Source organism: Nicotiana tabacum, chromosome 13, assembly GCF_000715075.1.
Source record: "Nicotiana tabacum cultivar K326 chromosome 13, ASM71507v2, whole genome shotgun sequence".
NCBI lineage: Eukaryota > Viridiplantae > Streptophyta > Magnoliopsida > Solanales > Solanaceae > Nicotiana > Nicotiana tabacum.
In genome coordinates this window covers 130132760-130276938 of record NC_134092.1, presented here as the reverse complement: position 1 = coordinate 130276938, position 144179 = coordinate 130132760, and the positions used below count along the sequence as shown (strand labels likewise).

At 38.4% G+C, this 144179-nt stretch overlaps 6 protein-coding genes across 17 annotated transcripts in view; 3 read left to right on the top strand and 3 right to left on the bottom strand.

Moving 5' to 3' along the window:
* LOC107799671 (glucan endo-1,3-beta-glucosidase 2) overlaps positions 1-4140 on the top strand; it is a 4339-nt gene extending 199 nt beyond the window's left edge. Inside the window, exons 1-4 of one of the 2 annotated variants that reach the window (XM_016622812.2) lie at positions 1-27; positions 2134-3387; positions 3515-3542; positions 3720-4140. The exon at positions 1-27 is cut by the window's left edge and continues 199 nt beyond it. In XM_016622812.2, coding sequence (XP_016478298.1) covers positions 1-27; positions 2134-3387; positions 3515-3542; positions 3720-3873 — 1463 coding nt within the window. In that variant the 3' untranslated portion in view covers positions 3874-4140. Of the gene's footprint in view, positions 249-2133; positions 3388-3514; positions 3543-3719 lie in introns of both variants that reach the window. The other variant, XM_075228522.1, reaches the window with a different exon arrangement.
* A 63758-nt stretch (positions 4141-67898) lies between these two features.
* On the bottom strand, positions 67899-71734 carry LOC107768243 (GDSL esterase/lipase At5g37690-like). The gene is made up of 6 exons (XM_016587355.2): positions 71403-71734; positions 70545-70672; positions 70313-70439; positions 69427-69539; positions 68845-69094; positions 67899-68298 (listed from the first exon to the last, which is right to left on the bottom strand). Exons 1-6 carry the CDS (start codon positions 71635-71637, stop codon positions 68069-68071), a joined length of 1083 nt encoding a protein of 360 aa, XP_016442841.1. The 5' UTR covers positions 71638-71734; the 3' UTR covers positions 67899-68068.
* A 5527-nt stretch (positions 71735-77261) lies between these two features.
* On the top strand, positions 77262-84175 carry LOC107768245 (uncharacterized). Of its 2 annotated transcripts, XM_075228528.1 has the most exons (7): positions 77262-78271; positions 79164-79597; positions 81061-81119; positions 81253-81381; positions 81558-81693; positions 83356-83443; positions 83595-83686. In XM_075228528.1, the coding sequence occupies exons 1-6, from the start codon at positions 78007-78009 to the stop codon at positions 83392-83394; spliced, it is 1062 nt and encodes a 353-aa protein (XP_075084629.1). In that variant the 5' UTR covers positions 77262-78006; the 3' UTR covers positions 83395-83443; positions 83595-83686. The 2 variants fall into 2 exon arrangements, with proteins under 2 accessions (XP_075084629.1, XP_016442845.1); XM_016587359.2 differs by lacking the exon at positions 83356-83443 and having other exon boundaries at positions 77267-78271; positions 83595-84175.
* A 394-nt stretch (positions 84176-84569) lies between these two features.
* LOC107768244 (pentatricopeptide repeat-containing protein At3g61360) lies at positions 84570-92516 on the bottom strand. Of its 9 annotated transcripts, XM_075228525.1 has the most exons (7): positions 90549-92516; positions 90315-90353; positions 89951-90230; positions 86020-87684; positions 85546-85633; positions 85103-85269; positions 84570-84767 (listed from the first exon to the last, which is right to left on the bottom strand). In XM_075228525.1, the coding sequence occupies exons 1-2, from the start codon at positions 92090-92092 to the stop codon at positions 90341-90343; spliced, it is 1557 nt and encodes a 518-aa protein (XP_075084626.1). In that variant the 5' UTR covers positions 92093-92516; the 3' UTR covers positions 84570-84767; positions 85103-85269; positions 85546-85633; positions 86020-87684; positions 89951-90230; positions 90315-90340. The 9 variants fall into 9 exon arrangements, 6 of the variants coding, with proteins under 6 accessions (XP_075084626.1, XP_075084625.1, XP_075084627.1 ...); XR_012698189.1 differs by lacking the exon at positions 86020-87684 and having other exon boundaries at positions 92360-92516; XM_075228524.1 differs by having other exon boundaries at positions 89951-90353.
* A 1064-nt stretch (positions 92517-93580) lies between these two features.
* On the top strand, positions 93581-109965 carry LOC107781198 (DNA repair protein RAD4-like). 2 transcript variants are annotated; one of them, XM_075228521.1, is made up of 15 exons: positions 93582-93741; positions 100728-100802; positions 100945-101069; positions 101268-101591; positions 101691-101783; positions 102705-102797; positions 102882-102983; positions 103238-103287; positions 103845-104540; positions 105425-105594; positions 105664-105737; positions 105816-106010; positions 106109-106261; positions 108011-108220; positions 109275-109965. In XM_075228521.1, exons 1-15 carry the CDS (start codon positions 93699-93701, stop codon positions 109668-109670), a joined length of 2799 nt encoding a protein of 932 aa, XP_075084622.1. In that variant the 5' UTR covers positions 93582-93698; the 3' UTR covers positions 109671-109965. The 2 variants fall into 2 exon arrangements, with proteins under 2 accessions (XP_075084621.1, XP_075084622.1); XM_075228520.1 differs by having other exon boundaries at positions 93581-93741; positions 105425-105737.
* A 3619-nt stretch (positions 109966-113584) lies between these two features.
* Positions 113585-115353, bottom strand: LOC107781199 (HMG-Y-related protein A). Its single transcript, XM_016601870.2, has 2 exons — positions 115194-115353; positions 113585-114414 (listed from the first exon to the last, which is right to left on the bottom strand). Exons 1-2 carry the CDS (start codon positions 115242-115244, stop codon positions 113974-113976), a joined length of 492 nt encoding a protein of 163 aa, XP_016457356.1. The 5' UTR covers positions 115245-115353; the 3' UTR covers positions 113585-113973.
* Between the last annotated feature and the right edge of the window lie 28826 nt (positions 115354-144179).

Genomic DNA, 144179 nt, shown 5'->3' with positions numbered 1-144179 from the left:
CTGTTTCTGCCGTTTTTGCTGATGAAGGTGAGCTATTATTATAGTTCAAAATAGTTTTCTTGTTTATTTGTATAGTTCTTGTTTTGGCTAGTGCTGTTCATAGTGTTATTTTGCTTGGTTATGTAAGTTGTTAATGTCTTGATTTAATATGGTTTCCTTTTTTTCTGAGGTGGGATTTTAATGAAATCGAATATGGGATTTTTCCCCCCTGCTATTCTTGGTGGTTTCTGTAGTATTTTCTGGTGAAGGTGAGCTAATATTATAGTTCAAGTTCTCTTTTTTATTATAAATGAGGCTTGCATTTGTTAATTCCCTGAGTTTTGTAAGTTCTTGGTTTGGCTATTGTTGTTGCAAAGTGTTATTTTGGTTGATTATGGTTTAAAGGATAGCCCGGTGCACTAAGCTCTTCCTATGCACAGGGCCCGGGAAAGGGCCGGACCACAGGGGTCATTTGTGTAAGAGGCTGTTTGCACGGCTTGAACCTGTGACCTACTGTTTCCATTTTTGTGAGATGGGGTTTTAATGAAACCAAACATGGCATCCCCCCGCCCCCGCTATTTTTGGTGGTTTCTGTAGTATTTTCTGGTGAAAGTGAGCTAATATTATAGTTCAAGTTCTCTTTTTTATAATATATGAGGGTTGCATTTGTTAATCCTTTGAGCTTTGTAAGTTCTTGGTTTCGCTATTATTGTTGCAAAGTGTTATTTTGGTTGATTATGGTTTGTTTTACTAGTGATGTAAGTTGTTTTAGTTGGTAATGTTTTTATTTTAATATGGTTTCTGGGGTCTGTAGTTGACTGATAAGGGTAAAAAATTTGTTCTTTATTCTGCATGTGTGAAATTTGAACCCTTTTTAATCTTCAAGATTTTATTAATTCCTTTCATTAAATGAAGGTTTAGGTAATATTAGACTTTTGTATTTGTGTTCTCTGGTTTGGTCATGCAATGGTATTTTTTAATGTTAAATATTTAAGAGATGGAGTATGAATTAGGTCTTTTTGTGAAGAAATGGTAAGAAGGAAGAAGTTCAAAGAGTAAAGTTTCCAACTTTCCTCTTCCTTTGTCTTTTCTGCCTGTAGTTTAGTTGCTTGGCCATTAATGTGAATGACTTTACATTACTTCAGAGCTGAATGTACTCTAGTAAAATGTCTTTTTTGCTTAAACCAAAAAATCATGTACAAACGGCAGTGCTGAATGTAGCACCTTTTACCGGAGCGTTGACTTAGTGGTCAATGAAATGGGCCAAAACTATGAGGACCCAAGTTCAAATCCCAATAGAGACAAAAATAAATCACGTGGACAGAGTTATTCGGTATTTGTGCTAGTGAAAGATAGTAATAGGTACCTGGTGGAATAGTCGAGCAAAAGAAAAAAATTGTTACTAGGGTGTTCTAGTAAGCTCAATAATAGCTCCAAGTTGATGTTTCTTTTTATTTTTGTTGCATTTTCTCAAGAAAAGAAGAGAATATAGGTATTTAGGCAACCAGACAAATAGAAGAAACCAGGAAGAAAAGAAGAGAACAAACATCTCAGATGGAAAAAGAATCAAGAAGAACCTGATGTACAACTAATTTAATGTGCTTTTTTATACCAAGCCACGTTGGTATGCTCCCAAATTATCAGCAAGTTGCTCAAGTACTTGGTCCCAGCTTTCTTGTGTAATTTTTTTTTTCTCTTGGGTATTTTGGAATCTGATGTGGAAATCAGTCCTTTTGGCCCTCAATAATTGATGCATACATTTAGTTCAAAATAGGAATAATAACACGAGGGAACATTGGAACAGAACTTAGGGTGCGGCTCTTTCCCGGGCCCTGCATAAATGCGGGATGTTTCGTACATCGGACTGTCATTTTTTATTGATGCTACAACAGAAAGCTCGTTTTCACTAAAAAAATACAATTTTGATGATGTAGTCAAATTTCAAGGCAAGTTCAAGAATACTGGATGTTTCAAACATATGTTGTGAATCTTAACATATTGAAAGCCAGATGATTGGTATATTCCTCATTATTGGCATGATTAAATTGATTGTTAGTTAGATGTAGATTTGAACTTTTACTTGATCTTGGATTCTTCAGTGATATAGTGAGGGGAGGACAATATGATGTTCAATTTTTTTCATCTTCCATGCAGATGTCTTTATTGGTGTGAACATTGGAACAGAACTTTCGGACATGCCTCATCCGACTCAAGTAGTTGCACTTCTTAGAGCCCAGCAAATTCGACATGTCCGGCTCTTCAATGCAGATCGCGGCATGCTCCTTGCACTTGCAAATTCAGGCATCAAAGTTGCTGTTTCCGTGCCCAATGAACAGCTTCTTGCTGTTGGTCAATCAAATGCTACTGCCGCTAATTGGGTTGCTCAAAATGTTGTCTCACATTATCCAGCTACCAACATCACAACTATTTGTGTTGGTTCCGAGGTTCTATCTGCCCTTCCAAATGCTGCACCTATCCTCAACAATGCCCTTAAGTTCATCCATTCAGCGCTCGTGGCATCGAACCTGGATAGGCAAATAAAAGTTTCAACGCCTCTAGCTTCTTCCATCATCCTCGACTCGTTTCCCCCATCTCAGGCCTTCTTCAATCACACTCTGAAACCAGTATTAGTACCAATGCTCAAATTCCTGCAATCCACTGGTTCTTATTTCATGCTAAACGTGTATCCTTATTACGACTACATGCTATCCAACGGTGTCATTCCACTAGATTATGCTCTCTTCAGGCCCCTAGCCGCAAATAAAGAAGCAGTGGACTCCAACACACTTTTGCATTATACTAACGTCTTTGATGCAATGGTCGATGCTGCTTACTTTGCAATGCTTGATCTCAATTTCACTAATATTCCGGTTATGGTGACTGAATCGGGATGGCCATCACAAGGCGACTCCGATGAACCTGATGCTACTTTAGACAATGCCAACACTTACAACAGCAATCTGATAAAGCATGTCCTAAACAAAACCGGAACTCCCAAGCATCCCGGCATTGCTGTTAGTACGTACATCTACGAGCTATACAATGAGGACAATAAGCCAGGGCATTTGTCAGAGAAGAATTGGGGATTATTTAATGCAAATGGCACGCCAGTTTATATTCTACGCTTGACTGAATCAGGGTCTATGTTTGCAAATGATACTTCAAATCAGACTTATTGTGCTGCCAAAGACGGGGCGGATTCTAAAATGCTACAGGCTGCTTTGGATTGGGCTTGTGGACCTGGTAAGGTGGATTGTTCAGCGTTGTTGCAGGGGGAACGGTGTTATGAACCAGATAATGTCGCTGCACACGCTACCTATGCATTTGATGCCTACTATCACATGATGGGTAGGGCTCCCGGGACATGTGACTTCAACGGGGTAGCTACTATCACCACAACAAATCCAAGTAAGCATTTCGTCCGTCTAGCCAAAAGTACACTTTGTTTTTGTTAGTTTCCTGCAGGATTTGATATTTAGAATTTAAAAGAACGAAAACTTTGATACTAATTATTCTTATGTCGTGTATATTGCAGGTCATGGTTCTTGTGTATTTTCTGGAAGGTACTTATTATTTATGAACCGATGTTTTTTTGTGTCATATCGTTACTTAAAATATAGCCTGTTTTAGCATCAAATTGGCTATACATAGGAACTAAGTAATACTGTAGGCGTTTACTTTCACTTAATCTCTCTTCATTTGAGTTCACAACTAAACTATTTGTTGTATGTTTTCTGCAGTCTTGGCAGAAATGGCACTTTTGTAAATGGCACAGCTCCAGCTATGGATTCCACGACCTCATCATCTTCTCCTTCTCGGTATTTAAACAACAATGCCTATTCAACAATACTGACGATTCTTGGAATTCTTGTATGGAGCATGATTCTGTTGTAGCTGCGATAGTGCAATTGCAGAAGGCGCAAGATGCACAGTTTCTTTTCAAGAAACAAGAATCGTCGATCCCACTACCTTTTTGGAACAGGAAGTAGGTTTACTGATCTTCAGATGCTGCATAATTTTGTACAAAGCCATGAGGAAGGCCTGTATGTAGTTTCTTTGGTAGTGTAGGGTGAAACATTGAACCACTTTACAATTCTTTACATTTGTTCTATTGGTTATCTTATGATCATTGGAATTCCAATTTCTTTCTCTTACGTAAAAGTCTTCCTAATTCTTGTCATTTACTACCTATTATTACACTATGCTTTTTCTATATGCCTCTGAGTCCCCAGACCCCACTACTGGGATTCTACTGGGTGGTGGTTGTTGTTGCTGCTTTTTCTGTATGCCCTACAGACTTTGTTATTCTCTTCTAGGCGATTATGGAAAATTACAAGCAAATTCTGTATGCCCTGCAGACTTTGTTATTCTCTTCTAGGCGATTATGGAAAATTACAAGCAAATTCTGCATGCCCTACAGACTTTGTTATTCTCTTCTAGGCCATTATGGAAAATTACAAGCAATTATTGCAAGCATTTTTGTGATAATATCTCTAAATTACCAATCCCAAATTTGTTCCCAAGAATAAGTAACATAAATGCATATAGTAAAAAGGGACAATCCGGTTTACTAACCTCCCGCTATGTGCGGGGTTCGAGGAAGGGCTGGACCACAAGGATATATTGTACGCAATTTTTTACCTTGCATTTTTGCAAGAGGCTGTTTCCACGAATATATTGTACGCAGTCTTATAGACTTTGTTATTCTTTGCTTTGCAATTATGGAAAATTACAAGCAATTATTGCAAGCATTTTTGTGATATTATCTCTAAATTTACCATTCCCAAATTTGTTCATGAGAATAAGTAACACAAATGAGCATATACTAAAAAGGGTAGCCCGGTGTACTAAGTTTTCACTATATGCGGGGTTCGAGGAATGACCAGATAACAAAGATTTATTGTACGCAACCTTACCTTGCATTTTTGCAAGAGGCTATTTCCACGGATATATTGTACGCAGCCTTACCTTACATCTATGCAAGAGGCTGTTTCCACGACTCAAATCCGCGCCAAGGCTCCCCTTCATTAATGAGCATATACTATTTGTACCAAAGGTTATTTTCTTGATGAAGAATTACTTCTCTTGAGCTAAGAGTCTATCGGAAACAACCTTTTTTCTTCCGCGGGATAGAAGTAAAGTCTGCGTATACATTACCCTCTTCAGACCTCACACTGTGGGAATATATTGGGTAATGTTGTTTTTTTCTTGATAAAAATACAGAGAAGTTTCTTAGAAGAATCATTAGACTATCAAAGAAATTAATAGCTCTGCAACTGCTAAACAAAAGAGGGTAATTGCTTTTTGCAGGAGGTGGGATTAACTCCACGCGTTTGTAGACTATAACGGAAAATAAATTCTGAGAAACTTACTATAAAAAGTGTGCTCAATTCTTCACAAGAACTTCAGAACTTGGCTAGGAAATGGACGTGTTCACTAGCATTTTACCTATATTACTGATTTTTATCTTTGTTGGTGTATTAATTTTCATCAAAGAATTATGCACTAATAGTAGAGCTAAAGAAATAAGAGGAACTCCTTCTATTGTTGCTTCATCTTCTGTCCATGTTAATGTTTACGGTGGCGGCCAGACGGCCGCCAAGGAAGCTCCTCGAACTGGCGGTGGAGCCGCCAAAGGTGGTGGTTCTAGAGGTGGCAGTAAAGTTGTGAATGATGGTTCAAAAGTTGGTGCAAAAGATGTTACTATAGTTATTGATAGCACAAGAGGTAAGGTAGATACTACTGTTTACTCATCAAATGGCACTGATAATATTTGTGACCATCAAAAAGAGTACTTAGTCGGAGTCACTGTGAGCGGTGGCGTGCCTGGTGGGGTTCATGCAAATGGTGGCGGTGGTGGTGGCAATGACGGAGTTGTCAAAGGTGGTGTTGGTGGTCGTAGCGATACACTAAATAAGTAACTAGAAAAAGAAAAGTGAAAGAAGAGAAAGATATATAAGAGAAAATGATAATTACTACTCCTACCAATAAGTGGTATGGACTTATGTTAACTGTTAAGGGATAATTTATGGATCAATTCAGTTTTATTAAACATATTATATGAAAATTGTGAATTACTTTAGTTCGTATTTCTGATTTTATAATTTTCTTGGTTTTGATCTTATCATTTTCGTTTATCATTTGTATTAGCTAGATTGACCACAACACACCCTCTTGGGTGTGGCCCTTCCTCAGATCCTGCATGAACACGAAATACTTTGTGCATCAAGCTTTCCTTTTTATATGTATCGAGACGTTCTCAATTACGCAACTAATTAGGTAAATTTTTCGACGTTGAACAAAGTTAATCACTACTCTATAGAGGCAATTTATCGATAATTTTGATTTTTGGCCTTTAATTCCTCAAGACTTTTGTTGCCAAAATACTAAATTTGTTCCTAAGAAATTTAGGTAACGTAAATTGGCATAACGCTATACTTAGGAAATGTTATTTTCTTGATGAAATTACGTAGAAGTTTCCTACAAGAATCACGAGACTATTAAATTAAATAGCTCTTAGCCAAAGAGGGTAATTGCGTTTTGCAAAATAATGAAATTAACTCCACGCGTTTGTAGACTATAAATAGAAAATAAATTTCTGTTGAACTTATTATAAAAAAGAAGGCTCAGTTCTTTACTTCATAACTTGGTTACTGGTTAGAAAATGGATGTGTTGGACGTGTTAAGCAACATTTTACCTATAATATTTTTTTTTATCTTTGTTGGTGTATTCTTTTTTATCATTGGATTATGCATTAATAAGAGAGCTAAGGTAATTATAAGAGGAAATCCTTCTGTTGTTCCTTCATTTCTGTCCTTGTTAATGTCTACGGTGGCGGCCAGACTGCGGCCGCCAATGAAGCTGCTCAAGGTGGCGGTGGAGCCGCCAAAGGTGGTGGTTCTGGAGATGGAAGTAAAGTTGTGAGTGATGGTTCAAAACTTGGCGCTAAAGTTGTTACTATTTCTATTGATGGTATAACTGGTAAGGTAAATACTATTACTACTGTTGCTGCTACTATTCTTTACTCATCAAATAATGGCTATGCCAATAAATGTGGCATATGCAAAAAGGCTATTTTATTGGAGCCGGCGGCAGTGAACGGTGGTGTCCGTGCCAATGGTGGCTGGCGGTGGAGCCGCCAAAGGTGGTGGTTCTAGAGGTGGCAGTAAAGTTGTGAATGATGGTTCAAAAGTTGGTGCAAAAGATGTTACTATAGTTATTGATAGCACAAGAGGTAAGGTAGATACTACTGTTTACTGCTGCTACTACTCTTTACTCATTAAATAATGGCTCTGCCGATAAATGTGGCATATGCAAAAAGGCTATTTTGTTGGAGCCGGCCTCAATGGACAGTGGTGTCCGTGCCAATGGTGATGGTGGTGGCAACGATGACGGGGTTGGCAGTGGTGCAACTGGTGGCGTTGGCGGCGGTGGTAGTCATGCTAAATAAGTACGTAGCTAGAGAAAGACTAGTAGAAGAAAAAAAATAAAGAGAATGAACTTATGTTAAAGGAGGGAATATTATAACTAATGCTTCTTAAACATTATATGATCCAGATAATCTCCTTTTAATAAATCATGTAGTATGTGAAATGTGAATTGCTTTAGTTTCGTGAATTGAGTTCTGATTTTTGTGATTATCTTTTTCTTTAGCTGGTGAACATTCTTCCCTCAATATCTTTTTTTTGGTGTATCATTTGTTATCGGATTTGTTCTTAAATTCAGCACCTTGGTTGCTCAATTCTTCACCAAACACGATAGCATTTGATTGCCTAACAATAGGAATTTTATTCCCTACTTGTACCGATGGAAAGTGAAGAATTAAATCAAACACATAGTTTGCAGGATCATTGTATTTGTTTCACTGTCACATAGTTCAATCACATGTTAGCACACGAATTAGATTATAAAGTTCATAGTCTATGATCGTACCTTGTTACAGAGATTCGTTCCAAGTGTTTCGCAGAAGAAATCTTCACAAGATCTTCACTGGAACTTTTTAGAATTTTGTGAGACAAGAAAGAGAATCTTTTTCTGTTGAAGGAGGAGATAATACAATGATTGAATTCTCACGCAGGCTTCTCCTTTTATTGAACAGATACGACACAACGGTTTAGGGAGTCCTAACCGTTGTGTCTCTTCTTTTATTTTAATTAGATATTATACATATATAAATATATTTACTTATTAAACACTTGGACCATGTTGGCTCATCTCGGTGGCCCAAGTCTAATTTCTTTCATCTCCCACTCACACATAGTGGGTCAACTCTCCCTCATATTCTGTATCTTTCATACATAATAATTAGACCGTGTGACCGGTGCATACTTTGAGAGCTTCACTGCTATACATCTGTTAGGAATATACAGCTTCTCGATTTAATGAAATTTGGAGTAAATAATAGTATGTAGTACCCTAGACCATTTATCACATTTATATTTCACAATCTCTTTTGTCTTAATTTGAGTTCATCATTATGCTCTTGTCCAAAGAACAAACATAATGGATCGATCAATGAACACAATTAATGTGATAATACTTAATGATCTTCCTCATCTCATAAATCTCTCAATCTCAATCTGATATGCTTTTCTAGAGATGTTCCGCCAGACCGAATCAAACATGATCTTTTGACAACACTCTAAGATAGCAAACACCAAATTGAATCTTAAGAAACTGGTCAGAGTCATGAGGGTACGAAGTGAAAATTAATAATTTTCAGGATTTCACACAATAGCAACCAGAGATTAAAACTTGTATCTTCCTTATAGGTCATTTTATACATACGTGGTATGAATCATGTATCATAGTATTGACTTATTTCCCATAGAGCATATGTCTTTTACAAAATCAATACTGTGCAGATGATAGTTCAGACAACTCATGTCTAACTTTGAGTTCGTAAATCTACTCTTTATTTTATCAGTCTATCATAACTCACTTCTGGCATTAAGGACAGACTGTTAAATATAATCACACATGATTAACTATAAATTCAAAAATGACATTCATATTATAAACATCAAGCTCTCTATTATTATCGCTTCTGATAATAATAAGTTTATAATTGTCTCATCTCTATTAGTCACTTGACAACAGAGGCGATTTCCTGTGTGAATAGGCAAATCAGTTTGTCTGCCCGACATACTTTTTATCCTTAAAACTTATGTACTCAACATAAAAAATACTATATGTATATGAACCAACAAGAATGAATAATAAGGCATCACTAACATTAACTTTAATAATGTAGTTATACATGAACATGTTTGGGAAAAATAAAAAAAATATAAATAGACTAGCATCTACGCAAACCCAATGACTTCACATGTCTTTCATAAGCATCACATGCTATAGGTTTCGTTAGTGGATCTGGTACCATATGGTGCGTAGAGATGTGATAGTTTGTATGGGTCCACCAAGTCTTAGAGTACCTGGTCCTCTATAAGTTTCTGCTGAGAGCACTTAGTAAAACAATAAGTAAATGAGGCAGAGGATTTTTATGTGGAAAAATACCGCACAAGGGGATCAAAAAACCACGACCTACACCTGTAGGCTTTTAACTTTACTAACTTGTAATCTTACCTATTACAAGCCACTTTACAATACTTCCGATTGCAAAGGATTTACTCAACTAACTTGTGGCACCTTTACCACAAGCCACTTTGTGGCTATCCTAGTTACAAAGGCTTTTTCTAACTTGTGGTGCTATCACCCCAAGCCACTTTGCAATTCTACAATTACAAAAACTTTTCTTTATGACTAAATCTAGTCACAACCTAAACTCAGTGCGTTTGAGGATTTACAAGAGGACTCCTAATCAGTATGCTTCTAAGTAAGCGATTTAGGAGATATAGTAAGTACAATAACAAGGTTACAACTCAACTAGGACAACAACAATCAATCTTTTAGGAACTGGTCCGTAGTGGCGTTCAACCTTGTTCTTCAAGCTTGAGAGGATGATCAGTTTTCTGTTTTTACAAAGGCTTGAATGAGAAACAGAAACCTTTCATTGATGTCTTTGTATGAACCTTCATCGGGTACATCTTGATCATATCACTTGAGGTAATGTGAGTGCTTTGTTTGGTTAGAGAGTGAGTGGGCTAACAGTGTATTGCAGTGCGGCAGAAACAGTGCCGTCAGTCACTTCAGTTCCAGCTGTGTCCACATGACTTTGTACTACTACATATGAACCACAGGAGCACCCGATCCTTGATTGGTTCCTAGCTCTTGAATCTGTAGCAATTCATCCTTAGCTGGAATCCGTTTAAGTTTGCAACAATCCAAGTAGGTCAGGTTCCCTATCTGGTTCTTATTAGTAAGTTTGTTAGATCATCAAAACACAAGGCAAGAGTATTTAAGATCTATCAATTTCCCCCTTTTTGATGATGAAAAACTTAAACAGTTATAAGTTCATAAATAAGGCAGCAGAGAGTAGTGTCAAAGAGTTCCCCCCTAAGATGATGCCTTAATCTTTTTCAATTTATATATAAAGAACCAATTCCCCAATATGATTCCCCCTGAGTCCATATTAATCTTTTTTCCCCTTTTGGCATTATTAAAAAGAATAAAAGCACAAAGAGGTCCACCCAAGCTAACTCATGCCACATATGTGCACACTAGCATGAGAAAGAACAGAATGCAAAGAGAAAGTAATAGACAAAACAAAAGAGGATTTAGATTAATAATAGTTTCATATGCCCCTTCCTTTGAAAAAGGAAGAGGCAACATTTGGACTTGATCACGGGAGCAGTAGTAGTAGTACATCCCAACCACAACGAAAAAAACAACAAAAAAACATCCACCAATCATCAATAGAAAAAAAAGAACACATCCAGATGACTGGTCACTGAGGGGAAACTTAGGGGGCACTAGGAGGAAAAGGCTTGGAAGTAGTGGCAAGTGTCTGGAGAACAACGTCTATTCGGGTGTTTCCTGACTTTTGCTCGTTGATCAGTTCGGCTTTCAGGTTCTCAACTTGCGCCCTGAGGTCCGTATTTTCTTGAGTCAAACGGATCACCTCATCATTCGACATGGGAACCGCTCGAGCTTGCTGGCCTTCCAGGATGGCATTCTTGGCCTTCAGTCGACGTATCTCCTCAGTTGTATTGTTTTGGGAATTGATGAGTTGAGACACAGTTGAAGTGCTTCCTACACCCCTATACTTCTCAATACACTCGCACTCTTCCAAGGTTGTCTGCGAGAATGTCTGCTTACGGGTCCCTACTTTACCTGTTCCCAGCGGAACCTCAAAGTATTTGAACATTTGCGTGAGCAAGAATCCATAGGGAAGCCCGTGATTGCCATCCTTGAAATCAGCTACTTTCTGCATATGCTCAACCATTATAGCAGGCAGACTCACATGGTTGAAACCGTCTAATTGCTCCATTAAGAATAAATCAGATTTGGAAGTGATAGATCTCCTTTCTGATTGAGGCAACAGGACTTTGTTCACCAGTTCAAACAACAACTGGTAGACGGGAAGCAATGCTTTCTTATGAACCTGTTCCCCCTTATAATTAGAGTTATCTTTCACGATTGCATTTCAAAAGTTGTATTGACAAACATCTCTCACACTAGTCACCCCAACAGTAGGAACCTGCAGAATTTCTCCAAGTAATTTCACGTCAAATACAGTATCCACCCCATTTACTAAAGCACACACATGGTCAGTATCCATTGGAAAGAGACTGGCGAAGAAGCTCTTGACCTCCTCCTCATACACTTTAGGAGCGTCAATGTAGAACAGATGCGTCCATTGCTGGAACTCCACCATTTCTAGAAGCTGACGTATTCCTTCCATCTCAGAGATTGTTGGGTCAAACATGCGACACAACAAAACCTTTTGATACCTTAGTCGCTTAGATCCAAGGCAGACGTCACTTCTGGCTTTCTTCCCAGAACTGGGTTCTTCAACTGTTTCCCATTTGTGTTTCCTATGCTTTTCTCCACTAACTTTACCTTTCCCTTTGGACTTGACAAGAATATCTTCATCACTCACTGCTTCTTTTGTCTTGGACTTGGAAGTAGATCCTTTTTCTATGGAGACAGACTCAACCTTTTCCGAGGACCTCCTAACAAGGGAACCAGGTTCCTCAGGGGTTCCTTCCTCCACCACAATGATAGGGATAACTTCATCACTTATAGGGACACCATTCTTTATCAACTTTCTTCTTTTCTTTTTACTACTTTTCTTACTCTTTTAAAGTGTAGAATCCTAGGCTGCTTTGACTTGAAGCCTGGTGGTAGGCCGCTTACTTTCAGACTCAGGAGTGGTGACAACCCTGCGCTGACTCAAGAATGCATCTAGGGCTACATTGTCCAGGTCTTCTTCATCACTAGACCTCATTTCTGGTGCTTAAATTTCAAGGGGCACATCATTGAAAGCAGGTACAACACTGGGGATGAGAGTCCTGACTTGGGTCCTCCGGAGAGGGATCAGGTTCCTCATGAGATGCCCCAGTAGTGTATACTACTGTATCCTCTTCAACAGCCAGAAAGGTCCCTTCTACCCACACGGTTTATGACTCTTGTCTCTGAGAAATAACTTCATGCAGTATGCCATCCGCGGATACGACAAACACAGTTTTTTCTTCCTCAACAGGTGCTTCCACGACCATGGAGTCGACGGTAACGATGGCGGAGCCTTTTGTGAAGTCAGTATTTTCACCTTGTTTTCCAATTAGGGTTTTACTGGTGTGGGCATCAGATGACGTTGAGGACGGAACAATGGTTTCAGGAGTTTCAGAGTAGGGAGGAGGTTGGGAAACTAGGGAATGTGTGATTGTAGCAGTGAAGGTGATAGAAGGTGACACAGACTCAGTGAAGGGGAGAGGTTCCATGGATGGGTCGGGGGTTTTCTCAGCCATTAGAAGAGGAGGTGTGATGATCCTTCCTTTTTTTGGTGAATCTAGAATAGGGCTTATGGTTAGGAAGAGCAGACGAGAGGGGTTTTTAAACGGAGAGGACAATTATGAAGTGAGAAGAATAAGGTACCAGTTCTGAAATGGCGGTTGGGCGTGGAGAATCGTGACGTTTTAGAGGGAGATGGAACGTTTTGAATTGAAGAGACATGACAGCCGGATCTGAAAAGTTGATGACATGGCAGTTTTATTTTGTGCCTTTTAAGACGTGTATTAAAGGATGTACAGAACTACTAACCTTTAGTAAAAGAACCTGGTTCTTGCGAAATATTTTCTTCAAGCCCTCCTTCCCCTTTTTTTTGAAAAGAATTAATCCTCTTTTATCAATCATGTACTGCATCTACTGCTTCTATGCTCATCATGCGTGTTTACCTGCAACGGTATTGAAGTGAGTTAGGCAGGGCCAGAAAACACTTTGAACCTATTATTTCTTAATAACTTTAGCCAACTCAAAAAGGGATCAGGTTCTTAGTTTGGCCTCAACAGTCCCAACTTTATTCTGTTTTTTTGAACTGTTCCCTACTTAGTGCCTTGGTAAAAATGTCTGCAATTTAATCTTCAGTACTGCAGAACTTCATGCATATTAACCCTTTCTCCACATTATCTCTCAGAAAAAGATGCCTCACATCAATATGTTTGGTATTTTTATGTTGGACTGGATTCTTTGCCATGTTGAGTGCACTGGTGTTGTCACATAGGAGAGGCACACTCTCAGTGAGAACTCCAAAATCCTCCAGTTGCTTCTTGATCCACAAAAGCTGAGCACAGCAGGATGCTGCAACCACATATTCAGCTTCAGCTGTTGAAAGAGCCACTGAATTTTGTTTCCTTGTACCCCAAGAGATAAGACATGATCCTAAGAAGTGAGCCATCCCAGAAGTACTTTTCTGTCCACAAGATAACCTGTATAGTCTGCATCAGCATACCCAATTAGATTAAAATTGTCACTTGATGGATAATATAGCATCAGGTCTTACGTGCCTTTGAGATATCTCAGTATTCTTTTGGCAGCCTTCAAGTGAGATTCTTTGGGGTTTGATTGAAACCTCACACACAACCCCACGCTGAAAACAATATTAGGTCGATTGGCAGTGAGATAGAGAAGAGACCCAATGATGACTCTATACATTGTTTGATTCATATGAGATCATGTTTCATCCATGTCCAGTCGAGTGACAGTTGCAATGAGAGTGTCTATCACCTTTGACGCTTCCATGTCAAACCTCTTCAAGAGTTCCGTGATGTATTTTTGCTAACAGGTGGAAGTACTTGTCACACCTCCTTTTTACGCACCCAAGAGGGTGCAAGGGAGTTTTTTTCCAATTAAAGGACAATCGAAACGAGATTATTTTATTTATTTTCAGAGTCGCCACTTGGGAGATTTAGGGTGTCCCAAGTCACCAATTTTAATCCCGAATCGAGGAAAAGAATGACTCCATATTACAATCTGCGTACCAGAAATCCGGATAAGGAATTCTGTTAACCCGGGAGAAGGTGTTAGGCATTCCAGAGTTCCGTGGTTCTAGCACGGTCGCTCAACTGTCATATTCGGCTTATTTATCTGATTTTAAACAAATGTGAACTTATGTGCCAATTTTATCTTTTAACCACTTTTATCATTCACTGTTATTTTTATAGGACTTGCAACGTCGTGAAAACATATCTCGAACCACGTTACATCAATGCACCCGTGGTTATTGACATATCTCGACTCAGTTGAGATTTGGATTTGGGTCACATAAATGTGCACCCGAATTTAGGAAAATACATTGTTAAAGGCGTGCCTAAAGCAACTAGCGTCTTGTTATTTTGAGGAAGGTCGTAAAAATTCGTTAAACGGCACATCCCGAATTCTAAATACTTTGATATATACATACATCTAGAGGGCCCCGCAGCTGTGTACATTTGTTTGTCGAGGCTCGTCTCGTTCTATATTTAAAAGAAATTTGCGACGTCATGGACATGCATCTCGAACCACGTCACCATCAATGTGCCCGTGATTAGAAATACATTTCGAATCCGCCGAGATTTGGATTTGGGTCACATAAATGCGCACCCGGATTTAAGAAGGTAAAATTATTAAATACGCGCTTAAAGAGGCTATCGCGTTATTATTCCGGGAGGTCGTGAGATTTGCTAAACGACCCACCTTAGGGACTGAATGCTTCAACATATATATATTTAACAAGGGCCCCGCAACTTGTGCGTTTTTCTTTATTTTTGTCGAGGCTCATCTCGTCCTTATTTTAAAAGGATATCCTATAGCAACTACGTTTCTTGTCGCGTTTGTCTCTACTAATTGAAAACAGTAGATAGCCCTAGTTAATTACATGCTTGCAAGTTATCTATACAGAATTCCGAGTGCTTGCACAAAATCAGAAACACGGCCACGTATACAGTCGGCCGAGCAAAAATTAAGGGCCCAAATCCAGCCCATGCGTGATGGACCAGACCTGGGCCATTGTTTGTTCGATGCAGGCCTGCTTGGTCTGTTTCGACCTGGGCTCGACCTTCGTGAGGTTGAGATTGCAGACTCCGTGTTCTTTGTCTTAAAACATGGTTTACCAGTTATATGAAGCAGTTTATCAGAAAGGAAAGAACTTAACTAGTAGAGTACGATTTTCATGCTTGGCCTACATTAAAGGACATACTACAAAGTTAAACTAAGTCTAAGATACAACCTATTTCATTGGGAATATTTTCACCTATCAGCATACATATATAAACTATCATTCAGCTAATCTATATTGATATACACTGGGCATACAAGCTACTTCTATTGTCAACACAAGAATGAAAATTATTATACAGTACATGATATCTAATGTAACAATCTATGTATGAAAGTAAACTTCAGATCTTTTCTTTTTGTATTCATGCTCAATTTTCCAATTACATTTGACAGTGTATTGGTTGTGTACCTGGTATAGAGAACAGAAGAAGAAAGGAATGATCAACTGGGTAGTATGCAACAAACACAGCAACAGCAGATACACAGCAACAACACAGCAACAAACCAACAACCACAAGTGTTTTCCACAGTCCACAGACAACCAACAACAATTTCCAGAACAAAGAAAACCAACAGATGGTCGAGCACCAAACAAGCAATCCCAGAAAAGAGTAGTGAAGCAACAGAAATAACAGAGTATTCGATGCAGCAACACCAGCAGTTCAACAATCACAAGCAGCTCAATCAGGGCAAACAACAGAACTTGGCCAAGACAGCTTGACCAATGTGAATTCTTCTGTAGTTTTCAGGCAGTGTTTGGTTACAGTATTTCTGGAAATTTCCTTATATTTTTTTTCATTTTCCTTTACCTCACAAGACCTCTCTCAAGACTAAGTTTTTCAGCCACTTTTAAGTTCTGAAATGGCCTATTTATAAGCCAAACGACCCAGTACAGCTAAGCTGCCTGGATTCCCCCAATTTGCAGACTGCCCATACCTCTTAAATCCCATGCCTAAGCATATTTTTGATGCCAGCCATTTGTTCCCCACGCTTGGCCTTATTCTTTAATCAAGAGTTATGGGTTCATTTAAGTATTCATTTTAAACCCCATACTCTTGTGTCTTGTTCCCCATTGGCATTAGTTTAATCCCAAATTAGTACCCTACTTGTCAGCTCGTTTAAACTAAGCTTTTCCTATTTTTCTCGAACCCGAGACTACCCTTGTTAGCCTTGATTATTACTGCCCTAAACCCCTTGCAGCATCAGGGCATTTTGAACTTCTGGGAGTTCAAATTCAAGACTGCCCTAGCCTGATTCTTTTAATTTGCTTACAATGCAATTATAAGCTAGTAGTCACAGCTAACGTCAAGCATCCAATTAACAATCAACAGGTTCATTCACTTACGTGAAGTTGTACGAATTAGAATATTTGAACATTCAATCGTAGGAAGTTAATCGACGACATTTATCAAGTCGACTATACTAATTACAACAGGTAACAATCAGTCGTTCATATAAACAAATACATACAGGGACCTAAAAGGCTTCGGACAACTTTGGTACATCACTGGGAACCTATATAAATTATTTATGCGACGACTATCCTAATCGGACATGCTTATCACAGGATACGTTCAACTCATACACAGAAAACAATCGACCAAATAAAAAGGTCTTTGACAGAGATGGAAGAAATTAAGAAAAGTATCAGAAAATAACAAACAATCACAACAAAGCATGCTGACAACTTAATTAGCAGTTGAATAAAACAAAAAGGAAAAGAAAAAAACTTACCGAAAAATGTTTAAACCAAACTGACCCAAATCTGACTCAACTTCGACCATTTGAGGCCGAACAAACTTTAACCAGGGTGTTCTCACATGAGAACACCTTGGTTAAGGTCTATTAGACCTCAAACCCCTGTCAAGACCGGCCAGATTCCAAGGCTATTCGTGTTCTAGGTTTTGGATTTTCAGATCTGGTTTTTTAGGAGTTGTGGGTAGATTCGGACCAAACCAGGCCTGGTTTGGTCACGAGGGAGGTCAGGGGAGTGTCTGGTATGAAGATGGTGAGGTTTGGCATAGATCGAGTTTTGTCTCGAATCTTCAAATCCAGATTCGAGACGATGGGAGGTGATTCGAGGTACATGGTTAGTTAATTCGTGCTCAGGGTGGTTGGATGTTTCAGGGGTGTGAAGGGGGTGGTCACCGGCGTTCGTGTCGCCGGGTTCTGGTGAATGGGAAATTAGGGCGGCTGCTAGGGTTTCCGGGGGGGGTGTCAAGGCTTGGTGAAGAAGATGAGGAAAGGTGGGGTTCGGATAGGGGGCGTGGGGTGAAGGGTCAAGTTTATATACGTAAAGAGTAATTATATCCTGGCCGTTGGATGCATCGAGATTGATGGCCAGGATCTTTTACTTAGAACGGAACGACACCGTTTGGCCTCGGTTGGGGGTTGGTTCGGACTGGTTCTTGGGTCGGGTTTGGAAACGGGTTACTGACAGGGAGCCTGGGCCGTTGGATTGGATTGGTTGGAACGGCTGAGATGAGCCGTCCTTGAAACGACGTAGTCTTGGTATTGGACGACGTTGTTTCGATGACCTGCGGATGGGTCTTGGGTTGGCTGACTTGGGCTGGTTTTGGGCCTTCAAAATTTTGAAATATCATAGGCCCAATCCGATTTCTTGCACTTTTTATTTTGTTTTCTAATTTTTTGAAATACAACTAAATTAAAAATGAATTTGAAATACCCATTAATCAGTACTTAGCACAATTATTCACATATATATATATATAAAAACTTTTAAATGGTTAAATTACAACCTAGAAATGCATACATATTTTTTGTATTTTGTTTGATAATGATTAAATGCAAAATGGACAGACCCACAAATGACTAACAACACATGTCACGGAAAACTCGAAAAATTGTACAGCGAAGTCATTTGTCACTATTTTTATTTTCTTTTGGAGCGATTGTCCGTGAAGCAAAATCCACGTGCTTACAGCTGCCCCTCTTTGCACGAAGACACGAAGGGTTTTCGCGCAAAGGTAAAGCGGGCGATTTTTGCTCTTCCGAGTACTCCGTGTGAAGCATTTTTGAACAAGATTTGACCGAACCTTTGCTTCAAAGGTTTCCTACATATCCTGGGCTGAACAAGAATCATGTCAATGTAGTTCGGGAAAATTTTGGTAGCTGGGACTACCGTGTGATTGTAGTGCTCGTTGCTGTTGTGCGCTGTTGCATGCTACTGTAGGATGCTACCGCTCAACCGATCTCCCTGTTACATTGTTCTGAAAGGAAAAACAAGAAGCTAAGCTAGACTATGGATCATGAGGTCTCATCTATCTTCAACTTGTTCTTGTTGCCTTGCTTTCTTGTCGGCTAACGCTTTCCTCTGATGCCTTTATTTTGTGAACTTGGGGGATGATACTGGTCCTTCGCCTTTTCTGAATGCCAGTTTTCATCCCTTCGCTTGCTCTGCTGGGAACATGGCTCTCTTCTTTAAGCCTTTCAATGGTTTCTTCAGTGGTATGACTTTCTTCATCAAAACTGTTATGTTGGGCATGTTATAACGTTCCCAAACTGCTTCTTCTGAGACGCGTTCCTTCTTCCTTTTGAATCGCGCGCTTGCTTTTGCAGCCTTCCGCTCCTTGGTGCTGGGGATTTTATTGTTTCCTGCTTGGGGATCTCTGTTGTAACCTTCCGTCTTCAGGTGGGGTTACTGATTCCAAAATCTAGAGCTGAAAAGTATTCCCGCATTTTACTGGTGGGCGACCTAGAACTTTAAAGTATTCCCGCATTATACTGGTGGGCGACCTAGAACTTAAAATGTATTCCCGCATTTTACTGGTGGGTGACCTAGAACTTAAAAGTATTCCCGCATTATACTGGTGGGCGACCTAGAACTTAAAAGTATTCCCGCATTATACTGGTGGGCGACCTAGAACTTAAAAGTATTCCCGCATTTTACTGGTGGGCGACCTAGAACTTAAATGTATTCCCGCATTATACTGGTGGGCGACCTAGAACTTAAATGTATTCCCGCATTTTACTGGTGGGCGACCTAGAACTTAAATGTATTCCCGCATTATACTGGTGGGCGACCTAGAACTTAAATGTATTCCCGCATTTTACTGGTGGGCGACCTAGAACTTAAATGTATTCCCGCATTATACTGGTGGGCGACCTAGAACTTAAATGTATTCCCGCATTATACTGGTGGGCGACCTAGAACTTAAAAGTATTCCCGCATTATACTGGTGGGCGACCTAGAACTTAAATGTATTCCCGCATTATACTGGTGGGCGACCTAGAACTTAAATGTATTCCCGCATTATACTGGTGGGCGACCTAGAACTTAAATGTATTCCCGCATTTTACTGGTGGGCGACCTAGAACTTAAATGTATTCCCGCATTATACTGGTGGGCGACCTAGAACTTAAATGTATTCCCGCATTATACTGGTGGGCGACCTAGAACTTAAAAGTATTCCCGCATTATACTGGTGGACGACCTAGAACTTAAATGTATTCCCGCATTATACTGGTGGGCGACCTAGAACTTAAAAGTATTCCCGCATTATACTGGTGGGCGACCTAGAACTTAAATGTATTCCCGCATTATACTGGTGAGCGACCTAGAACTTAAATGTATTCCCGCATTATACTGGTGGGCGACCTAGAACTTAAATGTATTCCCGCATTATACTGGTGGGCTACCTAGAACTTAAATGTATTGAAATTGTTTCCTCGTTCTTCCGAGAAAATTTTGACAATCGGCAGAAAATTTTCTATCCCGGTTTTTGGTGATTTCCCTGGCGTTGCGTCTTGCTGCCATTATCAATCCTTTGTTTTCCTGCAGCAGACAAAAGGATTTAGTTAGTTTTAATCGTGGTGGTAGAGGGTGCCTTTCCGGCGGATGATTTTTCCTCTCTTCCCCTTTTCTTGCTCTATGTCCCCATAATTGGTTGGTGGACAAAATTGCCTGCTGGGGGTCTCTAGCCTGCTGGGGCTGGTTTTCAATTTGTTCCCTTTTCTGCTTTCTCTTTAAGCACATGCTGTGGGAATCTGCTTTTACTCCCGAAACCACTCCCTTTGGGAGCTTACTTACTCCAAAACTACAAGGCACGATCATTGCATTGCCTGGGGCCGGCCTTTAAGACTGTTTGTGTTATCCTGCATTGGATGAATTCCCTTTCGGTCTCTGGTAGTAAGCTTTGAAAAAAAATCCTTTTCAAGACAAATTTTTAGGAAGAGAAATAAAAGATAGAAAAAGGAGAAAATCTTTCTGAACCAATATTTGGTGAGAGAAGAAACTCAGAAGAACTTATCTGGAGGACATGACTGGTCCCCGTGATCATGACGTGCACCATAGATTCCCGACCCAGTCTATTTGTATCAATCGATTTGCCTGATGGTCTGACTTGCTGGGGATGATAAATGAGTGTCCATTTCGTTGCGAATGTGGTCGCTTTTTGTTGATCTGTCTTGTCGCCTCATAGTGCCCTTCGGGGGTTTTCACTAATGAGACTCTCTCTTTTCTCTCATCTCCCGGCGCCTTATGGTGCTTGTGAAGGTTTTCACCAATAAGACTCTCTCATTTTATATCCCTCATCTTACATCGCCTTTCGGTGCCTGTGAAGGTTTTCACCGATAAGACTCTCTCATTTTGATATCCCTCATCTTACGTTGCCTTTCGGTGCCTGTGAAGGTTTTCACCGATAAGACTCTCTCATTTTATTTCTTCATCGAGGAATCGGGGTGTTGTTGATACGGCCCTCTCTTCTGGAGATTCCTTTGACCATCAATTCATTCCTAGTCTTACGGTCCCCTTCTTTGTTGGGGATCGGTGTATTATTCTCGAACTTATTTGCCTGACTTGGCATCTCTTGGATATTGATCGGGAGGTCTTTTGGACGTTGATGTTGGTTTTGGTGTGGGGTTAAAGAAAGGCTATCAAAAGATGAAATAATTTGATGGGTGATCTGCTACAACTTTTGGAATCAAACCTTTGTTGGAACTTAAAACCTAACCTCTGCCCCAGTTTTCTTGCTTGGGGAACTTTATTTTTTTATACTTGTGTTGAGCTACGTGCGTTACGCACACTGTGCCTATTATGCACACTATGTACATTATGCATCCTATATTCACTATGATGCATACTATGACCGAGCCGTGAGGCGCCTACGTATCCTCTTTGAGGAATCAGGTCAAACGTAGTTCCCACGGTTTTGTATTTCTTATGATTTTATATTCTTTTTCTTTTCTTTCTCCTTCTTTTCATTTTTCCTTTTTCTTTTATTTTCTTTTTTTTTCATGTCTTTTCCATTATTGATTCCAAAAGAGGGGTATGAAAGAATAACTTAAGGCTCAAAAGGGGAAGCAAGGGTTAAAAGTGTTTGGATAGAAGAAAGAATTGCCTCTGTCATCTCATTATCCAATAAATGCCAAATACAAACAAACAAACCAATAATTGCCATAATTAAAGAAATTACGCATAATATCTCTTGACTGCATCAGAATTGATAGCCATGTCGACACATCTACCCTCGACATCTGTCAAACACAAAGCACCGTTGGACAATACTCTGGTCACGATATAAAGCCCTTGCCAATTTGGGGCGAATTTGCCTTTTGCCTCGACCTGATGTGGGAGGATCTTCTTTAATACCTGCTGCCCTACTTCAAACTTCCTGGGGCGCACCTTCTTGTTATATGTTCTCGCCATTCTTTTCTGGTATAGCTGACCATGGCACACTGCTGCCAATCTTTTCTCATCTATCAAACTCAACTGTTCCAATCGAGCTTTGACCCATTCATTATCATCAATCTCGGCTTCAACGACAATCCGAAGGGATGGAATTTCGACCTCCGCTGGTATTACGGCCTCAGTTCCGTACACCAAAAAATAAGGAGTTGTACCTATAGAAGTCTGGACGGTAGTGCGGTAACCCAACAAGGCAAAGGGTAATCTCTCGTGCCATTGTCTGGATCCTTCCACCATTTTTTGCAGTATCTTCTTGATGTTCTTATTGGCTGCTTCGACCGCTCCATTCGCCTTGGGACGATATGGGGTGGAATTGCGGTGTGTAATCTTGAATTGTTGGCATACCTCTCTCATCAGGCTGCTATTAAGATTCGCACCGTTATCCGTGATGATCACTTTTGGGATCCCAAATCTGCAGATGATATAGGAGTGAACAAAGTCCACCACGTCCTTTTTGGTTACCGACTTGAAGGTTTTAGCCTCAACCCATTTGGTGAAGTAATCAATGGTCACTAGAATGAACCTATGACCGTTGGATGCTGCCGGTTCGATAGGTCCAATGACATCCATGCCCCATGCTACAAACGGCCAGGGTGCTGACATCGTATGTAACTCTGTTGGCGGAGAATGGATCAGATCTCCATGTATCTGGCACTGATGGCATTTCCTCACGAAAGTGATACAGTCATGTTCCATGGTGAGCCAATAACACCCTATTCGAAGGATCTTTCTTGCCAATACATATCCGCTCATGTGTGGCCCACAAACTCCATCATGTACCTCTGCCATAACCGTCGTTGCTTGACCGGCATCTATGCATCTCAACAATCCCAAATCCGGGGTTCTTTTGTACAATACTCCTTCGCTGAGGAAGAAACCATTCGACAAATGCCGAAGGGCTCTTTTTTGGTCTCCAGTGGCCTGTTCTGGATATGTCCCCATTCCGAGGTATTCCTTGATATCATGAAACCAGGGCTCGCCATCTGCTTCTTCTTCTATGGCATTGCAGTAAGCGTGCTGATCACGGACCTGGATGTGCAGAGGATCAACATATATTTTGTCAGGGTGGTGTAGCATTGATGCTAAGGTGGCCAAGGCATCCACAACCTCATTGTGAACTCTCGGGATATGATTGAATTTCACCGATCGAAATCGTTTGCTCAAATCATGCAAACATTGTCGGTATGGTATGAGCTTTAGATCTCGTGTTTCCCATTCACCCTGAATTTGATGTACCAAGAGGTCCGAGTCTCCCAAGACCAAGACATCTTGGACATCCATGTCCGCAGCTAAGCGCAGACCCAGAATGCAAGCTTCATACTCGGCCATATTATTGGTGCAATAGAAGCGTAGTTGAGCCGTAACAGGATAATGGCGTCCCGTTTCGGAAATGAGTACTGCTCCTATTCCAACCCCTTTCGCATTTGCGGCTCCATCGAGGAAAAGCTTCCAACCCGGTTCCTCGGGTAATTCCAACTCATTTGTATGTATTACCTCTTCGTCGGGAAAATACGTTCTTAAGGGCTCGTATTTTTCATCAACGGGATTCTCTGTCAAATGGTCGGCCAGCGCCTGGGCTTTCATGGCTGTCCTCGTCACATAGACGATATCAAACTCTGTGAGCAGAATTTGCCATTTTGCTAACCTTCCCGTGGGCATAGGTTTCTGAAAGATATACTTCAACGGGTCCAAACGGGATATGAGATAAGTAGTATATGAAGACAGGTAGTGCTTCAACTTCTGAGCTACCCAAGTTAGGGCGCAACATGTTTTCTCGAGTTGAGTGTACTTGACCTCATGTACTGTGAATTTCTTGCTAAGATAGTAGATGGCCTGCTCCTTCCTTCCTGTGTCATCATGTTGCCCCAGCACACAACCAAATGAATTTTCCAGGACCGTCAGATAAAGAATTAAGGGCTTCCCTGGCTTAGGCGGGACCAATACGGGTGGATTAGACAGATACCCTTTGATTTGGTCGAAGGCCTCCTGACACTCTGCCGTCCAACCTACCGCAGCATCCTTTCTCAGCAACCGAAATATGGGCTCACAAGTTGCTGTGAGTTGGGCGATGAACCTGCTGATGTAATTGAGTCTACCCAGCAAACTCATTACCTCTGTTTTGTTCCTTGGCGGTGGCAAATCTCGGATGGATTCAATTTTGGATGGGTCTAACTCAATCCCCCGTTGACTGACGATGAATCCTAGCAGCTTTCCTGATGGAACCCCGAATGCGCATTTGGCCGGATTAAGCTTGATATCATACCTTCGGAGTCTTTGGAAAAATCTCCTTAGGTCTGCTACGTGGTCCTCCTGACGCCAAGATTTGATGATCACATCATCGACGTACACCTCGATTTCTTGGTGTATCATGTCATGAAACACAACAGTCATTGCTCGCATGTACATTGCCCCGACGTTCTTTAATCCGAATGGCATTACCCGATAGCAGTAGGTTCCCCATGGCGTAATAAACGCTGTCTTTTCCGCATCCTCCTCGTCCATTAGGATCGGATGATAACCCGCATAGCAATCTACAAAGGATCCGATCTCGCACCCAACGCAATTATCGATCAAGATATGGATGTTGGGCAATGGAAAATTGTCCTTGGGACTTGCTTTGTTGAGGTTGCGGTAATCAACGCACACCCTGATCTTCCCATCCTTCTTTGGGACTGGTACCACATTGGCCAACCACTCGGGATATTGAGTGACCCGAATGACCTTCGCCTGCAAATGCTTAATCACCTCTTCTTTGTTTTTTACACGCATTTCTGTTTTAAATTTCCTTAGTTTTTGCTTGACCGGAGGGTATGCCGGGTCAGTGGGCAATTTGTGAACCACTAAATTGGTGCTTAATCCAGGCATATCGTCATATGACCATGCAAAAACATCCTTGAATTCCATGAGGGTTTTGATCAATTCTTCCCTGACCTTCGGCTCAATGTGGATGCTGATTTTGGTTTCTTGGACGTTATCAGCGTCTCCTAGATTCACAGCCTCAGTGTCATTTAGGTTGGGTTTGGGTTTTTCCTCAAATTGGCACAGTTCTCGGTTTATCTCTTCGAAGGCTTCACCTTCGTCACATTCAGATTCATCGTCACAAACGACCTCTTGCATCATTGAGTCAGATTCAGATTGATTTATTAGACTAGGTCGAAGATCCGCTGTGCATGCCATGTCATTAGAACCAGTAAAAAGAGAATTGTTCAGAAAGAAAAAGAACAAAACAAAATTAAAATGGGACAAAAGAAGAGAACTTTATTAAACTTGCGGGCATACCCCCCTCAGACAAAGCAAAACAAACAAAACATAAATCAAAGCCTACTACCATGACTCCCCTCGGACAGGAAGAGGAGTAACTGTCCAATTGTTGGTCTTGGCCTCAGGCCCCACAAACTGTATCTCTATTCTGCTGGAACCTTCTCCAGCTTCTACCACACTGACATCCGCGAACAGCCTCTCAAAACTCTGATTCAGGTCCTCATTGGTACCGATAAACGGTCCTAGAATCTTTGGGACCGGTGACCCCTTGGCACTTGCTTTAATAAAAGACCTTGAGAGACGTGGCACCGGCTTAGGCAGAAACCAGACCCTCTTCTTCATTTTTCGCGCTTGCTTTCTATCTGCTGCGGTTGGTTTGAACCCCAATCCGAAAGTTTCCAGATTTTTAGGTAAGGTGACAGGTTGGACAATCCCCTGAAGCTCGATTCCCAGGCCTTTTCCTGGCACAAATCCATTACCCAGCATTTCTGAGACCATCATGACTGTTGCGGCAGCTACCCTAGGGTGCGGGATGATTTCTCCTTCAGAAATTTTGTTGGCCGACCCTGTATCGAAAATTTGGTAGACCCAAGGACCTTTGTCATTAGCGGTCTCTATGAAAGGTACAATGGCTCCGCCCGTGGTGCACGTTGTATCCTCGCCGTGTAACACGACCTCTTGTCTTTCCCACTCGAACTTCACCATCTGATGTAGGGTGGATGGCACTACTTTGGCTGCATGAATCCATGGTCGTCCTAACAGCAGGTTGTAAGATACTGTGGCGTCTAACACCTGGAATTCCATGGTATACAGGACTGGACCAATGGTTAGTTCAAGTACAACATCCCCTACAGTGGCTGTTCCATTTCCGTCAAACCCTCGGACACAGATACTGTTCTTATGGATCCTTCTGTGGTCGATCTTTAACTGGTTCAAGGTAGATAGTGGAAAAATATTGGCGCTTGAGCCGTTATCCACCAATACTCAAGTTACCACCGCGTCTTCACATTTGACAGCTAGGTATAGAGCTTTATTATGCTCCGTACCTTCCACCGGCAGGTCATCATCTGAGAATGTTACCCTGTTCACCTCGAAAATCTTGCTGGCAATGGTTTCCAGGTGGATTACAGAAATCTCATTGGGTACATGAGCTTCGTTCAATATCTTCATTAAAGCCCGTCGATGCTCCTCAGAATGGATCAGTAATGACAGCAACGAGATCTGGGCCGGTGTTTTTCTTAGCTGTTCGACCACGGAGTAGTCCTGCACTTTCATCTTCCTCAGGAACTCCTCAGCCTCTTCTTCGGACACAGGTTTCTTGGTTGCAACTGGGTTGGTTCTTCTTAGCTCCACCGGAGCAAAACATCGACCTGATCGAGTCAGTCCTTGCGCTTCACAGCTAACTTCTTCTACCTGTTTTCCTTTGTACATCACCACCGCCTTTTCATATTTCCAAGGCACAGCCTTGCTATCAATCATCGGCAGCTGGACTACAGGCTTTACGGTGACCAGTTCTCTATATGCCCCCTTTAACACAACAGCAGGTGCGGGCGGAACCCCTGACATTACCAACTTGTTTGGCTCGGGTTTGCTTGTTATGGCGGACGGGCTCTTTCCCAATATCACTACTGGCTTGACGCTTTCTCCCTATGACTGTACCCTCGTTCCCCAACTGGTTGAAACTTCCTTCGGGGCGGCTTGGATCATCATCACTGTTTGTGAGGGTTTTTTCAACTCTCCTCCCTCATACACCAACTCAATCATGTGAGTCTCGTGGTGCGCTGGTAGTGGGTTTTGGTTGATGTTAGGAGTTTCCGGTGTCTGGACCTCGATCTTATTGGTGTCGATAAGATCCTGTATGGCATGCCTTAACTTCCAACACTTCTCGGTGTCATGCCCGAGCATCCCTGAGCAGTATTCACAACTTATTGATCGATCCAAATTCTGAGGTGGGGGATTTGGTTCTCGAGTCTGGACAGGACTAACCAAACCCAATTGCCTCAGCTTGTGGAACAAAACGGTGTAGGTTTCCCCCAACTATGTGAAAGTTCTCTGTTTCCGCAACCTGTTATTCCTAGCATCTGGATTTCCCCGAAAGCCTGCCCCCGGAGGGTTTCTATACGCCCTTGGTGGAGGGTAGGTGTTTTGTGGTGGCGTATATATGTTCTGGGGAGCCGGCGCGCGCCATTGCGGGCGAACCGGAGGCTGAGTGTATGCTTGGGCCTGGTGTACGGAACAATGTGGTTCTCGAGGTGGATAGAAATTTTGTGGTGGGTTGTATGGGTAGTTTGACCTGTGAGGTCCGAGTTGGTTGTAGTATGGCCTGCCAGCCCTGGACCAACTGCCTGCCTCGATCGTGGAAACCTCTTCTTTTTTTCTTCTCAGCGCACCTCCCGTGCCGCTTTGAATAGCCTGGGTTGTGGCCTTGAGTGCTGAATAGTTCAAGATTTTGTCAGACCTTAGACCCTCTTCTATCATGACCCCTATATTGACCACCTCGTTGAAAGATTTTCCAACCGTTGTCACCAAGTGACCAAAGTAGGTTGGATCCAATGTTTGCAAGAAATAGTCCACCATCTCTCCCTCTCTCATGAGAGGATTGACTCTAGCTGCTTGTTCTCTCCAGCGGAACCCGAACTCGCGAAAACTTTCCCCGGGTTTCTTCCCAGTTCTTAATAATGTGAGACGGTCAGGGACTATCTCGAGATTTTACTGGAAATGACCTGCAAAAGCCTGCGCCAGATCATCCCAAGTATACCACCTGCTGGAATCCTACCTGGTATACCATTCTAGTGCAGATCCGCTCAGACTATGGCCGAAATAAGCTATCAACAGCTCATCATTGCCGCCTGCCCCTCTCATCTTGCTACAGAATCCCCGCAAATGTGCCACGGGATCACCGTGCCCTTCATATAAATCAAACTTAGGCATCTTGAACCGAGCTGGGAGTTAGACGTCTGGGAAAGGGCACAGATCTTTGTATGCTACGCTGACCTGGTTGCCCAAACCGTGCAGGTTCCTGAAGGACTGCTCTAGGCTTTTGAACTTTCTCAATACTTCATCCTGTTCAGGGGCCTTAGCCGGCTTTTCAATCTCTGCCGGCACTTCCAAATGAGGATTGTAAGCCTGTGGTTCGGGGGTATGAAACGTAGGCTCAGGGGGATAGTATTGTGTGTCGTGAGCCTGAAACAATGGCTCACTGGTCGTTCTTTGCAAAGGGGCTGATGTTGGTCCCACAAAAATGGGAATATTGGGTGTTGGGAGAGGTTGATAGGGTGGTGGAGCTTGGGAATCATGAGGGCTTCTTTCTTGATGATAACGGGGATTTGGGAGACTTGTGGAAGGGCCGGAGTGAGGGTATTCCGGCATGTGTCCCAGTGGTTCAGGGCTCTTTTGTGCTTTGGCTAGGGCTAGCTGCATTGCATTCATCTCTAGTCCCATCCTTTCGATCTTTTCCATTGCTTCTTTTAACAACTGGCTCATCGGCCTTTCTTCCTCATTACTATTCTCTGAAGTAGTCATGCTTGTTGCTACCGGTCCTTTGGATCTGGTTTGGTATGAGTGTGTTGCCAGAGTTCTTTAACAACTAACTTGTCTGGTTCAGACAACAACAAACTTTGTTAGCGTTAGAGTTTAACAGATTTGATCATAACACATAGAGGATGCAATGCTCCTAGGCAGTTAACCGTTTCTACATGCTTTGCTTCGAGCAACATGCGTCATCCCGGTTTGCTCATTTGTCCCCTTTTTATTTATTTATTTATTTATTTTTTTTTGTATTTTCTTTTCTTTCTTTAAAAGTGGTCGAATCTTATGGGGATTGCCTACGTATCACGTCCCCGTGCGAATCAGACCAGGCGTAGTTCTGCCATGAGGCTAACATTTTCATTATAAAAAGATGAACAGACATTACATTTGAAAACTTTGTAAGAAAATGTCTTGAAATACACTCATTTAAATCGAAATAAAAAGATACAATTCTTAACATCTCACAACGTGCCCCACTTTCCACTCGTGTTTGTAAATTATTAGATCATTTGCTCAAGGCGGGGCTTGACCTGGATGACCTCCCAGCGTACGATACATCCTTTCCAACTCCATCGCTAGATGACGGGCAAAAGTGGGTGCATGCTCTGTAAACCTTTCATAATCCATTCCTTGGCAGTTTACATAACTTTGAGAGGTGTAGACCGCCAGGTCGTGGATTTGTGCCCTGAAATCTTGGAGATGTTGGCCTTGATTCTGCAATTGCTGCTGGCGAGTGGTGGCTATATCTCTGATACGGTCTTCACGATCTAGGGCTGACTCTAATAGAGCTCGGAGTCTGGCCTGCTCTAATCTCGCCTGCGCTCTTTCTCTGTCAATGTCCGCTTGTTGATGCTCTCTGTACCTTCTTGCCTCTTCTAGTTGTGCACAAAGTTGGTCTTCTGATCGTATCCAATGGTCTTTTTCCTTCTTGAATTGTGCCCTGTCTTTCTCGGATTTCCTATCTTGGCGTTCCTTATCAGATCTGGCTTCTTCGTTTATTTGTTGGATCCTTTCTTTTGCTTTGCTCAACGACCTTTCATTTGCAGCAAGAACGGAATCATAATCTTGCATTCTTTCAAAAAGATTAGCGATGGTTTTTTGATCCTTCCAATTCCTCATTAGCGTTTCAGAAGCCTTTTTCATTCTCAGAAATCGAGCATGAAGACTTTCATTCTCACAGGCTAGACTCTTCTTCTCGCCTTCAGCTTCTTGTGCTTGCAAATCTTTCTCCAGACTGAGGTTCCTTAGATTTTCCTTTAGGGCATGGATAGTTGCTTTGTACCCCTTCTCTTTTTCTCCCCAGATCAACCGCTCTTGGATTTTATCATTAAAGTTTTGAATATGGGGTCTTTTGGTTGGCCTTCTTAGCTCAGGTTCTGGTACATCATCCACGCGAGACTGTTTCTCGAACCACCTTGCATATCCAGGATTTATATCACCCTTTGTAGTGTCTGGGACTTGAGTATCACTTTTCAAGTATCGACATCCATTCCACATCTGCTGAAGTAGAGCCTCAGGAATAGTGGCCTCTGGGTGTAATTCGATTTCTTGCGTACTCAAATCTTCATCATCAGGAACTACTTGATATCTCCCTAGTTGTCTTAGGACTCTCAATGGCGCATACGGCTGGATGCTTCTCAATCCCAATAGTAGCAGATACCTATTTGAGGTTGACATATGTATCACTTCCCTCATCGGGAGCCATCCCAGAGTCCATTCAATTTGATTTGCCGTTAAAGCCCTTAGATGAGATACCCATGCTTCTATCCCTTCTGGAACCTGATAATTTTTCACTTTTTCCTCATAACCCTCGATGTAATTATCGTTGCTTGGCCCATACTGTATGATCTTGGGCTGTTGTTGGAGATGTTCAATCACCCACATTTGCAACAAAATTTTGCATCCTTCGAAGACTTTCGCTCCTGCTTTACATAAAGTCAAAGCCCGATAAATGTCTGAGAGAATGATGGGGACAAGGGTGTGGTTTTCCTTGGTGGTGAGGATTTGCACAACTTTTGCGGTGCGAATATCGATTGTTCGCTCTTTGTTTGGGAAGACCATGATTCCTAGAAAAGCCACCATGAAGGCGAAGCGACGGTGAACCTGCCAGGCGTCTTTATCTTGCTTGTTAGTAAGGCCTTTCTCATGAATTTCGAACTCATCTGACTTTCCGAACCTTGAATACAAAAAGTTGAAAGAACAACATCCATTGATGACATTGCTTTTCCTGATTTGACTGCTGATATTCAGAAGACCGAAGAATCGATGTACCGAGGGAGCCTTCGTGAATATCAAGCTTTGATTCCTTAAACTTCCGTCAAAACCAACATATCCAGCTACCTCCTCTAATGTAGGAGTGAGCTCGAAGTCAGAGAAACGAAAGACATTGTGAACAGGGTCCCAAAAAGTTACTAATGCTGCAATCAGATCATCACGGGGTTTAACTTTCATAATATCCGGGAGATTTCCCAAATGCTTGATGACTCACTTTTGACCATCTTCGCCTAATTCACACCACCACATTTGAAGCTGGAATAGAAACTCTTCTGTATTTGTGGATGAGGGGTTTTGTGTGGTGCTCATTTTGTATCTGGAATTTAATTTAATAAAGTCAAGACTCATTTTGAAAATATACTCTAATCATTTTCAGTTAAAACTATTTTCAAGATTTAAAACTATTTTGGGAATTTTTCAAACTATTTTCAAGATTAAATACCTTTATTTCAAGATTTGAAACTATATTTTCCCCTTTTTATTTTACTTTATTTTTATTTTTTATTTTACTTTATTTTTATTTTTTATTTTATTTTATTTTATTTTATTTTTTATTTTTTTTTTATTTAAAAAAAACAATCCATTTTATTCCTCAGCTCTTACCATGATTTCATTTAAGCCGGTCAGCAAGCATGTTCGAGGCAAATGAATGCACAGGTAGCAAATAGGATGCATCAGGATGGTCTTTTATTTCGGGTTCACCTGTCCTAGACAGACCCAACCCCTGTGTTGAGTCTCCAAGGTCAGATGTACATGATGCAAATAGACGTTCCTACTAGGGATCCGGTACATGGCTGAGTTATTCTAGGTAAAAACCTGAGGCGTATTGTTCTAAACCTGGCTTACTCAAACGGACAGTTTGAGCCGAAGCGGGGATAATGTACCGGGAGCACGAAAGTCTACCCGGCCTAGTTACTTGTCCCAACTTCGTCTTATTTGGTATGACTTCTAACAGAAAGGTGGGTCACGCGCACGTGTACACCATAAATTTAGAAGACTCAGAAAGAAGAAGGGTTTTGCAGCAGTTTTATATACATAATTCAGATAATATTAAAGCGGTAAAAGCATCATTTAGCACATTAAGCATATATCATGTAAAAATCAGATAAAAATAAAGCCAACTATAACAGTTATTTCAAGCTCGAATTCTTGAACCCTGAACCAGTGGTTCTGGGTACTTTACAAGAGTCCCCAGCAGAGTCGCCAGAACTGTCACACCTTCTTTTTACGCACCGGAGAGGGCGCAAGGGAGTTTTTTCCAATTAAAGGACAATCGAAACGGGATTAGTTTATTTATTTTCAGAGTCGCCACTTGGGAGATTTAGGGTATCCCAAGTCACCAATTTTAATCCCGAATCGAGGAAAAGAATGACTCCATATTACAGTCTGCGTACCAGAAATCCGGATAAGGAATTCTGTTAACCCGGGAGAAGGTGTTAGGCATTCCCGAGTTCCGTGGTTCTAGCACGGTCGCTCAATTGTCATATTCGGCTTATTTATCTGATTTTAAACAAATGTGAACTTATGTGCCAATTTTATCTTTTAACCACTTTTATCATTCACTGTTATTTTTATAGGACTTGCAACGTCGTGAAAACATATCTCGAACCACGTTACATCAATGCACCCGTGGTTATTGACATATCTCGACTCGGTTGAGATTTGGATTTGGGTCACATAAATGTGCACCCGAATTTAGGAAAATACATTGTTAAAGGCGTGCCTAAAGCAACTAGCGTCTTGTTATTTTGAGGAAGGTCGTAAAAATTCGTTAAACGGCACATCCCGAATTCTAAATACTTTGATATATACATACATCTAGAGGGCCCCGCAGCTGTGTACATTTGTTTGTCGAGGCTCGTCTCGTTCTATATTTAAAAGGAATTTGCGACGTCATGGACATGCATCTCGAACCACGTCACCATCAATGTGCCCGTGATTAGAAATACATTTCAAATCCGCCGAGATTTGGATTTGGGTCACATAAATGCGCACCCGAATTTAAGAAGGTAAAATTATTAAATACGTGCTTAAAGAGGCTATCGCGTTATTATTCCGGGAGGTCGTGAGATTTGCTAAACGACCCACCTTAGGGACTGAATGCTTCAACATATATATATTTAACAAGGGCCCCGCAACTTGTGCATTTTTCTTTATTTTTGTCGAGGCTCATCTCGTCCTTATTTTAAAAGGATATCCTATAGCAACTACGTTTCTTGTCGCGTTTGTCTCTACTAATTGAAAATAGTAGATAGCCCTAGTTAATTACATGCTTGCAAGTTATCTATACAGAATTCCGAGTGCTTGCACAAAATCAGAAGCACGGCCACGTATACAGTCGGCCGAGCAAAAATTAAGGGCCCAAATCCAGCCCATGCGTGATGGACCAGACCTGGGCCATTGTTTGTTCGATGCAGGCCTGCTTGGTCTATTTCGACCTGGGCTCGACCTTCGTGAGGTTGAGATTGCAGACTCCGTGTTCTTTGTCTTAAAACATGGTTTACCAGTTATATGAAGCAGTTTATCAGAAAGGAAAGAACTTAACTAGTAGAGTACGATTTTCATGCTTGGCCTACATTAAAGGACATACTACAAAGTTAAACTAAGTCTAAGATACAACCTATTACATTGGGAATATTTTCACCTATCAGCATACATATATAAACTATCATTCAGCTAATCTACATTGATATACACTGGGCATACATGCTACTTCTATTGTCAACACAGGAATGAAAATTATTATACAGTACATGATATCTAATGTAACAATCTATGTATGAAAGTAAACTTCAGATCTTTTCTTTTTGTATTCATGCTCAATTTTCCAATTACATTTGACAGTGTATTGGTTGTGTACCTGGTATAGAGAACAGAAGAAGAAAGGAATGATCAACTGGGTAGTATGCAACAAACACAGCAACAGCAGATACACAGCAACAACACAGCAACAAACCAACAACCACAAGTGTTTTCCACATGCCACAGACAACCAGCAACAGTTTCCAGAACAAAGAAAACCAACAGATGGTCGAGCACCAAACAAGCAATCCCAGAAAAGAGTAGTGAAGCAACAGAAATAACAGAGTATTCGATGCAGCAACACCAGCAGTTCAACAATCACAAGCAGCTCAATCAGGGCAAACAACAGAACTTGGCCAAGACAGCTTGACCAATGTGAATTCTTCCGTAGTTTTCAGGCAGTGTTTGGTTACAGTATTTCTGGAAATTTTCTTATATTTTTTTTCAGTTTCCTTTAACTCACAAGACCTCTCTCAAGACTAAGTTTTTCAGCCACTTTTAAGTTCTGAAATGGCCTATTTATAAGCCAAACGACCCAGTGCAGCTAAGCTGCCTGGATTCCCCCAATTTGCAGACTGCCCATACCTCTTAAATCCCATGCCTAAGCATCTTTTTGATGCCAGCCATTTGTTCCCCACGCTTGGCCTTATTCTTTAATCAAGAGTTATGGGTTCATTTAAGTATTCATTTTAAACCCCAAACTCTTGTGTCTTGTTCCCCATTGGCATTAGTTTAATCCCAAATTAGTACCCTACTTGTCAGCTCGTTTAAACTAAGCTTTTCCTGTTTTTCTCGAACCCCAGACTACCCTTGTTAACCTTGATTATTACTTCCCTAAACCCCTTGCAGCATCAGGGCATTTTGAACTTCTGGGAGTTCAAATTCAAGACTGCCCTAGCCTGATTCTTTTAATTTGCTTACAATGCAATTATAAGCTAGTAGTCACAGCTAACGTCAAGCATCCAATTAACAATCAACAGGTTCATTCACTTACGTGAAGTTGTACGAATTAGAATATTTGAACATTCAGTCGTAGGAAGTTAATCGACGACATTTATCAAGTCGACTATACTAATTACAACAGGTAACAATCAGTCGTTCATATAAACAAATACATACAGGGACCTAAATGGCTTCAGACAACTTTGGTACATCACTGGGAACCTATATAAATTATTTATGCGACGACTATCCTAATCGGACATGCTTATCACAGGATACGTTCAACTCATACACAGAAAACAATCGACCAAATAAAAAGGTCTTTGACAGAGATGGAAGAAATTAAGAAAAGTATCAGAAAATAACAAACAATCACAACAAAGCATGCTGACAACTTAATTAGCAGTTGAATAAAAACAAAAAGGAAAAGAAAAAAACTTACCGAAAAATGTTTAAACCAAACTGACCCAAATCTGACTCAACTTTGACCATTTGAGGCCGAACAAACTTTAACCAGGGTGTTCTCACATGAGAACACCTTGGTTAAGGTCTATTAGACCTCAAACCCCTGTCAAGACCGGCCGGATTCCAAGGCTACTCATGTTTTAGGTTTTGGATCTTCAGATCTGGTTTTTTAGGAGTTGTGGGTAGATTCGGACCAAACCAGGCCTGGTTTGGTCACGAAGGAGGTCAGGGGAGTGTCTGGTATGAAGATGGTGAGGTTTGGCATAGATCGAGTTTTGTCTCGAATCTTCAAATCTAGATTCGAGACGATGAGAGGTGATTCGAGGTACATGGTTAGTGAATTCGTGCTCAGGGTGGTTGGATGTTTCAGGGGTGTGAAGGGGGTGGTCACCGGCGTTCGTGTCGCCGGGTTCTGGTGAATGGGAAATTAGGGCGGCTGCTAGGGTTTCGGGGGGGTGTCAAGGCTTGGTGAAGAAGATGAGGAAAGGTGGGGTTCGGGTAGGGGGCGTGGGGTGAAGGGTCAAGTTTATATACGTAAAGAGTAATTAGATCCTGGCCGTTGGATGCATCGAGATTGATGGCCAGGATCTTTTACTTAGAACGGAACGACACCGTTTGGCCTCGGTTGGGGGTTGGTTCGGACTGGTTCTTGGGTCGGGTTTGGAAACGGGTTACTGACAGGGAGCCTGGGCCGTTGGATTGGATTGGTTGGAACGGCTGAGATGAGCCGTCCTTGAAACAACGTAGTCTTGGTATTGGACGACGTCGTTTCGATGACATGCGGATGGGTCTTGGGTTGGCTGACTTGGGCTGGTTTTGGGCCTTCAAAATTTTGAAATATCATAGGCCCAATCCGATTTCTTGCACTTTTTATTTTGTTTTCTAATTTTTTGAAATACAACTAAATTAAAAATGAATTTGAAATACCCATTAATCAGTACTTAACACAATTATTCACACACATATATATATATATATAAACTTTTAAATGGTTAAATTACAACCTAGAAATGCATACATATTTTTTGTATTTTGTTTGATAATGATTAAATGCAAAATGGACAGACCCACAAATGACTAACAACACATGTCACGGAAAACTCAAAAAATTGTACAGCGAAGTCATTTGTCACTATTTTTATTTTCTTTTGGAGCGATTGTCCGTGAAGCAAAAATCACGTGCTTACAGTACCTTTTGGGGACTGTTTTACTTGAAGACCCAAGACGAAATTTAATTCCCTCATCATGCTCATTTCAAATTCACTCCCCATAAGTTTTGCAAATTCTTCACATAGAGAGTCAGTTGTTTCTCCAAAGATGATATCATCAACATAGACCTGAACAATGAGCAGGTTCCTTCCTCGTTTCTTTAAGAAAAGAGTGTTGTCAATCTTCCCTCTCTTAAAGCCATTTTCTAAGAGAAATTTTGACAATCTTTCATACCACGCTCGAGGAGCCTGTTTTAGTCCTTATAGGGCTTTGTCCAATTTGAACACATACTTAGGGTGCTCATGTCTTTCAAACCCAGGTGGTTGCTTCACATAGACTTCTTCCTTAAGTAGTCCATTCAAGAATACACTTTTGACATCCATTTGGAACAGAGTGAATTCCATATGAGAAGCAAAAGTGATCAGAATTCTGATGGCTTCCATGCGAGCCATTGGAGCAAAAGCTTCATCATAGTCAATCCATTCCTCCTGATTGTAACCTTGAACCACTAGCCTGGCCTTGTTCCTTGTGGTAATTCTATGCTCATTGAGCTTGTTTCTGAATACCCACTTGGTTCCTATAATGGTTCTATCTGGGGGTCTAGGTACAAGGTGCCACACACTGTTTCTCTCAAATTGATGCAGCTCGTCTTGCATGGTTGTAATCCAATCTGCATCTTTTAGGTCTTCCTTGATGTTTTTGGGTTCTATCTGGGGGAGAAAAGTTGAGAAGGCAAGTGAATTTCTAGCTCTTGACCTGGTTTGGACTCTGGAATCTAGAGGAGTGATTATGTTGTCTATGGGGTGAGAACATTGATGTCTCTAGTTAGATGATTGGGGTTCATTCTGAGAAGAAGAAGGTATGTTTGGCTGATTTTCCTCTATCCTTCTCTCAGATGCAAGTGGAGTTCCCTGAACTGCATCAACCACTCTTTCTTCAGCTTTAGTAGTTATAATTGAAGTGCTTAGTTCTGTAGATGATGAGGCAGTGTTGTCTCCATTTGCCTCCTTCATTTGACTCATCATATCTGCCTTTCCATTTGTCATGTTAATGACTTCGCCAGGAACAAGTAAGGGTTCTCCATCTTGATCTTTCTCAGCGTTCTTCTCAAATGATGGGTGAGATTCATCGAAGATAACATGGATGCTTTCTTAAACACATTGAGTCCGCTTGTTATATATCTTGTAAGCTTTGTTTTGAGAAGAATAGCCAAGAAATATCCCTTCGTCACTTTTGGCATCGAATTACCAAGTTGATTTTTTCCATTGTTGAGAACATAGCATTTGCATCCAAACGTTCTTAGGTAGGTCAGCTTGGGTTTTCTTCCATTCAGTAGTTCATATGGTGTCTTGTTCAGAATTGATCTGATCATGCACCTGTTCACTAAGTAGCAGGCAATGTTGACAGCTTCAGCCCAAAAGTTCTTTGCAAGTCCACTGTCAATCAGCATTGTTCTTGCCATTTCTTCCAGAGTTCTGTTCTTTTTTTCTACTACACCATTTTGCTGAGGAGTTCTGGGAGCTGAGAAGTTGTGAGAGATACCATTTTCATTGCAGAAATCATCAAATTTGACATTGTCAAATTCTGTCCCATGATCTGATCTAATGCATACAACTCTAGACTCCATCTTCACCAGAATTTTCTTCACAAATGCCACAAATACTTCAGCCATTTCATCTTTTTTTCTGAGAAACAGAGTCCTTGTGAATCTGGAATAGTCATCCACGATCACGAAAATGTATCTTTTTCCTCCTCTGTTTTGCACCCTCATAGGTCCACACAAATACATATTCAAGAGCTCAAGTGGTTTTGAGGTGCTCACATCTCTTTTTGACTTAAAGGAGGACTTTACATGTTTTCCTCTAGCACATGCATCACAGACTTTTTGTGTTTTTAATTGTGACATAGGCAAACCATGGACCAGGTCCTTCTGAATTAGTTTGTTCAGGAGAGAGAAGCTTGCATGACCTAGTCTTCTGTGCCATAGTTCAGCATCATCGTCAACCGCCTTCAGACAACTCAGATCACCACTCTGTAAAGATTTGAAATCAGCAACATAGATGTTCTTGTATCTTTGGCCACTAGGACTATTTCACCAGTCACAAGGTCAGTGACTGTACATATTTTTGGACAAGAACTCCACCTTGTTTCACTTATATCAAATTTGAGAGACACTCAGGAGACTGTACTTAAGTCCATTAACATAGTACACATTTTCAATAGAGTGAGTGAGTGACTTCCCAACTTTTCCAACTCCAAGAATGTACCCCTTTTTGCCATTGCCAAAGGATACACTCCCTCCCTACAGGGCTTTTAGTGAAAGAAAGTGTGTGGTATTCCCAGTCATGTATTTCGAACATCCACTATCCATGAACCATTGTTGACCATTTTCCTTCACTGTCCCCTGCACAAGAATTTTAGGAGTTATTTTTAGGAACCCAAGCAAGTTTGGGTCCCTTGTAGTAACCAAAAGGATGAATAAGAGCTCTTTTAGTTCATGCAGGTAATGTGTGTTTTCTATGAATGGAACCTGGTCCATCTTTTGTTATCACAGTTTTAGCAACCACTTATCTTTTGGTACTGATTGATTTTTGGCCTGGACACCTTTCTTGGGGTGCCCAGTGTTCCCACATTGGGTCCGAGGCCAGTTATCTGATGCAGTTGCGCTCTTACTGTGAGGGTTGTAAGGATCCTTTTTCCTTGAAAACCCTACTCCCCACCCTTTTTCACTATTATTAGTGAACAAGGCAGTGGTACCCTCTACGGACCAGGTCCACTTTAGAGACTTTTCAAGGTCATTCATTACTTTTTCTAGATTGGCTTGGAGGAGCTCATTTTTCTCAATTTCAGCGCTCATCCTACATCTCAAGGATTTCACCTCATCTTCAAGCCTAACATATTCCTCACTAACTATCTCCTTTCCTCTTTTAGGGTTTTCAGGTTTTGACTTAGTCGAGGGCTCTACTATTTGTTCCCTTTGGTCAGCAACTTCTGCCAAGAGATCACTCTTTTCTTTTCTAAGAGTTACAATGGCATTCTTTTGATCAGTAATTACAGCTACTAGGTCTTTCCTAGTATGTTCAGATTCTTCTAGTTCTAAGAACAAGGAATCCCTATCCTCCGCAAGACTACAAAATGTAGTAATTAAAACATCAACTAAACACATGAGTTTTTTTTGGATAGTAGGATTTCAAATTTTTCTGAACATCCCTGAAGTTTACCTCTTCATTGCCATTATCTGATTGCCCCATCAAGGCAAGCATTGAGTCATATCTAGTCTCCTCGCCTTCAACTGCCATCTTAGAACTATCGTCAGCATTAGATTTATCTTGTTTTACTTGTGTAGTTCTATCATAAGCTATTTGCAAAGCCTCACATATTTCCTTAGTAGTGTCGCATGTAGAAATTCTGTCGTACTCATTAGGTTCCAAATTATATACCAGAATTTTCTTAGCACGAGCATTCTTCTTCAAAGCTTTCTTGTCTGCTTCAGTGTATTCTCCACTGGTCTTGATTGGAACAAACGGACCATCGCAGATAATATCCCAAAGCTCGCAATCCTCAGCCATGATGAAATCATTACATTCTAGCTTTCCACCACCAATAGCATTTTCCATCAAACTTGGGTGGGTGGTATATGGATTGACCTTCTTCAAGATTTAGTGGAGCCGTCATGAGGATCCTTCCTAGGTGTTAACCTGATAGGAGGAACCTGCTCTAATACCAATTGATAGTTTGTATGGGTCCACCAAGTCTTAGAGTACCTGGTCCTCTATAAGTTTTTGCTGAGAGCACTTAGTAAAATAATAAGTAAATGAGGCAAGAGGATTTTTACGTGGAAAAATCCCGCACAAGGGGATCAAAAAGCGACGACCTACACCTGTAGGCTTTTAACTTTACTAACTTGTAATCTTACTTATTACAAGCCACTTTACAATACTTTCGATTGTAAAGGATTTACTCAACCAACTTGTGGTACCTTTACCACAAGCCACTTTGTGATTATCCTAATTACAAAGGCTTTTTATAACTTGTGGTGCTATCACCCCAAGCCACTTTGCAATTCTACAATTACAAAAACTTTTCTTTATGACTAAATCTAGTCACAACCTAAACTCAGTGCATTTGAGGATTTACAAGAGGACTCCTAATCAGTATGCTTCTAAGTAAGCGATTTAGGAGATATAGTAAGTATAATAACAAGGTTACAACTCAAATAGGACAACAACAATCAATTTTTTAGGAACTGGTCTGTAGTGGCGTTCAACCTTGTTCTTCAAGCTTGAGAGGATGATCAGTTTTCTGTTTTTACAAAGGCTTGAATGAGAAACAGAAACCTTCCAGTGATGTCTTTGTATGAAGCTTCATCAGGTACATCTTGATCACATCACTTGAGGTGATGTGAGTGCTTTGTTTGGTTAGAGAGTGAGTGGGCTAACAGTGTATTGCAGTGCGGCAGAAACAATACCATCAGTCACTTTAGTTCCAGCTGTGTCCACATGACTTTGTACTGCTATATAGGAACCATAGGAGCACCAGGTCCTTGATTAGTTCCTAGCTCCTGAATCTATAGCAATTGATCCTTAGCTGGAATCTGTTTAAGTTTGTAGCAATCCAAATAGGTCAGGTTCCCTATCTAGTTCTTATTAGTAAGTTTGTTAGATCATCAAAACACAAGGCAAGAGTATTTAAGATCTATCAAGATGTATTTCATGCTCACTTCTTTATTTACAACCATGTCTTTCACAAAATTATACTTAATATCAATATGTTTCGTCTTCCCATGATTTTTAGGATCCTTTGTGTAGGCTATTGCATCTTGACTATCACAATTGATGGTTACTGGTTCAACAAAATTGTTATACACATCCAAGTGGATCAAAAAATGTTTAAGCCAAACAGCTTCCTGCACAGCTGCTGAAAGTGCTACAAATTCAGCTTTCATTGTAGACAGGGCTATGCATGATTGTTTCTTGCTACTCCATGATACAACACCATTGTTAAGCAAGAATGTGTATCCAGAAGTAGATTTTCTTTCATCTAAATCTCCTCCCCAATCAGCATCAATATAGCCTTTGAGTTGCATATCAGTTCCTCAGTAACATAACGAATAGTCAATTGTGCCTTTAAGATATCTCAGTATTCTTTTAACTGCTTTCCAATGTTGTTGTCCTGGGTCATATTAATATCTGCTAACTAATCCAACAACATAACAGATATCGGGTCTTGTACACATCATAACATATATTAAACAACCAATTGCATTGGCATAAGGAATCTTTCTCATTTGTTATTTCTCTTGTGGATTTTGAGGGCACATCGTCCGGCTTAAAGCTTCACCTCTAGAAATAGGAGTATTTATGGGTTTGCAATCTTGCATATTAAAACGTTCAAGAACTTTCTTAATGTAAGATTCTTGGGAAAGAGACAACAATCGCTTTGAATGCTCTCTTGAAATCTTATCTCCAAGAATGTATGATGTTTCACCCTATCCTTCATATCAAAAGTAGAAGATAACCACTCTTATATTTCTTTTATATACTCGATGTCACTTGCAGCTATAAGTATGTCATCTACATACAATGATAAGATTACAAACTTATCTTTGGATCTCTTAATGTATACACAATGATCTTCGTGGACGATAGTGAAATCATATGATATGATCGCATTATGAAAACGTGAATACCATCATCTAGAAAATTGCTTAAGGCCGTAAATCGACCTATGAAGTCGGCATACTTTATGCTCTTCGCCTTTTTTCACGAAACCTAGAGGTTGTTCCATATAGATTTCCTCTTCTAGTTCTCCATTAAGAAATATAGTTTTTACATCCATTTGATGCAATTCAAGATCCAAATTAGCCACTATTGACAAAATTAGCCTTATTGAGGTAAATCTCACAATAAGTGAAAAAGTTTCTTCATAATCGATTCCTTCCTGTTGTGTATACCCTTTAGATACTAGGCGAGCTTTATATCTTTCGATACTACCATCAGCCTTACGTTTGATTTTAAGAACCCACTTGTTCCCAATTACTTTATGGCTCATAGGGAAACCCTCGAGGAAATTCATGCCAGGGGCTTCGACCTCTCGAAAGAGATTAAGCAAGCCAAGGCGAAAGAACACGATGCTAAATTCCTTCTATCCGATGTCGAGGATATCAAGGATGAGGCCGACAAGCCATAGTCCCCAAGGGGGATGTATATTTCCTTTTCTGATTTTGTACATAGTACTTTCGAAGTATGTTGTAAATGGAGCTTGTATTTTTTTGCATGTATGTATAAGGAGGAAACCTTGCAGCTTTGTTTCTTCTGTATTTCTTTTTGTCTTGATTTTAGCCAGATGAATTGGTCTTCGAGTTGAGATGAATCCTTAGATTTACGGTATGGCCTTGGGGCTCATTGGGCTGGCCTATTGGCTCTTACGCGCTTTGCTCTTAGGCATATTTAGGCCAACTATTTTGGGCTCACTCGACTCAAGCTTTTTTGACCCTCAAGTGGTCGAATTTTAGGCTAGCGACAATGGCTCTTACGCTTTTGGTCGATGAGACGTTTTAGTGTATGTGGGCTGGCGACAATGGCTCTTACGCCTTTGCCCTTAGGCATATTTAGTTAATTGTTTTAGGTTTAATATCTGAATTGGGTTACAACTCAAGCTCATTCGACCCTCAAGTTTTTGAATTGCAAGCTGGCCCTTAGGCTGTTACGCGTTGGGTCGGTACGACCTTTTATATATGTGGGCTGGCGATAGTGGCTCTTATGCCTTGGGTCGATGTGACCTTTTATGTAGGCTTTATTTTTTCCTCGATAAGGATTTTTGAAATAGTGTTGCTTGACTCTTTGACGGTTTAATAAAAAACCTCGAATGTGAGTCGTTATATGGTGATGATCGAGCACCTCGAAAGGTTTGGCTCAGAGGCTGAGTATCTCGAAGCCAGTGTTTAGGAGCTGACATAGTCGAAGCTCTTTTGCCTATATCGAGGGTAGCCTGTTTAACCGGTTCTTTCCAAAGTATATTCGAAGTAAATGAAGGCATGTGATTTATAACGATGATCGGGTGTCCCCGAGTCGCGTGAGTTTGGCTGGTACAGCCTTGTGACCGGCGTTATTTGTGTTTGGACGGAGCCATTAAGTCCTGAGTGTAGTAGTTTCAACATCTATATTGAGGGTATGCCTTTTTAGGGGTCTTACAAGTTCAATATATAGCCGAAACTCTGAGATCAGGTTTATACCTTTAGTAAGATCTTACAAGTTTTTCATGTCTTTGAGGTCTTACAGTTTTGGATACTTGGTACAAATATTGTTCATGCCTTGTTTGAGGTCTTACAGATGTTGTTGTTGCCTTATGTAGGTCTTACGAGATTGAGGTTGCCTGCATGCGGCCTTATAGCCTCGGATTTTGATAAGTCAATGGAGATGGCGATTGACGGCAATCCTGGAGTCATCGAGGGTTTCTTGTCTCGGGAGCCATTACTTGTGAACTCGGTATTGCCTCTTTGAGGGCTTATGATTTCAGAGTTCCCGACCCGGGGGTCAAGTGGTTTTGAGTTTTTGACGAAAATCCCCGAGTGTTCGGGACGTTTCTGGCTTTGGAGCCACTTTGTGATCTTGATGTTGCCTCATTGAGGGTTTATGAGTCAGGAGATCCGAACTGGAGGTCGCGTTGTTTTAAGTTGTTGATGCCAGTCCCCAAATGTTCGGGTCATTTTTTTTGGCTCTACGGCCATTTTTTGCAAAAATATCGAGCTTCCTTGAGATGCAAAATGCTTTTGGGAAGTATTTTTTGATTACTTGGTACAAGTATACATGTTTTTGCTATTGTGGGATTGGTTGTTCTAAGCGGACACGATTTGTTCGATCGTTTGGCCCGGCACATTACTTTCCTATTGAGCCCTGTTTGGCGTATCTTGGCTTCTTCGAGTAGGTGACCTTCCGGGGGGATGCCCCCAGTATTTGAGGTTGATTGCAAAAGAAGTCTTGAATACTTATTGGATCTTCCTTAGGTAGCATGTAGGTGTTGCCTCGTTAAAAACCTTACCGGTAAAACCCTTTTCGGGATAAAAACTCGATCTAAGGAAAAAAGCGCAACGGAGGCTTTAAAACCTTAAGGTCTTCGAGCCGAGTTAGCGCTTCTGCTATCTCAGTCGGGCACCTACATAAAGGTGGGTACGAGATGTAACTTGAAAAGGGAGATGGTTGTACCTTAGTGGCGATGATGCTATGAACCTCGGTAGGCCTTCAGTTATCTACTCGAAGGATGTGGTACAACCCTTTATTTGTTCATTTGGAAATAGACGAGAATATGCCTTGTGAACGCCGTGTTGAACTCGTTGAGGGTTCAAAGGGCGGGCATACTTTGGTCAGGCAATCCAAGTTGCTTTGTTGTATTCGACCTGATAATATTGGCCGAGCTACCTGGACCCACAAGCATAAGTTTAATTTAAAAATGTGTCCTCAAGAAAAGAAGTTACCAGTGCATTGTTGTAGGGCTGAGATAGAGCCTCGAGTTTGCTTCTTCCTGGCGGGAAACATTTTCGTTCTCTTGACCGCAGGTTCCTGCGAGGCACCGACACCTTAAAATATCATATGGGTGACATGTTGCGGCTCACTTGCTTCATTCTTTTTGGTCGCCTCTCTTTCCCGGAACTGATTTTTGGCTCGATCGCGGAGGAATTCCCGGAGGTGACCTTTACTGAGTAGTGGGGCTACCTCTTCCTGGAGTTGTCGGCAATCTTCGGTCCTGTGACCGTGTGTGTTGTGAGATTTACACCCTACCTGAGCTGATAGCCTACTAGGAGGACTGTCAACCTATCAATCGGGACCTACGGGCATAAAATGCAGCGTCCCCAGACAAAAGGGACATCAGTACGAATAAAGTACCGAGTATGTAAGGCAGGAAGGCATAAATAAGAACAGTAATGTAAAGAGAGATAAAGGAGATACAACCTGTAACATCTGAGTGCCTCTGGGGGCTACTGATATGAAATGCATTATACATATATATATACATAAACTTTTAAAAACATTCGCCTCTGTGGGCATCATCATCATCATCATCATCATCATATCATACCCGGCCTCAAAGAGGACTCAGTAAAAACGTACCCGGCCATCATAAGGCTCGGTAGAATCGTACCCGGCCACGTGGAGCTCGGTAAAACCCAACTGATCAGTGGTTGCACAATAGGTGCCGTACCCGGCCGACTATAGTGCGACTCGGTAGAGTAAAATAGATACATATATATAATGCATGCTCGACTCATGGAATTACGTTCTAACCCTTTCGAAGTGATGTAAGGTCATTGCACCTTCGATGAACATTATGGACATCCCTACCATCAATATGAACTTCACTAGGACTCAAAGATCATACAGACTTTCTTAGAATAACTTTGTACAGAAAGAACAACATAGACAACCTTAGTTACTAGGAGTAAATTCATTATGAAATAGCATATCGTTTATGTTCATGTCACTTTAGATCATGCCAAAAGAAAGAAGTAAGTGCCTTAACATACCTTAAACCCGTTGAGTCCTTAATCCCTTCCAAGCAACTCTTTAAACAAGTCAACTCAATCTATCATAGTATAAGGAGATTCAAAATCAGTGCTGAGCAAAGGCTAAGTCTATAACTTAAGCTAGTAGCTCGTTTACGTAAATTTGGGCAGCATTTCCCTTGTAACAAGGGCCTCCACCAATACCATATACCAACAACAACAACCAGAGAAATCCATCAACATATAAATGTCGATAACAAGACACCATATAACAACAATAAGTCACTACTACTTCACGACGAGCGGCAAGCTCCAATTGGAATCCGTATAACCCATATACCCCTTATAGACTTCTTACATTAACTTAAAAGTATCATTAACATGATAATTAAGTCATTCATCAATGATTCCATCCTTATACCATATATTTATAACAAAGGAAACAATCCACAACTCCAGCTATCTTCAATTAGTAACTTTATTCACTAGTTCATGTCTACTCCATCCATTTAACTTAATCAATATCAAGACAACCATAAGCACAGGCAAGAACAAAATACACATACCTCTAACAATAACTTCAAGTTGAAATCCAAGTTATATTCAGCTTACAACAACCCTCAATGGCAATACAACATCATAGAAGTGACTTAAACTAATCCAAGTATTATCTTGTAGTTTATCATCCTAACAACTTAACCAACATACAAGAAAGCTTAAGCACAATTAGTAGGCTGTTATACTCACCTTAGACAGCAGCAAAAACTTGGAATTTCATCCAAATACAGCCCACAACAATCCTCAATGACAACACAACCTCAAAGAGGTGTTGTTCTTCACTAGAACTAAGTTTTGATGTTTAAATATGGTGAAATCACTTTGGAATCACTTCAAACCCTTGTGGTATATGTTTAGGAGGGTTAGGAGAAGTTTGGAGACGAAGCTTAGTTGAAAAATGAGCAAAAATAGGCGTCCAAATCATTTATAAATTGAAGTAGGTCAACCACCGCCTAAGTGGGTCCCATTGGGAGCTACTTGCGCGGTCTCGCGAAAACACAAATATCTCTCTACTCCGATGTCGTATTGACAAACAGTTTAATGAGTTAGAAACTAGACTTGTAGATATTCAATTTGGTTGGTAGAAAACCCCATGATTCCAAGTATATTTGGAGAAATGCTTAGATACATATGACCTAAATTTCAGCAAATTTATGAATGTAACTTGTGATGACCTTTGCCAACTCTTGTTCCACAACTTGCTTGCCTTCAAAATGTAGAAAATGAATATCATAAGACTAAAATAACTCATAGAATAACCTCCTTATCATGTTAAGAACCCTAGTCTCACCCCAAAGTACATGTTATAACATTCCAAACTTGTCGACTTTCGACGAAACTTATTTTCTTCAACTTGTTTAGCTTCTAAGATTTCCAACCCTCTTGGTACTTGTTATTCATGATCTTAAATATTTGTAGCCTCCAAGGTAACATGATTAACTTACTTTATTTTCTTCCAAATATAATCTCATTTCCGAGCTTACATCAATGACTTACGACGTACTCTCACGTATGAAAACTTGGGGTGTAACATCATTCCCCCCTTTGGAACATTTGTCCTCGAATGTTGACTGATGCGCTTATCAGTTTCATAAACTATGGCTCTTACGAATACTTTAATGTTCATCTTGCCATCTAAGCAACAGTTTTGTGAATAAATCCAAACGCTTGGGCATTCCCCCCTTTTAGACCTCTTTGTCACGCCATGACATGTGGTCGGAATTTTTCCAACATCGTAACATTTGCTACCTTATATCATGCAGTATGTACGACTGTGTCCTTATATGAGTGCCTAGCGACTCGTCTTCCCTTTTTCCTCCATCTTTTAGCCAATCTATAAGCCTCACCGTATGAACATATACAGAATTATGACCAGCTGTCCCTCTAGGCATCTATAGGTGTATTGATGTCTTTCGCTTGGTACTTTATCGAACTTAAGACTATTGCTATCTCTTGTTTCATAGCCTTGCATATCTATCCTTATGGATTTACTACATCTAGGTAGGTTATACTATACCATAAAACTTACTTCGTTTTATAATTACCGAGGCTTGCTACACAACTCCAAGTTACTCTCTCGTTGCTTATCCTATATGTATAAATCTAAGTCCTTTAGTGCTTCCTCATTATTATTCATCTTAAGAATAACAAACAAATCTCATCTCATACTTTGGAACTTGTACCCATCTATTGTTTATTCACCTTAATGTTGATCTATAATCTATCACTGATAACTTGCAACCTCTTACGTAATACACTGTCACTAGGGCTCACATCTTATCGGGGAACATCTGAAGTGATTTTCCTGATCCACCTAGGGATAATACTATACTTCAATAACCGTATTTCATTGCATCACAACATAATCTTATGGGGGTATTCTAATCCCGTGCAATTAATAAAATCTCTTTTCTCATTAAATCGTTACTCAATCAAAGGCCTAAGCGTCATCCTCTTATCTATCACAATTACAACCTTATTCTACTGCCAGGGCAACATTCCATCTCATCTAAATGCACCTAGTCTTAGACTCCTTTGTGTTCATTCAGGTTGTACAGAGTTTTTTATTCATATGGAAATCATCAGCTCCCTTGTTTTGATGGGTTTAATCCTGAGGACATACATATTCTCGTCACCTTCTCACTCACCTTTTCATATCATTATACCTATCTGCCTAAAACCTTGTTGCTCTACAAAACTTTACCTTAGGACCTACACCGATCTATTTATACTACGTGCAACCTTCCTTTAACTTGCTAGCACCATAAATTTCCTTTCGTGCCTTCTCAGTTGTCCTTAAATGTAAGCAATTACTTTTGCTGGTCGTTCTATCACTTGTTGCATGAATACTTAGCTTGTCTTTTTGCCCACGAATACTATAATTTCCTGTACCTCATATGATCTCAAATATCACCTTTGATGGCTTTTTTTTCATTCATTAGCCATGATAGGTGCCACTTTCTTTTGGAGTGTATACAATATTGTAGTGAGACTGTTGTTACAAGATCATTTACTCTTTATCTCACTATGCTTAGGTGAAAACCTTCTTTCTTATTTCCTCAGCTAGTCTTTCATTGTAGTACTTAGTGAGACCTTCTGGCTCTTGTAAAGTTGCGAACTTGATATATCATACACCCGAAGGAAATTTTCGTTGTTCTTACTCGCCTATAATAATCCTTAGTTACGTAACTTTGTGCCTTTGTGCTCGTAGGATTACTTCTAAGCTCAAATTTTTATTGTCTCCTTAGTGGCACTCTCTCTTATTTTCATAAACCTTAAAAACGGTACCTTTAACTGCCTCAACTCCTATCTGAATTTTTTTTCAAATGATTGCGATCTCGTATCTGCGAGACTGAATTCACTATGCTGTGGTTCACTACTTTTATCTTGCATGATCTATTGATTTATCTGTGACCTCTTGTCTAGCCATAACTGGGCTCTTCCTGAATTAACTACTAATTACTCATTGGTCCATTCTCATATATATATATATATATATATTCTGCATAATCCCTCTTGGGATATATCCTTTGTCTTAACTTATCTCTCGCCACTAGCTCCTGATGTATCAAGTGTCCATTCACATTTATTTATCAATAACATCCTGGCCGGAAACTTTTACTGCCTCTCTCCGGTGTCGTGCTTGTATAATGTTCTGGAGTCGCAACATATCTGCAGGAACTGAATAAATGCAACATCATCCCTTTCTCCTTTTTACCACATTCTTTCTTTACCATTCCATAGTTAACTGAACCGTTTAACTCTGACTTAATACCATATCACACCATATTCCCCCCTTTAGGTGAGTACTAAGATTAAGTACTACGACGATCTACCTATAGTTGTTTTACCTCTTCATCTTTGGCGTCTTTTCACATTATCAATGAACCTTAATCGCCTTATGGTAACCTTCTGTACCAGGGATAACTAAATTTCTTACGCACGAAGGTGACACCTACTGTAACTGGCACACTTAGTCCCTTAAGATTAACTCTGCTCAGAGTGCTTGCTTTAGGTAATCGACTTCCTAAATGGCCTTTAAAGGCTAATTGTCTGTTGTCTATTCTATTATTGTTGGAGCACGATCTTTGAAATTCTCACGATGTCGACCATTATCAAATCCTCCGGTCCCTAATTCATGTTCGATTTTATCTTATTCACCAGCCCATACTGATTTTTATTACTCCGGGGTCCTACCTTTCCTCCTGGTAATCACGTTGAAGTCATCAAATCATTTCTCGAAATAAGAATATGACTTTATGGCTTATACTCTTTTATTACCTCAAGGTTTGTCACCTCTTGTATTTTCCTTCACTTGACTATAGACTATGTCATCGTGTCATATTTTGATTTACTGTTATCACCCATATATCACATCTTACTCATGATGCATCATTTATTTTCTTCTTATTCTCCGAATAATATTTTTTTTTGTCCATCACTTTATTCTGAAAACTTCAACAAAAAATTCTTTCCCTTTTAGCTCCCCTAGCTTCATCTCACTGGCTCTTTGGAAAGCCTAACATTATTTTGTTTTTTTTTATTCGGGGCTAGAGTCATATTAAGGTAAATATTTGTCCCTTCTAGGATCCCACTGCCTATCTTCTAAATTTTTTTTGAATATTCCAGTATTCATATCTGATTGTACTACTCTAAAGTTCACCATCTAGGAGTTTTAGAAGGAGATCTATTATCACATTTGCACAATCTTTGGAAACATTAGTTAATGATAACAACCCATCCACAATTTTTGGGTTACTCTAACTCCAACTGGATCCTAATATCCCATCTTTCTCTTAAATAATATATGTTAGCTCCCATAGAACATAACTGAGATGGGTGTGGCCAATTTTACTTACCTCTGTCATTGATGAAGATACCAAAATGCTTATATTTCTCTGCCTAATTTGAAAATATTGATAATCTTCATTATTTGGGTGCCTCGTACCCCTCTTCACCTTACTTCTTTTACTTGTTGAAACTTGTATCTAGATTCTGAATCCCTCATAGCTTTTCACCATATTCGTGAATAGATATCCTTGCCTTAAGGCTCCTTATTAAGAAGCTTACACATCTTAGTACACACATGATCTATTGAAGACCTCACATTTACTCATCATAAGCATGATGTGAAATCGAGTTCCTCTGACTCAACTCTTCCACATCCATATGCAATCTCTTACCAATTGTCTTTGTGGATGCAAGTATTGTTGTATTACGAATAAAGTCAAATTTAGGAGTTTGAATTCTTACAACTAAGCTCTACTACATGATCTAGAGTAAGAAGAAAGAGTGACAGACTTAAATACCCTGTAGCCTCCTGCTTATAAGTGTGGTGCACAACATACCCATAAACAAGACTCTACTAGACACGGCTTGTAGACTCCTTAGGATAGAACTGCTCTGATACCACTTTTGTCACGACCCAAACCGAAGGACCGCGACGGGCACCCGGTGCCTTACTCAACCGAGTACCAACGTAACATATCTTTCTTATCATACTATCATGAGTAAATGAGCCAGAAAACATATCATGAGATAACAAGAATAAAATATAAGGGAATACTCATCATATGAAGATCCAACATGATATACAAACTTATATATATGACATACGAGCCTATAAGGCCGACATGACCATTTGTAAACTCAAAACATAAGCCGACAAGGCCATACAAGTATCCATACACCTGACATCTATCTACAAGCCTCTAAGAGTACATAAAATCATAAAGGTCAGGACAGGGCCCTGCCATACCAATCAATACATATCCAAAGCATACTGACCAAATAGGCAACTCCGGAGCAAGTGGAGTGCACCAACACCTTCGCTGAGCTGATAGCCTACTAGGAGGACTGTCAACCTATCAATCGGACCTGCGGGCATAAAACGCAGTGTCCCCAGACAAAAGGGACATCAGTACGAATAAAGTACCGAGTATGTAAGGCAGGAAGGTATAAACAAGAACAGTAATGTAAAGAGAGATAGAGGAGATACAACCTGTAACATCTGAGTGCCTCTGGGGGCTATGATATGAAATACATATATATATACATAAACTTTTAAAAACATTCGCCTCTGTGGGCATCATCATCATCATCATCATCATCATATCATACCCGGCCTCAAAGAGGACTCAGTAAAAACGTACCCGGCCATCATAAGGCTCGGTAGAATCGTACCCGGCCACGTGGAGCTCGGTAAAACCCAACTGATCAGTGGTTGCACAATAGGTGCCGTACCCGGCCGACTATAGTGCGACTCGGTAGAGTAAACTAGATAAATATATATAATGCATGCTCGACTCATGGAATTACGTTCTAACCCTTTCGGAGTGATGTAAGGTCATTGCACCTTCGATGAACATTATGGACATCCCTACCATCAATATGAACTTCACTAGGACTCAAAGATCATACAGACTTTCTTAGAATAACTTTGTACAGAAAGAACAACATAGACAACCTTAGTTACTAGGAGTAAATTCATTATGAAATAGCATATCGTTTATGTTCATGTCACTTTAGATCATGCCAAAAGAAAGAAGTAAGTGTCTTAACATACCTTAAACCCGTTGAGTCCTTAATCCCTTCCAAGCAACTCTTTAAACAAGTCAACTCAATCTATCATAGTATAAGGAGATTCAAAATCAGTGCTGAGCAAAGGCTAAGTCTATAACTTAAGCTAGTAGCTCGTTTACGTAAATTTGGGCAGCATTTCCCTTGTAACAAGGGCCTCCACCAATACCATATACCAACAACAACAACCAGAGAAATCCATCAACATATAAATGTCGATAACAAGACACCATATAACAACAATAAGTCACTACTACTTCACGACGAGCGGTAAGCTCCAATTGGAATCCGTATAACCCATATACCCCTTATAGACTTCTTACATTAACTTAAAAGTATCATTAACATGATAATTAAGTCATTCATCAAGGATTCCATCCTTATACCATATATTTATAACAAAGGAAACAATCCACAACTCCAGCTATCTTCAATTAGTAACTTTATTCACTAGTTCATGTCTACTCCATCCATTTAACTTAATCAATATCAAGACAACCATAAGCACAGGTAAGAACAAAATACACATACCTCCAACAATAACTTCAAGTCGAAATCCAAGTTATATTCAGCTTACAACAACCCTCAATGGCAATACAACATCATAGAAGTGACTTAAACTAATCCAAGTATTATCTTGTAGTTTATCATCCTAACAACTTAACCAACATACAAGAAAGCTTAAGCACAATTAGTAGGATGTTATACTCACCTTAGACAGCAGCAAAAACTTGGAATTTCATCCAAATACAGCCCACAACAATCCTCAATGACAACACAACCTCAAAGAGGTGTTGTTCTTCACTAGAACTAAGTTTTGATGTTTAAATATGGTGAAATCACTTTGGAATCACTTCAAACCCTTGTGGTATATGTTTAGGAGGGTTAGGAGAAGTTTGGAGACGAAGCTTAGTTGAAAAATGAGCAAAAATAGGCGTCCAAATCATTTATAAATTGAAGTAGGTCAACCACCGCCTAAGTGGGTCCCATTGGGAGCTACTTGCGCGGTCTCGCGAAAACACAAATATCTCTCTACTCCGATGTCGTATTGACAAACAGTTTAATGAGTTAGAAACTAGACTCGTAGATCTTCAATTTTGTAGGTAGAAAACCCCATGATTCTAAGTATATTTGTAGAAATGATCAAATACATATGACCTAAATTTCAGCAAATTTATGAATGTAACTTGTGATGACCTTTGCCAACTCTTGTTCCACAACTTGCTTGCCTTCAAAATGTAGAAAATGAATATCATACGACTAAAATAACTCATAGAATAACCTCCTTATCATGTTAAGAACCCTAGTCTCACCCCAAAGTACATGTTATAACATTCCAATCTTGTCGACTTTCGACGAAACTTATTTTTTTCTTCAACTTGTTTAGCTTCTAAGATTTCCAACCCTCTTGGTACTTGTTATTCATGATTTTAAATATTTGTAGCCTCCAAGGTAACAATATTAACTTACTTTATTTTCTTCCAAATATAATCTCATTTCCGAGCTTACATCAATGACTTACGACGTACTCTCATGTATGAAAACTTGGGGTGTAACGGGTTCATTCTTTGATTAGTGCATGGTATGTTACGTCTCGGGGCGTTTCTCCTATCTTCAGTGTATGGTTGGTACCTTTCTTTGTTTGACTTTGGCTCCCTTGGTAGAAGCCTGGTTGGGTATACCGAGCCCGATGGGCTCCTAGTTGGTCGTCCTCGACCCTGATCTTTGACTGATATCGGTTGTAGACGTCCAACCAGGTCATGGCCGGATATTCGACCAGGTTCTATTTCAGTTGCTTCGAAGCCACCGAGCTTCGCTCATTCAGACCTTTAGTGAAGTCCTATACTGCCCAGTCATCGGAGACTATAGGTAGTTCCATATGTTCCATTTGAAAGCGAGATATAAATTCTCACAGCATCTCGTTATCCATCTGCTTGATTTTGAAGACGTCAGACTTCCTTGTTGCTACTTTGATGGCACTGGCGTGTACCTTTATGAAGGAATCTACCAACATGGCAAATGAGTTTATAGAATTAGGAGCTAAGTTGTGATACCACATCATGGCCCCCTTCGAAAGTGTTTCCCCGAACTTCTTTAGTAGGACAAACTCGATATCGTCGTCCTTTATGTCATTGCCCTTCACTGTGCAAGTGTAGGCAATAACATGCTCATTGGGGTCTGAGGTCCCGTTGTATTTTGGAAGGTCTAGCATTCTGAACTTCTTTGGAATGGGTTTTGGAAATGATTCCTCTGGGAACGGCCTTTGTATAAACTTCTTCGAATCCATACCTTTCAGGATCGGAGGTGCGCCCGGAATCTGGTCGACCCTAGAAGTGTAGGTCTCAACCTTTTTGTCATTGTCTTTTATCTTCTTCTCACCTGATTCAATCCTCTTTGTGAGGTCCTCGAGCATCTTTACGATGGTGGGGTCGGATACCGACCCGTTATTGCTTGACCTCTCCGATACCTGCTCGGCCGGTGGAGCCATCCCTGACGCAATTGTGCTGGGAGTTTTCTAGTGACTTTGCAGCTGAGCAATCGCTAGCTGTTGTGCCTGCACATTTCAAAAGTAACGTGAAGGCTAACCTCCAATTCTTTCCTAGCCAGGGTCTCTTGAGCTTCTTGTCGGTCTATTTGGTGCACACTCCTATTAATATGGGAGCTTACATCGACGTGTTGAGCATCGCGCGAGACCGCGTCCACGGGAATCGGTTCAGGTGCGTTCTTAGGGTTTCGTGGTGGTACACCAACACCTGGAACATCTACACCATTATCTCCGTGCTTCTCAAGATTGTTGTTCACTGAGTCATACATTTTGACCTGAAATCAAAGATCTTGGGCAAGAAAAAGCATGAAAGGTAACTTACATTATGTAGCTAAACCAGCAAGAAAATAATCACTATTATTTTTAGCCCCACGGTGGGCGCCAAATTGTTTACCATGAAAATGGTAATAACAATTAAATTTGATTTAGTGGTTCTAAAAATACGTGATCTATTGTTATGCTAGTTGTTAGGTAATTGGTGTTATGTGAAAGACTTAGAATTGAAATAAGAGCTTAAGAACAAGGTGTTAATCAAACCGAATCGCTGTCAATCGGGGCCTCGAGCTTGCCTATTCAAGGGCCTCGGGGTCGAGTCTGAAGCTCTGCTGGGAGCTATCGGAGGCGGTCGATGGTGAATAACAATTATAAATAGATCTAAGACGGCTTTTTATGGCCAATAATAAGCAATAAATGAAGAACAATGAATAGAACACAATAAATATAAGCAATAAATGAAGTAATAAGATCAAGAGAATATGTTAGAGAGCAGAGAGAATATTCTTGTATATTTAGTATGAGCAACTGATGTTTACAAAATGACAAGGATCCCCTTTATATAAGAGGGGGAATCCCGACATAGTACAAGTGCATTTATTACAAAGATATGGGGCTGGTACAACCGTTAAATGCCCTGATTCGCCTTTTGGGCTAATCCACTAGACTTGACCTGCCATATGCACGTGCCTTGGGAACTCCACCTAGATCCGCCAAGACCGGCAATTCACAATGTCCCGGGGTCGGTTATTGGTTATACTATCTCGCAGTTGATCTGTCTCAAAGCCGACATGTCTTGGAGTCGATCACTGGAAGCCCTCGAGATGCCTTGATGCACGTGAAATCGAGCCGTCTATTTCCACCGTATACACTATATCAAACTGATATAGATAACTTTGTTCTCAAAAGTAATAGTTTAGCTATTAAGTAGAGGCACTCAATAAATTATTTTGCTAAACCAACTGTGATGTAAACTACCTTATCAAGATGAACTTCTTGAATAGAAAATCTAGAAATTATGCTCGAAATTAAATTATTGAGCAAGTTACCTCGCAAAATATCATATTGCGGGTTATTAATAGTCGCACATGTAACCATCTCATAGATGCATCTTATGTGGTATACATGGCAGGTGAATGAGCCCATATTCACCTTTGATATTTCCAGCATTCATGGGATTCAATCCCAATTTTAGTTGGTCAATTTAATTAATGAGAACATGCAATATAAGAGAATTCATAAAGAACTTTCTAGTTCTTTAATATTTACCCATGTGAATTCTCTTTTATTTTTGCACATTGTCACACCTCCTTTTTCCGTACCCCGAGTATGTCAACTGAATAAATTATCAATATTGAAAAACTTTAGATTTACACCATGATGTGTTGCAATTATCAATAAACTCCAAGTATATTATGATATGGGTTTTATATCAATAAACTTTTACTTTATTGTGGCATTCTTTTGTTTGTGTAGTACAAACTGGAGAATAAAGCGGATAACTTTTCACATGCATATTACCCCGCTACAAGTTGCAGTAATAGATGATATTAAATCTTTCCTTTATATAGTCTCGGTATGACCAACCACTTTCACGAATATTTTAGAAACTCAATTAAATTTCTTTGAGATTTACTACAACACAATTCCTTATTGATAATCAATTTTATTCCTCCAAAATAGTAATAATTGGCTCTTCCAGAGCTATCAATTAATTTGGTATTACCACATATACATCAACATCCATATGGTGAATATCTCTTTTAAAGAGAAAGTTATACCATTATGGTTATGGTCAAAATTATATGCAAGATATGTTTCTTGCATTGATGTTATTCTTTAATAATCACATTACCAAAATATTTTGGCGTGCAATAGGTGCGTGACCAATGACTATTCATGCCATAATAATGATATTATTTTATTATATCATCTCAAACCTCCTTCTAGAAATGATTATGGTATATTCACTACCATTAACACGTTCATATTCTTCCAAGAATGAATATGTATTCATAAATCAGATGTTTTCACATTCACATCATAAATGTACCATAATCATCTATATATGCTTTATAAAATTTCATGTCAAATCGATGACAAATATTACTTTCACAGAGTGAACGATTAATTTGAGAATCCTTAGTATTCTCATTACCATAATGATGACGATTATAATTTCGTCTATTGCCACGTCCACATCCATTGATACCTTCACGGTAATAATTTTGTCTTCTTTCAGATTTATTACATATTGTTACCACATTCTCTTAAGGGAATGAGAATGAAGCAAATTCAATGGGACGAGTTTTCACTTCTTGCGCTCACGATCATACATGACTTTAATCATGGCAAGACATAGAAATTTTACCACTTCGAGTGATTATAATTTCTTACTAACTCCATTAGAGTTATAATCAAAATTTATTGTCTTTACTTATATTTAAAATTAAATTATAGAATAAAAGAGAAAAATATAAAAAAAATACATACCTTAAATCCAGAATTGACAATCATTATGCTCAATCCTAAAGTTTCTACTCAATTGGTTAAAGCCTCGGGCTGATAACGTATTATGAAACAATAAAGGAAGAAGAAGTTGTGATGACCCGTCCAGTCGTCTCATGAGTCACCGCTCTGTTTCTCCCATTTCAGCTTCTTTATGCTTCGTTATTCGTGTTTTTATGGTATCGGGTTGGGCGGATCGAGTCTGGAATGAGTTTGGTGAAGTTTGAGACACTTAGTCTCTTTTAAGAAGGCTTAAGTTGGAAAAGTCAACCAGATATTGACTTATATGTTAGAACGCTCGGAAGTGAGTTCCGATAGTTCGGTTAGCTTCGGGAGGTGATTTGTGACTTAGGAGCGCGATCAGAATGGGTTTTGGAGTTGTAGAGAAGATTTAGGCTAAAACTGACGAAGTTGATATTTTAGCGATTCCGGTTGATAGACGAGATTTTGATATAGGGGTTGGAATGAAAATTCCGAGAGTGACAGTAGCTTCGCTGTGTTATTTGGGATGTGTGTGCAAAATTTTAGGTCATTCGGACGAGATTTGATAGACTTTTTGATCGGAAGCATAATTTAAGAGTTTTTGGAGTTCTTAGGCTTGAATCCTATGATAAATTCGTGATTGATGTTGTTGTGAGCGTTCTGAAGTTTTTAACAAGTTTGAAAGATGTCATGGGATGTGTTGGTACAATTGGTTTGAAGTTCCGGGAGTTCCGGGTAGGTTCCGGGTAGGTTCCACGATGTTTTAGGCCGAAAATCATAGCCGTAGCAGGTCCAGAAGGGTTGCAGGCCTCGGAACCCACCCGTGCGGTCCGCACAAAAAGAAGTGAGGCTGCGGTATGTGCTGTGCGGACCACACAAAACGAAGTGCGGCCGCGGTAGGTGCTGTGCGGACCGCACAAAATGCAGTGCGGCCGCGGTGGGGAACATTTCACTGGTCATACTTCGGAAGCTCGTATCTTTTGATCTACAAGGAATTTTGAGATGATTCAAAAACGAAAGTTGTAGCCTTTCGTGTCTAGTATCTAGAAAGCTAAGTATATTACAATTTGGACATCTGTAGAGAAAGTTATGGCCAAAATACTAAATCCTGTCACTGCAGAGGAAAGCCTGTGCGGCCGTGGTCGTTTTTGTGCGGACCACACTGGTTTTGTGAGGACCGCGGTCGATTTTGTGCGGTCCGCGGAGGTGTAAATCTATGGGGTACTCTATAAATATGAGGTTTTTGGTTTTATTTAATATTTTGACCTAGAGAGCTCGGATTTTGGAGATTTTTCGAAGGGTTTTCAAGAAATTCATCGGGGTAAGTGATTCTAACTATGATTTGGCTAGAATACATGAATCTATTATTGAATTCATCATTTAAATCGTGAGTTGGGATGGAATTTGGGAAGAAAAATTATGGAATCTTCCAAAAATATAAAATTATGATTTGAAGGACCAAATGGTACCGGAATTGGATAATTTTGGTATGGTTAGACTCGTGAGGGTATGAGGATTCTGAAAATGTAAATTTTGCCCGATTCCGAGATGTGGGCCCGTGCTCAGGTTTTGCTAATTTCGGGATTTTCGGGATTTTTTCGATTGTTTTCTCTTGGGCTTTGTTCCTTTATCAAATTGTGACGTATTCGTTCTGATTTTGGATAGATTCGATGCGAGTGGAGGCCGATTTGAAGGGCAAGGGCGTCGTGGAATAGTATTTTTTTACCGGTTTGAGGTAAGTAACCATTGTAAATCTGGAACTGAGGGTACAAAACCTCAGTGTTTGACTTGATTGGGTAAAAGCGGTGACGCACATGCTAGGTGACGAGCGTGTGGGCGTGCACCAGTAGGGATTGTGACTTGGTCCGTCCCATAGCGACTATTAAGCCGCGTACTTGATTTGGAAATCTTATATTATTTCGTGTTTCAGTCTTTTATACTGTACTATGGGTTATACGCCATGTTTGGGGACTTGTGCCGACCTGTAGAACCCTTAGGGGCATTTTGACTGTTTTAACTCATTTTACTTGCTAAAAACCATATCCTCAGTCATGTTTTATGTTAAATGATTTAAAGCTGGTTTCATCACTCTATTCCTAAATGTGATGATTGTTTGGGCGGAGATCCCTACCTTCTATTATTGTGTCCGAGAGGCTGTGAGGTTAATGACTGAGAGAGGTTGAGAACCCAATTATGAGGATATTATATGTATACATTATGGATCAGGCTGTACACCGCAATGATACTTATATGGATCGGGCTGCACGCCGTAGCGATATATATATTGGATCAGGTTGCACGCCGCATTGATATGATGTTTGGGCTGTAGGAGCCCCTTTGGAGTCTGCACACCCCCAGTAAGCGTAGTCGACTATAAATATATGGATCGGACTGTTGCCGCAGCGTTTACTATGAATTCGGTTACTATGAGGTATATATATATGAGCCGAGTGCTGAGAGTGAGTACTAAGTGACGGGAGTTGAGCCCCGAGTGACCGAGAGACTGCCCGAGGGGCCAGACTCTGAATGATTCCTTGCCTGAGAGGCCTTATCATGATGTTTTTCACTGATTCTATTCTTCTTTTAAATAGGCCTCTATTTGATATACTCCTAGGTAACTGGTTCCAAATGTTTAACTAGAAATGTGGTTTTGTAACGTAAACTGATTTTTGAACTGTAAAAATGACATGTTATTTCGTTGGTTATTCCGTTATGTATTTTGAATTACTCGTCACTACTTTCAGGCCTTATTTATTTTAGTTACTTACTGAGTTGGCGTACTCCATTACTCTCTGCACCTTGTGTGCAGATCCAGGTGCCCGAGCGGTTGAGTGAGCATTGTTCAGCCGGTTCAGTGTTTTGTTGGGGGATTTCGAGGTAGCTGCATGGCGTTCGCAGTCCCGCTTCCTCTCTTCTATTATTTTATTTACCCACACTTTCTAGGCTATTGATGTATTAGACATTCAGGCTTGTGTTAGAGGCTCTAGACTTGTGACACCCGATCAGTTGGGTTGTGCAGTTTATTTTCATTTTGACTTCCACATATTTTCTGTTATTCTAAATATCTATTATGAAATCGGTATTTAAAACTCGTGTTGGAAATAAGTAATGGGTTAGGTTTAGTTGACTGGTTGGCTTGCTTAGTAATGTGATAGGCGCCATCACGACAGGTATTTGGGGTCATGACAAGTTGGTATCAGAGCCTAGGTTACATAGTTCTCGCGAGTCATGAGCTGGTTTAATAGAGTCTCGCGGATCGGTACGGAGACGTCTGTATTTATCCTTGAGAGGCTGCAAAACCTTTAGGAAAAACTTCATATTCTTGAATTTCTTGTCATGCAAACTTGTTGATCTAAGTACTAAACTCTTATTATTCCATTCTCTCACAGATGGTGAAGACACGAGCTATAGGATGGGGTGGACGACCACCAGTCCCACCAGCGGGGGCCACTAGAGGTCGAGGTCGCGATCGAGGCCGTGGTAGGGGCAGAGCAGCTAGAGAAGCACCGACAGATCCATCAGCTGTCCTAGTCCCCGATCAGGTCCCAATTGTGGACGCTGCATCAGCACCAGTGTAGGCACCACCTGTGCCTATCGTGATCCCAAGCCTTCAAGAGGCTTTAGCTCAGATCTTATCAGTGTGTACCGGTTTGGCTCAGGCAGTCTCAGCTACTACGACCGTAGCTACTTCCCAGGCCGGGGGAGGCACCCATACTCCCAATTGCTCGCACACCTGAGCAAAATGTGCAGGGACTACAGACACCAGGGGCACCTCCAGCCCAGCCGGTTGTACCAGCGTAGGAGTTTGTAGTACTAGTTATGCCGGATGATGAGCAACATCGACTTGAGAGGTTTGATAGGCTCCAGCCTACGTCATTCAGTGGTGCAAAGGGCGATGATGCCCAGGGCATTTTGGATAAGTGCCAGTGGATGCTTCGGAAAGTAGGGATTCTTAAGACTAGTGGTGTGGCATTCACTACATTTCAGTTTTTTGGAGATGCCTTCACTTGGTGAGAGGCGTAGGCCTATTGGTGCAGCACCCCTTACTTGGCAGCAGTTCTCTGTTCTCTTCTTAGAGAAGTATGTACCACAGTCACGCCGAGAGGAGCTGCACAGTCAGTTTGAGCAGCTGTGTCAGGGGGAGATGATGGTGACGTAGTATGAGATGCGGTCCTCTGAGTTAGGCCGTCATGCGATTTGGATGGTTCCTATAGATCGAGAGAGGATTAAGAGGTTTGTTGATGGCCTCACATATCATCTTTGGATTCTCATGCCTAGAGAGAGGGTGACGGGTGCTACCTTCGAGGAAGTTGTTGGTATCGACCGTGAGATTGAGATGGTTCGCCGGTAGGAGCGAGAGGAGAGGGAGGCTAAGAGGCCTCAGGGATCTGTTAGTTTTAGCGGTGCTCCTTCGAGGGTCAGTTCCAGCATGTAAGGGGCCGTTCGTTCAGGCAGGCTCGTTCAGCTCGCCTAAGTTACCGTAGAGCATCATCAGGTCATATAAGGAGACAGTGTCCTCATCTTCATGATGGTTAGTCTCAGCAGAGGGATCAACCCTCGACTTCTACTCCAGTTACTTCACCACCCACCAACCCAGCTAGGGGTGGAGGTCAGTCAGCCAGGGGCCGCCCTAGAGGGGGAGGTCGATCAGGTGGTGGTCAGGCTCATTTTTATGCCCTTCCGGGTAGATCAGATGTTGCTGCTTCAGATGTCGTGATTTCAGGAATTGTTTCAGTCTACCACAGAGATGCCTCTGTATTATTTGATCTCGGTTCCACCTTTTCTTATGTATCCTCGTATTTTGCTCATTATTTAGGTACGACTCGTGAGTTTCTTGCCTTACATATTCATGTATCTACCTTAGTAGGCGATATCATTGTTGTAGACTGCGTGTACCGATCGTGTGTGGTGACCTATTGGGGGTTTGGAGACCCGAGTGGACCTGTTAGTATTGAGCTTAGTGGATTTTGATGTCATTTTGGGCATGGATTGATTATCTCTGTGTCATGTTGTTCTGGACTGTTATGCTAAGACATTCATATTGGCTATGCCGGCTGTGCCATGGATCGAGTGGCGAGGTGTGACTGATTACATTCCTAGTAGAGTGATCTCTTTCTTGAGAGCCCAGCGTATGGTTGGGAAGGGTTGTCTTTCATACCTAGCGTTTGTGAGGGATGTTGGAGCTGAGACTCCCAGTATTGACTCTATTCCAGTTGTGAGGGATTTTCCCGATATGTTTCATGCAGACTTGTCGGGCATGCCACTGGACAGAGATATTGATTTTGGTATTGACCTGGTGCCGGGCACTCAACCCATTTCTATTTCGCCGTATCGTATGGCACCAGGGAGTTGAAGGAATTGAAGGAGCAACTTCAGAAGCTCCTAGATAAGGGGTTCATTCGGCCTAGTGTGTCACCTTGGGGTGCGCCGGTTCTGTTTGTGAAGAAGAAGGATGGCACAATGAGAATGTGCATTGATTATAGGCAATTGAACAAGGTAACAATTAAGAACAAGTATCCTTTGCCTCGCATTGATGGTTTATTTGACTAGCTTTAGGGAGCGAGGGTGTTCTCCAAGATTGATCTCCGTTCAGGTTATCACCAGTTGAAGATCAAGGACTCGGATATTCTTAAGACTGCTTTCAAGACCCGATATGGTCATTATGAGTTCTTGGTGATGTACTTTGGGCTGACCAATGCCCCAGCAGCGTTCATGCATTTGATAAACATCGTGTTCAAGCCGTATCTGGATTCATTCGTCATAGTCTTCATTGATGATATTCTGGTGTATTCGCATAGTCATGAAGAGCACGTGGAGCATTTGAGAGTTGTATTGCAGAGATTGAGGGAGGAAAAACTTTATGCAAAATTCTCCAAGTGTGAGTTTTAGCTCAGTTTAATGGCTTTCTTAGGGCACGTGGTGTCCAACGAGGGTATTCAGGTTGATCCGAAGAAGATAAAGGCAGTTCAGAGTTGGCCCAGACCATCCTCAGCCACAGAGATTCGCAATTTTCTTGGTTTGACAGTATCACCAGTTTGTTCAGGGATTATCATCTATCGCATCGCCCTTGACCAAGTTGACTCAAAGAGTGCTACATTTGTATGGTCGGACGAGTGTGAAGAGAGCTTTCAGAAGCTCAAGACAGCTTTGACCACAGCTCCAATGTTGGTTTTGCCATCAGCTTCAGGTTCATATACCGTGTATTGTGATGTTTCGAGAGTTGGGATTGGTTGTGTGTTGATGCAGAAGGATAGAGTTATAGCTTATGCTTCTCGTCAGTTGAAGCCCGATGAGAAGAATTCCCCATTTCATGATTTGGAGTTGGCTGCCATAGTTCACGCATTGAAAATTTGGAGGCATTACATGTATGGCGTATCTTGTGAGGTGTTCACTGATCATCACAGTCTTCAGCATTTGTTCAAGCAAAAGGATCTTAATTTGAGGCAGCGGAGATGGTTGTAGTTGCTTAGGGATTATAATATCACTATATTGTACCATCCGGGAAAGGCCAATGTGGCGGCCGATGCTTTGAGCCGAAAGACAGTGAGTATGGAGAGTTTGGCATGTATTCCAGTTGGGGAGAGACCTCTTGCAGTTGAAATTCGGTTACTATGAGGTATATATATATGAGCCGAGTGCTGAGAGTGAGTACTAAGTGACGGGAGTTGAGCCCCGAGTGATCGAGAGACTGCTCGAGGGGCAAGATTCTAAATGATTCCTTGCCTGAGAGGCCTTATCATGATGTTTTTCACTAATTTCATTCTTCTTTTAAATAGGCCTCTGTTTGATTTTCTGCTAGGTAACTGGTTCCAAATGTTTAATTGGAAATGTGGTTTATAACGTAAACTGATTTTTGAACTGTAAAGATGACATGTTATTTTGTTGGTTATTCCGTTATGTATTTTGAATTGCTCGTCGCTACTTTCAGGCCTTATTTATTTTAGTTACTTACTGAGTTGGCGTACTCACGTTACTCCCTGCACCTTGTGTGCAGATCTAGGTGCCTGAGCAATTGAGTGAGCATTGTTCAGCCGGTTCAATGTTCTGTTGGGGGATTTCGAGGTAGCTGCATGACGTTCGCAGTCCCGCTTCCTCCCTTCTATCATGTTATTTTCCCGCACTTTCTAGGCTATTGATATATTAGACATTCAGGCTTGTGTTAGAGGCTCTAGACTCGTGACACCAGATCAGTTGGGCTGTGCAGTTTATTTTCATTTTGACTTCCACATATTTTCTGTTATTCTAAATGTCTATTATGAAATCAGTATTTAAAACTCGTGTTGGAAATGGTTTACTACTAAAGGAATGGGTTAGGGTTAGTTGACTGGTTGACTTGCCTAGTAATGTGATAGGCATCATCAAGACAGGTATTTGGGGTCGTGACAGAAGCGTATTGCGGAGAAAAGCAGGGAAAGAGAATTCTTATTGATTTGGAATGAATTACAATGGAATAGAACCCCTTTATTTATAGGAAAAAAATGGCTTAGCCACCAAGTAACAAACCCTAAGATCTCTCTAAAATATAGACATTCACCATAAATAAAATTCTATTTATAACAAAATAACTGATTTTCTATTAATTTTCATGATATTTTGTTGATGAACATATACTAAAAAAACATTTAGTTTAAAGTGTCAAAACTGAATTTGTACAAAAATTTGAAAACCAAACATCAAAATATAAAATCAAATTTGCATTAAAATTTGATGAATGAAAATACCGCAAAAGTCAAAATATTTTGGGAACTGCTCAATTTTTTTTTTCAAAAAAAATAAAATATTCTCCCGTAGAATTTATAGAAATTGCGACAGCTCCTACTATTTTTACTTTTTTTTTCGTAGAAAATATTCTCCCATAGGTCTCTAATTGAAATAGCAGCCCAATAGGTCGCTTCTTGAAATAGTGAGGTATTTGCCTCTATACTCGCTTTTTGTGTCACGTTTTAATTTGTGCCCGCTTTGCAAAAAAATATTGCAAACGTACCAGCTTTTTCGCATAACTTCAGCATACGGGGCTGAAGTAGCAAAGACAATCACGCAAAACTTCAGCATTCTAATAGCCGGGCCTGAAGTTCAGCTCCAGAGCTGAAGTTTTTGTTTTGTAACTGGCGAACTTCAGCTCTAGAGCTGAAGTTTTTGCTTTGTAACTGACAAACTTCAGAGCTGAAGTTTTTCACTATATAAAAAATATTCATGTTGTCGTTAAGATCAGTGAATAAAAGAAGTCTTTAGTAATGCCCTGTTAGTTTCATCATAAAAGTAATCATTTTTTTTTTTTGTTTGATTAGGACATGCAATTATCTGTTCTTACTAAAGAGACTTGCTTGATCAACTACTATCCTATTTAGGTCATTTGGAGCTATCAGCTTTTGGGGGATTTTGGACTGCTTACAGAAATTACCTTCCTGGTTCGCATGAGAATTTGTCAGCTGATCGTCATTGACAGTCATCAATTTTTCACTATTTAGTGCATTTCGAAATTCTTTTGCATGTAACCGTGGAAAATTTAGAGCAGAACTTTTTTAATATTTTTGGTTCAGTAAAGTTCATTGTTTACATGAGTGAAAATTCTAGCCTTGGGGCAGCGTTTTATCTTACTTGAAGGTGGTGAGAGCCGGAGATGTAGTGTGTCAAGAAGACGTTTTACATAATTTTAGCTTTGAATTTGCAAGTTAAAAAGGAAAAGATATCTTTGAAGAAAACGAAGGAGAAGAAGGAGGGGGAGAAAAGGGACTGAAATTATTTAAAAAGTGGATGTAAGTTAAAAGTTTTAAAAAAATGAGTATAAGTTAAATGAAAACGATCAAATAGGACGTCCCGTGCAATTTTTACTGAAATAGCGGCCCGCCTCTTCCAATGACAACTAAATGAAGCACAAGCCCAAGACCAAGTCCATCAGAAACCCTAACCACGGATCCTATAAATATGCAGCTCTATTATCAAAAGTCTTCAATCTTCAATTCTCATCAGCAGATCTGGTTAACTCTTCATCTTTTGACGTTTATTATTGTTTTCAATTTTCATTTCAATCTTAGAGCATCAACTATGATTTTCTCTGTTTCAAAATAACAATAACAGAGAAAATACGAAAAGATGCTAAATTAATTTTTTTTAGCACTTATGGACACGCTGATTTCAATATTTTTTCAATGATTTTCTGCGTTTTCTCGTAGGTTCTACACTATCAAAAAAAATTATTATTTTGATAAATTTGAGGTGGGTATTTTGCTCAGTGATGATTTATTTTGCTTTAACCACACTGAAAAAAGAAGTTTGGTGAGATTTGGTGAAAGATCCAATTTGGATTTTTAGCTGAAGAGTGTTTATTTAATTTTTATTTTGCTTAATAAAGGGCTTTATGAATCTTAGATCCATTTTTTGGTGTAAAGATGAGAGCTTTTTGTTGAGCAAATTGAAATTAAGTGGGATTAATTATTTCTTCGGATTTAAATCCTTGTTGGATCTGAACCATTATTCTCATTAGCTTCTCATGTGGAAAAACTTTGGCCCATATCTGAGAGCAAATAACCCTTTTTGAATTTTATTTTATAACTTATTTGTTTAATTTAGTTTTTGTTTGTTTGTGATAATCCATTAGAATTAACAAAATAATGATTGGTTTTTGATTTTCTGGACAAAATAATCAATTTTGAGGGAGGATATAAGGATTGTTATCAGCAAGAGATATGAGGCTCGAATTGGATATGGTGGTTGAGTAAACAAATTTAAATAGTTTAATGAATTTGACTTCACATGGTATAAATTGTATTTATTAATAATATCTAATCAAAAGTAAGGGTATTTATGAATTTGACTTCACATAATTAACTATATGTAAGGATAAAATTGATGGCAAACAATTTCAGGTTAAAAATGCATTGATTTTGCATATTTGACAAAACAACAAAGAATTTTTTTAGAGTATTAACTCATAAAATGTACTCCTTAGTATGAAATATAAATAACAATTAATACATCCTCTCATGACAAATCAAATACTAATATATTTGGCATAGTATCTATCTATGTTTTCAAAAACTTTCGAGGGTAAGGTGCTGGTGCAGGGCTAGATGCTTCATGAAATAATGTGGTGAAAATTCTATCTGCAAGCACTGCATTTGCTGCATCAGTAGGGTGAAATGCATCCCAAAATACATATTCTGTTCTATTTTTGCATAGCTTTGAGTTTGGTAAACATAGTCCTCCAACACTTGTGTCCACATTGCAACATGATGTATTCGAAATCTTGAAACCTAAAAACAAAATAATAGTAGCCAAAACTTTAGCTTTAAAACCACAAGTAAAGAAAGAGTTCATAAAAAAGGAAACAATCAAGAAGTAGAAGTACTATTGGAGTAGAGTGTCTTTTTGAAACAACCATTCAACCTTGTCAAGGCAGGGGTAAGGTTTGGTGTCCTTGACGTTATTGTTGCAAATGTATTGTGTATTGATTGTCACTTAAATATAAGTTGTCTAAGCGAATGTCCTTGGATTTCCGCTTGCTTTTATGTTAGTTTTTTTGTTTTCCACCTGGCAGTACCTGTATTTGGGATTAAATTTGAATTCGTGGTGGAAGTCCCATATTAGGGTGTAAAGCGCTCTCTAACAAAAACGACTCTATACCTAGGGTTCGATCCCGAGACCTTGTTTAGGATGAAAGATTATTTATCATTCCATCACACAATCAAAGACTTTTGGTATGTTAGTTGTTGCACGCCTTGATCTTTTCACTATGGAAAGTTTTTTGAGTATTTTACAAGCAAAAGAATATATTTGTATTATGGGAATATTGAGCTTACCATAAGCAGAAGGGTTCTCAATCAAGTCTAGAACTATTGGATAAGTGTCTGCAAAGGTTATCTGAGCATATGGGAGGTGCTTATTTAGAGAAGCAATTAGTTTTCCCACTTTTGAGTTGAATTCTTGCACCCATAGATTGACTTGTTTCAAGCATATCCCCCTTGTGGATTTCACCCTTTGTGAAGGGATACAGCCTAGTGGTCCAAGTCCATGAAACACAATCTTTCTTGCTCCAAGTTGATGAAGTCTCTAAAATTCAAGAAGATGAAAATAACACAAGTGAGTACAACAACAACAATCCAGTGAAATCTCACAAATGGGCTCTGGAGAAGGTAGTGCGTACATAGGCTGTAACCCTGCCCTGAGAAGGTATAGAGACTGTTTTCAATAGACCGGCCTCAGCTTAAGAAAGATAAAAGAAACGGTAGAAACAAGTAAAAGAGCAGGCCATTGCACAAAGCATCCTGCGTTTATGCAGGCCGCACCCAAAAAGGGTTTGATGCAGGCAACCTATTACTTAGACATCGTTTGGCTTTAAGCATAAAATTCTGCATAACTGTATTGAACTCTGCATAACTTACTGTGAATTGTTCGCCTAAGGTTGAGATTAGAAGCTCTACAAACTCATCATGTGTATACTGTTGTCCAGCAGCTAAAAAGGGTTGCAGGAAGTTATTGACATAGTCATTGCTACCTGAAAAGGATTACAAATTAGCATCAGAGAAATTGAAGTATTTTTTTGGCAGATGAATAGTAAGAGATGTAAAAAGAAGTCTTTCTTGGCTTATTTATTTGAAAGTTTTATTGTTTTCCATATAAGGTACGCTGCTATGTTCTGTTATATATTGCTATGCACAAATATACAAACAACAACAGCAGATCCAGTATAGTTCCATATGTGAGGTCTGACGCTCAATTGTTGTTTGTGTGAGACTTTACAAATAAAGCCCGAGGATTGGCATTCCATTGCTGTCATTTTTTATGTATATGGGTACAACTATCTCCGCTCTCAATGTGCCTATGATGTAGCGCCTGGCAGGCTGTTAGCTAGTGTGTATCATCTTACGAGAATAGAGGATGGTGTGGATCAACCAGAAGAGGTATGCATAAAAGTATTTGCCTCTAGGAGGAATTTCGTTTGTTTTCGAGGTTTGGAAAACTATGGATTTTTCAAGAACGAGAATGATATGATATGTTGGGAATCTCTTATGATAATCATCCACGTTTGAAACGTATCTCAATGCCTGAAAGTTGGATAGGATGGCCCTTACGTAAGGATTATATTGCCCCCAATTTTTATACCCCTACGTTGAAAAAACAGAGAGGTTCTTTCTGATAGACACTCGGCTCATGCAAGATAAGAAGAAAGGAGTAGCAACAAGTAGTAACACCAGCATGCATATAAGAAAATTGAAATGAACGAAACAACAAGTGATAACAGAAATATAAGAATATGCACAAATATACCCATTCCAATAAAGTAGACAGCTTTATTGACATGTTTTTCTGCAGCCTCTTCACCAATTTTAGCCTTGATTGCTTCTTTTGTGTTCTCAAAGCTCTTTATTTGATCATCAAATGTCATTCTTTGAATCTGTTTTGTGTAAAAAGCATAGTAAAGATGTGTTTGTTAGAGAAGGATAGAATTTGCTGAAAAGAAATCAGAGAAATATGAAGTAAAATTGGAGTGATTTGTTACAAAGTAGAGTCCAGTGTCATTGAGAATTCCAGCTCCACCAGATGCATAATTCACTCCTTTCAATATTGCATCATCATTTGGTGCTAATGAAAGATATGGTGGTGGTGATTGAACTCCAAGTTTGGCAGCTGAAAATTGAAGAGGAAAAATGTTACTTTAAAAAAAAAGGCAGCTCGGTGCACTAAACTTCCGCTTTATGCGGGGTCTGAAAAAGGGCCGGACCATAATTCATTTTGATCCAAGCAAACTTAGAACGGGTTAGATCGTAACTCGTTCATTGATTTGACCTGTTTTAATCTGCCCAAGTATGATTCAACCTATTCATTTTCTACCTCTATTGATATAAATAATAGTAGAAAATGAATAAGCAACGACAACAACAAACCCAGTGCAATCCCATATGTGGGATATAGAGAGGGTAACGTGTACACAGACCTTACCCCAGCCTTATAAAGATAGAAAGGTTGTTTCCGATAGATCCTCGACTCAAGAAACAGTCAAAAAGAAAATGAATAAGCAACAATAACAACAACAAACCCATTGTAATCCCATACGCGGTGTACATATAGGGTAGCGTGTACGCAGACCTTACCCCTGCCTTATAAAGATAGAAATGTTGTTTCCGATAGGCCCCGACTCAAGAAACAGTGAAAAAGAAAATGAATAAGCAACAACAACAACAAACCCAGTGTAATCCCATACGTGGAATCTAGGAAGGGTATAGTGTGTACGCATATCTTACCCTTACCTTATAAAGATAGAGAGCATGTTTCCGATAAGCCCTTGGCTCAAGAAACAGTGGAAAAAAATTGAATAAGTTAGGACTTAAAATTATAAAGCAAAGTCTATAGAGATTACATATAATATCACCAATAGTTCTTCCATTGGTGAATCTGCCAGTAGCTTTTCCACCTTCATAATCAATACCATAAAAAGGATAATTAGATTTGGCAAGAGACTGCAAATAATTATTGTTCCCAACTTCTGTCAATGAGTCACCAAACACATATGTCACTACTGGTTCTCCAGCTGAAGCCACAGATGCAACAATTGCCATAATCAAGAATCCAAGAATTTGAGCTAAAACAACCATTTTTTGCTGCTCTTTCTTTGGTTTAGTCCTTGAGAAATGTTGCAATTTATGGTAAGAATTTATAACATTTTTTTATTCATGTCATGTCCTTTAAGTTTGATCATAGTAGGTGATGGATGATATTTTTCTTGTTCTTCACTGAATATGAAAATCTTGGAATTATGAGTGCTAAGTTCAAGTATTGAAGTGTTTAATTTGTAGTTAGTTGGGAATTTCTTCTTAATGGTTGAAAATTTTCTTGCATTTGGCCAACTGAATTGGGTAACACAGTGAGTGTATTTGCTTTTGCTTTAGGCAGGAAGAAAAAAACATTTTATTGTTGTTATGTCCTATGGATAATAGAAAAAGGTCTCAACTTGTTAAGACTAAGGGTCGTTTGGTGGGGTGTATAAGAATAGTACTGATTATGGTATATTAGTATGTTGAGATTAGTAGTATTTATGCTGAGGTTATTTCTTATCGACTGTTTGGTTTAATATATTAAAAATAACATGTATTGCATAAGTTTAAAAAAATTATTTATACAAAAATATCATCCACATTCTTTAGCTATATATAAGAATAGTACCTAATAGAGCAATTCTGTCTTTATACATACTTATCCATGTATTAGCAATACCATAGCTTGTTATGTATAAGAATAATACTTAATATGGTGTATAACCAATATAAGTATTAATTATACATAGATTAAAAAATATCACCAAACTAGGAATTAATAATACCAAAACTGATACATATATTATTTTTCTCTAATACATCCTACCAAACGACCCCTATCGTATCATCCCTATATTAAAAAAAAACACTACATCTTTTTTCTTAACTCAACATACTTAAACTTATAAATATTCAAGATCCTCATCTTAAATTTGTATTATGATCATCTTGATTTTATTTCAATTTTTTGGGTAGGCCAAAACTGAGTTCCTTTTTTTTTTCTTTTTTTCTTTTTTTTTCTTTTTTTGAGAATCTAACTTTACAATACAAGATAGAAGCTCTACCATTTTATGATCTACTATTTAGCTATTAGCTCAGCTTTTAAATGTTTTAATAAAACTTGCTTCACATTTTCATAAAATAGACATTCTTCTAGAATTTTGATTCCGTTAGATGAGGTAGGAGAGAAATGAGTCAATCTTAGAAAACAAATTCCTACACATTTTTCAGTGGTTGCTTTGTGATTTATCTTCTTCTTTTTTCTTTTATTTTCACATTGAAATGCAGATAAAATAAAATAAAATAAATTGACAATATAGAATTATCATACCTTTCCTATTATTATCTATCATGTTTTTTATCCTAAATCTTCTCTTAAAATGAGTGTGGGCTTGTAAATGTTAAGGAAAATAAATGGGCCTTTTTCACTAGCTCGTACAAGATACTATTTACATAGGGTTTTGATATAGTTACTCATAAAAACAAAATTATTTACCCTTGTCTATCCATTTGTTTTTCTACCCATAAATTAATTATATTTCCTACCCATAATAGTTTTTGTGGGGAATTTTTTCTTTATTCTCCAATTCTTTTTTTATTTTTATGCTTCTTTTCTTCTTTTCTCCTTTTCTTCTTATTTTTTTCTTTTTTCCTTTTCTAATTTCATTTAACTTCTTTTTTTTTTTAATTCTTTTTCTCTTCATAATCTAATTTCATTTACCGTTTTCACTATTTCTTATTATTCTTTTTTTATACAATAAGAAAAAATAATTGATATAGTAAATATTTGTTCACATTTTTTTAATATAACTTGTACAATATACCTTCTATTTTTTTCTCATTTATTAAATTCAATTATTAAACTAAAATAATATTAGTTGTCACTTGATCTAATTCACTGTATATCACATTGATTGTTGTTGAGCACCATAAACTACATAATCAGATTCTAAGAATCAATACGTGATTGCCATGCAAACCTTGATCTGCTTTCCTATAAATATCAGTACACACTCTACCATTAGCAGTAATACAACCAGTTATAGAGCAAGAAAACATAATCTATGGCAACCAAATCTCCATATATACTAGTTAGAATAAAAATGACAATAAAATATTGAAAAATGCAACAAAAGTATAAGTAGCAAAAAAGACTTCTAGTACCATGTGATACCAATATGGTATATATGTATACCAACAGAGCATGTGATTTCTCTAGAATATTGCTACAACTATCTGCGACTATAATACTGTACCAAAACATTAAAGGACACAATAAAAGTATGAGAAAATTACATGCTCGTATTGCAAGTTAAATATTCGCAAAACAACTTGCTCATTTTGTATATTGCAAGCTAAATATCATGTGTATTATGTAATAGTTTTTATAGTTATAAGCAATTATTGGAACAACCACATAAATAATTTCATAATAAAATTCACTTAAGATGCAACTAAAACAACCAAAACAATGTTCAACTACCATATGATACCAATATGGCATATAACTATACCAATATGGTATACAATTTTACTAGTGAATTTCCGGCAACTATATGACTATACTATATTACATAACACACATGCATAAAGAGAAAAATAAAAAAATAGTGTACCACATATTAATATAATAAGGTATTTCAAGATATTGTAATATATTACTATTATTAAAAGAAAATCAAATATTGTACCAATTAAATGCAGCTAATACAACCAAAAAATGATTCAACTAGCATATGATACCAATATAGTATATAGCTATACTAATAGGGTATATAGTTGAAATGAAATCTACTACAAAATCTCCACCAAATTGACTAAAACTTTAGCTACAACCTCCAATCAACTTTCCAAACAAACCCATACAGGATCGGATCAAAATAATTAAAAACTCAAACAAACCAAGTTATGAGTTTCAAGCTTCAAGGTCCTTCAATAGTGGATTTAAATTTTTGTACAATAAATCTCCAAAAACTAGTATCAAAGGTACAATCTACATCAAAGAACAATAACTAACGAATCTATACAACTGTGGATGAAGAACGATTGCCACAGAAAGATTTCATCAACAGTGAGTACTTGGTTCATCAGGAAAAAAAGGAGGATTGTTGTTTTTTAGAGAGATGTTAGAAGCTCTAAAGAATTTGTCAAGATCAGTGTGGATTCTTCTAATGGTCACAACTGTGAACCGGATTGCTTGGTTTCCATTCACCTAATGGTCACAGGCTTATGTACAATAAATTTTGAATTCTTGAAAACAAAATATGTCATAAAATTTCAAGAAAAGAGCAGTTTTCTAATGCATAAACTGGACGATAGAAGAAAGAAAGATGGTTGGCAAGGAAAAAATCGGGTAAATAGTTTGGGCCTCATGGATAGGAGTAGTAAATAGTTTGGACCTGGGCATTAAAAGGTAAATAGTTTAGGATTAATGGGTATAAAGTGAGTTTTTCTCTATTTCTATTTACATTTGGTAGCCGAAAAGGTGTTTAAAATTTGTATAATTTTTGTATATAACATACATAATGTATATATATACAAATAAATACAAAAAAGTGTATATTTTTTCAGCTATTATTTTAAGAGCGGCTATACAGTATCATTTACCCAAAATACATATACACGAAAACACCGCGAGCTTGATTACTTTTTCATGACTAAGCACGTAATTTTTATTTTTATTTTTATAATGGGTGTGGTGAAAATTGGTCTTGGTACTTTTATCTTGTATAATACCATATTGAATTGTGTGACAGTCTCACCTAAAAACTTACGTTGGTAGAATATATAATTTTAATTATTTAATTATGTCTATAATACAAATGCCCTTTCCTATTGAGTAACTTGTCTAATTTATAGATTTTAGTTTATGACCAAAAGAAAGAAACTATTGTAGCATTTGAAGTTCTAGATGATGGAAAAATAAATTAGGACATCTAATTTGAAATATAGAGAAGAGTGTGGGGTATTATTTTCTTTTTATTTCTTAATCCTTTTGTATTGGCTAGCTAAGGTGGACTGTACACTAATTTTCTCAATTTAATCTTGGAATTCAAACATTCAACAAGTCTATCAAATCCCCTTTTCTTCTGGGCCATAGGAAAAGAAGATGGTCAATACCTTCTCAACTTGTTAAAAGTCAAATGAGAATAATCATGGAAATAAATCACCAAATGGAGATATTGACCATGTAATTAACATTGAAATCTTATTTGTATCCAATTATATCTTGACTAGCCTCAATTGCAAATAAGTTTGGCCGCACATAATGAGTTTAAGCTTTATGCACTGATAGTGTAAAAGCAGTTAAACAATCTGCTGATAACAGTTGCATGTAATTTTATACATGATAACCAACTTGTTATATTATGTTAAATTATAGAGTAAAGATTTTTCATATATAACTTAAATGTTTAAATCCATTTTATATCTTGACTACATATCCTTAATTGCTAGTAGAAGTTTGGCAACACAAGTAAGTTATTTTCCAGAAATCCAAAATGTGCCTAATAATTTGCTTGATTCCCTCCCCTTTTAGCTTTATTTATGCCTAATAATTTCACTTTCTTTCACGTGGAAAGGACTCCTCAAAATGAAGATTCGATACCATTACTTTAAATGTGGTTTTAGCACCCCAATTATAATGTTTTCTTATGTCATGTTATTCTTGTCATTTTTTCCTTTTGTACAAAGTTGCTACGCCCCTAAATAAAATAACTAAAAGAAAACTATTTTGTCTTCTTGAAAATTTGGTAATGGTCAAATATACTTCAAAAATTGATATCAGTTGCGACTTGTGACGTTGCATATAAAGATATTCAAATTGTTGGAAGATACATTTTCAACTTTTTATTGAGTGGAAAGAGTTTAGTCATTTCGTCTAACAACACGCGCATTTGGCCTTTCCCCACTCAATAATTCAATGCCTCTCCGCAGCCCCTAAGCCATTGAACCAATAGCTAATTCAAAGGAAATATAGGAGCATTTCAGTGCACGGAATATCTTGTATTCATGCAGGATCCAGAAAAGGGTTACATTTCAAAGAATGCAATGCAGGGGCGAAGCCACACTTTGGTTAGGGTGGTCAATTGACCATCCTTTGTTGGAAAATTAAACAGTGTATATAGATAAAATATTAGATTTTAAAGGTACATAACATCTATTGAACACCCTTTGTCGGAATTTTTTAAACTTATTTCAAGTTTTCTTCAGAAAATTTCTGACTTCGCCACTGGTATAATGTACCTGATGCAAGCATTAATAACTGCTTCAATGACTTGAATCTGTGACCTATAGGTCACACAAAAATAACTTTGTCGTTACTCTAATTCAAAGGAAATACTAGATTATATGTGTTAGCAAAAAATAATCCAAATAACTCCTGAAATTTGTGACTCGAACACCATAATTATAAAAAAAATAACTAACATGGTTAGGGGCGAAACCACGCTTAAGTTAGGGTGGTCACCTTAGTCGAAAAATTACACCGTATATATAAGTAAAATATTAAGTTTTAGAGGTTCATAATATATATATTGAATATCATTTGTCACATTTTTCTTTAATTTATTTCAAATTTGAATACCCTTGAGAAAATTTCTGGCTTCGCCATCGAACATAAATAAAAATAATCATGCACTAGCACAAAGAATAATTCAAATACACATTCCATGATTCCATCAAAGCACAAAAAAGAGGAACACAACATACTTACTTAGACCTTAAGCCAAGCACCATAATAGAATCAAATGAATCCCCTCTGTATTCAAACTTGAAAAATAAATTAATCCTAAAATCATAACATTTCTTGTAAATCCTAGCAAACCCATGTGACATTTCCACATAGCCACCCTTACAACACATTTTTTCCATATATAAAATTACAGATTTTTCAGTTATATTCTTCATTTTCCCAGTTTTATTCAATCTTGAAAAACCCAAAAAAAAAAATTCCTAAACCCATCTCATATTCTTGTAAATCCTCACAACCCCACTTGAAATTTCCACTTACAAACCCCAAAAACACAATCTTTGACACACCCATATAAAAAAAATTACAGATTTTTAATAGTTCTATCACTGGATTTTCATTTTCCCCAGTTTTATCTTGAAACAATCAAAAGATCCTAAACCCATCAATTTCATGTAAATGATTGCAACCCCACTTCAAATTTCCATCTAAATACCCTAAAGACACAATTTTTTAAAAAATTACAGATTTTTCATAGTTCTTGATTTTCATTTTTCCCAGTTTTGGTTGTGAGAATTTTAGCTTATTCTTGTAAATTCTCACAGCCCCATTTGAAATTTCCACTTACAAACCTCAAAGAAACAATCTTTCACACATACATATATAAAAAGTACAGATTTTTAACAGCTCTTGATTTTCATTTTTCCCAGTTTTGGTTATTGTGGGGAGTTAGATAATAAATGTCAGTTACTTGCGGAGTAGAATGTGTTGTAGTGTTAGGATGTATGCGTTGGGTATGGAAACGTTGTACTTACATAGGCAATGATGACAGTGCCACGTGGCAATCAGCAAACTATGAAGAATTTGAACCTGTTCCCCGTCTTTGCCGTACAATTCTTGCTGTCTATGAAGATGACCTTCATGACCCCAAATTTCCACCTGAAGGAGGCTATAGGCTAAACCCTGATTGGGCTGTGAAGAAAGTTGCATATCAAGAAACACTTGGTAAGTAAATTGCTGACATAGTTTCTAAGTACAGTGTCTAGCACGACGTAAGCTACACATGCATGTAGGGTAGGAGCTAGGTTACTACAAGAGGTTCAATTGAATCTCCTTCATTGGAAAATGATACTGCTTAAATAGGGAAAAAAGGTTAAGAGTTGCATATCAAGAAACACTTAGTAAATTTTCGCATTGTTGAAATAGATTTTTAGGATAATGCCTAGCACGACTTAAGCTCCAGGCAGAGGCGGAGCTAGCCTTTAGCTTATGAGTTCGGCTGAACCCACTAGTTTTGGTCGAAATCTTGTTTATGTCTTAAGAAATTCATTGAATATGTACAAATTATTAGTTCACAATCAGTAGCTTAAAAGGACTAGAATCCAGAACCCGTAAGCTTCAAATGATGGCTCCGCCTTTGGCTCCATGTGCATTCAGGGAAGGATCTAGGTTATAACAGGGGGTTCAATTGAATCCTCTTTGTCGGAAAATGGTATTGTGCAAATAGGAAAAAAATGTAATTTTGCAGAGTCTCAAACGGGTTTCTTAGAACATTGCCTAGCACGACTCAAGCTCCACGCACATGCAGGGGAGGAGCTAGGTAATGATAAGGGGTTCAATTGAATCTCCTACGCCGGGAGTGATAATGTGCAAATAGGGCAAAAACTTAAAGGAAAATTTTGTACAGTGTCAAAGGGGGTTGAAACATTAGTTTAGGTAGCAGGTTCAAATCATGTGTGGTGTGATATTCTAGTATATTTTGAATCCCCTTATGTGCATTTATGGCTCTAATATTGCGTGCATTTGCTCATAAACAATTTTATTGTTTTCTTTTTCCTTTATTTCCAACAATAATTTCATTTTAATATAATTTTTCTCTCTTTGTTTTTTCCAACAGGTAATGCTCCACCTTATTTGATTTACCTTGATCATGAACACCATGAAATTGTTGTAGCCATAAGGGGTTTAAATTTGGTGAAAGAAAGTGATTATAAAGTTTTGATGGATAATAAGCTCGGGAAGCAGATGTTTGATGGTGGGTATGTGCATCATGGTTTGTTGAAGGCAGCAATTTGGATGTTGAATAAGGAGTCTGAGACTTTGAAAAGGCTTTGGGTTGAAAATGGGAAGAGTTACAAGTTGATATTTGCTGGTCATTCTTTGGGTTCTGGAGTTGCATCATTGTTGACTATAATTGTGGCGAATCATGGGGATAGGTTAGGGGGTATTCCAAGGAGTTTAATAAGCTGCTATGCTGTTGCTCCTGCTCGGTGTATGTCACTCAACTTAGCTGTTAAGTATGCTGATGTTATACACTCAGTAGTTTTGCAGGTGAGTTGGTTAGTCGTCATTGATTTGGCTACTCTAATTTGGTACTATCATACTTTAGCAACATACTCTGAAAAGTGTTACTAGTTGTTTAATATTTTGTACATAAGTAGCTGACTAGCTTGTGATTGAAAAAGTTAGGTGTGGTGTTTAGTGTGATTTAGACTAAAATGATTGTTTAGTTTGTTGATTTAGCTACTAATTTTGGGCAGCAGAACGTAGGACGCTAGAGGAAAAGAACCAAATCTGAGGCTGATTACATAATATGTCCTTAAATATAGGAACAGGTTGAAATTTTTTGAATGTTTGAATTTTTTCGCGATCAACTTGTGATGAGTGAATGGTGAAAATGCCTTGGGAATGTTTTGATTATCATTTTATAGTGCAGATTTATGTGGTCTCTTGTTTATAGTTGCTGTCTCTGTGTCAAGATTCATTGGCATGTATATATAGAACTTGAAAAAGACATCATCAAGAATTTGGGATACTCGCATATGTAAGAACCAATCTAGCTTCTCAATTATTGCTGATACTTTGTTTTCACATGATTTTTTAGGAGACATTTGCATTAGCCTCTGGCAGTTTTAGTTCTTCTATAGTAAACCAAATTAATGCAGATTAAAGGTTGCACCATAAGTTTATGACAGATATATTACAGGTACCATGACTAAGAAGGTAGTCCGAACTTCCCAGTCAGACTATTAGAGACTTCCAAGTGGTCAGTTTTTTGTCGAATTAGCTTAGAGTTCCTCTTGTACCGAAAAGTAGCTCCGTGAATTCACTCCGTGTAACTCTTATCGTGTTCTGATCAATTGCTTATACCAGAGGTAGTTTTCTCTTGCAACTCATATCTTTAAGGTAATACAGAATAAGAATTAGATCTATAGTGTTAGATTGTCGATAGTGAGGGGGGAATTGAAGCCACTAGAGTGGGAGAACGGGAGTTTGTATGTGCCTTTAAGGTCTTTGGTGTGGTTCAAGCTCTTATTTGAGTGGATCAGAACAGCTGTTGGTTAAAATTCATACTAAGAAAAAATGATTAAACAAAATGGTATGTATAGCAAGTGAAATGCTTGGCCTACCCACTGATAAGAATTGGAACAGCGTCGGCTCTTTACATTGGTGGATCTAACCACTATTGATATCATGCTCACTCTTTTCTGTCAGCTACTGGTATTTGAGATTTAAATAATGGACCAGTCAAATTTTTGGGATATTGCGATAAAATGCTTAACGACAACAATGTTTGTGCTGTTTTTATTCTGAAATTTATAGAATTTTGATAAGATTCCAACTTGAGGATTTCTTTTCCTTCTATGATCGCCAAACTAAAATTGTAGAGTCGCACCCTAAAAGCCACGAGTACAATAAACTAGGTGTTGACTTATTCCTCATGAAAATCTGAACTTCACGAAACAATCATGTTCTCTGAATTAACATATCTATACTGGCTTCTTCTTCCTCAGGATGATTTCTTACCACGAACACCCACCCCACTGGAAGATATATTCAAATCCGTCTTCTGGTTAGTTCAATTTTCCTACGTTCTCTGGGTGCAGAACAAAAGCCCTTGAGTTTTCAAAATTCCTGTGGATTCTTTTTCTTTGGAGAAATTGTTATAAGTATCTTCTTAAACAGAGCGTTAATGCTTTCAACAGTTTACCCTGCTTGTTATTTATGGTATGCTTGAGAGATACCTTCATACCTGAAGGTAGGAAGCTCAGAGATCCGAGAAGATTATATGCGCCTGGCCGAATGTATCACATTGTTGAGAGAAGATTTTGCAGGTAAATCACATTCAAATAGTAATACTACTATTCCACAGTACTATCAGAGTTTTGCAAATTCGTGATGATGTTGTAACAGGCCTTTACGCTAAGTCTCTCAGAAAACACATTGTTCCTTGTAGTCTCTCAGAAAGAATATTTTACTCGTTTTCTTAATCACATTTATTGCTTGACAGATGTGGGAGATTCCCTCCAGATGTTAGAACAGCCATCCCAGTTGATGGAAGATTTGAACATATTGTGCTGTCATGCAACGCAACGTCTGATCATGGAATTATTTGGATACAAAGAGAATCAGAAAAGGCATTAGCGGTAAGAACTTTCAGAATATTTTGTCATTTGAAAAAAGGAGTCCTTCATTGATGATATCATTTGGAACAAACATGTGTGTCAAATGTACCTTGATCACCTGAAGATTTTCAAAGAGACAAGTCTAAAGTTAGGCCTTTCTTCATGGATAAGAAAACGAAGGGAGTTATGCTTTTCTGCCCTTCAGATTTTGATTTTCATGGCCAATGAAAAACTGCCTTTTTTTGGGGGGTAATAGCATTTTTCCCATGGCCAATGAAATACTGCCTGTTTTTCTCTAAATTCATATAGTTCAACTTTGTGCCAGCTGTCTGGTATTCGGTGCCAGAGGCGGACCTACGTTGTTGGTTGAGGGGTCACGGGACCCCGTTAGCGTTGGCAAAAACCTTGTATATAGATATATATGTTATATATATCTGCACACATATATGAGACCCCTTAAATATTTTACTTGTGACCCCTAACACAAAAGGGCAGACAGGAGAAGTGGTTGCTTTGGTCGGTCCAAATCCCTCCTTTGCTCGAAGACGTGGGTTCGAACCCCTCTTCAGCTTTTGCTCCTCCTTTTTTATTTTAGTTGTTCTCCTCGTTTTATTTTAATACAACGTAATGTTTGCTCCTCCTTTTTTATTTTAGTTTTTCTCGTTTATTTTAATACAATGTAATTTATACTTCATAGCAAATTGCTTTACTTTTTACTTTTATCTTCTTCATTTTTAAATTCAATTATAATTTAGCATTAATATATAATAATCAACTTTATTTTATTCTTTTTCAAATTTCTCCTTGAAATTAAAAGTCTCAAATTGCAACTTATCGCTCTACAAATAGAAAAAAACAAATCTTTCTGCAACAACATTACTTTGACGCACTAACAACTAATTCTTTGACTATCAACATACCCTTGATCTTGATTTCTTTAGTAAGTTTTTGATAATTTAAAGTTTGAATGCCTTTTTGATCGCTGACCCCTTTTTTTAATTGAAAACTCGAAATTTTGAAGTGTGAAACGTGCTTAATCAAACACCTTCCCTTCGCATAGCACCCATTTTGCGAAGAAATCTCTCCCTCTGTTTGATGCTTTCTTTTTCTTTAGAACTTCTTTTTGTTTATACTTGGATGATAAGTCATCATAATCATTAAGTTTTCAAAGAGTTGCACGCCGAATTTTATCGCTAGTGATTAGCATACAGTGGTGCCCCCGTCGTGCTAAAATCCTGGGTCCGCCTCTGTTTGGTGTATTGCTTTACCTTCATTCTCTTGGTATTAGTACCAGAATTTCATTCTTTGAAGTTTTCTTGCGTTTCAAGTTTGAAGTCTAGAAAAGCATTCTACTCCAATCCAGGTCATAGCGGAACTAGATTATCTATCAGCTTAGTTTCCATGAAAATGTTTCATTTCCGAAGATCCTGAAGTAGCAGAATACTGAGACATGATCCTTAATAGGAGGATATGGAGGTTGAAAATTAGGGTAGAAGGTTAGTGGTTAAACATGCATGTCTTCTGTTCATGCCTGTAGCATTAGTATTAGTCTCGTATTTTCGTTTCTCCTTATCCGCATATTTCTTTTACTACATGTTTCTTTCGCTTCGATTAATCTATCACCTTTACTTTCTGTTGTTACTACTTACTGTTTCTGCTTCTTTTTCATTTTTTCTGAGCCAGGGGTGTATCGTAAACAGCCCCTCTACGTTCTTAAGGTAGGGGTAAGGTCTATACGCTCCTCCCTCCCCAAACCATGGGATTACACTAGGTTTGTTATTATTGTTGTTGTTGTTGTAGTTGAAGTAGCAGAATAGTGTGTTATACCCTGCTATGTTTCTGCATGCTAGAAAGTCAGTCGTCATTTACTTGAATATATTTGTTCAAGGAAATATTTTTCCTGAGTAAGTGCTTCCCTGCAGAGGCTCAAGGAGGTTAGTGCTGAGACCACGACTACCCCACCACCAGCGCAGAAAATCGAAAGGCAGCACACACTAGAAAAAGAACACAAGAAGGCACTAGAAAGAGCTGTCACTTTAAATATTCCACACGCCGTGCCAACAGATGCAGATGATCAGGAATCCTCAGTGCACGTGCATAAAGAGGAAGAATCCACGACAGAGGCAGCTTCTCTCATAGAAGGCGAAGACGCTTCCACAAGCACAGGCCATTCCACTGATGCAAGAACTAACTGGAATGAAGTAGTTGAAAAGCTTTTCGCGAAAGATGAAACGGGGAACTTGAGATTGAAGAAAGAAGCAAGTGGTACTGAATAACAACTCCTTTTGAAGATGTTTTCTCTATTCTTTCCTTTTTCTTCAAAATTTTGTGATGCTTGAAGAAAAGTATTAGTCATGTTTCCACAATTCTTTCTATCCATAAGTCCTGTACATTTTTCTTTTGTAAAACACTATCTGAAATAGAATGTACAATCTAAAGCCCCAGAGAGGGGAATAGAAACCGAAGCATAAAGAAATGATGATTGGTTGTAGTTGCATTTTTATTTTGTTTTGTTTTGTATGTGAAATGCCTGAGTTGGCTAAACGAACTGTACCATGATTCTAGTTTTGGTTCTTTCCTTATTCATTCGTGAACTATAATAGAAAAAGGCAGCAATTCTTTTTCCATAAATTTCTTAGTTGTTATTGGTAATACCACAGTTTGATGCTAGAATAAATTCAGAAAGAAAACTTTTCTTTCAGATGGAAAGTCCATCACAGATATAATACCATCTTATAATTTTGCTTAAAAGAGCAGCTTAGTGCACTAAGCTCTAAGCTCCAGCTATGCTCTCATTTCTGCAAGAGGCTATTTTCACGGCTCGAATCAATGACCTCCTGGTCACATGACACCAACTTTACCTGTTACGCCAAAGCTGCCCTTTAACAAAGTTCCCCTTCAAATAATTTTGCTTATCAACTCTAAATGAAAGATTGACACAAAACAAACCAGCATAGAATATCCAAAAAGTAATCGTTGAAAGTTTTACATCAGAGAACATAGACTTCTGTTGAGATTGCTCGTTAAGTTGTTGGCACTCTTCCTTTGCAGCTTTCTTTTTTAGCTGTCTAACATCATACAATAAGAGTTGGTACCTGTATCAACGACGTACAGACATCCAAAATTGGAAGCTATGTATCAAGAATCCATCAACAGAGTAACAATAGCCAATCGGAAACAATATATAATAAAATGGAATGGTCTTAAATGAGAGGCACAAGCTTTTTGGAAAACTGATTGGCCAGACACAAACCACTCTAGTTCCATTCATTGATAGGTATTAAAAGGCTTCATCAAACAATCCCTTCATCAATATAATCACAAAGGCTAAGAATCTCAAGTATTACAACTGGAAAAGATCACTAGTTAAAAGAAAGTAGCCAGCCCTGAGCGGCTCTTCCAGTTAAAAGTCACAAGTTTAGCAGTTTACCATTAAGTCTGCATGGCTTCAGCACTGGCATGGTAGCTATCCAGCTCCTTGTCAAGTTCCTCAGCTGACTTCTCAGCACCCTTGTTATTTCCCCTACCAACGCGACCTGGACCTCGACCACGACCGTGCCCAGGTGCATTTCTAAAACCACCACGGCCGCCCCTTGACTGTACAACAAAAGGGAATCCAGGTTAAGCACATGCAACCATGCACATCTACCATATTTATACATGTAATTGGCTTTTAGTTTTACTTGGCAGTGCAAAAGATACGCATATACTATTTTAGTATATTCCTTTTTTTTGTTTGGGGAGGTTTGGGGGGGGGGGGGAAGAGAGAAGAAGAATTTATTATTTATCTCGATTAGTCACTAAAGCCTTTATTCTTTTTATTTTCTACGAAGTCATCAAAAGAATAAATAACTGTTCTCATCAGAAATTTACCTAGAATCCCGAGACTAGTAACAGATGTAGCACCTCCTCTTCCACGAGCTGGGCCACTCGGCATACAGAAATCAAAGTACCAATTCAACTGTTAGAGAAAGAACAAACATTTCACAAAACCTTTGGTAACAAAAATACAAGACAGCCTATATCAAGAAATTAGAGCTTCAAGCATAGAACGCCTAAACAAGCAAACAAATAACTTCCCAGAGCTATCAACAAAGGAAAACAGAGATTGAAATAGATTTCAACCCATCTTCAGAACTCTAGCATGAAATAGAGCAATTCCATTGGAGCAGACTCTAGAACCTATTAGGCACAATTCCGACCATAATACATCCACTGCATGCGACTTGGTCAAGACAAAAAGCATACAGAAAGTATGTAAGAGCACAGTCAGCATTCAAACATACACATAGATGAAACATACAAAATTCTCAGTCAAAGAAAGAGATGGTTAATCGATTGACATACACCATCACAACAGTCCTCTGGTTCGCTCCTCCAACTACATTTACACGATCTGACAAAGGAACTTCTGGGTTGGAACTATGACTGTCCAACGGGACGGGACGACATTTAAGCGGGACAGTGGCGGGACGGGACAAAACGGGACGGGACAAACGGGACGAAACGGTCGTCTCATCCCATCCCGCTAACAAACGGGACGGGTTCGTGGGTCTTAAGTGTATTTTTTTTTTAAAAAAACGTCTAGTTTTTTGAAAATTACTGTGGTTTTAAAGTTTACAATGGCTAGATTTTTGACTTATTTAATAAACTTAAATGTTATTATGTTAAAACGAAAATTAGAAAACTAAGTAAAGAATTATAAAATATTAAAACAAAAGACTTGTAATGAAATATTCTAGTAATTGTAAATTTATAATAGAGTTATAATTTATTTAATATAATTTTAAAGTATTAACTATTAAGTAACTAAGACAATTCATAAAAAAAATTCAACGCTTAGAGCCTTTTATTTTATTAATGGAACTTTCAAATCTCAAATACAAATATAATTCTTTTGACGAGCATCTAATCTACGCAACCACCTTCTAGGAAGGGTTCTGTTTGAACTAGGCTTCTTAGTAGCCAATTACAAATTATTATACTAATATTTGTAAGCTCCTATATAGCTTCTTTGTAACTTATCAATAAAATCTCTCGGACATTGTTTTGGAATTGGCAGTGTTGAATGTTGATTGATGTTCTATGAGCTCCATGCCGTCATCGGTCCCAATGCTAAGTATCTCATTGTATTTTTCTTCTTCCCTAGTGTTTAATTTTTCAAAACCAAGATTTCTTCTTTCTACATTAATCCAATCTCTGAATAATACAAAAATCTCTAGGTTGTCCTCTGCTAATGAATGTCTATGATCTCCGATTTGAAATATTGTTGCGCTAAAAGCATTCTCCGGTGCTAAGAGTCAAGTTCATCATCAATAGAGGAATCAAAACATGTTATATCATCAATATCTTCCCATAAGAATTTCTACTCTAGACTTAGAAGTAGAAGGAGCAGTTTCACCACTTGTTGTTTCTATAGATTTATATTTATCAAACATTGATCTAGATTCTAGAATAAGAATATATGTTAGCTTGGAAGTCTTCGAGAGATGGTTGTTCATATTCTTGAATTGCTAAATTTTGATAAATTTTACGAACAAGTCCCTTTGCACCTCTTAATTTTAAATATGGATTAAGTATTGTAGAAATTAAATAAACTTGGGGAATAGAGAAAAAATACTTTTTAAATTTTGCAATCATTTCATTAATGGCCGGTGCATAAGTTGGATCTGTTTTATACTAACCAAATACAACAGAAATTCCACAAATATACCATAAAAACTCGCGGGACAGGCGGGACGAGATGGGACGGGACAGGACGGGACAGGACGGGACGAAATGGGACGGGACAAACGGGACGAAATGGTCGTCCCGTCCCATCCCGTGTCCCGTTTAACATTGGCCCATCCCGTTTAACTTGGGGCGGGACAGGACGGGCCGACCCGTTGGACAGCGTTAGTTGGAACCAACTATTTCAATCTTCTTAGGCTTCCCATCCAACTTCACATTGTTATATCTTTTAAGTGCTTGGAATGCGTCACTTCTTCCGGCAAAAACCACCTCAGCAGCGCCCTAAAAATTAAGATAAGATCAACTTTACAATTAAGGACAAATCTAAAACCATACATATTAGCATCATGAATTCCAACAATGCTGAGTTTAAAACTTTAAATATTGAAAATAAATCTGCTAAACTCATAAGCCGAAGACCAAAGCAACAAACACAGATACCTGAATGTATGCTACACCGACTAGTGACATGTGCTTCTAGATGCTAGACTTAAAGGATAAAATTTTGACATGACACTATTATAACAAGAAAAAAGCTTTAAAATTAATATCAACACATATCTTAAACGGTAGAAAGCAGCACTTTCTCGTAAAACAATAGCAGGCACTTATCAGCAATTTTCAACAGCCCAACTTTGTCAAAATTGCTTGCAATTACGTCCATAATCTATTGACGGCCTTTGAAACACCTTCAAACTCTATTATTAACTAAGATTTAATCGCCTCCTAGGACAGTAGGAGGCGACTCCGACCATTTTCCGGTTGTTACGGGGTTGCACCAAGGGTCTGCGTTTAGCCCTTTCCTATTTGCCCTGGTGATGGATGCCATAACGCATCATATTCAAGGGGAGGTGCCATGGTGCATGCTATTTGCGGATGACATAGTCCTAATTGACGAGACACGACGCGGAGTCAACGAGAGGCTAGAGGTTTGGAGACATGCCCTTGAGTCTAAAGGTTTCAGGCTAAGCAGGACGAAGATGGAATACCTCGAGTGCAAATTTGGGGCCGAGCCGACGAAAGCAGGAGTGGAAGTGAGGCTTGACTCGCAAGTCATCCCTAAGAGGGGTAGTTTCAAGTACCTTGGGTCAGTTATTCAGGGGACCGGGGAGATCGATGAGGATGTCACACATCGTATAGGGGTGGGGTGGATGAAGTGAAGGTTAACAACGGGAGTCTAGTGTGACAAGAAAGTGTCACCGTTACTAAAAGGTAAGTTTTATAGAGCAGTGGTTAGACCTGCTATGTTGTATGAGACCGAGTGTTGGCCGGTTAAAAATTCACACATCCAGAAGATGAAAGTAGCAGAGATGAGGATGCTGAGGTGGATGTGCGGGCATACAAGGATGGACAAGATTAGGAATGAAGACATTCGAGAGAAGGTGGGCGTGGCCCCCATGGAGGACAAGATGCGGGAAGCAAGACTCAGATGGTTCGGGCACATTCAGAGGAGGAGCACTGATGCACCAGTGAGGAGGTGTGAGCGATTGGTTGTGGTGGGCATGAGGAGAGATAGAGGGAGACTTAAGAAGTATTGGGGGAGGTGATCAAGCAGGACATGGCACGACTTAGGATTTCCGAGGTCATGACCCTTGACAGGGAATTGTGGATGTCGAGTATTAAGGTTGTAGGTTAGAGGGTAGTTTGTGAATATTAATACAACGCACTAGAGTGAGACTAACCATTTAGGAGTTAGTTTTAGGATGCTACTGATCAGCTACTGATGCAGCGCTATATCTGTTGGATATTAGTATACCTTACATCCTTTTCTCCATCATTTTCGTATTTCTTATATTTCTTATATTGTTGTTATTTTTATTTTATGTTATGTACTATATGTTTTATTATGAGCCTATTGATAGTACTAATATATTGTCTCTTGTTGCTCTCTTGAGCCGAGGGTCTCCTGGAAACAGCCTCTCTGCCCCTCGGGGTAGGGGTAAAGTCTGCGTACATATTACCCTCCCCAGACCCCACTTGTGGGATTATACTGGGATGTTGTTGTTGTTGTTGTTGTTTAAGTTAATCAGAGAATACATTTTTCTTGGGTCTTCAAATTTCTTGATTTCGATTAGTAAATGTGATTTCATACCATACTTACAAGTTAAAAGCTAAGAACATGGCAACTTCAAAAGATGGCAAAGTCAATTGGCTGTGTGGAGGATGCACTGTAGTCAAATCTTTTTTTACTTAGAATGGTAAATTTGTAAATGGAAGGGCCAAAGTAAGAAAGACACTTACATTAAACAACACAGTTTACATCACCAGCAAATTTGAGTCGTTAAATGAAAAGAAAAAGATCCTCAAGGATTCAGTATATGTTTGACGATTTAGCCTAATACGTCTACGCCAGGATTTCATTATCATTATGCTCACATTCTGGATTCATATCTAACAAGTGACATGAGACTACCCATGCTTAGAAGTCAATAAATAGTTTCCAAAACCAGCTGATGACAGAAAAAAAAGAACAGTGCAGATAACTGATAGTGTCATCACACTGATTGCAAGGTAAATCAGGAAGGGATAATAGAAATAGGAAAATTACCTTTAGTTTTAGATCCTTCCCAGTTGCTTGTGATGGGATCTTAGCGTGCTTGGCACGTACATAAAAAGCCAATATTCCTTCCGTGACAATTAGCCAACTTCCACAGGTTGTGCTATTAGGCGGCACTGCCAAAATGTTGCTTTCTAACAGCGATATGCATCTCACGTAGCACTGCAATCAATACTCCTTCCATGACAACTAGCCAACTTTTAGTTTTAGACGGCACCGCCAAAATTTTACTTTCTAACAGTTATGTGCATCTTATGTAGCACTGCAGTGACTGCATAAAGTGTCCCATATGAAGGTAAGTCATCAAAGTAAGTTCTATAGATCCACAAAATAAGGACTAAACCGAATAACAAACCTGTAAGAAGTGCGATCACCTCTTTTCTAGGAAAAATTCCTATCAAGGAAATTGAGAAAGAGAAGAACTATCAGCAATCTAAGATCTTATAAATCAACAGAAAGAACAGATCACTGTGCTGGCCGCCTTAATGTGATCAAAAGATACATGTGCCAAGAGAGAATTGAGACAAAAGCGCTGCAACACCTCAGCTCTACGTAGATTCAAGTAAATCAAGAAAGTAGCCTTATTCACCTTACTTCTAGATCTGCACCTAGGCTGTGCCCAATTGTTTGTCCATAAGGAGGCAATATCATTTCTAACCTCTTTGTCATTTCGTACAGCTTCTGTAACTTTTCCTCCTCCCCCAGCTGTAAGAGAGACCTCTTCAACATCTGATACACTAGCTCACTCATGTGCCTACCCCTCTTCAACATTTCCTCAGAGCACTCAAATGCTTCTTCAACTCTCCCACGGGAACACAATCCGGTGACCAAAATTTCCAGAGAATGGCAGTGTGGACAGTGCCCTTTATCCATCAGGTAATTCCATAAACTTAAGCCCAGATCAAGTCTGCGGTTCTCACAGAAGAATTTCATCAGCGTCACAACAGTACGTGCCTTAGGCAAGAAATTTTTGTCGATCATCTTTTCGTAAAGATCAATGACACCGCCAACATCTTTTGATCTTATCAATCCCCAGAACATAGTGTGGTAAGTTAAATGGTCAAGCTCAATATTTTTCTCCTCCATCTCATCCATTAAGCCTGCTGCAGATTTAACATCCCTGGATTTGATAAGAGAACTCACAAGGGCATTATAGGCCCCAGTATCTGGTTGCAAATTTCTCTTGTAAATTTCATTGAAAAGTTCTTTTGCTTTAGCTATATTACGAGCAATTCCTGCTCCATGAATCAAAGTTGTTATCGTCTGAACTGTGGGCAAGCAATTTACCCTCTCCATTTCTTCAAATAGTTTCAAAGCATCACCAAGATGACCTTTCTTACAGTAAGCGTCGATTCTTATACCGTGCGTTACGTTATTAGGCTTAAACCCTCTTTTAACCATCTCATGGTAAAATAACTCTACCGCAGTAATATCCCCTGATTCCTTGAATCCCAAAAGCAAGATATTCATTGTCTTTGTATCAGGTGGGAACCTTGAGTGGAGTTTGTTGAATATCGAACGAGCTTCTTTCATCTGCCTCTGCGTGCAAAATGCTCGAAGAAGAATATTGAACTCTTCAGTGCCAAATTTCTTCGCAGGGAATAAATGCTTCTCCATCTTTTCAAACGCTTCAAGGGCATCTTCATAGGATTGATGTTTTGCTATTCTTGATAGCACGATGCTCAATGACTTAAGAGTGAGCAAGGACGGGTGTAGCTGTTGAATTTTCTTCATTAGTTCCCAAACTTTATCAAAATAACGCATTCTTGCTAGTATGTGAAGTGTCTTCTCAAATGCATCTGAGGTTGGACTGTATTCAGAATGGCGGAGGCAGAACTCAAAAAATTCATATGCTTTAAGTCCATTTGCATGTGCTGCAAATAGGCGACCTAGGACATTTTCAACAAACTTGGCAGACAAAACACTCGGAGAGATATGAAGTTTAAGTGTTGGTTGCAATGGCTGAACAGGAAAAGGGTGGTCATTGATGATTCTAGCAATTGTTTCAATGTCATCTTTTGTTTCTGAAACTGAATGTAGCCAACTACTTGACCAAAAGTGATCCTTTAGCTGTCCAACAACTCGAAAAACTTGACCTAATTTATTTATTCGTTTAGAAAGCACGACCACCATTTCAAGTAACAAAGTCAAAGTTCTGCACTTCAATCAATACGAGAAAGCTAACAACAATACCTTATCCTATCTAGATGAGCTGACAGTTGCTTAATACAAAAAATAAATAGCATACGCTATATACACATAATACAAACAGATCAACAAGCAAACTTACAAATCGAAAATCAGCCAAATCAAAAGGTTATTGAATAACGCTAAAACGTGAACTTTCTGCAGTTTCAATAATAATCACCATAAAAACGAGAAAAATCATTACAATCTTACCAAAATCCGTTGATATACACAAAGAACGAGCAAATGTGCGATTTTTTAAGGAGAGAAGAGATTATTAGGGCTTGAGAGTAAATTTTGAAGGTCTTTCTTTAAGAGGCTGGAATGTGGTAGGTAAGCCGTTGCAAAAAGTGCTTTATTAAAATGCGATTATTAGTCGCAATTTGTTAAATGCAACTAATTAAATACGATTATAAGTCGCATATGCCACATGCGATTTATAAGTCGCATATGCCACATGCGATTTATAAGTCGCAATTACCCAAGCCCCTTTTTTGCGTTCGGCCAAAGGTGATATTTTTTTGCTAACTTATTTGGTCAAGCTTTTAGAAGGAAAAAAGTACTTTTGAGTTAGAAGTATAAACATTTTTTAAGAAGAAGAAAAAAAGAGCTCTTGAACAACATTTTTTGGGGAAAACAACAATAACAAACCTAGTGTATTTTCATAAATGGGATTTGGGGAGAGTAACGTATACACAGACCTTACCCCTATCTTATAAAGATAGACATGTTGTTTTCGATAGACCCTCGGCTCAAGGAACAATGTAGATTTTGAAAAATACGTTTGAGAAATACACTTACAAGTATCTTTCAAAAGTTTGGTCAAATACTAATTACTTCTCAAATATATTTTTTAAATTAATTAATAAAATACAAACTGCTTTTTATCAAAAGTACCTTCTAAAAAAAATACTTTTCAAAATAAGCTCATTTTAAAAGCTTGGCCAAACATGTTGTTACTATAGTTGTAGCTCTTGTTTGAGACTGCTAACAGAGTGTGTTTAGGTGTGATTTTTATATTGATCACTAGTGATTAATAATAAATATTAGTTACCAAAAAAAAAAAGGACAATTGATCTATGTCAATTTCATCACAATATTTGCTTGGCTAGCCTTTCAAAAGTAAATGCAGCAATTAAATTAAGCACGAGATAAAACTATTATATAAAAAGATACCATAATGATAAAATATATTATTTAATGATAAGAAATAACAAGATGAGAAAAAGAAGTAAGTTAATAATGAAATTATATCAAATCGATTGTTATATACTTTTTATTATTCGATGAATTTAATGATACAATACAATAAAATTTAAGTAATAATTATAATAAATATTATAGTTAAAATAACAATACCATACGATATAATAGCTAATAACCATCCAAACAAGAACTACTCTATTAGTGGAAAATAATTAAAAAAGATTTGCTAAAAAGAAAAAAAAAAAACACAATCCCCTTTCTTCCCGGGTTTGGGAATTTCATAGGTTTCAACCGTAAGCATATAGCGCGCGCCTCTTCTTGTTCTTCTTCTTCAATTGATCAAAAAATGCGAACCAGAAATAAGGCAAAACTACAGAATCAATCAACTGGTATGTTTCCTAACTCTTCAAAGAAAAAAAAAAACCAAGAATGCATAAAAATTCAATCTTTGATTCTTCTTTTTCACAATTGCAGCTTATTTCTCCTCTTGTTTAATACCCTTTATTGGACTATTTCTTCTTTATTTGCTAGTTGTCTTTAGGATTCAGTTTATTTACTGGTATGTTTTCCTTAACCACACTACATGTTACAAAAAACACAACCTGATTGCATAAAAATTCAATTTTTAGACTTTTTTTCCACACTTTTTTGCCTCTCTCGTCTTTCTTACAACCCCTTTTTAAGGTTCTTTCATGTTTATTTGCTAGTTATCTTTTTTTTTTTTTTTTTTTACTTATGTAACCCTTTATTGGTTTGGGTTATAGCTTGTAGAAAATGTAGTTTAAGTGAAAAGAGGCAGACCATCCTAGGCTTGTTTTTTTATTTTCAATTGATGGTATTTTTCCATGATAAGTAATTTCTCTTTGTCTGCCCCAAGTAGAGTCTTACTCTAAAATGTAACATTCATTTTTGAGAAAGGTAACATATTATTTAATCGTAGCACAAAGGTTGTGCTAAGGCCATAGATACATATATCAAAAACGAGCAAAACCACGACTATCTTCTAACTCCTACTACAGTGATCCTATGATATCTATCATTGAATCTACATCGTGTACAAAATCTTCCTTACACCAAAAGTGAAACAAAAATAAACAGTTCATCTTGATCCTCTGTAAGGAGTTGTGTCCTTCAAAACATCTACTGTTTCTTTCCATCCAAATTGTCCACCATATACATCCCGGGATAGTTTTCCACCACTTTTTTTGTTTGATCAGGTCTCTTGAGAAATTTCAGCAAGCAAGCATCTCCCCTATACTCCTGGGCATGGCCCATGACAGCCCTTTCATGTTCAAAAATAGTTGCCATAAAGCTGTAAGTTGAACTTGCAGTGTATAAATAAATGGCTACTACTTTCGGCCTCATTTCCACACATATAACACCTTAAGCACAATGGCATGCCTCTTCTCATTAGATTGTCTTGTGTTAGACAAGCATCCCTGGCTGCTAACCATACAAAGCATGCTACTTTTGTTGGTATTTTGGCTTGCCATATTGTTTTCCAACTCCATAATTGGGTTTGCTGACCTTGATTGTTGAGCCTTTTGTATGCTGAGTTTACTGTAAAAGAGCCACTCCTATGCCTCGTCCATTTCAACATATCCTCCTCCACTGTAGTCCCCTTGAACTGATCTAGAACATTCAGAAATTCAGTGAATCTAGGTAATTCCCAGTCATTTAGCTCTCTTCTAAAGTTGAATATCCATCCGTGTTGATCCCAACTGTCTTCCATCGTGGCTGCATTATTCAAACTCAAAACTTTCATGTCACTGAAAAGGTCTTTCAGAGGTCCATGTCCTAGCCAGTTATCATTCCAAAAAGATGTTTTCCTTCCATTTCCTACTACAATAGAAACATTCTCCACAAAAAGCGGCCAAATAGCCCTGATTGACCTCTATACACTAACACCATATGTTGTTGTCATTGCTCTAGGTATCCATTGTCCCTCTAATCCATATTTTTCAGTGATGACCTGTCGCCATAGAGTTTGATCTTCCCTGCCAAGCCTCCAAAGCCATTTCATGAGTAGACTTTTATTATGTAGTCTCAAGTTTCTTATGCGTAAGCCCCCAGATTTCTTGTTTTGCGTCAAAACATTCCAGTTTACCAAATGGTAACCTCCCTTCTCTTTATTTCCTTGCCAGATGAAATTCCTTCTCATAACATTGATCATTTTCTCTATTTTTGTAGGAATAGGAAAAAGGGACATCATGTATGTGGGAAGTGCATCTAAGACACTGTTAACAAAGTTACTCTGCCCTTAGGGATATGTACTGGCTTTTCCACTTGGCCAATCTTTTCTCACATCTTTCTAGCACCCCACTCCAAATATCTAACGACTTGTTTTTAGAACCCAATGGCATAGTAGGTTGTTGGAAGAGTTCCAACTGTGCATCGAAGAACACCTGCCAGCCTTTGTATATTAGTTACCTCATTTGCTGGAAAAATAAGGCTTTTCCTCCAATTGACATGTAGCCAGAGACTGCCTAAAAAATTGTTAGAATTAACTTGAGATGTCTTAGCTCATCTTCTTTTGCGTCACAAAATACCAAAGTATCGTCTGCATATAGTAGATGAGTTACCTGCATTCCACCTACAGTACTTGCCACCTTAAAACCAGTCATCCACCTATTGTTATTTGCTACCTTTATCATGTTATTTAGACCTTCCATTGCTATTAGGAACAAAAAAGGGGAGAGAGGGCCACCCTGTCTCAAACCTCTATGTGAAGGGAAGAAACCTTCTGGGGAACCATTGATGAGAACAGAGAAGTTGAGCTTATGCAGAAGAGCATCCATCTAATCCATTTTCTTCCCAAACCCATAGATTTCAGCATTTTGAGAAGAAAAACCCAGCTCACATGATCATATGCTTTCTCAATATCAAGTTTGCAAAGAATTCCAGGAGTCTTCATCTTTAGCCTTGAATCAACACATTCGTTAGCCACTAGTGCTGCATCCATTATCTGTCTCCCCTTTATGAAAGCCATCTGATGCCTATCTACTAGCTTGGAGATCACAGTTTTCAATCTCTTGGTCAAAACCTTAGAAATAATTTTGTACATAGACCCAATTAAGCTAATAGGCCTAAAATCTTTTAACTCTCGAGCTCCGGTCTTCTTTGGTATAAGGGCTATGAATGATGCATTAAAGCTCTTCTCAAAAAACTCCTGTGTATGAAAATTCCTCAAGGTTTGCATAACATCTTCCTTTACAATATCCCAGCAAGAAAGAAAAAAACCCATAGTATATCCGTCATGCCCAGGTGCCTTGTCTGAAGCACATAATTTAACTCCTGCACAAACTTCATCCTCTTCAAATGATCTTTGTAACCACTGCTTCTCACTCTCAGTTATACAAGGACAATCAGCCAAAACAAACTCTGGTCTCCATTCCTCTGTCTCAGTGTAAAGTTTTTGGTAGAAGAATGTAATTTCCCTTTTTAGTCTCTGGATTCTCCACTGTCACACCATTAACTTTCAGCTTCTCAATTGTGTTATTTCTCCTGTGTGCATTTGCCATCCTCTGAAAAATTTTTGTGTTCCTATCCCCTTGCTTGAGCCAAAGAATTCTAGATCTTTGTCTCCAAGCCATCTCCTCATTTTTTGCTATATCTTCCAGCTCCATGAACATGCTGGCCTTCTGCAAAAGCTCATCTTCAGATAGGTTTCTAGTTTCCTGTATAACATCAATTTCTACCATGGAACTTAGAAATTGAGTTTTTCTTACTTCAAAGTTAGCATGATTTGTACCATTCCACTCTTTTAGCTTTCCTTTCAGCATCCTCAATTTGCAGGCCAAAATATAATCAGGTATACCCTGTACCTCAAAAGAAAGCCACTACGTTTTCACCATGTCACTAAACCCTGCCACCCCGAGCCACCAATTCTCGAACTTGAAATAAGACTTATGATTCTCCTATTCTCCACATTCTAACAGTTAGGGAGCATGATCAGAAGAAACTCTGGGTAACAACGTTTGGGAAATATTCTTGAATTCATCATTCCATTCCGTAGAGAATAGGAACTTGTCTATCCTTGAAAAAGATTGCTGATTGTCACCCTTTGCCCAAGTAAAATTCCTCCGATAAGAGGAGGATCCACCATTTCCATGTCATTAATGAAATCAGAGAATTCTCTCATGGATCTTGTTATTCTCCTGCAATTTCTCCTCTCATTTACAAATCTAGTTGTGTTAAAATCTTCGCATCTTACCCAGGGACCATCAAAAAGTCCCCTAGTATCTGCAATTTCCATCCACATAAGTTGTCTTTCCACCCTGTTGCATGGTGCATATACCCTGTGAGATGCCATGAGAACTCATCTGTCACCGAGCTGAATCTACAAGTAATTGTGGATATTCCAGTGGTGATCACCTCTCCTCTCCATACTCTATTATCCCATAAAATAATAATTCCCCCACTTCTCCCATTTGATTGCAAGCAGCCAAACTCTACCCTTCTATTTGTCCATATTTGCTTGACTAATGGTTCAATATTTCCCTGTAACTTAGTTTCTTGAAAGCAGTAAATGTCTGCTTTCCACCTTTGTATCAAACTGTTCACTAACCTTCTCTTTTCCCTATTATTCAGTCCCCAAACATTCACGAGATAATTTTTATCTTCATGGTTCACCTTTGGAAATTGACCTCCCCCTTGCTCTTTTCCCCTCATCTTTATACATCACATTGAAAACCAATTTTTCTACTTCTTTTGCCCCCTTTTGTTTTGGAGTACCAAAGTTGGCAGTAGGAGTTTCTGTCATCTCCTCCTTCCTTCTGGCGTCTAGTTTCATAAAAAGAGATGGGGCCTCCCCTTCACAACCTTTGAACATTGCCCCATATTCCTTGCTCAGTCTCAATACATTCCTATGTGCCCATAAAGTTGCCTCCATTTCGGCTTCTTGGAATTGAACTTGAATTGGGTCAACATCTTCTATCTCCCTTGTATCTGCACCTCTATATTGAATTAGCTGTTGTTGATTTTGATTCTGATTATCAAGCATCAGAACCTCCCCCTCAATTTCCCCCTTTTGTGTGTCATGAATCGTGTGACTTCCATCATCTTCCAATTGAGATAATAACTATTGAGCAGCTGCTGATTTTTCATTTTGCTCTATCAAGTACACCTCTCTGTATGTTTACATGCTTCTATCTCAAGGAATAGAAAGTCTGGTCGCTCTATTTGCTTGGGTGAATTAATATCCCTATTCAGTTCCTCACTTATGACATCGGGCCCACAGTTTAGAAGTGCATAAGCTTGCTAGATTGGCCCCACGGCTGTCCATAATAGAACTCGGGCTTTTTGCATCAGCCAATTTTCTAGAATCTGCATCTTTTATTTTTTGTAAAAACTTTGGCTTCTCGTGAGCTTGGCCCGCCTTAGTATTTTCCTTAATCTCATTAGAACAATTCCCGCGCTCGATGGCACGTGGGCTACCACTATCAATTGTTGAATTAAATGGCCCTTTTACTGCGCACTGGTGCCTAGATCCCTCTTTTTTGAAAATAGGGCTTGTATCTATATCATCACAGAACTTAGGACGTACTTCCACTCCTGTATCTTCTTGAAGAACTTTCACGGTCGTCGGAATTTCACTCCACAATTGTAAGGAAAAAAAGCATTCCTCCTTCTTCTACTTCTACGACTCTAGGGATCTTTTCAGCCGGTCCCTTAACTTTGATACGAGCCCACCTCATGTGATTTCGCAACTGCGTCTCTTCCTCCGTCTCAATCCAGCCACCACATTTTTCTCCGATAGCTTTCATGATTTCTGGTGACCATAGATGTAACGGGAGTCCAAGAATCCTCACCCAAATCCAGTTGAATTTTGTTTCAGAAGGATAACAAGCTGCTGTCGGGGACCACCAGCTCAGCAATAGAGTAGCATTCTTCCATCTCCAGGTTTCCTCCATAGTCTGCTCTGCCATCCTTCTGGTGGGGAATTCGAAAGAAATTGTAGTCCATTCAGTTCATAGACTCCAACAACATTGCTCCACTTGTTGTTTACCCATCTCCGAACCTCTGTGCGTGAGGGGATTAAATCTAGTTCTCTCGAGAACTTGCCGACGATGCACCTGTTCAAAAGCCTTTTGTCCGTTGGCATTGAAGCAACGATTTTGATAGGGCTGCTTTCTGGTGGAATTAACCCGATGTTGGCATTCGATTCTGACCATTTGTTTGAACGTAGGGTATGAGCAAAATCATTATGTAATTTTGGAACCTCTGTTGCTCTTGTAAAGTGAAAGTTTCTGTGAATGAACCTTTCTATTTTAGAGGCTATCTCTCCCCACCCTGCATTTAATTCAACTTCAGGTAGAATAATAACTGCTCTGCTTTCCCCACGTACAGATACAATACTAATAAATCTCCCGTAATTGTTGTGTTTCTGTGAGCAATAAAAGTTGAATAAATGGTCCCTGGTCCTCCACCTATTTGATACCTTACCCCTTCTTTCAGAAGCTTTATGCAGTAAATTACACAACCACAAGAGAATTTTTCTGCTGAAAGTCCTTCTTCTCATCAGGTTTCTTGTGCGCTCAACCCATTCAAACCACGTTTCTCCATCCATATGCTTTTCAGTTATATCATAAGATTTGCCCCCCGCTGTAAAATATATTGTATTCTCCATAGTGAGGCTGAAAAAGGCTTACTGAAGAAAAGAATTTGGAGTCTGGCCGGAAAAATCCTCACCGGCGCGAGGAAAAGTAAAAGTGGTCGGAAGTTGGAGGTCGTTGTATGGGAGTGGTCGGACCAGCCTCGCGAAAAGGCTGTATGAAGGAAAAAAATCAGAGATCTGGCCTGGATTTGAGCCACGCGTCGGCGCGTGGATGAGGGCTCGCCGGAGCTCCGGCGCGTGTGGCAGCGCGTGAGCCGGTGAAATTTCTGGGGAAGTGGCGCGGCAGGCTTGTCTCTCGGTTGGTGGTGTTGAAATACTAAGATTCATGATTTTCATGCACCTCGGGAAGAGTGCCTGAGAGCATCCTTATTCAACTGGGAAGAGTGCCTGAGTTTCTTTCTAAAATGTAACATTCATGAAACTTTTCAAATGAGAAGGGTAGTCTTGGTGTAATTGGTAAAATTGCTGCCATGTGACTGGGAGGTCAGGGATTCAAGCCGGGAAAGCAACCTCTTTCAGAAATGCAGGGTAAGGCTGTGTACAATAGACCCTTGTGGTTCGGCCCTTCCCCATACCCCGCACATAGCGGGAGCTTAGTGCACCGGGCTGCCCCATGAAACTTTTCAAATGGCTAGTGATTGTTGAACACCGGAGAATATCAATATGGTTATAGATGGACTTTTGTTGTGTGGTAGTTAATTAGCTTCATTACAGTAATGCAATGAGGTTATGTTAATTTTTGTTTTCCATTTTGGACAGCAAATGAAGACTCTGTGAAGAACTATGGTGAGATGAAGAGCCGAAGCGGCTGCAAAGATAGAGCCAGTGACAATGGTTTGTTATGTTGCAATCATTCATTATTAATATCAACTTTAAGAACTCTTGATAAGTATTTTAAACATGCATTTACAATAACAGTAGAGTTTTGAGTTCTTGAGGGTCGAAACTACAGTAAGAATAACATGCTTGATTTCAGAAACTCTTGCAAACATATCTCGAGGTGCAGTGGGAAAACTTTTGAAACGAGTCAACAAGTCACGCAGCTCTCGGGGTCCAAAAACAGATGATAGTTACCTATGCAAACAAGATTCTACGGGGAAGGTTTGTTTCTTTCTTGCGCTATCGCTTCAGTTAGGCAATGTAGAGTGAAACACTTCCTTCAGCAAGAAGTATTTAACCCTTTTTGTTCGTAATGCTAAAAAATCATATATGTTTTTCCACGTCTTAGTGTTGATGATTTAGGCATGAAATGCATTTGAAAAATGTATTTTCTTAGTTGTTCTTTGTTTATATGTATAGCCAGAGAACAGATCAAGGGAGACAGAAAAGCATCTTACTGGCACTACAGTTGCAAGGGCTACATTAGATGCTGAATGTTGCACTAGAGATGTGTTACCAAATGTGCCATTGGAAGTGGAAAATGAAGGTGCAGATGTTCAGTATCAGAGGATCGAGAGGGAAGATGAACTTGATGGTATTGATTGGGAAGACGGTTCAGTTCATACTTTGAAGTCCGAAAGCAATATTAATGAAGATACAATCAATGGTGTGACTGTTGAGTTTGATGCTCTGCCTGATTCTAGTAAACAGAAAACAGTACGCCGAGCAACTGCAGAAGAAAAGGTGGTTTGAATATCACAGAGAAATATGAATGCCATGATCTAACAGTTTAGGCCCTTGTCGGACGTGCATCAATTATACTTTTCCCCCCTTAAATTGCAGGAATTGGCTGAGGTTGTGCATAAGGTTAACTTGCTTTGTTTACTAGCGAGGGGCAGGTTGGTAGATACTGCTTGCAATGATCCTCTTATCCAGGTTCTTTCTTATTCCTGTAGCATGATATTCTTCCCCAAATTGTCATCGATATTAGCATGTAAAATGTGGATGTGCTAAACCTCCTATCAACTATCTTATTGGATTGTTGTTTATTAACAAACTGAATGCACCCCTACCTACCCAGGCTCCAAGATAAAGAAATAGAAGATAAAGAGAACAGGAAAGGTTATTCCAGCTTTGGGGAATTGAGGAATTCTTGGTTAAGCAGCAGTATAATTCTCTATTAGGCAACTCGATATAGAGGGGATGGGGAAAATAATGAAACAGAAACGAGGGAGTGAGATGACGTTACTTTTTAGAAGTCGTGTCCGAAATTTTTTTTCACAAGTTTCTGAAATCATGGAGATTAGAATACACACACGTATTTTAAACTTAGAGAGACTTATGTTAGTTTTGGGGAGTATTTGAATGGGTGAGAAAATTAGAAATATGTGGAAAATTGTAGGAAAATCCTATTTGATCTCCAACTAGATTTGTCATCCTTCACCTTTGTTGCTGACTTGCTGTTATGGTTGTGATATGTGTTAAACTTCAAGTTTTGGAAATTTAAAATCTCTATATGACTCTTACTCAAAAAAAAAAAAGAAGAAGAATCTCTATATGATTCTCCAGCACATGATCATTGAAGACTTTATAGCTATAGATACATAGTCTTAGATAATTCCAGCTCTAATTATGTGTTTTTTTTGGGTATCTCGTTTATTTATGAAATTAAAATTTGACTTAACATGACTTTTCAGAAAAAAAAAAAAACATTGATCTTTGACTTAGCATGCTTTAGCCTCTTCTGTGTGCATGATATGGAAATGCTGGTGAATTTTTGGCCTTTTAAAGCATTCCCTCCAAGTACTGATACTTATGGGAGGAAAATAGTAAGATAGATTTTACTTATTTTGACAGGCTTCTTTACTTTCGCTGCTGCCAGCACATCTGTTGAAGTTAACAGATGTTCCAGAACTTACTGCAAAGGCTCTAACTCCTCTTGTCAGTTGGGTATGTGTTTTATGTTATCATCATAACTGCCCTTTGATATTACAAGTTTTGTTCCTTTATTTCACCTTTTACCACTGGTTGCAGTTCCACAGTCATTTCCGTGTTAGAGGTGCAAGTGATACAGAGAAGTCATTTCATTCAGCTTTGGCATCAACTCTTGAGTCTCAGGAAGGGACCTCAGAAGAAGTATGTTTTTGCATTATAAGTGTTTTCTCGTTTTCCTGTCCTTAGCCTAGCTTTTTCATAACATCATGTCTTTAAAAAAAAAAATTCCTTCAGATCTGATGTAATATCAGGGTTAATTGCAAAACTTTGGAACTTACCAATTTAAAAGCATAGTTAGAGGCTGTGCAGGCTTTTATGTCTTGATAGAAGAAACAGTGTTTAGTATATTGCCCATTGATCTGAGAAACATCCCTTTTTGTTTTTCATTATTACAGGTTGCTGCATTGTCTGTAGCACTGTTTAGGGCTTTGAATCTTACGACCAGGTAAGCTGCAATATTCCCTTTAAACTATGAAGTAAATTGTGCATAGCATTTAAACTCCAAAACTGTCTCCAGTCAGTTGAAGTATTGTTATTCCTTGTCTTCCCCAGTTGTATTAAGTGATTTTTGTTTCTCTTTTTCCCCACATATTTTTGGTTAGTTGCTAGAGCTATTGGATGGTGATGTTAACACATTTAGCAGTGAACTGTCTATTCTTGGAGTAAGGAAGTGCGTAAATATAACCTAGCTAAGTGCTGACAATTCAAATTCCCTGTGGCTTTTGACACATGTGGAAGTCCTTTTCTGCGCCACTTTTATTTTGGTAACAAGCGGCATGAGCTGGGAAGTTAGGTGACAATCTTGCACCGGAAACTTCCCTTTTCTACAGTTCCTTTAATGCATTTCGAACATGAAAACCCCCTGGTGACATACCAAAAAGGACAATCTAAGCTGCTTATTTTTTCTATGCTCAATCTTGCAAGCTTTGGGAACGCCCCAAAGCTTGCAAGTTTTTTATCTCATGAGAAATTACCTTAAAGATATGACGACATTCATTGCAGGTTCGTATCAATCTTGGATGTGGCTTCCTTGAAGCCTGAAATTGAGAAACTATATCCCTCTGGTCAATCCCCTAGCAAGGCTGGTAGCGGGATATTTAACTCTTCGACATTGATGGTGGCTGCACCAAAGTATTCTCCTCTCTCTCCTGCTAAATCTTTGGCTGATGGCAAGCATTACAATGACAAGTCTAGAGCAACTATTACAGATAAGTCTAATAAAAGAATGTCGCCATCAACATCAGATGCTCAGCGTGATGCTAATGATGAATGTATTATGAAGAGTGAGCGTCCAAAGAGAAAAGGGGATCTTGAATTTGAGATGCAGTTGGAAATGGCTCTTTCTTCCACCGCAGTTGAAATTGTTAGGAACACTATGGTCTCAGAACTGGCGGATGTGCAAAGTACTTCATCAAATGTATCACCATTCAAAAAGAAGAAAATTAAAGCAGAAGAGTGTTCGACTTCCTCTCATGGAATATCAACTGCTGTTGGATCTAGGAAAGTAGGGGCGCCTCTATACTGGGCAGAGGTCTATTGCAGTGGTGAGAATCTGACGGGGAAATGGGTGCATGTTGATGTTGTAAATGCAATTACCGATGGAGAGCAAAATGTGGAAGCTGCAGCTGCTGCATGCAAATTGCATTTACGATATGTTGTTGCTTTTGCTGGAAATGGAGCTAAAGATGTTACACGCAGGTTTCAATTTCTTGCTGCTTTGGTGTTCCAAATTTCATTGGCTTCTGTAGTTTCTCTTAGATTTGGTTTTGTTAATCATTGTTTTATATATAATCTTAGTCATGTTATCTGCAGCATGATGCTCCTCTTCATGCATTTATAATTTAAATTTCTAGATTTGACCTAATGTCTATGTTTTGTCCATCTTGATTTACTCCATGGTCTTATTACTATAAAATTACTTTTGTCATACCATCATAGTTTCACAGGCAGAATCTTAAAGAGTTGTTTCTTTCCCCTGTCATTTCCCCCTCATTTTATCCCTTCCCTACATAAACGACGTGCAAGCCATGAGGTCTGTGGTTTATAATTTGTTGCTCAATCATCATTGTCCTCATCATTTTGTTTATGATTCTAATTAGGACAAGTACACGTATTATTATTATTATTATTATCATCATTGTCAGTTCTAATGGTTGTCATGATTATTTATATATTTATGTATTTATTTTGTTCCAGTTTTATACTGAGATAGCACTTCAGTCGCATAAAGTAGTTAATGATTAAGCAAAATAATGAGGAATATTTTGGCGAAATTCTAGGGAAAGAAAAATAGGGCATCTAGGTTTCTGCTGCTGAACCTATACTCTTCCATTACCATCGTAGGTATTAAAAAAGAAGTGCGTGCCTCCTCACCACAGCAAAATTTGGTAATCAATTCAGAAGCTTTTAAATAAATTGGAAGAGTTGACTTATAAGAAACAACAATGACAACTATGCCTCAGTCCCAAACAGTAGGGGTCGGCAATTGACCTTTAAATCACTTTTAAAAAAGGGAGATTCTGTAAGAATTAAACTACATTGGTGGATGCATCTGTGTAATATGTCTTTCATTTTCTTGTCAGGTACTGTACAAAGTGGTACAAGATAGCATCTGAACGAGTCAACTCAATTTGGTGGGATGCAGTATTGGCACCATTAAAGGAGTTGGAGTCCGTGGCGACCAGTGATGTTGTTCATTTGAGACGGGAAACTTCTGATGAAAGCAAGAAAAGAGAAGTAGCACAATCAACAGGTATGCTGGATCTGCATGAACATAGCGAGAAAAATTGTGCAGAATTCTCAACAAGGAATTCTTTTACAGCAACCAGGAGCTCTCTCGAAGATATGGAGTTGGAAACTAGGGCACTGACTGAACCTCTTCCAACAAATCAACAGGTATAACAAACACAAATATTCACTAAAATTTGACTACGTTGCACTGATAGATTTGTTTTGAACTAATTTGCTCTGCAGGCTTACAGAAACCATCGGTTATACATAATTGAAAGATGGCTTAACAAGTATCAGATTCTTTACCCCAAAGGACCTGTATTAGGTTTTTGTTCTGGTCATCCAGTATACCCACGATCCTGTGTACAAACACTCAAAAGAAAGGAAAAATGGTTTCGTGAGGGGCTCCAAGTGAAAGCTAACGAGATCCCTGCAAAGGTTTTTGTCTACACATAAATCTTTTATTCACCTGCAATATGATTTTTGATTGTCCACAACTCTGCAAGTACCTTAATCTGCTTTGTTTTTACGGTCAGGTTCTGAAGCATTCTGGAAAGCAGAACAAAGAACAGGATGTTAAAGATGATGATTATGGCGAGGAAGATTGTGGAGGAACTGTTGCCCTCTATGGACAGTGGCAAACTGAACCACTGTTTCTTCCTCCTGCAGTAAATGGCATTGTACCTAAGGTGAAGCCTTCCAAGTGATAGAACTGTTGAGAAAGTTGATATTCATTTGGGATTGGACATTTTATGCTAATTTATAAGCATTATACTTCACGAGTGCACGCTTTAATAGGAATAGGTTATGAGTTGTTTTATGGCAGAAACAATGAGAGAATAGAGGACACAAAGGTTTTCTGATTGGGTGAGAGTAAGAAAGAAAGTAGGAGGTTGAATGGATTTTGCTTAGCACATTCTTTGACATGTTCCACGCCCATTATGTTTTGGTTTTAGGTTATTCTGGTGCTAAGTTACAAAAGTAGCTAATTGGGTTAATGATTTTACCTATTTCTTTTGAAGAAGGGACAGGGAGTAGCGGAAGGGTACATGCATATTCATGTTCCACCTTTAAAGCTTTGGTTGGAGAAGGGAAACAGAAATAATCTTTCTGCACTTGTTTGTCTTGGTGTAAAGTGAGTGATGCCGATGCCGACAATCGTGTTTCAGTTTTTACTGTCCTTTTTTTGGGGTAGGGTGAGCGGCATCTCTGAGTCCTGTCTTTTCCTTCTGACCTTCATGACATTTGCTGCAAGCAGTGGTTTTTGGTGATAGCAAAAGTAGTACAATTTTGTTCAGATGTGTGTGTTGGTGGGTATTGCACATTTGGCTAGGGCACGGCAACAAAATAAGATTAATATTTGTTTGGGCCGTGCTTAGGATAGAGTATTTACAGTTTTTTCCCATCCGAGAATCTTCATCTGCTCTAAGTGGGTGCAAGCTAGAGTCTTATGTTAGCTTAGTTGTTCAAAAGATTGTCTCTTTGCCCTTTGCATCTTCATCTTTTCAAAAGCCCAAATCTGCATTAGTCCTATTTCGGGTTCAAAGCCTCTTCACTAAAGACCTTTTTTATCCTTTCACAACATGATGTAAAGCTATGGATTTCTTTTGACTATAGCGTATAAACCTTGTTTTATCCATCTGGTTTATGAATCTCTCATATGGGCAATTTTCATTTTTCTGTCTTCTCCTTCTGTTTAAAAATATTTCTTTTGATATAAAGAGTTAGAGACAGAGGCATGTGCCTTATTCGAGTCGGACAGATTTAATGTCTGTCGTAGCTTCCATTGTCATCATTCCCTCTTCCTTTGCATTTCTCTCCCAACTGAGGTAATTTCTTTTTTCCCCTTACTTCTTGACCTTAATAAACATGATGAGAAACAACTTCAGGATCTACATGGATAAGTCATCATGCCGTATAAGAGAACAGATTTTGAAGAATTTCAATATTTTGTGTATATTTAAAGGAAATTTGTTAGCAACCTTAAAGTGTGTGTAATCAGTCCAAATTGTACATTTGCAATTTGAAACTTTGAAATCTCTTCTGCTAGAATGTTCAGTTAAACAGCTCTTAGTTGCATGTTATCTACATATGAAGAGTCGAAAAGTACAAGGGTTCAATCTGGAGAATAAGCTGTTCTGTTAAATTTTCCTCTTCAACTACACTCATTGACAACCTTCAACTTTTGGTTCTGGTTCATTTGTTGGCTTCTTGAGATAGTTTCATCGAGCAGTTGCTCAAGAATGTTATCAGTCCCTGTTCACACATTAGACATGCTACATTTATACATACACCGTTTTGCTTCTTTTCCTTTGTGTAGCAGATGGAATAATTGGTTACTAGATTTATCTCCTCAATATTTTGGTTTATTGGCCGATCTTGTCTCTATGGATGGTTTTGGCTAGGAAGTGACAGTTGGTATGTGGATTTTTTTCTAGAATGGGCGTGGTCAAGTGGATGTCTGGTCCGAGAAGTGCCTTCCACCGGGTACAGTCCACTTGAGATTGCCAAGGTTGGTTCCTGTTGCTAAAAGGCTAGAAATTGATTTTGCACCTGCTATGGTTGGATTTGAATTCCGGAATGGTCGATCTCTACCTGTATATGAGGGGATTGTGGTGTGTACGGAGTTCAAGGATGCAATTCTCGAGGTAAATAATTGCATAACTGGAATAAATTTCATTGCTTGCTTACATATTTTTGACGTCCTTTGTAATGGGGGACCAATCATGTTCTGGTAACTTCGCATTCTTCACCTCTTCTGAGTCCTCATTGTAAAATTGGTCATACTTAAGAAAGTACCTGGAATACTTATCCCGTATTGCAATCAGATAAATGATGCCAATTTTAGGTTGGCGGCTTTGCAAATTTAAGGAGGAAGGCAGAACGGAAAAATGAATGTAGGTGCTTTATGTTTCTTTGCAAGTATTTATCGCTTGTACCAAATGCTTTGAACAATCGTATTCTAGCACATTAGGTCACGGGTTTGAGCCTTGGAAGCATCTACTAATGCTTGCATTAAGGTAGGCTGACTATATCACACCCCTTAGGGTGTGGCCCTTCCTCGCAACATGCGTGAATGCGGATGCTTTGGGAAAATGCGGGATGCTTTGTGCACCGGGCTGCCTAAAAAAAAAGGTGTTCCAGCACATTCTTTATTCGTGTTTTGGTGTACATGGAGGTCAAAGTTCCTCGTGTCTCACTTTACTAGACGTATAGGACACCAACATATTTCTAATGTCTTCTCCTTTTCTTTTCAAGTTCTTGGTTGGTGGCGAAAGATAGAGAATAAAACAAATGTATGATAGGATCGCTCTTTTGTCCCTAGTGTGCAACAGTCAGTAGAGCTTATGGTTGGACTACCTTTCTTTTTTAGTACGGAACTGTACTTTGGGAAAATTCGATTTTATAAAAATATTTATTGCGTCTCTAATTCGTATTCTTTCCTCCCCATGCATGTTCAATATTTTCTTATCTTTGTTTATGCGGGTCTCCATGTCCATGCCAACTAAGTTTTCAATAAGGCCTATTTGACATAAATTTACCAAATAGACTTCTCTGAAGTTTTGGCGCGCGCGCACACACACACACTTGTCTCTGAAGTGCTTGAACGTTTTCTTTCTAACGCTATCAAACAATTCCAATTATTACTGTATTTGAAGCCATCCGGCAGAACTAATGTTGAATTTGTTGAGATGTTATCAGACATATGCAGAAGAAGAGGAGAGACGACAGGCCAAAGAGAGGAAGAGGTCCGAAGCTGAAGCTCTTTCTAGGTGGTATCAACTTCTTGCATCACTTATTACCCGACAGAGGCTACACAATTGCTACGTGGACGGGGCATCCTCACAATCAGCTGTCAATTTTGCAACATCCAATGATAAATCCTCCCTACTAGCTCGTGACGCTGAGGATACAAAAAAGACTCCTGAATACCAGCAAGAAAAATCTGAGATTGCGCAATCTGATAGTCCACCAACTGTGCTTGCAGAAGACCATGCGCACGTATTCGTAGTAGAAGATCAGACTGTTGATGAAGAAAGTTCAACAAGGACAAAACGTTGTCGTTGTGGGTTTTCGGTTCAATATGAGGAGCTGTAGAACTTCTGAATCTCTCTATTTCATCTCGTGCAAATCGCGTTGTGAGTAGAGGTTGATGTAAAATACTAATGTATGTATCATCAGAACATGACTTCTATGCTTATTTATTGCTTAGGGTGCCTATCCAAATTAAGAAAATGTCTAGTTTTCATCCTTTCTATTAGCTTTTCATCACCAGTTTCATCTGGCTTTTGTATCAAGCTTTATGTGTCTGCTGTAGTTCTGTAAATTGTGCTCTAGTTATCCTTTGGAAGTACACTATCCTGAAACAATTCAGCAGTTTGTATTTCCTATATTTACAGATGGTCCTACTCTCGAAGACAGTGCATATGCATTATTTGAGCGAAAATAGTATGGGCTAGCCAGTTTTCGGATTGATAGTTGAAAAATAGCTAGCATTTGTAGAGTCATTAAAAAATAGCTACTATTTTAGCTGAAACACAGAAAGTTCTAGCATAATATACTGGATTATGGAGCTTCTGCGTATAAATTTTGTAGCATATTATGTTGGAACTTCAGCACGTTATGCTGAAATTTTGTGTAAAAAAATTCAAACTCTAACATATTATGCTAGAATTTTTCCGGAATTTTAATGGTGTTTTTGCTTAGATTTTATCTTTACACAAAAAAGTGGCTAAATGTAGATTTTTTTTGAAATTGTGGCTATTTTTCCGTTACCAATTGTAAATTAGGCTATTTTTTTCCTATTATTTAAATGGTTTTTGCTCGTAGTGGTTGACTTTTTTCCAAGTATATTCAAACGCGATTTCAACTTTCAAAAACTCTTTTTCGATTTCAGTTTCAATTACTCATTTTTTTCAACTTCAGCCAAATGTTGTCCTTTTTTCATATCAGGCAGGATAAAATAAGAGAGACTTGGTTAAATACATTTTATATTCTTTTTTTTTATACCAAAATTGACCTTATGTGACCATTGGGATTGATTTATCCAAGAAAAGATTGAGAACTAAGTAGTAAGGGTGAAAAAGATGGAATGGCTTTGTGGTCCTTTACTTTTACCACAATAACCATGACAAGATTCTACAACTATACTAAAAGGAAACTTCGATAAAGGAGGAGGGTGAAGTAGACTGATGACTGTTGTAAGACTACTCAATAAATAATGAATATAGGCTTTGTTCACCTAGGCACGCATGAGCCTACACGGAGCGACATGGTCAGTGATGATTCATAACCGATCCCAACTGACTTGAAATAGAGTAGTGGTAGCTATTGTTGTTGTATACTCGTTCTTCCAAATTGTTGTCGAGAACCATGTTCTAAGTATATTGTGAGTCTGATTCTACCTTCAAAGGTTTCTTTTTAATAGTATACATTGTACAACTTTAGGAAAAAAACAGAAGAAATTGGAAGGAACACTTTATATTCTGATATTTTTTCTTCAAACTGACCCCACTCTCACAAATAATACATACAATACTTAAGCATGAGAGTAGTAAATTGCATATATATTTTTTTGAACATTACCCGTATGATTCAGTTCACCCATCTTTTTTCCATGGCTCTATGGTATTCTACAAAAAGGGCAGCCCAATGCACTAAGCTCCCGCTATGTACGGGGTTCAATTTGGAGAAGGGTCGAATCACAAGGATCTATTGTATGTTGCCTTACCCTGCATTTCTACAGGAGGCTGTTTCTTCTGCATGGCATTCTACAGAGAAATAAAAATGGTCCCAATTGTCCTTTAGATATACTCATGAGCGTTATTGATCTTTTAAGTTTGCCAAAAGAGAGCATATTAAACTCCGCCAATTATTTAACAAACTCTGATTATTCGATTTCAAGGGAAGTGTGAAAAAAAAGAAGAGAGAACTTAGCGAGAACTTGTATGTGGAGCTTCTTTTTTTCTTTAAAAAAAAAAAATAATAATTTATACAAATATATTAGTAACTAAGCACCCTGTCTAAGTAGCAATTTTTAAATTAAGAATAATTGAGCACCCACGGTCTAAAAATTCTAGTTCCGCTATTGCTACATAAGCGGCTAAATGAAGCCCAGTCTTGATTTGTCAAACCTCAACCCCCTTATTAGCTTCAAATAAAATGAGTGGTCCTGTAACAAACTAAGGGTAGCCGACTCTATTTCAATAGAACTGATCGATTATATTGAACATTAAACTGGAACTACAAAGCAAACACTAACTAAAGCAGGGAAGATTGCAACAGAACTAAGAAGAAAGGGGATGAGAAAGACTGATACTGAATTGGGGATGGGAAGATACCAGAAATGCCTTTGCACATAATTCACGATCGCCTACGGATAGTGTTACCATATACTATTTAACGAATACAAAGTGCCCTCAGCCTGGATACCAGAGTAACCTTTGTGAAGGCCTGGCCCAATTGCTTCTTCTCGGCCCAATATTAATTTGTGTGACATCCTTGTCAGTATCCATATTGGGCTAGGCTAAATTATTCATAACAGGTCCAACCCCATATCTTAACGTACAAATGTACCCTTAATACAGCCTTTGCTAGTTATGCAATTCTAGCTTAATACAGTACTCCTGGTGCTTCTAGAGGAGTTAGTATTATTTTACCACAGAAGGATGTGGTGCAGCACGTGAAGCTGCTCTTCCCTTGACTAAAGGTCTCGGATCGAGTCCTAGGTATGGAAAAATCCTTAGTAGGAAACGTTTCCCCCCAAGTGGGGCCATACGCGATGCGAATCCGAATATAATTGGATTTTGAGTATCAGCTACCGGGTGAAAAACCAAAAAAAAAAAGTTAGTAGTAGTATTATTTTTGGACCAACTGTTAAAAAATCAAGATTCCAAAACCAAGTGGGACCTCAAGCATCTTGGACAAAGACATTACTAATTCATAGTAGGAAAGTTGGAAGATAAAGAGATAATGTGTTGGACAGAGACTATCTAGTTTTGTAGTACATATGATGTTTTTGGTTCACAAAACATGTCACAAATTCACTTTCCAACTGTCTCCATTTATATATCATCCCCTTATCTCCTTTCTTTCACCTTCACCTCCATCACATGCTCACTTTACCAGTCACCATCAAACACTGCAATTTAATTTTTTCCTCAAAATAAGGTTCACTTGTACATTTTTTCATGACAACATACTATTCCCTCAACCTAATATTAGGTAAACCAACAACAACAACCACACAATATAATTATACAAGTAGGGTTTGGAAAGGGTAATGTATACGCAGATCTTATCCCTATCTGTGGTAGAGCGGCTAATATTAGGTAAACTAAGAATAAGAATGAGTCTAGTTCTACTGCCATGTTATAAAAAGGAAAAACTTATCCGGACAACAGCAGTTCATCCCTTAAGCAATGCAGGACACTTTAACAATTGTAGTAAGACATTTGAATGGCAGAAAATCAGTTGAAGAGAAAATGCACTCCGAATAACATATATACACGAGACTGAAATCCAGTATAATTTTACAAGTGGGGTCTGGGGAGGATAGAGTGTATGCAGACGTTACCCCTACCTTGTCAGGGTAGAGAGACTGTTTCTTGTAGACTCTCGGCTCAAGAAGCATTAAACAAGTTCATCCTCTTCTAACAATCTACATATTGCACAGATACAAGAACTACAAATCACCCACTACCTAAATAAGAAGAATAAAGACAACACAACAAAGTCCAATGAGCTAAGATTCCATTTTGTGCTGGCTGTGGCTTAACCTTCCTATCTACTACATGAATCTTGAAATAGCAAGTACACAATCTTCTAACAGTCTACATTGCATTGCATAGCTACAAGTTATATTGTACGGACTCTCCAAAATATTGTCGCACCTGTATTGGATCCCCAAAAATACACTACTTTTAGAGGATCTGACATGCACAGACAACATTTTCAGTCTTAGCAAATAGGCTACAAGAACAATACACAACTCACTGCAATTAAAACACTAGTTAACCAAGAAAAACTTCAGACTTAAAACAGTCATAAGATAGAGTCATCACCATCAACAAAGCCCACAAATTTTCAGCTTCATTCTAACACCATTCTGTGCTGGCTATAGCTTAACCATCCTATCTGCTATGAATCTTGAAACAACAAGCATTAAACAAGTACACCCTCATCTAAAATTCTACATTGCACAGCTACAGGAACTACACACAACTCATTCCAAATACAACATCAACCAAGAAAAACTTAAGACATAACACAGTAATAAGAGTCATCACCATCAACAAAGTCCACATATTTTCAGCTTCACTCAACACCATTTTGTGATCCGGCCCTTCCTCGGACCCCGCACATAGCGGGAGCTTCCCGCTATAGTGCGCCAGGCTGTACTTTACTCAACACCATTTTGTGCTGATTGTAGCTTAACTTTCCTAGGCCTACCTCTAGGCCTTCCAGTTTTAGAAACAGGATTAGCTAAGTTAATAGGAGCAACTGCTGGTTTTAATTTCTTGGGAGTAGGTGGTGCATTAGGATCTTTCTTTGGTCTACCTCTTGGTTTTGGAGCTGCAATTTCTGTATCTTGTGGCAATGTAGTTTTAGGCTTTGGTGGTCTTCCACGGCCACGTTTAGGAGGTACATTTGGACCAGGCTTAATGTAATTGTTTTTGAGAAAAATAAGTTCACCAGTTTGTTTCATTCTATCCAAATGGTAAGTTAGCAACTTTGAGTGAGTATCATTCAAGATTCCATACTTGGACTCAATGTAATTTGATATTGATGACTTGTTTGAGCCTTCTTTTTGTTGTAGTGCATCAAGTGCTTCATAAATCATCTGATAATAAAAAAAACAAAACCCAAAAATAAGTTCTAATTTTTTAAAATAAATACTACTCCAGATAATTGAAGGTAAGCCTGGGCATAAAAGTTGATGCATGTGAGCAGGAGGTTACGGCCTTTTGTAGAAATGGAAGGTAAGGCTCGGACCTCACGCATAGCTTAAAAAAAAAAAGCAAAAGCATTCTTGATGATCATGTGCTCATGTGGGAGCCATTAAAGCAGTAAAAAGCAAAACTTAAGAGCTAGACTAAAGTGGTACCTACAATTTGAAAAGCAAAAGATTTAAGAAAAAAAAATGTAGAAATTAAGTGAATTATTTACTGCACCAAAGTTACAATTTTGTTTAAAGAAAAAAAATTGCTTCTTACTTTTTTCTTTTCCCAAGTTGTTAAAGATTAAATCTTTCTTCTAAAACCAAGAAAAAAACTAAAGTTTCTCCAACAAATGCATGTTTATTCTAAAACTAAAGAAAGAAAACATGTGAAATAAGATATAAAAAGATCAAAATTTGCTTAAAAACCACAGAAAACAACTGAACTACTCAGACATAACATTACAAAGAGTGTATATATTAAAACACAAAAATGTTTTTTTTCCCTTCAAATTCTCCAAAGTTTAAATCTTTCTGAAATATGTGAAAAAGGGTCAAAATTTTGAGAAAAGATAGAACAGTAGAGGATGATTTGGTAACAAAAAATCAAGAAAATGAAGGTTGAAAATGAAAGAAATTAAGGGGTCAAAGTGGAATTATGGAAAGTTGCTAGTTTAGTTTACCTCAGGGTATTCAAGCTGTGTTTGAGCCTTGTTGACAAATTCAGTAGCCATTGAAACTTGCAGAGAGAGAGAGAGAGAATTTTAAGATGTCCCCGCAAAGAGATGGAGAGAGAGAGAGGAGAGTGTCAGCTTCAAAAGCACAGTAAAATAATAAGTATTGTGAATAGAGAGCTTATCCACAAAAAAATAAAATAAAAATAAAGCAGGAAAAAGAATATTCTTTTCTGAAGGAGAAGAGAGGCTTAAGATTCAGGTATAGGACTAAAAATCCAACGGTTATAAATCTTATTACAAGGTGTCACAAGGATAGATGACTTGGACCTCCTTTGTCTTTGTATCATTGAATCTTGTTGGGTTCTGCTGACTTTTGTCTGTCATAAGAGTTATGGTTTGTACAGTAATATCCCATTTTATAGCTCAATTTTCTTTTATGGGATCCTAAGGTAAATACCTGCTTTGAGAGGGTGTGAAGGTCGAGAATAAGATATAAGGCTAGTAGGTAATTAAGTATATTTTCTTTTTATATTCCTAGTACTTTTTTATACTTATAACTTGTGTTGGCCAAACTTCTTGAAGCCAATAATATTTTTTAATTAAAAAAATATTCCCTCTGTTTTAATTTAGATGTGCTAGTTTGACTCGGTACAGAGTTTAAGAAAAAAAAAAATTAAAACTTCTAGTCTTAAAAGCTTAAGGGGTAAAAATTTTGTGGGACCATGACATTTGTGTGATTACAAAAGCTTCTTATGAAGGGTAAAATGAAGAGTTTAAAATTGAATTATTTCCAAATTTAGAAATATGTCATTTAATTTGGAACAGACTAAAAAATAAAGTACATGATCTAATTTGAAACTGGAGGGAGTACTTTTTTTCAAAAAGAGTCTATTTATTTCTCCGGAGTAGGGGTAAGGTCTGCGTATGGGTACACCTGTGAGTGTTAATTGGATCATGTTACCCGATATCTCTAAGAATTTAAAAGCTAGATCCCATTATCTAGGAGGGTCCTGAAAATTAAAATCAAATCTCATCTTAAGAGCGACAACTTTAAGGCTAAATTATATTTCTCTACGGCAGAACTTACGCTAAATCTTGTTATCTAATGAAGGTCTTAAAGCTAAGTCCCATTATTCAGGAGGGTCCTGAAAATTTCAAACCTCCCTAGGCCCACTTATGGGATTTCATTGTGCTGTTGTTATTGTTGTTATTATTTATTTTTTTTCAAAGTTGAAATGTTTGGCCAAGTTTTTAGAAGAAAAAAGTGTTTTTGAGTAGAAGCAGAAGCAATTTTGGAGAAACAGAACAACGTAGCTTCTCTCCAAAATCACTTTTTTGAAAAGTATTTTTTAGAAAAATACACTTAGAAACAGTTTTTTAAAAAATTGGTCAAACACTAATTGTTGCTCAAAAGTACTTTTCAAGAAAATTAGCCAAACACAAACTGTTTTTCAACAAAAGTACTTTTGAGAAAAAAATACTTCTTAAAATATGTTATTTTTACAGCTTGACCAAACAGGCTATTAAATTTCTAGTACTATCAGTTATTTTTTTTTGCTTCAATTACTTTATTATCTTATTAATGTTAATGATCCTTGTTACTGCTTTATTGGCAGAGAACCAGAGACTTATGAATGTGGATATACAGTATTGAGCAACGGTCTAGCATCCTTACGCCTTCTACTAATCAAGTTCATTATTATTATTATTATAATAATAATAATAATAATTATTATTATTATTATTATAAAAAGGAAACTACTAAGTAGACCCTTCCCAACTGGACTGCGATGGGCCTAAGGTAATAAGTCAGCTCAATTGAAATTAGCCTAGCGATTAAACCGTATTCAACTGGGCTGAATGTTCTTAGATGATTAGATAATGTTAAAATAGCACGGACTAGCCAGTTTTCGGATTGGTCATTCAAAAATAGTCAGTATTTATTAAGTTATTGAAAAATAACCACTATTTTGCTGCAGCAGAGATCGATCCAGCATAATATACTGGAGTTTGGTACACCTGTGTATGAACTTCCAGCATATTATGATGGACCGATATACTTTGTTGTCTCTAATATAATATACTGGAGATTGGAGCATCAGTGCTTCAGTCTCCAGTATATTATGCTGGAGTATTTTTTCGAATTTTGAACAGTGTATTCGTTCAGATTTATTTTTACATGAAAAGTGGCTAAATTTCGATTACTTTTGAAACTGTGACTATTTTTTGAATGACCACTTGTAAATCTGGCTATTTTTGAATTCCTCCATTGGATAATCTTCGATGAGGCTAATATAACCTTGACTACACACATTTCTTTTCTTTTTCTTCTATAAATCTACAAAACAATAGTAATTGACCAAGATTAATAAGAGCTTGTTTCGAAAGCCACCTAGAAATTGGATTTAAGTGTAATTACACAGTTTGGCATGTTTGTTTGGCCAAGTAATTACTTGGTCAACATGAAATTGAGTGTAATTGGAGAGGTGTAATTACACTCTTCAATTCTCAAGGGGGGGTGGGGGGTGAGAATTGGTGGTAATTACATTGTGTAATTACAAGGTTGTTTTTAGTTTCTTGCCTTTTTGTTTTTATTTTAATTTATTTTCTTTATAACTTTTTATTTCTATTATTTACTTTTTATATTTTATTTTTACTTTTTAATCTCTTTTAAAATATATTTTTCTTTATACATTATTTATCTTTTATTTCTCTACCTTTACCTCTTTGTGATTTCGTATAATTGCTTATATTTTATTTTTTATTTATTTTATTATTCTATTTTTTGAAACTACACCTCATAATATTAGAAATAATGAGTCATTAACAAATTTTTCATATAAGGAATGATGAAATTAAAGTAAAATTTCATTGTTGAATGTGGTTATAAACTTATTGTATTTCTTAATCTTAAATTGTAGCGGAACTTACTATTAATATGTTAGAAATTGACATATGTTAACCTTTTTTTTTTTTGGATTTTGAAATTGTGTTATTTCATGGCTCCAATTTACTTGTTTTATTAGTATTGGCTCATATTGCATGTTGTTCATTTTTTAGTTAGAATTAATAGATTAATTTTGTCAAACATTTGAATAATGTTATGATATTATATTATAAATATTAATTTATTTTATCAAACATGAATTCCATGATGTTCTTACAAATGTATGTTTTTAGTTTTTGTAAGTATCTAAACTATATTATTAATTTGGAAAATATATATAAATTATTTTTACAATGTAAGTTATAAATATATGATTACTAATTATTGTATATTCAAGAAAATATATATATCTTAAATACTAAATATAATATTATTTATACTTATACAACTTTATAGGCATATATTTATTATCTTAACTTTTAAATTTTGATACTTACTTCATTTGAAATTTAATTTAACTGTGTAATTACACTTATGCAGCCAAACAGTAAATAACGTAATTACACTATAACAAACAAACAGGTCGTCGTAATTATACAAGTGTGTAATTACTAGGCTGTGTAATTACTATCCTAGTAATTACACCAATTCTTATTATCCAATGGCTTTCCAAACAGACCGTAAGTACAATAGGCAAAGCGATCATCATCAAAATAAATAAAAATTAGAACTTTCATCAAAGATAACCTTTGCATAAAATAAAATGCAAAGATTAATAAGAAAATCCATAAATTTGATGAGGCAAATCAAACATTTAAAAGTGGGAAAATCATCTATAATTTGAAATGAAGCAAATGACTTTAGATCTTATAATTTCATATCTCCGGCGTGTAAAACTGAAATGAAAATCTCTTTTAAAGAAGCCATAAAATTAGAAGCAATAATTACAAACATCGGTTGTGCAAGGGTAAGCCTAGTAAAGCTTTTGCTTTAGGGCCCCAAAATTTTGAGGCCCCAAAAAGTAATAATGGTAGAATAAATAATAATTTTTTACTTAGACAATATTAAAATTTATAGAAAAAAATATAAAATATGTGCAAGAAAGAAAAAATAAAGAATATCTACTTTTTAATATTAGAGGTATTTAGAACTTTAAATTAAACTAATCAAATCTTTATATTAGCAAATAAAATTTTTTACAACAAGATCCAAGATAATATATTATAAACACATGACTAATATCTTATCAAGATGAATTAACCCTTGATAATATAAAATAATATTACTAAATGAATGCATCTGACATTCATCCTTTTCCGGGGATTAAAGAAGAAAGCAAAGAAACAGTCTACTCAATATGCTAGGAATTAAACAAAGAGAGAAAGGTTTGACTAAGCAAAACAATACCACTAAAGACGACGCCATGCAGCCCATCATTTCTTAAATTCGATAGCCCAACCTGCAAAATCTGCAATCCACTTCCCAACCACTCCCAATTGCCTAAGACATAAGATAGCTCTCTGTGTCAAAATACTAAAGCGATCAACACGAACAACAACTTCATTTTTAACATGGCGTATCAAAAATTGCACCATTGAGTAGAAGCATATGTTAAAAACCGCCTAGTTGTCTAATAAATTATATAGAAGCATATGTTAAAAACAGGAATGCTGAATATTTTTTGATAAAAGTAGAAATACGATCAAGACAAATTGAGAAAATTAGATTTCATTATATTTTTGGAAAAACATCAAACACGAAATTGGCAAAGGATATTAATTCTTCACTTAGGACAACTACTCAAGTGTATCGGTTTTTATAAATACTCAATATTGCAAAATATGATTCAAATGATTTTCAACAATTAAGACTCATTAAATAATACAAATAACTCAAGTCAACAAGTGTTTAGCTGATGACAATACAAGTATACTCATTATGAGGATACACAAATAGGCACAACACAACCAATTATGTTCAAACAAAGAACAGGTACATATGAGGGCTTGACAAACTAACACAATTCTCTTGAAACCATTCAGATAACTACACCTTCATCTTAACAAATGAGATTCAACTGATTCTAACAATCCCAATAATCCTTGTGATCTATCACGGAATATTTATGTTCCTATCACATAGGATGCCTCACCCATATCTTTCATTCCAAAATTCTTAGAGAATTTTTTTTAGTCTCACGCAATATGCCTAAATCATTAGCAGCAAGTAGAATATCATCAACATATAGGACTAAAAATATAAACTTGCTCCCACTAATTTTCTGGTATATACACCAATCAACGGTATTTTCTACAAATTCAAAAGATGTTATGGTATCATTAAACTTTATATACCATTATCGTGAGTTGTTTAAGTCTATATATTGACTTCTTCAGTTTACACACCATTTAACCTTTTCCTTTAGTTTCATAACCCTCTGGTTGGTCCATATAAACTTCCTCCTCGAGATCTCCATTAAGAAAGACAGTTTTCACATCCATTTGGTGTAACTCTAAATCATAATGAGCCACTAGAGCCATGATAATTCTTAACGAGTCTTTCTTTGAGACCGGTGAAAATGTCTCTTTATAATCAATGCCTCCTTTCTGAGTATAGCCCATGGCAACAAGTCTGGCTTTGTATCTCTCAATATTGTCATTTGAATCGCTTTGGTCTTAAAGACCCATCTACACCCGATTCTTTTAGAACTTTTTGGCAATTCAACAAGATCCCAGACTCTATTGTATTCCATAGATTCTAACTCTTCCTTCATGGCATCAATCCATTTGTCAGACTCATTACTTTCTATGGCTTGTGAAAATGAAACTGAATCCTTATTAAAACTAATGTCAAAATCTGATTCTTGCAAATAAACCACGTAATCATCCGAAATAGCCGATTTTCTAACTCTTTGAGATTTTCTTAATGGCATTCCTTGTGGTTCATTTGTGTCAGATATTTGTGAGTTAGTTTCTTCATGAAGTGCTTCATCCAAATGTTGCTCGGTGTTGTTAAAGTATTCTTCAACAACTGAAATAATATTTGGTATTTGTGTGGAAGTAGGCACATTTATGGGTAATAGAATATTGACCCTCACCTCTTTAATTTCCACACTTTTCTTTTCAACACTCCCACTAACTTCACCATTCTCAATGAATCTTGCATTACCGGTTTCAACAATTTTCGAACTATGGTTTGGACAGTAAAACATATACCCTTTAGATTTCTCTGGGTAACCAATAAAGTAACCACTTACTGTTCGATAATCTAGTTTCTTTTCTTGTGGATTATAAATTCTAGCTTCTTAAACTAGGTTTCCTTCCTTTCTGGGCAACCCCAAATATGCATGTGTCTTAAACTAGGTTTCCTTCCTGTCCACAGTTCAAAAGGGGTCTTTGGAACTGCCTTACTAGGAACTCTGTTTAACAAATATACATCAGTTTTAAGAGCATACATCCACAATGATTTGGGTAATGAGGAATTACTTATCATGCTCCTAACCATATCCATAAGTATTGGATTATGCCTTTCTGCAACACCATTTTGTTGAGGTGTTCCTGGCATAGTATATTGTGCACATATGCCACGTTCCTTGAGGAACTTTGCAAATGGACCTGAACATTGTCCTGATTCATTATATTTTCCATAATATTCACCACCTCTATCTGACCTAATAATTTTTACCTTTTTATCTAATTGCCTTTCAACCTCATTAACAAATACTTTGAGAGCATCTGTTGCTTGAGATTTTTCTTTTAGCAAATAGATGTATCCATAACGTAAAAAATCATCGATAAAAGTGATAAATAATTTTTCTCCACCAAAATATGGAACATCAAAGGGTCCACAAATATCGGTGTGTATAATTTCAAGAAGCTTGGTGCTTCTTGTGGAAACTTTCTTACTATGCTTGGTTTGCTTTCCCTTAATGCAATCCAAATATATAGTAAGATCGAGAAAATTTGGATTCGGAAGAATCTCATTCTTTACTAATCTCTCTAACCTTTCTTTGGATATATGACCCAAACGTCTATGCCACAAGTAAGTAGAACTTTCATCTAGTGAACTACGTTTAATTCCAACATTATGTTGAATAGTAAGAAATAATTCAGAAAAGACAATATCGAGTTTCAATTTATATAAACCACCACTAAGAAAACCAGAACCATAAAAAATAGCATTCTTATATAAATTGAGACATCCATTTCCAAACTTTAAATCAAATCCAAAAATATCAAGTCTTGAAAGAGAAATCAAATTCCTAGAAACTGAAGGTACATAAAGAGTTTGTAATAGATCAAGGTGACGTCCAGTCTCCATGATCAAACGATAAGTCCCTATGCCTTCAATTGGAGCCTTCATACGATTTCCCATGAACAAGAAATCTTTATTTAAATTTGTAGTTTGGATCGTAGGAAATCCCTGCAACATAGTAGATACATGAGCAGTTGCACCAGAATCAAGCCACCAAGTATTATTAGGAACTTCTACTAAATTAGATTCGAAACATACAAAAGCACTAATTGTACCTTTCTTTTCAAACCAAGCTTTACGTTTCAGACAATCTTTCTGATAGTGTCCTTCCTTGTTACAGAAGCGATACGTATCTGCATTATGTTCCTTGTTAGCATCCTATTGAGCTTTAGCAGGTGCTTTCTTCTTCTTGAACTTGTTGGCCTTCACTTTAAGTCCTTTACCAGCTCTTTGACCCATGAGGTTAATTGAATGACCCCCTTGTTTCTTAAGTCTTGACTCCTCCTGAGTAAGCATACTGGACAATTCACTAACATTCCACTTATCCTTAATAGTGTTATAGTTAATTTGGAAAGGTTCATACTCAGGAGGCAACAAGTTCAGAATAAACTGAACCAAGAAGGAATCATCCACTTTCATCCCCAAGGTCTGAAGTCTTGCTGCAATGTTAGTCATATCGATGATATGATTTTGCATACTACGCGACCCATCAAACATCATGGTCGTGAGTTCAACCATTAGTGTACCAGTGAGAGACTTATCTGTAGAACGAAAGCGTTCTTCCACAAACTTCAGGTATTCCGTAGCACTTTCTGTTTGTGGAATAGTACTCTTAATGTTGTTGGCAATATTCATTCGCATAAACATAAGGCTTAGCCTCTTCGAGCTTTCCCATGCTTTATAGAAAGACTTCTCATCCACACTGCTCGAATCAGTAATAGCAGCGGGCTTATCATTCAGCAGAGCCAAGTCAAGATCCATCACACCTAAGAGGAACTGGACTTGCTCACGCCATTCGGAGAAGTTCAATCCATTGAACATAGTAACAGACGAAGCAAGCGAATGAAAAGGAATAACTGCAAAATAGATAATACATGCTCACAAATCAATATGGATTTAACAAAACAGTTAAAGCATATCGTAGTTCTCCTTTGGGTAAATATTACGACACACTATCATAATTTAAATGCCATTTAGTCTTAATTGGTAATTAAATATTTTTAACGAAATATATATGCCATCTTTGGACAGACAATATATATTTGACTAAAAATATTAATTTACCTCATCATATTCACTATTCATAGAATAATTGATGCACCTTTGGGTAAATCCTTAAGTTCTAGCAACAGTGAAATTAATTTATCCACTAATTTTTAATTATAGGTATTTTATTAATTTCATGGATAAACAATAATTTTATGTATGCATATTTTTCATAAACATACTAGTTTGGCCACTTTGGTGACTAACATATTATATAACATAAGTGCACACATAAAATAAATATAAGAAATTTTTATGCATGTGAATATTTTAAAACATTCTAGTTTGATCACTGTGGTGACTAACAAACTATATAAACATCAATACGTGTGTAAAACAAACATGAATTTAATGTATGTGTAAATTTAAATATCCTATATAGCTTTAAAAACACATACATCAGTTAGTATCTTTCGTTATTGGTTGGTATCTTTCGGTATTGCACAGTGTGGGAAGTAAGGGCAATCATTACATAATATCCAAAATTATGGTCGGAAACTTTGAGATAAAACTTTACTACCTTAGTGATTGAAAATTTCTTAAAGGACTAATTACTTAAGAGAATAGCTTTATCACCTTAACTATTCAATGTAATGGATTAAGTTCCCGTAACTAAGGTATTCCACGATTCCCGTAATTAAGGTATGCACAAACTCAAAGGCAGTCGTTCTCTTTGTCGGTGTACAAAACCAGAACCCATCTTTCTATTCATTCTATTGAGGATTGAGATATACAAAATTATTTTATGAAGATTAACTGTTCAAATATCCATGCTCTGATACCACATGTTAGCATAAATTTAATTTACACCAGGATCTTGAACATGATAATCTTACACAAAATCGTGAAAAAACATACCTGAATCATAAGCCATCATCGTGAAGCGGAAGCATTAATTGAAATTGGTTTCTCGCCCCTTGCCCTAGCTTTCGTTACCGCCGACTTTAGTGATGGAAGAGAGAGTAGAAAATACGGTAACCCTAATAGGTGGGGAGAAGACCAATTTATAGAGGTTCTCACTTAATCTGGTACGTCCATCAAGTAACCGATCGGACGAAAGAGATTTGTTCATTAATTAAATATTAATTATGGGCCTAATTTTATTGGGCCATATATACACATAGTAAATAACTTACAGAACTGTCACAGGGGATCTCCTGTTGTAGCTCTGTTGGTTTACGACGTAACAAAACGCCAAACTTTTGATCACATACCCCGCTGGCTTGAAGAGTTACGTGCACATGCTGATAAAAACATTGTGATTATGCTGATCGGAAACAAAACCAACATATAGCCAAGGGCGGACCTAGTGCATGGATTACGGGTTCCCAGGAATCCAGCAACTCTTGCGTAGACTCTATATTTATATTAATAAATTCATTAAATATTGGTAAATATCTAACTGTGAACCAAGTTATTATTGCATATTAATTTAAAATTACGGTAGGAACCCATAAGCCTCAAATCCTAGATCCGCCTCTGATTAGCACTATCATAATAAATTAAATCTCTATGACAATGTTGTCATAAAGTCTGAGTTCACGTGGACTGGAGATCTAAGGTTATCAAACTAAAGGTCGGAACAAAACAGTGCATCTAAAGAAAAAGTCTGTTCTTTTATGGCTTAGTACTCTTACTGAAGTCATGCTGCAGTAAAGATGCTCTTGAACCTTTTTTGTTTTTGATAAATTATTACTTACTTTTTGTCTCAGCCAATGATTCACGGATAAATTCCAGAAATCCTTATTGATTTTATTAATTGGACTTCTTTCATGGAGTCCCTTCCGTTTCACAAATGTCCTTTAATTTCTTTTAACTTAAATAAAACTTGAACTATACTTATATGTATCTCTCTATTTCTCCATATATGTAACAAATAATTCCGTGCCTAGTTTCACCATTTCTATAATATCTCTGAATCTACCCTAACTTTAAATATTGTCTCCGCAAAGAATCTCATCTAAAATCTTCTAGAAATTTGAAAAGCCACTCTTGAATTCTGAAACTGCAAAAAAATAACTTTACACTCTGCTTGGATCATTGTTCTCTATCGTTTTATAATGTATTGTATTGTATTGTATTAACTTGGACCCTAAACCTAGACCCGGTCGTGATGACGCCTCCCGTGAAGACAAGGCCAGCCGACATAAACCCCCAATAAAATTAACAAATAACAATTCATAATTAATTAATTAATAATGATAAATCCCATAATAGAGTGAAATATATCAACTGCGGAAAACCAATCACAGTCCGACATCGGAGTGTCACCAGTCATGAACATCTAACATAGTCTAAGAGTATGAAAGAGTTTATACAATCTATTACATAACTAGGACAAGGGAAATAAAATAGGAGGGAGAAACACTGGGCTACGAATGCCGAGCAGCCACCTAGTGGACTCCGAATAGCCTGCTGAGCAATCAACCCTCACTGGCGGGACCTGAAGCTCCTGAATCTGCACACAGGGTGCATGGAGTAAAGTGAGTACTCCAACTCAGTGAGTAATAACAATAAATAAAGACTGAGCGATAAGAAATCACGTAAAAACATAACAACATGCTATAAAGAAGCAGAGTAAAACCAAATAAACACAATAAAACAGTGAAATCTTATAAAACACCTTGGTTCAGAATAAGCTTCTTTAAAACACCTTTTCAATAGTTAAACAAGTAAATGAAAAATACCTAGAAAAGATAAACACATAAAATCCGCCCCTCGGGTACAATGTCAACATAATCAGCCCCTCGAGCAATAATATGGAACAACACCAGCCCCTCGGGCTATATCTCATATCACAATGGGTACCCATGCTCACTAGGGGTGTACAGACTCCGGGAGGGGACCCTTACGGCCAAAGCGCAATGTCAAGTCATCTCGTGGCATAATCAATAGGCTTTCAGCCTCATATCAAGCCACCTTGTGGTGTACAATTCAGGCCCTCGGCCTCATAATCATAATTAGTACAACACTGTTGCGGCGTGCAGCCCGATCCCATAATAATCCTCACAATACAGGCCCTCAGCCCTACTCAGTCAGAAATCTCTGAAAGCCACTCGGGCACAATAAAATATGATGCTCAACCTAAAATATCATTTAAAGTGTTAAAAACAGAGTAAACATGGCTGAGTTATGAAAACAGTATAATATAGCATGACTGAGTATAGATATAAAATCAAAACAGTGAGGAAATAGCAGTAAAAATTCCTTAAGGGTCCAAATAGTTGGCACGAGGCCCAATATGGCATGCAGCCCAAAACATGACGATAGCAAATAGTTTTCAATCAAACACGCAGTAAAACAATCATTCGGGATGGACTAAGTCACAATCCCAACGGTGCACGACCCCATGCTCGTCATCTAGCGTGTGTGTCACCTCAATATAACACAACGATGTGAAATTCGTGGTTTCATACCCTCAAGATAACATTTACAATCATTACTCACCTCTATCCAATTCAAACTCCAGCCCGCGATGCCTTTGCCTCTCGAATCGGCCTCCGGATGCTTTAAATCTAGCCAAAACCAATTGATGTTTTAAGCGTCAATACCACACAAGGGGGGGGGGGGGTGATTTGTGTGGTACCCAATTTTCGCTATAGAAGAACCTGGTTCTTCTAGGTGTTCTAACTACTACTGTTTACGGAATAATAAGTACATAAAATAAAAAACACAGAGATTTTTACGTGGAAAACACCTGACTCAAAAGATGAAAAAACCACGACCTACTACTCAGTAGGATTTTCCCAAAATTCCACTAAAATCACTGATCCAAAACAACATTTACAAAAACTATTTGTAAACCTAAGGATTAACTCTAATCCCGTTGTGGCACACAACATCCACTGTTGCGACAACTTCAAGTTAGCTATAACTTGAACACTCTAGGTACCTAATATAATTGCTTCTATGAAAGCTGAAAGGTACAACTTTAAACCACCTACTACAACTGAACTAGAATAAAATATAGACACAATGGAACTGATTCTTCTATCTCGTTTAAGTAGCTTCAGGAGTGCACACTCAAATCACACATAAATTGCTTACAAAATCGCCTTGCTCTTTTGCTCTCAATTTAGTTTAACTTCTGCGTATGTGCATTACCTGTAAAAGAGAACAATCACTGTCATTTAATAGGTTAGTAATCAGAGTTTGATTGAGACTCAATTGCTGATCTTCTATCGTAGAAGAGTTCATGAAGATCTTAAACTCTAACACTATCTTTTATCCGAATTCTGTTCGCTTTATATAAGGAGACTTTCTCCCCTTATCTAATATGCAACCTTTTCAATCAGATAAGGAGATATTGCTACTTGATCAGTAGGACTTATCTCATTCACGTGCATCTCACATGTATAGGTTGATCATGACTGTACTTCACAAGATGGACCTGGTCCATAAGTGAGTTCATTTGTCATTCTTCAAAACTTCACCTGTTCTTGGGAAATTCCCCCTTTTTGATGCTGACAAACTCTGTGTTTTTTACTTATTTGGAACCTATAGGAACTCAGCATAACCATCAACACTGAACTTAGAAAATTCACTTATCATCAAGGACCAGGTTAATTAGGTTATCAATATCACATATTTTCAGAATATGTAAAGCACAATATCTCTTCCCCCCTTTTGGCATCATCGAAAAGTTACATAAGATGTGCGATACCCAGATTTTAATAAATACTCATGGCCATTGGGGCAACTGCAAGTGCAATCATGGTGCAATCATCAGTAATCAACAAACATATTTAAACTATCAATGACAGATTAATCATTGAACAAGAGAGAAATAACAGTTATCATTGATAGATATATGTTGCCACCTACAATCTACAAAAAGAAAGAAAAACATTCAAACCATGAGCAAAAATAGAAAAATCCCTAATCTGGGTCACTGGGGGTACTGAACAAGTTCAGGAGACGGAAGCTATGAGTCCTAAGGCTTGGTGGAACTGGAGGGTTGGGTTTGAGTTTGGAGAAGATTCAGCATGTTCTGAAGAATTCCATCATTCTTCTCCTTTTCTTTGGCAAGCTCAGTTTTGAGACCATCCCTCTCAGTTTCCACTTTCACCACATGAGCCTTGAGCCTAGCAATTTCAGTATCCTTGGTTGTATATTCCTGAACCAGAGTCCTAACTTTGCTGTTGATGGGTGTCTTCTAGGATGAACCAGGTTCAATTGGGATGACATTGACTGGATAATCACAGGTAAGAAGTGTTTTGATGCCAAAGTGTTCCTTGCTAGAGGCCATTTCCCATTTCTTCAGAGGCACATTTAGCCTGTCCAGAACTGCGGTTAGTATAAAGCCATATGGAGTAGCATGAGCATTGGAGCCATTTATGACCCTGTCTAGCAGTTTGATAATGAATGCATGCCAGTTGATTTGCTTTCCTCTCTCCAGGCATCCATAAGAACCAGATCCATGTAGTTAGCAGTGTGCCTTCTCTCCTGTCTGGGCAATAAGCACTTGTTGACAAATTCAAACACAACCTTATGCTCAGGCCTCATCTCACTTTTCTGCACAGCCCTGGCTTCATTCACCTTTTCTGAATCACAATAACTCTTGGTGATTGCAAGGGCAGTAGGGAGTGAGTCTAGTCATGTCCACCTTTTCCTTGTATAGTCATCAAACCCTTCAGAGGGTATGTCCAGGATCTCTCCCAGTTCTTTTGCATCAAACTGCACTTGGACTCCTTTCACCAGGCTACTAACAACTCCATCCTTAACAACAACATTGGCCATAAATTCTATCAGCTCATTTCTGGCTAGCCTACCATCCATTTGAAGGACCATGTCCTTCCATCCCTGAGCAGCTAAGGCATCCACCAATCTCATCATTCCTGGTTCCACCAGGTCCTTCAATAGTCTACCCTTTAAAATCTTTCTTCTGCCAAAAATGGCAAGCTTGTCCTGTTCCTTCTCAGAATTGTTTTCTTCTTCTTCTTCTCCACTCCAGTCATCATCATCAGATACGTTTGATTGTTTGGTTTTCACTGCAGATCTTGTCCTCTTGGCTAGTGTGGGTTCATCAGTCACAGGCACAGAGGAAGACTTTTTGGAAGAGGTCTTGGGCTTTTTAGGCTTGGGTGTAGGAACCTCCAATGTTGTACCCCTTTCTTGATGGACCAGTTCCATCTCTTCTTCCTCAACAGCCTCTGAGGTTTCTGCAATCTTTCCCTTCCCTTTATCCTTTCTCTTTTTCTTACTTTCTTCTAAGGCCCTTTGTAGATCAGCTTCACTTTGTTTTATCTTGCTTCTTGTGGCTCTACCCCTTGGCAATGAGGAGGCAGTAGGTGTTGGGGATGAAGACTTTCTTTTCTTGGAGGGCTTAAGAACATTTGGGGCTTTTGTTGTGGGAGTTTTGCGTTTCTTTGGGTCATAGCTTGCCCCAACCTTTTTCAGTAGATCAGCTAGGGTCTCTTCAGTAGATGGAACAGGTTCATCTCTCTGTGTGCTCAGATGAACCAACCCTTCAACAGCTTCCCAGAACCACTTCCCCCTGACTTCATGCCACTCTCTTCTACCCTTTCATGTTCAACCCCACAGATAGCAGGCACTACACCTTTCCCAATTCCCCTCTCTTCACCACATGAACCCTCTCTCTCTTTTTTTTCAAAATTCTTTTTACCTCCACTCCTACGTATCCCAGGCAATTCAACATCCCTAATTAGTCCAACCAGAACAAACCTAGTCTCTAGATTTTCAATCACATATGAACTTACCTCAGAAGGAGATTCTTGAATCTTTTTAGAGTCAGAAGACCCATGTCCTCCCCCCTCAGTAGCGGATTGATAGGATTCAGACTCAGAGCTGGAGTCAGAATTTGGAGCTTGGCTTTCTTTTACTTGGCTTGCTTTCAACCTTTTATTTAAAGCCTTCCTCAGAGCCCTAGATGCTACAGTCTTTCGAGCAAGCATTTTCACCCTTCGTAGTCTAGGTTTTGGAGATGCACTGGGAGGAGTAGTTGAGGATGAATTGGAAGGAGATGGTGGTGGAGGAGTTCCAAGATTGTTTTATGGGTTAGACATGATTGTAGGTTTCTTGAGAGAATTTGGGAATTTTGGAAAAGAGGGCAAGTGAAATTGAAGAAAAGTTTTTTGACGGTTTAAAATTATGATGAAGGTAGGAAAGTTGATGTGTATTTAAAGACAAATACACATTTAATAAGTAATGACAACCTTTTACAGTGGTCAATTAGAGGTCTAATCAACCTGAAATTCTAATTTTGAATGATTGATTTGGCTTCCCTAGATATTAGGCAAAAACTACGGTTTAGAGTTCTAGGTGGACGGAACTGGTTCAATGCTAACAGATAGAATTTTCTAGGAATTTGACAAGTATAGAACTTCTGCTCATGATTGAATTATTAATCTTTTTAATTGTGCAGAGTATAGAAAATATACCTGAGCTTTCATATGAACCCATACTGATGAACCAGGTATTTCATTTAGAACTCTCTTGAACATGCCTCAAACGCCATAATAGAGAAAATTTTGTAAGAGATCAGTGAGTCATATAAACACATATCACAGGAGTATACTAATTAAAGTATGAAGCTGAGTAAGATTTAATCTAGATATTTATACAAGTTCAGAATTCCTAGCCAATTTTTTTTTCCATTATGCATTCTGAGCTGGACCTAGTAGGTGATCTTAATCATCCCTAATTCCAACATGTTCCTCTCAAAGTTTTCTCTACTCAGTGCTTTAGTGAAGATGTCAGCAATTTGCTTATCAAAAGCACAAAATTCTATGGAGATCAATCCTTTCTCATAGTTATCTCTTAAGAAGTGGTGTCTAACATCTATGTGCTTAGTCCTCTTACGATGAACATGGTTCTTTGTCATACTTATAGCACTAGTGTTATCGCAGAATATAGGAATGCAACCAACTTCAATGCCAAAATCTACCAGCTGCTGTTTGATCCATAACAATTGAGCACAACAAGATGCAGCAACAACATATTCAGCCTCAACAGTGGATAAGGCCACTGAATTTTGCTTTTTAGTGGCCTAGGATAAAAGACATGAACCAAGAAAGTGAGCCATACCTGAGGTGCTTTTCCTATCCACAAGAAAACCTGCATAATCAGCATCAGCATATCCTGCTAGATTAAATTACTACCTTTGGGATACCAAAGACACAGATTAGTGGTGCCTTTCAAGTATCTTAGTATCCTTTTGATAACAATCAAGTGAGACTCTTTTGGATTGGCCTGGAAGCGAGCACAAAGCCCTATACTAAAGACTATGTCAGGTCTGCTAGCAGTAAGATACAAGAGTGAATCAATCATACCCCTATACAACTTTCGATCAACTGATGAACCAGGTTCATCAATGTCTAATTTTGTGGCAGTTGCAATGGGTGTGTCTATTTCCTTTGATTCCTCCATTTTAAACTTTTGATAAGCTCTTTTGCATACTTCTGCTGATGGATCATGGTTCAATTTGGGCTTTGTTTGATCTGTAAGCCTAAGAAGAAGTTAAGCTTACACATCATACTCATTTTAAACTCACTCCCCATTAATTTTGCAAAATCCTTACTTAGCTTATCAGTGGTGGCTCCAAAGATTATGTCATCAACATATATTTGCACCATAAGGAGATCCTTACCTTTTTCCCTTAAGAATAAGGTACTGTCGATTTTACCTCTTTTGTACCCATGTTCAAGCAAAAATTTGGACAGTCGTTCATATCATGCTCTTGGAGCCTGCTTGAGTCCATAGAGAGCCTTGTCTAATTTGTACACATGCTCACGACATTCCTTGCTCTCTGTCACGATCCAAAATCCCAACCCGATCGTGATGGCGCCTCTCGTGAGGACAAGGCCAGCCAATAAACAAAACAATACATCTCTTTATAATTACTTAGCAGGAATAAGTCTAAATCATGTGCAATATAATCTTAAATACGAAATAAACGTGATAGAACAAGGAAAACCCTCCCAACTCAGCCCGAAATCGGGGTGTCACAAGTCATGAGCTACTACAGAGTTTACTAATATCTTACAAAGTCTGGAATTATCATAAACAACAAAGATAAGGGAGAAAACGGGGCTGCAGACGTCAACAGCTACCTCGTTACTCCTAGTCACCGCCTGGTCTGGAAATAATCAGCGCTCAGGAGCGAACTCAGCTCTGCCTGTATCTGCACACATGATGCAGGGAGTAATATGAGTACTCCGACCCAGTGAGTAATAAAAATAAATAACGACTGAAAACATGAAATCTCATAACGGCACAATGTAGCGCTATCCCAAGTAGTAAAATCAGTTATACAGTAAAATAGTGAGTATCGGATAATTCTTCTTTTAAAACAGTAAAGACAAATAATTTCCACAGTAAGGATAAATCAAAAGCTTGCCCCTCGGGCTCAATATGTAAATCTCAGTATAGTATCAGCCCATCGGGCTCACTCCCAACTCACCAGCATATAACATCAGCCCCTCGGGCTCACTACCAACTCACCAACACACAACATCAGCCCCTCGGTCTCACTCCCAACTCACCACACACAAGCAACAACCTCTCGGGCCCACTCCTAACTCACCTGGGTACCCTGCGCTCACTGGGGGTGTGTACAGACTCTGGAGGGGCTCCTACAGCCCAAGCGCAATATCAATAGGCCTGAAAGCCTTCACACATCACACACGAGGCTTGAAAGCCTCCTCATATAACACTCGAGGCCTGAAAGCCTCCTCACATCACTCAACATATCCTCACGTATGGCCCTCGGCCTCAATCAGTCCAGAAAATAATCATAAGCCTCTTGGGCATCAGTAAAACAATAGTGCTCAGCTCAACAACATTATAAATATCATTAAATCTCGAGTTGAGTATAAATGTAGCTGAGTTCACAAAATAATATAATTCAATTGGACTGAGTTCAAATAATATTTCAATTCGTGAGGAAAATAGTGATGTAAATTCACAAAAGATTTTAGATAATTGGCACGAAGCCCAAATATGGCAATAAGCCCAATCATAGTGAAAAACAATATATCTTTATCAATTACGCGGTAAAAATATCAACTGGGATGGACCAAGTCACAATCCCCAATAGTAAATGACCCCGCGCTCGTCATACAACGCGTGTCTCATCTCAACATAGTAGTATGTTGTGCAATCCGGGGTTTCAAACCCTCAATGCATCATTTAAAATCATTACTCACCTCTAGCTCGCTATGCTCTTGCCTCTCCGGTTGGCCTCCTCGTACGACGAATCTGCCAAAAAAATCACACAAACATCGATGAAGTTCGATTTCTAAAAGACGGGGTTGTAACCATACATATATGGGACTTGCCCCTTAATGGTACTACAATGATCCACTACTCTTAGGTAAACTTCAATCTACAATACGTCATTCAATAGGGCCAATATTAGTACTAAATTCCATAACTTATGCCATTTAGGCATATTATCAAACACCTTGTAGGCATAGATATTTACACCTCATAACTATAGTATTGGTTCTTCCAACTATTACCATTAACCAACAATTCATCTCACCATCATTCCTAACCAATTTATAACTTCCAACTACACATGTATGACCATCCATTCATACCCAACCAACAAAATTCCATCAATTAAACACCTTTAAATCCCTACCATGTTCATGTATTTAAATTGGGAATTTATGGCTTCCAATCAACATACCATAAGTTGTAATACATGATTCATACTCATAATTCCATATTAACCCCATATGTGTAAGTCTAAGGTGTAGGATTACCTCTTGTAGACCAAATCTTGAAAGTCAACTTTGGGGTGTTCTTGAGATTTTGAAGAAATCCTATGAAATCCAATCAAAATCATATTGTAACTAGTGATTGTGAAGTGAAATCACCATGAAAACACACTTAAAAGCTTGACTTAGGAGTGCAATTGGTGCCTTGGTCGAGTTGGGATGTAGAGGAAGCCCTAAGCTTGAGAAATGACTCAATTCCTCTCATTTCCGGTCTTTAGAGTACTTAAAAACCCTCCAGTCGCGCGAGTTCATGCACTGTTCGCGCGTTGTTCGCGCGTTTTTGCTGAGCATTCTGCCTCAGATGCGCGAAACGTGCGACTTCGCGCGATCTTCGCGCGCTCTGACACCTCACCAGTGAAATTGTCATAACTTCCTGTATACACTTCCAAATGACTAACGGTTTGTTGCGTTGGAAACTAGACTCAAAGGGCTTTAATTTGATAGGTTATATCTCACACAACTCCTTATATAACGAGAGATATTATCGTTCAAAGTGAGGCCTTGTGCGCACTCATTTACAACTTTCGCCTATTATGAAATTTCCAACTTCAAAAGTTCCCGTTAGCCATCCGAAATCATCCCGAGATCCCCGAGACCTCAACCAAAAGCACGAACATATCTTAAAACATTATAGAAACTTATTCCAATCATCAAAACACCTCAACAACATCAAAACCATCAAGTTACATCGAATTAACGCCTAAGTTCTTCCAAAACTTTCAAAATACACATTTGATAAAAAACCCGACCAAATCACCTCCGAATCAACTGAAATTTTGCGCACAAGTCCAAAATCACCTAATAAAGCTACAACAACTCTCGGAATCCCATTCCGACCACCGGATCAAAATCTCACCTACCAACCAAATTTCGCCAAAATCCTAACTTCGCCAAAATAGGCTAACTTCTACACCGAACCTCCAAAATTACTTCCGGTTGCTCTCCTAAGCCTTAAATCATCCCCGAAACTAACCGAATCATCGAAAATAAATTCCGAGCCCTCTAACTCACAAGTCAATGTCCGGTTGACTTTTCCAAACTAATTCTTCCTTAAAGAGACTAATTGTCCCATTTCATACCAAACTCGATCCGAATTGTCTCAAATTCACCAAGTACACATATTGAAACATGAATAAGCATTTAACGGGGAATACGGGACGAAAATACAGGAAATGACGGTTCGGGTCGTTCAAACCCTAGAGGTTGTTTCGCAAACACTTCTTCTTTCAGGTAACCATTCAGGAAGGTACTTTTGACATCCATCTGATGAAGAGTGAATTCCATGTGTGCTGCAAAGGCTATGAGGAGTCTTATTGCCTCTAGTCTTGTAACTGGAGAAAAAGTCTCATCATAATCTATCCCCTTCTCTTGGCTGTAACCTTGGATCACCAATCTTGCCTTGTTTCTTGTAACTGTTCCATCTTCGTCAAGTTTGTTTTTGAAGACCCATTTTGTACCAGTAATTGATCTATCCTTGGGTCTTGGAACTAGATGACAAACTTGACTTCTCTCGAACTAATTGAGTTCATCTTGCATTGCATTCACCCAATCTGCATCCTGCAAAGCCTCAACAACATTTTTAGGTTCAATAAGAGATAAAAAGGCATCATAAGCACACAAATTCTTTAATTGTGATCTAGTTTTGGCTCCAGATGTTGGATGAGTGATAATGTTCTCAGTAGGATGGGAACTTTGATACTTGTGAGGTTTCACAACCAACTGATTTCTGCTAGATGTTTCTCCCATGTTCTGTTGCTGAGGAATAGAGTCATGAACAAGTTTTTTTAGAGGGTTTGTTTCAATTCCTCTTCGATCAGTTCCTCCTGTCAGGTTGCCCTGAATGGAAGAACATGTTCCATTACCTGTTCTTTCTTTTGGTGCCACTTTAACTTGTGCTGAGGCTTCAGTCAAATCCTTTACCAATCCAATGGCTTCATCTTCATGTTCCTGTCTCTCAGAAAGAATGTTAGTTTCATCAAACACTACATGCACACTTTCTTATACACACAAAGTTCTTTTATTGAACACTTTATATGCTTTTGTATGTGAAGAATATCCCAAGAATACTCCCTTATCACTTATGGGATCAAACTTACCTAGGGAGTCTTTTCCATTATTGTGCACAAAGCACTTGCATCCAAATGCCCTAAGATGGGATATATTTGGTTTTCTCCCTTTAAGTAACTCATAGGGAGTCTTCTCTACTAGAGGTCTAGTCATGCATCTATTGATAATGTAACATGCAGTGTTCGCAGCCTCTGCCTAGAAGCTGTGGGGCAGTTTACTAGAAAGAAGCATAGTCCTAGCCATGTTTTCAAGAGTCTTATTCTTTCTTTCAACTACTCCATTTTGTTGAGGAGTCCTAGAGGAAGAGAAGTTATGATCTATACCATTCTCATCACAGAATTCAGAAAACTTAGCATTTTCAAATTCAGTTCCATGATCAGACCTAATAGATGTAAGTTGATTTCCTAACTATTTTTGAGTTTTTCTAACAAAAGCAGTAAACATGACAAATGCTTCATCTTTAGATGTTAGAAATAGTATCCAAGTAAATCTAGAATAGTCGTCAACAAGTACCATTACATATTTCTTTCCACCTCTGGTTCTCATTGGACCATAGAGATCTATATGGACCAGTTCCAACGACTTGGTTGTGCTTACCATTTTCTTACTTTTGAAGGATGATCTACCTGCTTCCCCCTTGCATAGGCCTCACAAACTTTGTCTTCCTTGAATTTGATGTTAGGTAACCCTATCACCAAGTCCTTAAAGACTAATTTGTTTAGATGATTCAGACTAGCATGACCAAGTCTTTTGTGCCACAGGAGGGGATCATTATCCAACATACTTAGACAGGTGAGTTCATTTTCTAAAAGAGTAGACAAATCTATAATGTAAATATTGTTAACTCTTTTTCCCGGCAAAACAATCTTGTCAGTGGTAAGGTTAATCACAAAGCATTTAGAAGAAGTGAATGCTACAAGGTTACCTCTGTCACATAGTTGTGACACACTGATCAGGCTGTATTTCAAGCCATCTATCAAGTAGACATTCTTAATGGAGTGAGAATTTGTCTTACCTACATTTTCAACCCCAATAATCTCACCTTTCTTTCCATTTCCAAAGGAGACATTACCTCCCTTTAGGTCCTCAAGTGAAAGGAACCGGTTCTTTCTTCCAGTCATATGTTTTGAGCAACCACTATCCATGTACCATATTTGGCTATTCTCTTCACTTGGACCAGCAAAAAGAAATCAAGGGTTAGTCTTAGGAACCCAAAATAGTATGGGACCGTTTATATAGGCAAAGAGATACATCAAATTCCTTTTAGGCCACCCAAGTAGCCTATTTTTCTCTTGAACAAAAGCTTTGTTCTTTTGACTGGTCTTTTCTTTTGCATTACATTCATTTTTGTAATGGTCAGTCTTGCCACAGTGTGTGCAGATTTTGTTCTCAGGAAGAGTGAGGTATTTGCTTTTAGGGTCCCACTTATGTGTTTGAGTCCTATAGCCAAGTCCTCTTTTGTTGCTACTATGATGTTCTTGTAGCCAGGAAAGTGCATCAGAAGCCTTGTTACATTTGCAAGTTCTGTCTAGTTCATGTTTTACCTTCCGTAGATCTTCTTTTAAGACTTTTATCTGCTCATCCTTCCTGTACAACTCATCCTTCATTTTTCCTAAGTTTTCTTCTAGAGTGAGATATGTGTGATCAGCTTTATTCTTACCTGTTCCTAGTTTTAGTTTTAAGTTCTCAGACCTAAGTTCTAGGACATTGGTGTCAAGTTCAAGAACCTGGTTCTTCAACTCAGCGTTTTTACTATCATTCTGTCACGACCCCAAACTGGACCGGTCGTGATGGCGCCTCTCATGAAGACAAGGCCAGCCGACACAACACTCACCTTAACCCTTTAAGCGTTAAGAGTCATTAATTTTAAGTCTTTAAATTAAATAATGTTTCATAATAAAATCCTGGAATAACAGTGCGGAATAAAATACCAGCCCGACATCGGGGTGTCACTAGTCATGAGCAACTATCAAGGTCTGAATACAACAAAAGTCTAAAAATGTACTAAATACAATAACAACAATGAGGGGAAGGAAGTGGTGTTGTGAACGTCATGCAGCCACCTTGCTAACTATGATGACTCCGCGACTGAGCTATCAACACCCGCTATCGGGTTCCGATATACCTAAATCTGCACACGAGGTACAGGGAGTAATGTGAGTACTCCAACCTAGTAAGTAATAAGAGTAAATAAAGGCTGAGCAGTAGGAAACAATGAATCCATATTCACGTTAGGCTCAATAAACACAACATGCCTTCAAATCATAATATGAGTCAATTTTCCCTTTTAAAATACAGCTTTTAGTAAAAATCATTTTGAAATACTTTCCAGCAATTTCAATAGGGATTCAATACCATTTAAGATAATAATAGAGATTAAATCCATAATCGGCCCCTCAGACAAAACATAGTTTGTAAAATAGCCCCTCGGGCAAAACAGTAATCATAAACACTTCATAACTTAAAAATCTCAGTGGAAATAACCAATACCAAATCAGTGATTAATTTCTGAACATCTCATAAACACCAGTTTAAATAAAAGTTGTTTTAAAACATTTGTTCAACTTTCCGATAGAGGCTCAATATAAAGATGAGTGAAATCAGTCGATAAATCAACATATTCGATAGAAATTCACTTTAAAGAGGAGTGAAATCAATAAGTCCATAAACAGGCCTCTCAGGCAAAAACATCACTCATATGCATGTATATATCTATCGCCCCTCGGGCTAGCCTCTCTGTCACTCGTGACTCAACTCTTACCAATCAGTACTCGCACTCAGCATTCACGCTCAATTGGTACCATATAGTAACCGCTGCGGCGTGCAGCCGATCCGTATATCTCTCACAATAACTGAAATCAAAGTAACCGTTGCGGCGTGCAGCCCGATCCATGCATCACTGTGGCGCACAGTCCGATCCATATAAATAGTCGACTGCGCTCATTGGGGGTGTGCAGACTCTGGAAGGGCTCCTACAGCCCAAGCGCTATATTGCTGCGGCGCGTAGCCCGATCCATATAAGTATCGCTGCAGCGTGCAACCTGATCCATATATATATATACATTGTTGCGGCGTGCAGCCCGATCCATAGATATATAATCCTCACAACTAGGACATCGGCCTCTCTCAGTCATTAACCTCACCATCAGACTCTCAGTCTATCTCAGTCATCAATCTCACAATCAGACCCTCGGTCTATCTCAGTAAAACAGGGAACTCAGCCCAAAACAATTTCCACATTTTAAGAATATAGTGATAAAGCCAGATTTGAGCAATAAATAGGTAAAACATGACTGAGAATATGCTTTCAAACAAATAGAGTGAGGAAAGATAGTAAAAATGCTCCTAAGGGTCTCAACAAGTCGGCACAAGGCCCCAAACATGGCATACATCCCAAAAATATAATAATGTCAAACAATTAACTATCAAATACGCATTAAAATATACGTTCGGGATGGACTAGGTCACAATCCCCAGCGGTGATCTACCCCACGCTCGTCATCCAGCGTGCAAGTCACCTCAAAGTAACACAACGACGTATAATCCGGGGTTTCAAACCCTCAGGACAGTATTTACAATCATTACTTACCTCGAACCGGCGAAATATCTAGCTCGCGACGCCTTTGCCCCTCAAATTGGCCTCCATGCATGTCGAATCTATCCAAAATCAGAACGAATACATCACGATATGCTAAGGGAGCAAAGCCCAAGCGAAAACAATCGAAAAGTATCAAAAATCCCGAAATTAGCAAAACCCGAGCCCTGGGCCCACTTCTCGAAACTCAGAAATTTTTACATCAATGGGTCCCTTATCCTTCCACGAGTTTAACCATACGAATTTTACCGAAATCCGACAACAATTCGGCCTCCAAATTTAGAATTTTCGTTTTTGAAAAGTTTACAAATTTTCTCCAATTTCTTCCATTTGATTCACTAATTCTTGATGAAAATAACCATGGAATCATTAAATATAATTACTTTTGGATATAGAACACTTACCCCAATCCATATGGTGAAAATCGCTTCAATCCGAGCTCCATAGCTCCAAAAATGAGAAAACTCTCGGACTGCCCGAATCATACACTGTCCAGAAATTTTCGCGATTACTGTTCACGCATTTTACTGTTCATTAGTACTGTTCACGGCACTATTCACGGGTACTGTATACGGGATAATGTTCATATGTCCTGTACACGGATACTGTTCATGTTTACTGTACATGGTATTGTACACCGATACTGTTCACGCAGGTGCGGTTACTGTTCACACGTACGAAAAATGCAGAAACTGCCCAGAAAATTGTAGCAGCTTTTCTTTTCACTAAAAAGGCTCTAACTCCATCATACAAACTCAGAATTCGATGATTCTTGTTCCTATGAGTCACAAATAATAATACGAACATAGTCCTTCAGTCAAAACTCAATTTGGAGCTCATTTGCTTACTTCAATACCCATTTCGCTTGTTAAACAATTAACTCATGTTTCATGTCAAAAACCAAATCGCGACTTGATAAAATTAGACCAAACTTTCCAGATCAGTCCTATAATTCATTATCAAAATTCTGGAAGTCTCAAAATTAAATTTCGATCTCTAGAACTAAAAATGGACCTTTGGATCATTACATGTTTATAATCAAAATGCCAAAATCTTCCAAAAACTCTTCCAAAACATATCCGAGCCTCATGGGACCCCGACCAAACATGCCAACACACCCCATAACATAATTCAAACTTTTCCCAACCTTCGGAACGCTCAAAACAATATCAAAACATCAAATCACTTTCGGATTCAAGCCTAAGAATTCTAAAACTTTCGAAATCCGAATTCGATCAAAAAGTCGACCAAACGACGTCCAAATGACCTGAAATTTTGCACACACATCACAAATGACATAACGAAGCTACAGAAACTCTCAGAATTCCATTCCAACCATCAGATCAAAATCTCACCTATCAACCAGAATTCGCCAAAATATTAACTTTGCCAATTCAAGCCAAATCCTTCCACGGACTTCCAAAATGCATTCCGTTCGCGCTCCTAAGTCATAAATCACCCAACGAAACTATCCAAATCATAAAATTTTCGATCCGAGCTCATGTACAAATAAGTCAACTCTTAGTCAACCTTTCAAATTCAAAGCTTTCAACTGAGACTGTTCCTTCAAATTCATTCCGATTTTTCCTGAAAACCAAAACCAACGATCTACATCAATCATAATACGTTACACGAGGCAAGTCATGCCCGGGAACTGGCGATCAAAGTGCAAAAGTTCAAAATGACCGGTCGGGTCGTTACACATTCTCATTAGCCCTAGACTCTAGATTTTTGCACTTGGCTTTTAGGATCACACATTCCCTTGACAGATCTTCCTTCTCATTGTTAATTATCTCAGACTCATCAATGAAGTCTAGAAATAGCTCAGACAACCTTTCTTTAGACAGGAATTTAATCTTGTCTTTGAGATGAAGGATACTTACCTCTTGTTCATCATCTGATTCTCCGATGGCCATAAGTGTTTGTTCATCTCCAGCTTCATCTTCTGAGTCTTCATCTGATGTTTCTCCCCAAGCAACAACCATAGCCTTTGTTGATCCTTCATTCCTTTTTGGTTGAACCTTCACATTTGTAGCAGCCTTCGTTGGTCTGTTTCTCAGGAGCCCTTGGTTTGTTGAAGGTTGTACCTCTTGAAGGTCCCTTTCCTCTCATGAGGTACTGTCACACCTCCTTTTTGCGCGCCCCGCCCCGAAGGGTGAAAATGCGCGAGGGAGTTTTTCCAATTTAAGTGACAATATTCGAAATGGGATTATTTATTTAATTCAGAGTCGCCACTTGGGAAAGGTTTGGCTTTTGGTGTCCCAAGTCATCGGTTTATCTTGAATCCCAAATCGAGGAAATTTTCGACTTTTCCAAATGAAGTCTGCGAACCAGAAATTCTAAGTAAGGAATTTTGTTGACCCGAGGGAAGGTGTTAGGCACCCTCGAATCCCGTGGTTCTAGCACGGTCGCTTAAATTGTTATAATGGCTGAATATTTGATTTAAATACATGTTATGACTTACGTGCTTTTATTAAGTTTAAAAACCGCTTTTATTATTGTCATTTATTTTTATAGAATTGCAACGTCGTGAAAATGCATCTCGAACCACGTCACAATCAATGCACCCGTGGTCGTCGACCCATTTTGACTCCGTTGAGATTTGGATTTGGGTCACATCAATGTGCACCCGAATTTAAGAATGTAATTTAATTAAACCGTGCCTAAAGAGTCTAACGCGTTATTGTCTTCGGAAAAGGTGGGGAAATTCACTAGACAACCCATCCCAAATTCTAAATCTTTGTTATGATTAATTATTGAGGGCCCCGTAATTTGTACTTTATTCAGCGAGGCTCATCTCGTTATTTTGGAAGGGATATCCTAAAGTGACTACATTTCTATTATGTTCGTTTCTAAAAAATGAAAGAAAGAAAAATGTATGCTGATTAAATGGCATGCTTAGCTAATCCTGACTTCTTATTAATTATCTGATTACAAGGTGAAAAACGCTGTATCTCATGGAACATACTTTTAATTTGATAAAAGGAAATACATACGAGATTGATGAAATGCTACGCTTACTCCGAACACTCCTTAAGCTGAATCTAAATTAAACTCATTTAAACAGGATTAGTAGGATTCCTTGTTAAAGGATGTTACCTATGGTATTCAAAACTCATCTTAAACATGCCTAATGAAATTCAACTCTAGAGTCTAAAAAACTGTATTGTATTTTTGGCGAGATTAAAAGGAACCGTCCGCCCTATATATTCACAACATGCTAAAAACGAGTTTGAATTAACAATCATACTAATGGTTGCATATTCCATGAATTATGGTTACATCCTATATACCATTAAACGAATCGCATATTTAGATCGACATAAGCTTCAATCAAATACAAACTTACTAATGTACTTCCCTATTGAACTACAAATTAAAATTTATACAACTTAATAACAAAGGCTGTAAGTAAAGCAAACAGATGATTATAACTTCTCCAGATCTTTCAATTCATGCTTTTCATTGTTTACAATCAACTGCACCAATAGGAGACTCGAAATGTGTACCTGGAATGCTGAAAATGCAAAGGAGAAGAGGAGGAAGAAAGGAAAATCAGCAGCAGCAGAAACAGAATAGCAGCAGCAAGAACAAAATAGCAAGCAGCAAAACAGGCTCGAGTGCAAGAATGCAACTATAGCCGATGGAAAAATAGCCAAATGACAGCAGCAAGCAGTGCAGTAGAAACAAAACTCCAGAACAAACCAAGTCTAGGAGAAACAAACAATGCCAACCAACCAATATACTTAGTTGAGACTTGGAAGAAATCAGAATTGATTGAACCGGTTGAAATCAAGTAAAATCCAAACAAATAGAAAGAAGAAACAGTTTCTGATTGTTATCTATATGTTTTCCCTCCCTTGTGTATGCCTTACTTCTCTTATCTCTCTATGTATCTTTTCTGGAAAAATATTCCAGCCCCAATTTCCAGTCTCGAAATCTGTCTGAGTTGCTCAAAAATCCCGTCCCCCTTTTAATGGAAGTTCTGCTTCCTTTTATATCCTAAACTCAAACTATTCACAGCCTGTTAAACCCTCAGCCTTTCCCCCCCCCTCCATGTGGTCTGTTTTGTTTCCACTCAGCTACTTAAAATAAGACCCTTCCCATGACATTCCCTGACAGATATATCTTTGAATGGGCTTATTATTTCTAAATTAAAACAGGATATGGGCAGCCTG

What these genes read in the sequence shown, in the direction of transcription:
- LOC107768243 (XM_016587355.2), bottom strand. Translation starts at nt 71,637, where the DNA reads ATGGTTGTTTTAGCTCAAATTCTTGGATTCTTGATTATGGCAATTGTT. An exon ending in AACTATTGGTGATATTATAT is followed by an intron (nt 70,673 to 71,402) that starts GTAATCTCTATA and finishes TTCAATTTTCAG; the next exon opens with CTGCCAAACTTGGAGTTCAA. An exon ending in ATGACACTGGACTCTACTTT is followed by an intron (nt 70,440 to 70,544) that starts GTAACAAATCAC and finishes TACACAAAACAG; the next exon opens with ATTCAAAGAATGACATTTGA.
- LOC107768245 (XM_016587359.2), top strand. Translation starts at nt 78,007, where the DNA reads ATGTCAGTTACTTGCGGAGTAGAATGTGTTGTAGTGTTAGGATGTATG. An exon ending in TGCATATCAAGAAACACTTG is followed by an intron (nt 78,272 to 79,163) that starts GTAAGTAAATTG and finishes TTTTTCCAACAG; the next exon opens with GTAATGCTCCACCTTATTTG. An exon ending in TACACTCAGTAGTTTTGCAG is followed by an intron (nt 79,598 to 81,060) that starts GTGAGTTGGTTA and finishes CTTCTTCCTCAG; the next exon opens with GATGATTTCTTACCACGAAC.
- LOC107768244 (XM_075228524.1), bottom strand. Translation starts at nt 92,092, where the DNA reads ATGGTGGTCGTGCTTTCTAAACGAATAAATAAATTAGGTCAAGTTTTT.
- LOC107781198 (XM_075228520.1), top strand. Translation starts at nt 93,699, where the DNA reads ATGCGAACCAGAAATAAGGCAAAACTACAGAATCAATCAACTG. An exon ending in ACTACAGAATCAATCAACTG is followed by an intron (nt 93,742 to 100,727) that starts GTATGTTTCCTA and finishes CATTTTGGACAG; the next exon opens with CAAATGAAGACTCTGTGAAG. An exon ending in AACAAGATTCTACGGGGAAG is followed by an intron (nt 101,070 to 101,267) that starts GTTTGTTTCTTT and finishes TTATATGTATAG; the next exon opens with CCAGAGAACAGATCAAGGGA.
- LOC107781199 (XM_016601870.2), bottom strand. Translation starts at nt 115,244, where the DNA reads ATGGCTACTGAATTTGTCAACAAGGCTCAAACACAGCTTGAATACCCT. An exon ending in CACAGCTTGAATACCCTGAG is followed by an intron (nt 114,415 to 115,193) that starts GTAAACTAAACT and finishes TTTTATTATCAG; the next exon opens with ATGATTTATGAAGCACTTGA.